Source organism: Natator depressus, chromosome 13, assembly GCF_965152275.1.
Source record: "Natator depressus isolate rNatDep1 chromosome 13, rNatDep2.hap1, whole genome shotgun sequence".
Taxonomy (NCBI): Eukaryota; Metazoa; Chordata; order Testudines; family Cheloniidae; genus Natator; species Natator depressus.
The window spans coordinates 35,166,884-35,311,062 of NC_134246.1; the positions used below are offsets into that span (position 1 = coordinate 35,166,884).

The 144,179-nt window shown below is 44.9% G+C and overlaps 5 protein-coding genes and 3 pseudogenes across 5 annotated transcripts; 3 read left to right on the forward strand and 5 right to left on the reverse strand.

The window, feature by feature from the left end:
* Positions 1–16,096: 16,096 nt before the first annotated feature.
* Positions 16,097–17,059, reverse strand: LOC141997794 (olfactory receptor 11A1-like). Its single transcript, XM_074970220.1, has one exon. It carries the CDS (start codon positions 17,057–17,059, stop codon positions 16,097–16,099), a length of 963 nt encoding a protein of 320 aa, XP_074826321.1.
* Positions 17,060–35,974: 18,915 nt separating this feature from the next.
* Positions 35,975–36,907, reverse strand: LOC141997746 (olfactory receptor 6F1-like). Its single transcript, XM_074970164.1, has one exon. It carries the CDS (start codon positions 36,905–36,907, stop codon positions 35,975–35,977), a length of 933 nt encoding a protein of 310 aa, XP_074826265.1.
* A 6,881-nt stretch (positions 36,908–43,788) lies between these two features.
* LOC141997747 (olfactory receptor 11A1-like) lies at positions 43,789–44,772 on the forward strand. The gene has a single exon (XM_074970165.1). The coding sequence runs from the start codon at positions 43,789–43,791 to the stop codon at positions 44,770–44,772; it is 984 nt and encodes a 327-aa protein (XP_074826266.1).
* Positions 44,773–45,169: 397 nt separating this feature from the next.
* On the forward strand, positions 45,170–63,114 carry LOC141997751 (olfactory receptor 5I1-like; annotated as a pseudogene).
* A 4,008-nt stretch (positions 63,115–67,122) lies between these two features.
* Positions 67,123–67,937, reverse strand: LOC141997752 (olfactory receptor 11L1-like; annotated as a pseudogene).
* A 35,225-nt stretch (positions 67,938–103,162) lies between these two features.
* Positions 103,163–104,125, forward strand: LOC141997753 (olfactory receptor 5V1-like). Its single transcript, XM_074970167.1, has one exon. It carries the CDS (start codon positions 103,163–103,165, stop codon positions 104,123–104,125), a length of 963 nt encoding a protein of 320 aa, XP_074826268.1.
* Positions 104,126–108,538: 4,413 nt separating this feature from the next.
* LOC141997754 (olfactory receptor 6F1-like) lies at positions 108,539–109,501 on the reverse strand. The gene has a single exon (XM_074970169.1). It carries the CDS (start codon positions 109,499–109,501, stop codon positions 108,539–108,541), a length of 963 nt encoding a protein of 320 aa, XP_074826270.1.
* Positions 109,502–122,302: 12,801 nt separating this feature from the next.
* LOC141997755 (olfactory receptor 6F1-like) lies at positions 122,303–123,273 on the reverse strand (annotated as a pseudogene).
* Positions 123,274–144,179: the final 20,906 nt, after the last annotated feature.

A 144,179-nucleotide genomic window follows, 5' to 3' on the forward strand; every position in this document is an offset into this window, starting at 1 on the left:
ATCAGGATGAAAAGTCAAAATCTCATAAATGTTCACAGACTGAAAATCCCCCTGAACAGCAGTTCAGGTCCATCAAAATGTTTCGCTTTGATAATTTCAATATGTGTCATTTCAGTTTTGATTGTTTTAATTTTATATTTTAGTATAATTTGCTTAAATTTCTAAACAAAAAATCTTTTTTTATTTTTCATTTTCGCCCCAAATTATTTTGAGTTGGGCAATTCATTGAAACCAACTCTTTCCAGCAAAACATTCTGGTTTTGATGCGTTGCTATTTTCTGATGAAAAAACCTTTCATGAAAACATTCCTGGTCTGTTCCAATCTCAAGATCACTGCTGGTCAGGTGCTCAAATGAGCCCAGATCCCCTAAGTGATTTGTTTAGATTCTCCAAGGCTGAAAAACAGTTTCCAGCATTTCCTGTTGCTAAGAAGTGGCAGGAGAAGGGACCTGCTGGAGGTTAAGCTCTTTTGAAAATCTGATCACTTCATGTAGATGCCTAAGTGGGAGCTAAGAGCCACATTGTTAAAGTTATTTAGGGTATGTCTACACTACGAAATTAGGTCGAATTTATAGAAGTCAGTTTTTTAGAAATCGGTTTTATATATTCGAGTGTGTGTGTCCCCACAGAAAATGCTCTAAGTGCATTAAGTGAATTAACTCGGTGGAGCACTTCCCCACAGTACCGAGGCTAGAGTCGACTTCCGGAGTGTTGCACTGTGGGTAGCTATCCCACAGTTCCCGCAGTCTCCGCTGCCCATTGGAATTCTGGGTTGAGATCCCAATGCCTGATGGGGCTAAAACATTGTTCCGGGTGGTTCTGGGTACATATCGTCAGGCCCCCGTTCCCTCCCTCCCTCCGTGAAAGCAAGGGCAGACAATCATTTCACACCTTTTTTCCTGAGTTACCTGTCCAGACGCCATACCACGGCAAGCATGGAGCCCGCTCAGGTAACCGTCACCGTATGTCTCCTGGGTGCTGGCAGACGCGGTACTGCATTGCTACACAATAGCAGCAACCCATTGCCTTGTGGCAGCAGACGGTGCAATAGGACTGGTAGCTGTCATCGTCATGTCCGAGGTACTCCTGGCCGCGTCGGCCAGGAGCGCCTGGGCAGACATGGGCGCAGGGACTAAATTTGGAGTGACTTGATCAAGTCATTCTCTTTAGTCCTGCAGTCAGTCCTATTGAACCATTTTATGGTGAGCAGGCAGGCGATATGGATTGCGAGCAGTCATATTGTACCATCTTCTGCCAGGCAGGCAAGAGATGAGGATGGCTAGCAGTCGTATTGTACCATCTTCTGCCGAGCAGCCCTGAGATGTGGATGGCATGCAGTCCTTCTGCACCGTCTGCTGCCAGCCAAAGATGTAAAAGATAGATGGAGTGGATTAAAACAAGAAATAGACCAGATTTGTTTTGTACTCATTTGCTTCCCCCCCACCCCCATCTAGGGGACTCATTCCTCTAGGTCACACTGCAGTCACTCACAGGGAAGGTGCAGCGAGGTAAATCTAGCCATGTATCAATCAGAGGCCAGACTAACCTCCTTGTTCCAATAAGAACAATAACTTAGGTGCACCATTTCTTATTGGAACCCTCCATGAAGTCCTGCCTGAAATACTCCTTGATGTAAAGCCACCCCCTTTGTTGATTTTAGCTCCCTGAAGCCAACCCTGTAAGCCATATCGTCAGTCACCCCTCCCTCCATCAGAGCAATGGCAGACAATCGTTCCACGCCTTTTTTCTGAGAGGATGCCATACCAAGGAAAGCATGGAGGCCGCTCAGCTCACTTTGGCAATTAGGAGCACATTAAACACCACACACATTATCCAGCAGTATATGCAGCACCAGAACCTGGCAGAGCGATACCGGGCGAGTAGGCGATGTCAGCGCGGTCGCGTGAGTGATCAGGACATGGACACAGATTTCTCTGAAAGCATGGGCCCTGCCAATGCATGCATCATGGTGCTAATGGGGCAGGTTCATGCTGTGGAATGCCGATTCTGGCCTTGGGAAACAAGCACAGACTGGTGGGACTGCATAGTGTTGCAGGTCTGGGACGATTCCCAGTGGCTGCAAAACTTTCGCATGCGTAAGGGCACTTTCATGGAACTTTGTGACTTGCTTTCCCCTGCCCTGAAGTGCACGAATACCAAGATGAGAGCAGCCCTCACAGTTGAGAAGCGAGTGCTGATAGCCCTGTGGAAGCTTGCAAAGCCAGACAGCTACCGGTCAGTTGGGAATCAGTTTGGAGTGGGCAAATCTACTGTGGGGGCTGCTGTGATGCAAGTAGCCCACGCAATCAAAGATCTGCTGATATCAAGGGTAGTGACCCTGGGAAATGTGCAGGTCATAGTGGATGGCTTTGCTGCAATGGGATTCCCTAACTGTGGTGGGGCCATAGACGGAACCCATATCCCTATCTTGGCACTGGAGCACCAAGCCAGCGAGTATATAAACCGCAAGGGGTACTTTTCAATAGTGCTGCAAGCTCTGGTGGATCACAAGGGACGTTTCACCAACATCAACGTGGTATGGCCGGGAAAGGTACATGACGCTCGCATCTTCAGGAACTCTGGTCTGTTTCAAAAGCTGCAGGAAGGGATTTTATTCCCAGACCAAAAAATAACTGTTGGGCACATTGAAATGCCTATATGTATCCTTGGGGACCCAGCCTACCCCTTAATGCCATGGCTCATGAAGCCGTACACAGGCAGCCTGGACAGTACTCAGGAGCTGTTCAACTACAGGCTGAGCAAGGGCAGAATTGTGGTAGAATGTGCATTTGGACGTTTAAAGGCGCGCTGGTGCAGTTTACTGACTCGCTTAGACCTCAGCGAAACCAATATTCCCACTGTTATTACTGCTTGCTGTGTGCTCCACAATATCTGTGAGAGTAAGGGGGAGACATTTATGGCGGGGTGGGCAGTTGAGGCAAATCGCCTGGCTGCTGGTTACGCGCAGCCAGACACCAGGGCGGTTAGAAGAGCACAGGAGGGCGCGGTACGCATCAGAGAAGCTTTGAAAACCAGTTTCATGACTAGCCAGGCTACGGTGTGAAAGTTCTGTTTGTTTCTCCTTGATGAAACCCCCCGCCCCTTGGTTCACTCTACTTCGCTGTAAGCTAACCACCCTTCCCTCCTCCCTTCGATCACCGCTTGCAGAGGCAATAAAGTCATTGTTGCTTCACATTCATGCATTCTTTATTCATTCATCACACAAATAGGGGGATGACTACCAAGGTAGCCCAGGCGGGGTGGTGGAGGAGGGAAGGAAAATGCCACACAGCACTTTAAAAGTTTACAACTTTAAAATTTATTGAATGCCAGCCTTCTTTTTTTTGGGCAATCCTCTGTGGTGGAGTGGCTGGTTGGCCGGTGGCCCCCCCACCGCGTTCTTGGGCATCTGGTTGTGGAGGCTATGGAACTTGGGGAGGAGGACGGTTGGTTACACAGGGGCTGTAGTGGCAGTCTGTGCTCCAGCTGCCTTTGCTGCAGCTCAACACTGGAGCATACTGGTTTGATCCTCCAGCAGCCTCAGCATTGAATCCTGCCTCCTCTCATCACGCTGCCGCCACATTTGAGCTTCAGCCCTGTCTTCAGCCCACCACTTACTCTCTTCAGCCCGACACTTACTCTCTTCAGCCCACCACCTCTCCTCCCGGTCATTCTGTGCTTTCCTGCACTCTGACATTATTTGCCTCCACGCATTTGTCTGTGCTCTGTCAGTGTGGGAGGACAGCATGAGCTCAGAGAACATTTCATCACAAGTGCGTTTTTTTTCTTTCTAATCTTCACTAGCCTCTGGGAAGGAGAAGATCCTGTGATCCTTGAAACACATGCAGCTGGTGGAGAAAAAAAAAGGGACAGCGGTATTTAAAAAGACACATTTTATAAAATAGTGGCTACGGTCTTTCAGGGTAAACCTTGCTGTTAACATTACATACATAGCACATGTGCTTTCGTTACAAGGTCGCATTTTGCCTCCCCCCACCGCGTGGCTACCCCCTCAACCCTCCCCCCTCCCCGTGGCTAACAGCGGGGAACATTTCTGTTCAGCCGCAGGCAAACAGCCCAGCAGGAATGGGCTCCTCTGAGTGTCCCCTGAAGAAAAGCACCCTATTTCAACCAGGTGACCATGAATGATATCTCACTCTCCTGAGGATAACACAGAGAGATAAAGAACGGATGTTGTTTGAACGCCAGCAAACATACTCTGCAATGCTTTGTTGTACAATGATTCCCGAGTACGTGTTACTGGCCTGGAGTGTAAAGTGTCCTACCATGAAGGACGCAATAAGGCTGCCCTACCCAGAAACCTTTTACAAAGGCTTTGGGAGTACATCCAGGAGAGCCACGAATGCCAGGGCAAATTAATTCTTTCACATGCTTGCTTTTAAACCATGTATAGTATTTTAAAAGGTACACTCACCGGAGGTCCCTTCTCCACCTGCCGGGTCCAGGAGGCAGCCTTGGGTAGGTTCGGGGGGTACTGGCTCCAGGTCCAGGGTGAGAAACAGTTCCTGGCTGTCGGGAAAACCAGTTTCTCCGCTTGCTTGCTGTGAGCTATCTACTACCTCATCATCATCATCATCATCATCTTCGTCCCCAAAACCTGCTTCCATGTTGCCTCCATCTCCATTGAAGGAGTCAAACAACACGGCTCGGGTAGTGGTGGCTGAACCCCCTAAAATGGCATGCAGCTCATCATAGAAGCGGCATGTTTGGGGCTCTGACCCGGAGCGGCCGTTCGCCCCTCTGGTTTTCTGATAGGCTTGCCTCAGCTCCTTAAGTTTCACGCGGCACTGCTTCGGGTCCCTGTCATGGCCTCTGTCCTTTATGCCCTGGGAGATTTTGACAAAGGTTTTGGCATTTCGAAAACTGGAACGGAGTTCTGATAGCACAGATTCCTCTCCATCACCACATGCAGGGAATGGAAGCAGAAGTGGTGTGAAGCATGGGATTTAGAATCATTAGAATCATTAGAATACCAGGGTTGGAAGGGACCTCAGGAGGTCATCTAGTCCAACTCCCTGCTCAAAGCAGGACCAATCCCTAATTTTTGCCCCAAATCCCAAATGGCCCCCTCAAGGATTGAACTCACAACCCTGGGTTTAGCAGGCCAATGCTCAAACCACTGAGCTATCCCTCCCTCCCAAAGTGTCCCAAAGTGTGGACTTTGTTTGAGTTAGCCCGTATCTGTCTTACTCCACCAGCATCACCATTATTCTTTTGTTCTCCATGTGCTGCACCTTTACATGTCAAGGGATGGCTTCATTCCCTGGAAGGGAAAGTCCTCTTACCAAAGGGCCTAATTCTGCCAGTATTACAAAAATTACATCAAACCACTCATGCTGGCAGGGAGGCACTTATCCAACTAATGAAAAAGTACTTCATAACCTCCAGACTCCGACCCCTGGCTGCCCAGGTACAAGCAGACTGCTTAGTTTGTCAAAAAAATAACCCCCGACCAAAACACCCAGTACCACCAGCAGCCCTGGAACCCACTCCAGGCCCCGGACGGGTGTGGCAAATAAACTTTACTAAGTTTCCCCGGACCCAAGTGTTCAAGTATCTCCTTGTCATAATGGATAGATTCAGCGAATGGCCAGAAGCCTTTCCATGTCACAATTGCACTGCCAAGACAGTGGCTCTCAAGTTTGTTAAAAAAATTATTCCTCGCTTTAGACTTCCCCAGTGGATGGAATCTGACAATAAAACACACTTTTCACATCAAAAATCGTCCAAAGCATCTCAGACGCCTTACAGATTCCCTAAAAACTCCATATACCCTGGAGACCGCAAGCCAGTAGAATAGTAAAGCAAACCAATCAGACCCTTAAGCAACATCTCTCAAAAGTATGCCAGGAGGCCTCCCTACGGTGGCCTGATGCCCTGCCCCTAGTTCTGCTCCGCATCCGTGCTCTCCCAAAGGGTAGATTAGGGCTGAGTCCCTTTAAAATTATGTTTAAAAGGGCATGGCCTATAAATGGTACACCGGTTGTGTCAGGGGGAGAGTGGGAATTGGGGAATGGGTTTTTGTCTCAGTATATGTGTTCCCTGTCTGCTGTTCTTTTGTCTCTTCACAGGTATACTAAAAATTCCCAGCCTCTACCCTTAGATTCGCCCATCCACTCCCTGCAGCCTGGTAATTCAGTGCTCGTACGTACCTGGGAAGACGAGCCCCTCCAAAAAAAAGTGGAAGAGACCCTATACTGTCCTGCTGGTCTCCCACATGGCAGCACAGGTCGAGAGACACAAAAATGAAATTCATTATACCCGGCTGAAAGCGGTGTCAAACCCCCTCTCCCCCCCCGGCTAAAACGTAGACCGTGCCTTCAGCCCCCTCCACTAAAAATCTTAAACTAAAATTACTATTTAAATGGCAGCCCACCAAAAAAGGAAAAAAATAAATAAAAAAGTATATTTTATTCCCCCTCTTGGCCATGTGCCTAACTAGTACTGCTGTTTCAGGCATTGTACCCATAAATACCTGGCTGGCACTGGCCCAGAGTGCAGTAAACGCAACGTTGTATTGTTTGCAACATACATTTTCAGTGGGTGCAATCATAAACACTTGTTTTATTGGTGTATGTGCAACCCCAACCCTGGTTCAGCATTATTCCCTGTTAAAAATCATAAATAAAACATTTACTTATACTGATTTATATACCCTTAAATCTGCCCAGTATAAGTTAAATGCCTCCATGTTTTCTTATTACCTAGTCAATACAACCCTTGCCCCCTCTTGTATGAGGTTTGTAAATGCTACTCACATTAAAAAAAGCCTCACCAATAAAAAACTTAAATATAATAACAGTGTAAAAATCTCCTTTGCCTGCGGGCACATAAAATTGCCAGCAGGGTGGTTCCTTACATGTGGCAGACATGCGTATTCCTATGTCCCGGCCAATAGTTCTGGGGGTCCCTGCTCTCTTAGTCGCGTGGCTTCATTGATTTTTCCATACCCTCCGCAGTTATCTGCCCATCATAAAAGGGATGCTATTCCCCTTGATTCCACCTGTAGGTCAAAAGTAACCTTATTCTCAGAAAGTAAGGCAGCAGCTCTGGCCTTTTCCTTAGTTGGTATCCTTAGGCTTGTGGTGCATAATTATCATGCAGTAGAGCACCTTGCCTGCACGGTGGCAAAAGCCATTAATTTAACCTCAACTGTCCTGGCCCAACTCTCACATAAGTTAAAAAAAGTACGTCAAAGTATGCTACAAAACAAGATAGCTGTAAACTATTTGCTTCTACGCCATGGTCACCTATGCCAAAAGTTTGCAGGCATGTGTTGCTTTAATATAACAAATGCAAGGCCATCCGTAAAAGCTAATTTACAACGCCTAAAGCAGCTGGTAAAAAGCATTCATCAGCAAACTAAAAGAAATTAGCTAAGCTCTTTATTTTCTGGTTGGGGCCTTTCCCCATGGCTAAGTGGGTTGTTTAGCCTATTATTTAAGTTTTTTTTCCCTGTATCAATCATGTTATGTTTACTGTGTTGTATGTAGTCCTGTATAAAAATGCTTATTTTACAGAGTTTTAAAAATTTTAATTTTATGCATAGCCCGCTAATAAATAAATAAAAATAAAAAAACTCAAGCAATAAAAATAAATATTCTCAAAAAAAAATTGTTAAAAACCCCAGGGCATGGCCACTAGTTAAGTCGAGGAAATAAAAGGCCATAAGGGTCAAAAAGTTCTCCCTGCTAAAAGCCTAAGGGCTTCTTCTTAACCCCCCTTAATAAAATTCAGGCCTGGCTGGTTTAAATAAGCTCTTTTGCTCTTAAAACAATGTTGCAGCCGCAAATAATGCCTTATAATATAAAGTTTGCTAACGCTAAGTTAAAAATAATAAAAAATAGTTACAAGGCCAAACAAAATGTGCTAGTTATTTAAGTTACTAAAAATGCTTGTTAAAAATTACAAAAATAAACATTGTTATAACCCATATAAAAAAAAACAAAATATTTGTACAAAGTTTTAATTGGCTAATATGTAGTACAATAGCATTAAAAAATATAAAAGTGTGTATAATAACCTGCTCTGGTGTGCAGAATTTAAAATTCTATTCTCCCTGTACCTTGTTTGCAGCTGCAAATAAATTTTTCTGCTTCTCCACCCCTTTGTAATTATTAAGTAAAACACACCGGATAACAAACCCCTGCTGTTGTTTTGCCTCTCGGCATTGGGTGCCGGCAACAACAGAATTGTAGAATCACAGAAGATTAAGGTTGGAGGAGACCTCAGGAGGTCAATCGGAATGATCTGATTTACCTTTAATCCTCAGCATCCAGTGGCAACTTCTCCCTCAAGGGCACCCACTGTCCTCACTGTCTCACACACTCTCCTTCGCTCAGCAAAGACACCTTAGTTTTGCTGCTGGCCTGGGTTGCTCTTGCTTGATGCTCTTGCTTGTGCGGATTACACAGAACCTCAGCGCTTCCTGGGGTAGATTCTTACAGAGTTTGTAAGGGAATGCAGCCTCACACAGTCTTCTGCTGCTAGACGGGTCTCCTCCCAGACTGCTGATTGTGATCACTTTTAAATGGACCTCCTGGGGGAATTAACCCCATGTCGCTTGTTAAAACAGTGTGAATGTGGAGGCCAGTGCAACCTCATGGGAAACCTCCCTCTTTGTCATGCCCTGTGTGTGTCAGGAGCCCGGGTGACTGAAAAATACACATCCATAACTTTACTAGTTGTACTTACACAGTGTACAATAATTTTATTCCATACATTTTCAATATACTGATTATATGTCTGTGAATGCCAATTTCACAGATGGGGAAACTGAGGCCTGGGAAGGGGAAGTGACTTGCCCAAGGTCAGCCAGCAGATCAGTGGCGGAGACAGCAACAGAAGACAGGTCTCCTGGTCTCAAGGCATGTGGGAAATCTACTGGCCAATGCAGCATGTTAACTTTTCTTGTTAGGTGATATGAAGGGAAACAAGAGACAAACAGAGAGATATATCAGAAATGAAATGTGCAAGACACCAAGACATGAAGCTGAGAGGTGAAGTCAATGCATAAGGGGCCTGACTGTCATTTACACAAAGGCCTCTTTATGCCATAAATAGGATTTGCTCCCACTTTGGTGTCCCTTGTCCTCAGTATAAATGAGAATGTCGCCCAAGGTCATGTTCAACCACTGGTTGCATACATTTTGATAGGTGCCTTCAATATATCTTAGCTGACAGATGGCCATAGAGAGAGGCCCCTCTACAATGGGTTTCGATGTGCAAACAAGCTCTTTTTCATTCACTTATTCAGTGCATGTTTATGTGATGTATCAGATGTGCAGGCACGTTGTAGGCTCCAAAAAGGCCAATCCTTCAACAGGTCCCTAAGGCAGTGTCATTATCCCCATTTCACAGGTAGGGAAAGTGAGGCACAGAGTGACTTGCCCAAGATTCCTCATCAGGCAAGAAGCAAAGCCAGAACAGGACCCAGACCTCCTGAGTTCCCATCCAGTACTCTAACAACTAGACAACACTATCACAGCCTTTCCACATCTTTAATGTTTATGGTTGGAGGGATGGACTACTGGATAGGCCAATAGGTCTCTTTGTATCCAGCATCCTCTGTGAGGAGTTCCCCTTTTTATTCATTACCATTGAAATTGTTCTTTGGCTCAAGTGGTCAAAGATTTTGTGATTAGTAAGGGTTATCCAGGAGCCAGGACCTTGGCCTAGGTTTCAGGACACAGGGCATCAGTTCCTGGCTCTGTGCCAAGCTCCACATGTGATCCTGGGCAAGTTCCCTAGCACAAAAATTTCAAAAGTGCCTCCATCCCATTGTCAAAGGTGACTCAGAGCCAGATTTTCCAAGGTATTTAGGTGCCTAAAGATACAAATATGTCCTGGTGACATTCTCAGAGATCCTAAGTGTGACAAAGGTGCCTAACTCCCATTTAAATCAATCAGAGTTAGGCACGGTAATGCTTTTGAAAATCCCATTAGGCACCAAGCTGCAGTTTAGATGCTCGTATTCAGCAGTAACATTTTCAAACCTGCCTAAATTTTAGGAGTGTAGCTCACTTAGGCATTTTAGTAAATCCCAGCATGCCCCTATCTGCATCTTTAGATGCCTAAATACCTTGGAAAATCTGGCCTGAAGTCACTTTTAGGACATGGGACTTGCTCCTAAATTATTCAGGCCCAGATTTTTAAAGGTATTTTAGGCATCTAGTGGGATTTTCAGAAGCACCCGGGCACCTAACAACCACTGAAATCAATGAGTTTTAGGTGCATAAATGCTTTTGAAAATCCCACTCAATGCCTAAAATACCTTTAAAAATCTGACCTGAATAACTTAGGAGCAAGTCCCATTTCCTAAAATACCTAAAACACCTTAAAAATATCCCGTAGGTACTTCTGAAAATCTTAACCAAAATGAAGGGCTGCTTATGAAGAATGCTCTACAAGCAGCCCCCTTTCCTTCATCGCAAGAATGGCCCAGCTTGAATTCCTCGGCTGGGTACAGCTCTGGCAGTATTGTTCAGAAACAGAGGTGATTTCTGATGTAGCTCAGTACCAAGCTATTTAAAGCCTAGTAGGTCAAGCCTGGCACCTGGAATCCCACACTGACATCTAGGCAGGCAGGGTAGAGCCCCTCAGGTGAGTGCCCTAAGCAGTGGACTGTAGAGTGGGTCTCATGCTTTCTCTAGCCCGATGCATATTGAATTATTTATTTAATACAAAATGGACCTGCCTCAATGGATAGTCTGAGAGACACCCCCACATTAGTCAGGGCAGTCACCACAGAGATAACAGATCCTTGTTCAAATCTCTTGAGGATTTATTATATTATTAATTATTATTGTTATTATTATTTATTAGGTTGGGATTTTCAAATGATTCCAGGGGAGTTAGGTGCCTACTGCCATTAATGTTCAATGGGCTTCAGGCACCATAATCCCCCTCTTTTGAAAATCCTATCCTTGATTATTTCTTACTAAATAATGTCAAGACGAGGCAAGCCCACAGTTCCCAGTTCAGATCACCCACTGAAATCTCTGATGATGCAAGGGAGTAGCAGGCCATACAAGGGAGCTCTGACACTGTCTGATGCCCAGTGGATATGTCCAGTATAAACCTGGAGCAGCACAATGGTGAGTCAGGCCATGTTCTAAACAGCCTTTCCTGACAGTGTTAAAAGCTGGTTGTGAGGGGAAAGAGCCAGGGACTAGGACAGAAATCAAAGGCAGGTTCAAGAGACAAGGAGACCGCTAGCCTGAATCACTTCTGTGCCGGAACTCAAAGCCCTTTTTAGGGAGTTAGGAATAGACTATTCAGTGGATAGAAAGAAAAGTGGCATAAAGAACTAAGTGAGACTGACTTTATTGTCTGTCCCTCCGCAGTAGCAGTAGCAGTAGCAGATGTTGGGTAGTTGCAATTTCATTTCCTGTTGGAGGAAAACTCAGTGATGTGGAGTTTCCTGGGTGCATTCTTACTGAAGTTTATTTATGCCAGTCCTGGAACAGAGGTGGTCATAAATAGCATGAAGGCAAACCCATCTTTCAGAAATAGCAGTCCAGATACAAATGTCTGGTTTCCGGAGAACAACTCTCCCCCAAGCATTGACTCTAGTTAGAGAGATTCAGGCAGAAAGCAAACTCTTTTGTTGTTTGCAACAACTGTCCACAACAGAAACTCCATCACTAAACCAAGGACAATACACCATTTCTTCAAAGACTGTCCATTGTCCACGCACTAAGGAGAGGAACGTCTAGATGATGTGCAACAGCATCACCGATTGAGTTGTGCTAGAGCGTTGATTTTATTGTCATGGCTTGAGGAAAGATTTTATTTACTTATTATTTAAATTGAAAATTGCTATGAGCTTATCATGCTGCAATTAATCAGTAATTGAATTGTGTATTTGAAATGCCATCATCCCTGGGCTAGCTCTTACCTATTGCACCATCCATCTGATTTGTCTACATGGTTTCAGGTGTATTGCTCAACTTTGCGTTACTCATTTACTGGGGTCCCCCCTCCACAGCCCTGAATGCTCAGACTCTTAAACCCATAGCCCCAAATGCAGTGGTCAGAACCAACCCAATAACTTAATGAGAGACATAATTGGCCCAGGGCCCTGTATATCCATCCAGAAGAGGGGAGAAGAGGGAAAGTCTGTAGTTTCTAAATTCCCATAACAAATGCCATTCTGTTATTCCTAGAGGCCAAAATGAGTTGTCCTAATCCTCACTGAATGTCAATGGGACTTGTGCACCTAAGTCACTTAGGCCAGATTTTTTAAAGGTATTTAGTTGCCTAAAGAGGCAGATAGGTGAATAGGCACTTAAAATGCACTCGGTGGCTAACTCCCATTGAACTAAAAAGAAATTAGGTGCCTAGGTGCTTTTGAAATCCCATTTGGCCCCATCTGCATCCTTAAGTGTCTAAATACCTTTAAAAATCTGGCCCTTTGTCATTATTAAAAATTCCATTCTAGACACCTTCCTTATTTTCCTCTCTCTGTTCACTCAATTAAATCACTGAGATGCTTTAGAAAACCCTACCGTAAAATTCAGTGGCAGTTCAATGCCAAGCTCACTTAGGCCTCTGAAAATCCCAGCTGAGGTCACAAGACTCTGCTGTGGCCAAGGGGTGACCTTAACTGCTCCTTAAACTATTTTATTTTCTTGAACTGGCCTAAATTCTGCTGAACTCCACAGTTTCCTGACAGCTTTTTCTCCAGGTTTCCTTTGCCTTCATGAAGGGATTGAGGGGTGGAGACAAGAAAGTGGAGAACTCTTTGTTCAGGTCTCTTAGTGCAACAGCGTTTGGTAGCAAACCAGCTATTAGGTCCCAAAGAAAATTGTAACCCCAATGAGGTGAGAGGAGCAGGTGGGAAATGCCTTTTGCCTGTGGTCATGGAAGGGATTCACAGGATGGTGGTGATGACACAAGCATAGGATGCCGGGGTCAATAGAAATGGAGCAGGGTGTCTATGGAAGAGAATCTGAAGGTCACCAGACATCCAGGTGTTGCCATGGCAGAAGAGATTGATCAATGGGGTGAAGTCACAAAAGAAATGGTCAATTTCATTGGTGGCCACAGAACATTATTCGTTATAGCAGAGATGTTACTACGGTAATAGTCAGAAAGGCACTTATGCTACAGCCATTCACCAGGGCTGCATAATAGGGTGGTTTACATATTGATAAATACCAATCATAAGACATTGCTGCTAGCAGATAACATTCAACCACGAAAACAAAACTATCACTATTTGGTACCCTACCTGCCCCGAGGATGTTGAACCTAATTATATATAATTAAATCCTCACAGAAACACCCCTAGAACCCCGAACAGAGATATTCTATCTGCTACCCAAGATCCATAAACCTGGAAATCCTGGAAGCCCCATCATCTCAGGCATTGGCACCCTGACAGCAGGATTGTCTGGCTATGTAGACTCCCTCCTCAGGCCCTACGCTACCAGCACTCCCAGCTATCTTCAAGACACCACTGACTTCCTGAGGAAACTACAATCCATTGGTGATCTTCCTGAAAACACCAGCCTAGCCACTATGGATGTAGAAGCCCTCTACACCAACATTCCACACAAAGATGGACTACAAGCCATGAGGAACACTATCCCCGATAATGTCACGGCTAACCTGGTGACTTTGTCCTCACCCATAACTATTTCACATCTGGGGACAATGTATACCTTCAAATCAGCGGCACTGCTATGGGTACCCGCATGGCCCCACAGTATGCCAACATTTTTATGGCTGACTTAGAACAATGCTTCCTCAGCTCTCGTCCCCTAATGCCCCTACTCGCGCTACATTGATGACATCTTCATCATCTGGACCCATGGAAAAGAAGCCCTTGAGGAATTCCACCATGATTTCAACAATTTCCATCCCACCATCAACCTCTGCCTGGACCAGTCCACACAAGAGATCCACTTCCTGGATGCTATGGTGCTAATAAGCAATGGTCACATAAACACCACCCTATACCGGAAACCAACTGACCGTTATTCCTACCTACATGCCTCCAGCTTTCATCCAGACCACACCATTGTCTACAGCCAAGCTCTATGATACAACCGCATTTGCTCCAGCCCCTCAGACAGAGACAAACACCTACAAGATCTCTATCAAGCGTTCTTACAACTACAATACCCACCTGCTGAAGTGAAGAAACAGATTGATAGAGCCAGAAGAGTACCCAGAAGTTACCTACTACAGGACAGGCCCAACAAAGAAAATAACAGAATGCCACTAGCCATCACCTTCAGCCCCCAACTAAAACCTCTCCAATGCATCATCAGGGATCTACAACCTATCCTGAAGGATGACCCATCACTCTCACAGATCTTGGGAGACAGGCCAGTCCTTGCTTACAGACAGCCCCCCAACCTGAAGCAAATACTCACCAGCAACTACACACCACACAACAAAACCACTAACCCAGGAATCTATCCTTGCAACAAAGCCCATTGCCAACATATCTATTCAGGGGATACCATCATAGGGCCTAATCACATCAGCCACACTATCAGAGGCTCGTTCACCTGCACATCTACCAATGTGATAGATGCCATCATGTGCCAGCAATGCCCCTCTGCCATGTACATTGGCCAAACCGGACAGTCTCTACGTAAAAGAATAAATGGACACAAATCACACGTCAAGAATTATAACATTCAAAAACCAGTTGGAGAACACTTCAATCTCTTTGGTCACTCGATTACAGACCTAAAAGTGGCAATTCTTCAACAAAAAAACTTCAAAAACAGACTCCAATGAGAGACTGCTGAATTGGAATTAATTTGCAAACTGGATACAGTTAACTTAGGCTTGAATAAAGACTGGGAGTGGATGTGTCATTACACAAAGTAAAACTATTTCCCCATGTTTATTCCCCCCCCACTGTTCCTCACACATTCTTGTCAACTGCTGGAAATGGCCCATCTTGATTACAAAAGGTTCCCCCCGCCCCGGCTCTCATGCTGGTAATAGCTCACCTTACCTGATCACTCTTGTTACAGTGTGTATGGCAACACCCATTGTTTCACGTTCTCTGTGTATATAAAATCTTCCCACTGTATTTTTCACTGAATGCATCCGATGAAGTGAGCTGTAGCTCACGAAAGCTTATGCTCAAATAAATTTGTTAGTCTCTAAGGTGCCACAAGTCCTCCTTTTCTTTTTGCAAATACAAACTAACATGGCTGCTACTCTGAAACCTAATTATACTGTGGGCACTGCTGCTTAGTGGCTCCCTCTACTGTTAAGCCTTGATCCGTATATTACTTTGAATGGAAGTCTAAGGCACAAGGTACTACTCAATGGGTAGAATTTGCCAAGCCTCTAAGTGATTTAGAAGCCTAAGTTCCATTTTCAAAAGTGAATAAGGTTCTTAGAAATCTACGTTTCAGTGAAAGTCAGTGGGATTTGTGCTTTTAAGGAATTTAGGCACTTTGATAATTTTACCCAATGTGCTTCAGGAGAATAGATCCTGGCGTTTTTCAAATACAGAATTGAGTAGCATTTTCTCCACATGTACTTAGAATTTTTTACTTAACAATGACTTGTTGTTGTTATAAAGAAATGTTTCAACAAAAACATTTTTATCATTTATTGACTGATTATTGATTGATTGATTGATTGTTTGTTTGATAGGAAACTATTTAGGGTCTTCTAAACTTACTAATCTTTGCAAGAGAACCCATAATTACAAAAATACAGTCTTCCCAGATTCCAAATTAGGGAGCATTTAGGAATCCAGGACACAAAGGAGAGACCAACTAGTATAACAATCAAGACCCACCCACTGGAATCCAAAACCAGGGCTATGCAAAATGTGTTTTCCCAACTGAGAGCAGAAGAGCAGAACAGAACTGGAATCTTGAATTTTGCTGTGTGGAGTGCAGAGTATATCACAGTTATGTTTGCAGTGAGGGCAGTAGTAAATAGGAGCTCTAGTATTTAATGGGAATGCAGCCATCCCAAAACTTAGTATGTCCTCACATTCCCCACTGAAGCTCCAATGGGCATGAGCTAGAGGCAACCTAGATGCTACCTCCACTGCTAGTTCAGCCAGATGGATTTGTTCCCATAGCCATCACTCCTTCTGAATTCCTATGAGCACCATCAACTTATGAATGATCTTTCTCAGGGCCAACTTGACCTCTTTGTTCCTCAGGCTGTATATGAGGGGATTGACCAGGGGAGTCAGGACAGTATAGAAGACAGAGAACACTTTGTTGAGATCTCTAAGAGTGTCAGTGTCTGGTAAAATATAGACAATGATTATAGTTCCATAGAAAATTGTCACCACCATGAGGTGAGAGAAGCAGGTAGAAAATGCCTTTTTCTTCCTGGTGGTGGAAGGGATTCTTAAAATGGTGGTGATGATAAAACTGTAGGATGCCACGGTTAATAGAAATGGGAAAGGGACACCTATGGAGGTGAGTATGAAACTCAGCAGTGTGATCAGGTTGTTGTTATGACAGGAATGTTTAATCAATGGGTTGAGATCACAGAAGAAATGGTCGATTTCACTAGGGCCACAGAATGTTAATTGTGACATCAAATATACAGTTATGGTACTAGCCACAAACGCCCATAGCCATGACCCAGCTGCTAGAACCCAGGTTCTGCCATTCATAAGGGCTGCATAATGCAGAGGTTTACATATAGCTAAATACCGGTCACAAGACATTGCTGCTAGGAGATAACACTCTGCACAGGCAAAGAAACCAAAACAATAAAACTGCATGATGCAGCCACAGACAGAAATGTCCCCAGTCAGGAGACTGGCCAGCATCCTGGGCAGGATGGTGGAGCTGTAGCAGGTCTCCATGCAGGACAAGTTCCCGAGAAAGAAGTACATGGGGGTGTGCAGGTGCTGATCAGCCACAACTAGAGCAATGATGAGGATGTTCCCGGCCATGGTCGCAATGTAGATCATGAGAAACAGCAGGAAGAGAAGAGTCTGCAGTTGAGGGAGATCCCCGAATCCCAAGAGGATGAACTTGGTGATGACTGTTTGATTGTCCACTTCTGCTTTCTGTATGTGGGTCATCGAGGTAAATATAAAAAGACTATATAGGAGAGGCAGGACTTTCAAAGGCAGAATTGGGAAACAGTGAACTTGCACTGTGTCAAGGTTCCTTCCCCACTCTGAACTCTAGGGTACAGATGTGGGGACCTGCATGAAAACCTCCAAAGCTTACTTTTACCAGCTTAGGTTAAAACTTCCGCAAGGGACAAACTATTTTACCCTTTGCCCCTGGACTTCCACTGCCATCACCAAACTTAATCTGGGTTCCTGAAAAAACGTAGTTTGGACACGTCTTTCTCCCCAAAATCCTCCCAACCCCACTTCCTGGGGAAGGTTTGGTAAAAATCCTCACCAATTTGCATAGGTGACCACAGACCCAAACCCTTGGATCTTAGAACAATGAAAAAGCATTCAGTTTTCTTACAAGAAGACTTTTAATGGAAGTAAAAAGGAATCACCTCTGTAAAATTAGGATGGTAGATACCTTACAGGGTAATTAGATTCAAAACATAGAGAATTCCTCTGGCAAAACCTTAAGTTACAAAAAAGACACACAGACAGGAATATTCATTCTATTCAGCACAGCTATTTTCTCAGCCATTTAAAGAAATCATAATCTAACACATACCTAGCTAGATTACTTACTAAGTTCTAAGACTCCATTCCTGTTCTGTCCCTGGCAAAAGCAGCATACAGACAGACACAGACCCTTTGTTTTTCTCCCTCCACCCAGCTTTTGAAAGTATCTTGTCTCCTCATTGGTCATTTTGGTCAGGTGCCAGCGAGGTTACTTTTAGCTTCTTAACCCTTTACAGGTAAGAGGATTTTTCCTCTGGCCAGGAGGGATTTTAAAGGGGTATACCCTTCCCTTTATATTTATGACATGCCCCCCAAATCTCAGCTAGGGTGAAACGCTGGCTGGGATTTCTTCCTGGAGCTCTAGGAAAAAACGGAGTTAATTAGACACATGCACCTCTAAATATACTACCAAGTACATAAAGACTAACAATATTTTCCACATTTCAAGGACGATTTTAACCAGTTGATTCTGGGAAACTTTCACGGGAGAGTACATCAGCCACTTTGTTAGAAGCTCCTGAGATGTGTTGGATGTCGAAATCAAAATCTTGGAGAGCTAAACTCCACCAAATACATTTTTTGTTATTTCCCATGGTGGTATGAAGCCACTGTAGCGCAGCTTGGTTGGTTTGCAGGTGGAAACGCCGTCCCCAAACATATGGGCGTAGCTTTTCCAGGGCGTAGACAATGGCGTAACATTCTTTTTCACTGATTGACCAGTTGCTTTCCCTCTCAGACAGTTTTTTGCTGAGAAACACTACAGGGTGGAATTCTTGATCAGGTCCTTTCTGCATTAAAACTGCTCCCACACCACGCTCGGACGCATCTGTGGTTACTAGGAACGGTTTGTCAAAGTCTGGGGCCCTTAGTACAGGGTCAAACATGAGTGTCGCTTTAAGCTGACTAAAGGCCTTCTGACACTCTTCGGTCCACTGAACAGCATTTGGCTGTTTCTTTTTGGTTAGGTCTGTCAGTGGGGCGGCGATTTGGCTCTATTGCGGTACAAATCGTCTGTAATAACCGGCCAAGCCGAAGAAGGATTGAACTTGTTTCTTTGACTTTGGGACAGGCCACTTTTGGATAGCATCCACTTTGGCCTGTAGGGGGCTGTTAGTTCCTTGACCCACCTGGTGTCCAAGGTAAGTCACTCTGTTAAGGCCCATTTGACACTTCTTAGCCTTAACAGTGAGTCCTGCCTCCCTTATGCGCTCAAAGACTTTTTGTAGATGTTCCAGGTGTTCTGCCCAGGAATCCGAAAATATGGCCACATCGTCAAGGTAGGCAAATGCATATTCTCCTAATCCCGCTAGGAGACCATCTACAAGTCTTTGGAAGGTGGCGGGTGCATTTCACAGCCCGAAAGGGAGGACATTAAATTCATACAGCCCGAGATGTGTGGTGAAGGCTGACCTTTCCTTGGCGGATTCATCTAACGGTACCTGCCAGTACCCCTTGGTTAAGTCCAAGGTAGAAATGAACTGGGCCCGTCCCACTTTCTCTAATAGTTCATCTGTGCGTGGCATTGGATAGTTGTCTGGGCGAGTTACAGCATTTAGCTTACGGTAGTCCACGCAAAAACATATTTCCCCATCTGGTTTGGGAACTAGAACCACTGGAGATACCCATGCACTTCCAGAGGGGTGGATTACACCCATCTGTAACATATCCTGGATCTCCCGGTCTATAGCAATTTTAGCTTGAGGAGACACCCAGTAAGGTTGGACTTTAATTGGGTGACCATTACCTGTGTCAATGGAGAGGTATGCCCATTCAGTCAGTCCTGGGGTGGCTGAGAACGTCGGAGCATAGCTAGTGCACAGCTCCTTGATCTGCTGTCGCCGCATACGCCCAAGGGTCATGGAGAGGTTCACCTCTTCCACACCACCAGCACTTTTCCCTTCATAGTAGACACCTTCCAACCACTCAGCGTCGTCTCCTCCCTGGGCTGTAAACTGACAAACCTTTAATTCTCTGGAATAAAAGGGCTTTGGAGAATTAATATAGTACACCTTAGGCTTTCGGTTGGAGGTGGGGAATGCTATGAGATAATTAACAGCTCCCAGGCGCTCCTGGACCGTGAATGGCCTTTCCCACGATGCTTCCATTTTATCGGCCTGGAGCGCCTTTAAGACCATGACCTGGTCCCCTACTTTGAAGGAATTCTCTCTGGCATTTTTATCCTACCAGGTTTTTTGCTCTTTTTGAGCATCCTGTAAGTTTTCTTTAGCAAGGGCTAAAGAGGTTCAGAGGGTGTTTTGTAGGTTGGTTACAAAGTCCAGAATGTTAATTCCTGGAGAAGGTGTAAATGCCTCCCATTGCTGCTTCACCAACTGTAATGGCCCCTTAAACTCACGGCCATTTACAAGTTCAAATGGTGAAAACCCTAAACTGGGATGTGGTACAGCTCTGTAGGCAAAGAGCAACTGCTGCAACACTAGGTCCCAATCATTGGCGTGCTCATTTAAGAATTTACATATCATGGTCCCCAAAGTTCCATTAAACTTCTCCACCATGCCATTTGTTTGATGGTGGTAAGGAGTGGCAACCAAGTGATTTACCCCATGAGCTTCCCAGAGGTTTTCTATAGTTCCTGCCAGGAAATTAGTCCCTTCATCTGTGAGGATGTCAGAGGGCCAACCTACCCTGTCAAAAATGTCTGCTAGTGCCTGGCACACACTTTTAGCTCTGGTGTTGCTTAGAGCTACTGCTTCCGGCCATCGGGCGGCAAAATCCATGAAAGTCAGTATGTACTGCTTTCCTCCGGGTATCTTTTTCGGAAAAGGACCCAGAATATCCACAGCTACTCGCTGAAATGGAACTTCAATGATGGGGAGTGGCTGGAGAGGGGCTTTGACCTGGTCTTGGGGTTTTCCCACTCTTTGGCATACTTCACAAGACCGGACATAGGTAGAAACATCCTTGCCCATTCCCTCCCAGTGGAATGACCCCCCCTAAATCATCTTTGGTCCTGTTCACCCCAGCATGGCCACTAGGATGATCATGGGCTAAGCTCAAGAGCTTGGCCCGGTATTTAGTTGGAACTACCAACTGTCTCTGAGGATGTCGGTCTTCCTGGTGTCCACCAGAAAGAGTTTCCTTGTATAAAAGTCCTTTTTCTACAACCAACCTGGATCGATTAGAGGAGCTGAGAGGCGGTGGGCTGCTCCGTGCCGCCGTCCAAGCTCTTTGGAGGCTTTCATCTGCTTCCTGTTCGGTCTGGAACTGTTCCCTTGATGCTGGAGACATCAGTTCCTCATTGGATTATGGACCTATGCTTGGTCCCTCTGGAAGCGATGTAGGGGATGGGGCTGTTTCCGTTGACTGTGAACCGCTCTCCGCTGGGACACTATGTTGGGGTTCAGGCTCCGGGAAAGCCTCCTGTGTAGGGTTATGGGCTGCTGCCGGTCAGGTTCGGTGGGGCCCTCTGGTGTTGAGGTTGCAAGTACTGGATTCAGTGCTGGCAATGGGTCTGGTGCTGGTTGTTCCGCTGGTTCCGGTTCTGGGACTGGTTCCGTCTGGGTCTCTGGGACTGGATCCACTACTGCTGTTGCAGACATTGGCCTGGGGTCTCGGTCCATCACCTCTGACCGGATCCTGACAGTAATTTCCGGAACAGAGCTAGGCGTCACGGCTTGTTTAGCCTGGCTGCGGGTGACCATTCCCACCCTCTTGGCCCGCTTCACATGATTGGCCAAGTCTTCCCCCAACAGCGTGGGGATGGGATAATCATCATAGTCTGCAAAAGTCCACGTTCCTGACCAGCCCTGGTACTGGACAGGTAACATGGCTGTAGGCAAATTGAAAGAGTTGGACTAGAAGGGTTGAATCGTCACTTGGATCTCTGGTTTGTTTCAATTGGGGTCCACTAAGGAAGCATGGATAGCTGACACTTGTGCTCCGGTGTCCCTCCACGCGGTGACCTTCTTCCCGCCCACACTCACAGTTTCCCTCCGCTCCAAGGGTATCTGGGAGGTATCTGGGCCTGCGGATCTCTGGTGTGATTCCAGTGCAATGAACTGTAATCTGTTGGGTTTCTTGGGGCAGCTGGCCTTTACATGCCCTAGCTCGTTTAATTTAAAACATCATCCAGGTGACGGGTCACTGGGGCGAGGTGGGTTGCTGGAGAATGGGGTGGTGGGATGATAAGGTGTCTGGAGGGTTCTTTGGGAGGTAGGTGGGGCCTTGGGCGGCCCCCCGTAATAGGGTGTGGTCTGGGGTTGTCCCTTCTGGTGTCCGCTCCAACTGCGACCAGTTTTCTTCTTCTCTTCCACCTCTACCCATCTGGCTCGAATCTCTCCTGCCTCGATTACAGTTTTGGGCTTCCCATCTAGGATGTATCTTTCTATTTCCTCAGGAACACCCTCTAAGAATTGTTCCATTTGCATTAGGAAGGGCAAATTTACTGGAGATTCAACACTTGCTCCTGATATCCAGGCATCCCAATGTTTCACAAGGTGGTAGGCATGTCGGGTAAATGACACGTCTGGTTTCCACCTTAGGGCTCTAAACCTCCGACGAGACTGCTCGGGTGTTATCCCCATTCTGACTCTCGCCTTGGATTTAAACAGTTCATACTTGTTCATGTGTTCTTTAGGCATTTCAGCCGCCACCTCAGCTAAGGGTCCACTGAGCTGTGGCCTCAGCTCTACCATGTATCGGTCGGTAGAGATGCTGTACCCAAGGCAGGCCCTTTCGAAGTTTTCTAAGAAGGCCTCAGTATCATCGCTTGCCTTGTAGTTGGGGAACTTTCTGGGATGGGAAGTGGTACCTGGAGAAGGATTGCTCGGGTTTGTTGGTATATTCTGCTGAGCCTTTACCTTCTCCATCTCCAGTTCATGCTTCCTCTCTTTTTCCTTCTCCTCCTCCACATGCTTCCTCTCTTTTTCCTTCTCTTCCTCCACATGCTTCCTCTCTTTTTCCTTCTCCTCCTCCACATGCTTCCTTGCCTCCATTTCCCTCCTGTACCTCCTTCTCCATCCGCATGAGTTCTATCTGTCTTTCATGTTCCTTTTGTTTTTCAGCAGCCTCAAATCTGGCTAATTCCAGCATTTTTTGAGCCGTGGAGTCTGTTATCCTAACCTCTCTGTTTTTAACTAACTTTACATCCAAGGTTTGGAAATAAAACAAACAAAACTTGGCTTGTAAAATTTTGCTGTGCTGGAATAGGATACCTATTCTCTGATAGTGATTGTCAGCCTACAGAAAAAGACAATTCCCTTTGTCTCTGCTCTGGCCCCAGATCAAAGCAAAACACCCAACTACTTGGAAACCTGCTTTCCAGCAGCCCAAAGGAAAAAAATTTCCTTTTCAAATCTGTGCTCCTTGTAAAAAAAAAAAAAAATCAAAATCCTAAAAAAAAAGTCCCAACCACTTTTGTCTCCAGGCAAATGGGTAGAACACCTCTCTATTTACTTTTAGGGGAAAAAAGCCTCAGGTTTGTGAAGACTGTGAATTTCCCTGCAGGAGGTTAACTACTCTGCCTCCAGGCAAAGAAAACCTGCAATTCATCACGATAATCCCCTTTTGTCTCTGCTCTGGCCCCAAAGCAGAGAAAAAACTAGCTGCTTTCGGTTGGACCTCCTTTCCAGCAGCCCCAAAGGAAAAGAAATATTTCCTTTTTAAAATCTGTTTTTCTGGTTCAAAAAATCTCAAATTGATCTCAAAAGGATTTCAGGTTAATCCCACCACTCTGCCACCATGTCAAGGTTCCTTCCCCACTCTGAACTCTAGGGTACAGATGTGGGGACCTGCATGAAAACCTCCTAAGCTTACTTTTACCAGCTTAGGTTAAAACTTCCCCAAGGTACAAACTATTTTACCCTTTGCCCCTGGACTTCCACTGCCACCACCAAACTTTATCTGGGTTCCTGAAAAAACGTAGTTTGGAAATGTCTTTCCCCCCAAAATCCTCCCAACCCTTGCACCCCACTTCCTGGGGAAGGTTTGGTAAAAATCCTCACCAATTTGCATAGGTGACCACAGACCCAAACCCTTGGATCTTAGAACAATGAAAAAGCATTCAGTTTTCTTACAAGAGGACTTTTAATAGAAGTAGAAAAGGAATCACCTCTGTAAAATCAGGATGGTAGATAGCTTACAGGGTAATTCGATTCAAAACATAGAGAATCCCTCTAGGCAAAACCTTAAGTTACAAAAAAGACACACAGACAGGAATATTCATTCTATTCAGCACAGCTATTTTCTCAGCCATTTAAAGAAATCATAATCTAACACATACCTATCTAGATTACTTACTAAATTCTAAGACTCCATTCCTGTTCTGTCCCCGGCCAAAGCATCACACAGACAGCCCCAGACCCTTTGTTTTTCTCCCTCCTCCCAGCTTTTGAAAGTATCTTGTCTCCTCATTGGTCATTTTGGTCAGGTGCCAGCGAGATTACCTTTAGCTTCTTAACCCTTTACAGGTAAGAGGATTTTTCCTCTGGCCAGGAGGGATTTTAAAGGGTTTTACCCTTCCCTTTATATTTATGACACAGCCCCATCTGGAAGGGCCTGTCTATGGGCTGGTCTACACTAAAGCTGTAAATTGGCCTAAGTTACACTACTTGAAGGTCGAAACAGCAGACTGGACTTCTACATAGAGTGCTTCCGCCGACGTGCACGGGCTGAAATTGTGGAAAAGCAGCATCACTTGCCCCATAACCTCAGCCGTGCAGAACACAATGCCATCCACAGCCTCAGAAACAACTCTGACATCATAATCAAAAAGGCTGACAAAGGAGGTGCTGTTGTCATCATGAATAGGTCGGAATATGAACAAGAGGCTGCTCGGCAGCTCTCCAACACCACTTTCTACAAGCCATTACCCTCTGATCCCACTGAGAGTTACCAAAAGCATCTACAGCATTTGCTCAAGAAACTTCCTGAAAAAGCACAAGATCAAATCCGCACAGACACACCCCTGGAACCCCGACCTGGGATATTCTATGTACTACACAGCAGGATTGTCCGGCTATGTAGACTCACTCCTCAGGCCCTACGCTACCAGCACTCCCAGCTACCTTCGAGACACCACTGACTTCCTGAGGAAACTACAATCCATTGGTGATCTTCCTGATAACACCATCCTGGCCACTATGGATGTAGAAGCCCTCTACACCAACATTCCACACAAAGATGGACTACAAGCCATCAAGAACACTATCCCCGATAATGTCACGGCTAACCTGGTGGCTGAACTTTGTGACTTTGTCCTTACCCATAACTATTTTACATTTGGGGACAATGTATACCTTCAGATCAGCGGCACTGCTATGGGTACCCGCATGGCCCCACAGTATGCCAACATTTTTATGGCTGATTTAGAACAACGCTTCCTCAGCTCTCGTCCCCTAACACCCCTACTTTACTTGCGCTATATTGATGACATCTTCATCATCTGGACCCATGGAAAAGAAGCCCTTGAGGAATTCCACCATGATTTCAACAATTTCCATCCCACCATCAACCTCAGCCTGGTCCAGTCCACACATGAGATCCACTTCCTGGACACTACAGTGCTAATAAACGATGGTCACATCAACACCACCCTATACCGGAAACCTACTGACCGCTATTCCTACCTACATGCCTCCAGCTTTCACCCTGACCACACCACACGATCCATCGTCTACAGCCAAGCTCTGCGATACAACCGCATTTGCTCCAACCCCTCAGACAGAGACAAACACCTACAAGATCTCTATCAAGCATTCTTACAACTACAATACCCACCTGCGGAAGTGAAGAAACAGATTGATAGAGCCAGAAGAGTTCCCAGAAGCCACCTACTACAGGACAGGCCTAACAAAGAAAATAACAGAACGCCACTAGCCGTCACCTTCAGCCCCCAACTAAAACCCCTCCAACGCATTATTAAGGATCTACAACCTATCCTGAAGGATGACCCAACACTCTCACAAATCTTGGGAGAAAGGCCAGTCCTTGCCTACAGACAGCCCCCCAACCTGAAGCGAATACTCACCAACAACCACATACCACACAACAGAACCACTAACCCAGGAACCTATCCTTGCAACAAAGCCCGTTGCCAACTGTGCCCACATATCTATTCAGGGAACACCATCACAGGGCCTAACAACATCAGCCACACTATCAGAGGCTCGTTCACCTGCACATCCACCAATGTGATATATGCCATCATGTGCCAGCAATGCCCCTCTGCCATGTACATTGGTCAAACTGGACAGTCTCTACGTAAAAGAATAAATGGACACAAATCAGATGTTAAGAATTATAACATTCATAAACCAGTCGGAGAACACTTCAATCTCTCTGGTCACGCAATCACAGACATGAGGGTCGCTATCTTAAAGCAAAAAAACTTCAAATCCAGATTCCAGCGAGAAACTGCTGAATTGGAATTCATTTGCAAATTGGATACTATTAATTTGGGCTTGAATAGAGACTGGGAGTGGCTAAGTCATTATGCAAGGTAGCCTATCTCCCCTTGTTTTTTTTCCTACAACCCCCCCCCAAGACGTTCTGGTTAAACTTGGATTATTGCTGTGCACATTGTAAGATGAGCTATTGCCAGCAGGAGAGTGAGTTTGTGTGTGTGGTTTTTGGAGGGGAGTGTGTGTGTGTGTGTGGGGGGTGGTGGTGAGAAAACCTGGATTAGTGCTGGAAATGACCCACCTTGATTATCATGCGCATTATAAAGAGAGGTTTCAAAGAGGGATGGGCTATTACCAGCAGGAGAGTGAGTTTGTATGTGTGTCTGTGGGGGCGGGGGGGGGAAGGGTGAGAAAACCTGGATTTGTGCTGGAAATGGCCCTCTTTGATGATCACTTTAGATAAGCTGTTAGCAGCAGGACAGTGGGGTGGGAGGAAGTTTTGTTTCATGGTCTCTGTGTGTATATAATGTCTTCTGCAGTTTCCACGATATGCTATGCATCCGATGAAGTGAGCTGTAGCTCACGAAAGCTCATGCTCAAATAAACTGGTTAGTCTCTAAGGTGCCACAAGTACTCCTTTTCTTTTTTCTTTTTACGAATACAGACTAACATGGCTGTTACTCTGAAATATGTAAATTATGTAACTTAAGTTGACGTAACTTAGGTCGACTTAAAGCGATGTCTACACCACACTGTGTTGATGGGAGACACTCTCCTGCTCACTTACCTTCCAACTCTCTGGGAGGTGGAGTAAAGACATCCACAGGAGAGCACTCTGCCATCAACTTATCTTGTCTTCACCAGACCCGCTAAATCGACACCACTGCATCGATCGCAGAGGTGCTGATTTATCCATAAGTATAGACAAGCCCTATGTGTCAGTCTGTTTCCCTGCAAAGGGCCCCTGACAACTCTCTCTCTCTCTCTCTCTTTTTTTTTTAAACTGTTTCTGTCCTTTTTATCTGTCTTTTCCCAGCCTTGGCAGAAGAGCCATATAACTGAGCAGGATCCCCTGTAAATAATATCTTCACAGCTCAGTTTTAATTAAAAACCGAGACTGATACAAAATTAACCTGGCACACATTAAATGGATTAAAAACTGGCTAACTGACAAGTCTCAAAATGTAATTGTAAATGGGAAATCATCACTTAGTGGGTGTGTTTCTAGTGGTGCCCTGCAAGCCTTAACCTTTTTTGAAAAACCCATAAAATCTTCACTGGTAAAGTTTTCAGATGACTCAAAGATTGGGTGAGTGGGTAAATAATGAAAAGGACAGACCACTTATGCAGAGAAATTGGTATCTTTTGGTAAACTAGACACAATTTTAAAAAATACATTTAAATAAGGTCAAATGTAAAGTGGTACATCTAGGAGCAAAAACATAGGCCATACTTACAGCATGAGAGACTTCATCCTGGGAAGCAGTGACTCAGAAAAAGACTTGGAGGATTAGCTAAACATGAGCTCCCAGCATGGTGCTGGGACCAAAAGGATAATATGATCCTTGGCTGTATAAACAGGGGAATCTTGAGTAAGAGTAAGTAGGATATACTGCCTCTGTATTTGTCACCACTACTGGAATAACTTGTCTCATTCTGCTGGCCACAATTCAAGAAGGATGTTAATATGTTGGAGAGGGTTCAGAGAAGCACCGCAAGAATGTTTAAGGGATTGGAAAACCTGCCTTACAATGACAGACTAAAGGAACACATTTTTATCAGGGAAGGTAATTAAACATTTGAACACTTTATCAAGGGTCATGGTGGATTCTCCATCACTGGAGATTTTTTAAAACAAGATTGGACATCTGTCTTAAAAATATGCTGTTTTATAGACATGAATTCAGGAAAGCCCTGTGGAATGTGTGACACAGGAGGTCAGACGAGAGAAGATCACAGTGGTTCCTTCTAGCCTTTTCATAGATTCATACAAATGTTGGTCAGGAAGGGACCTCAAGCGATCAAGTCCAGCCCTTTGTGCTTAGGCAGGACCAATTAAACCTAGATTCATAGATCTTTGCGCTGCTTTGTGTCTCCAACTGGCAATAGTTGGAAGGTAATTTTTTTTCCTTTTGCTTTGCTTTGGGGCCAGAGCAGAGACAAAGGGAATTGTCTTTTTCTGTAGGCTGACAATCACTATCAGAGAATAGGTATCCTATTCCAGCACAGCAAAATTTTACAAGCCAAGTTTTGTTTGTTTTATTTCCAAACCTCGGATGTAAAGTTAGTTAAAAACAGAGAGGTTAGGATAACAGACTCCACGGCTCAAAAAATGCTGGAATTAGCCAGATTTGAGGCTGCTGAAAAACAAAAGGAACATGAAAGACAGATAGAACTCATGCGGATGGAGAAGGAGGTACAGGAGGGAAATGGAGGCAAGGAAGCATGTGGAGGAAGAGAAGGAAAAAGAGAGGAAGCATGTGGAGGAGGAGAAGGAAAAAGAGAGGAAGCATGAACTGGAGATGGAGAAGGTAAAGGCTCAGCAGAATATACCAACAAACCCAAGCAATCCTTCTCCAGGTACCACTTCCCATCCCAGAAAGTTCCCCACCTACAAGGCAGGCAATGATACTGAGGCCTTCTTAGAAAACTTCGAAAGGGCCTGCCTTGGGTACAGCATCTCTACCGACCAATACATGGTAGAGCTGAGGCCGCAGCTCAGTGGACCCTTAGCTGAGGTGGCAGCTGAAATGCCTAAAGAACACATGAACAAGTATGAACTGTTTAAATCCAAGGCGAGAGTCAGAATGGGGATAACACCCGAGCAGTCTCGTCGGAGGTTTAGAGCCCTAAGGTGGAAACCAGACGTGTCATTTACCCGACATGCCTACCACCTTGTGAAACATTGGGATGCCTGGATATCAGGAGCAAGTGTTATATCTCCAGAAGAGTTGCCCTTCCTCATGCAAATGGAACAATTCTTAGAGGGTGTTCCTGAGGAAATAGAAAGATACATCCTAGATGGGAAGCCCAAAACTGTAATCGAGGCAGGAGAGATTCGAGCCAGATGGGTAGAGGTGGCAGAGAAGAAGAAAACTGGTCGCAGTTGGAGTGGAGACCAGAAGGGACAACCCCAGACCACACCCTATTACGGGGGGCCGCCCAAGGCCCCCCCTACCTCCCAAAGAACCCTCCAGACACCTTATCATCCCACCACCCCGTTCTCCAGCAACCCGCCTCGCCCCAGTGACCCATCACCTGGACGATGTTTTAAATGTAAGGAGCTGGGGCATGTAAAGGCCAACTGCCCCAAGAAACCCAACAGATTACAGTTCATTGCACTGGAATCACACCAGAGATCTGCAGGCCCATATATCTCCCAGATACCCTTGGAGCGGAGGGAAACTGTGAGTGTGGGCAGGAAGAAGGTCACTGCGTGGAGGGACACCGGAGCACAAGTGTCAGCTATCCATGCTTCCTTAGAGGACCCCAAATGAATCAACCCAGAGATCCAAGTGACGATTCAACCCTTCAAGTCCAACTCTTTCAATTTGCCTACAGCCAAGTTGCCTGTCCAGTACCAGGGCTGGTCAGGAACGTGGACTTTTGCAGACTATGATGATTGTCCCATCCCCATGCTGTTGGGGTGTCAAGGTTCCTCCCCCACTCTGAACTCTAGGGTACAGATGTGGGGACCTGCATGAAAAGCCTCCTAAGCTTATCTTTACCAGCTTAGGTCAAAACTTCCCCAAGGTACAAAATATTCCACCCTTTTGTCCTTGGATTGGCCGCTACCACCACCAAACAAATACTGGTTACTGGGGAAGAGCTGTTTGGACACGTCTTTCCCCCCAAAATACTTCCCAAAACCTTGCACCCCACTTCCTGGACAAGGTTTGGTAAAAAGCCTCACCAATTTGCCTAGGTGACTACAGACCCAGACCCTTGGATCTTAAGAACAATGAACAATCCTCCCAACACTTGCACCCTCCCTTTCCTGGGAAATGTTGGATAAAAAGCCTCACCAATTTGCATAGGTGACCACAGACCCAAACCCCTGGATCTGAGAACAATGAAAAAGCATTCAGTTTTCTTACAAGAAGACTTTTAATAAAAATAGAAGTAATTAGAAATAAGAAATCCCCCCTGTAAAATCAGGATGGTAAATACCTTACAGGGTAATTAGATTCAAAACATAGAGAACCCCTCTAGGCAAAAACCTTAAGTTACAAAAAAGATACACAGACAGAAATAGTTATTCTATTCAGCACAATTCTTTTCTCAGCCATTTAAAGAAATCATAATCTAACACATACCTAGCTAGATTACTTACTAAAAGTTCTAAGGCTTCATTCCTGGTCTATCTCCGGCAAAGACAAAATGTAGACAGACACACAAACCCTTTGTTTCTCTCCCTCCTCCCAGCTTTTGAAAGTATCTTGTCTCCTCATTGGTCATTTTGGTCAGGTGCCAGCGAGGTTACCTTTAGCTTCTTAACCCTTTACAGGTGAGAGGAGATTTCCTCTGGCCAGGAGGGATTTTAAAGGGGTTTACCCTTCCCTTTATATTTATGACATGGGGGAAGACTTGGCCAATCATGTGAAGCGGGCCAAGAGGGTGGGAATGGTCACCCGCAGCCAGGCTAAACAAGCCGTGACGCCTAGCTCTGTTCCGGAAATTACTGTCAGGATCCGGTCAGAGGTGACAGACCCAAACCCCAGGCCAATGTCTGCAACAGCAGTAGTGGATCCAGTCCCAGAAACCCAGACGGAACCAGTCCCAGAACCGGAACCGGTGGAACAACCAGCACCAGACCCATTGCCAGCACTGAATCCAGTACTTGCAACCTCAACACCAGAGAGCCCCACCGAACCTGAACCGGCAGCAGCCCATAACCCTACACAAGAGGCTTTCCCGGAGCCTGAACCCCAACATAGTGTCCCAGCGGAGAGCGGTTCACAGTCAACGGAAACAGCCCCATCCCCTACATCGCTTCCAGAGGGACCAAGCATAGGTCCATAATCCAATGAGGAACTGATGTCTCCAGCATCAAGAGAACAGTTCCAGACCGAACGGGAAGCAGATGAAAGCCTCCAAAGAGCTTGGACGGCGGCACGGAGCAACCCACCGCCTCTCAGCTCTTCTAATCCATCCAGGTTTCTTGTAGAAAGAGGACTTTTATACAAGGAAACTCTTTCTGGTGGACACCAGGAAGACTGGCATCCTCAGAGACAGTTGGTAGTTCCAACTGAGTACTGGGCCAAGCTCTTGAGCTTAGCCCATGATCACCCTAGTGGCCATGCTGGGGTGAACAGGACCAAAGACCGTTTGGGGGGGTCATTCCACTGAGAGGGAATGGGCAAGGATGTTTCTACCTATATCCGGTCTTGTGAAGTATGCCAAAGAGTGGGAAAACCCCAAGACCAGGTCAAAGCCCCTCTCCAGCCACTCCCCATCATTGAAGTTCCATTTCAGCGAGTAGCTGTGGATATTCTGGGTCCTTTTCCGAAAAAGATACCCAGAGGAAAGTAGTACATCCTGACTTTCATGGATTTTGCCACCTGATGGCTGGAAGCAGTAGCTCTAAGCAACACCAGGGCTAAAAGTGTGTGCCAGGCACTAGCAGACATTTTTGCCAGGGTAGGTTGGCCCTCCGACATCCTCACAGATGCAGGGACTAATTTACTGGCAGGAACTATGGAAAACCTTTGGGGTGCTCATGGGGTAAATCACTTGGTTGCCACTCCTTATCACCATCAAATAAATGGCATGGTGGGGAAGTTTAATGGGACTTTGGGGGCCAGAATACGTAAATTCGTAAATGAGCACTCCAATGATTGGGACCTCCAACCGAAAGCCTAAAGTGTACCATATTAATTCTCTAAAGCCCTTTTATTCCAGAGAATTAAAGGTTTGTCAGTTTACAGCCCAGGGAGGAGACGACGCTGAGTGGTTGGAAGGTGTCTACTATGAAGGGAAAAGTGCTGGTGGTGTGGAAGAGGTGAACCTTTCCATGACCCTTGGGCGTATGCAGCGACAGCAGATCAAGGAGCTGTGCACTAGCTACGCGCCAATGTTCTCAGCCACCCCAGGACTGACTGAACGGGCATGCCACTCCATTGACACAGGTAATGCTCACCCAATTAAAGTCCAACCTTACCGGGTGTCTCCTCAAGTTAAAATTGCTATAGATGGGGAGATCCAGGATATGTTACAGATGGGTGTAATCCGCCCCTCTGGAAGTGCATGGGCATCTCCAGTGGTTCTAATTCCCAAACCAGATGGGGAGATACGTTTTTGCGTGGACTACAGTAAGCTAAATGCTGTAACTCGCCCAGACAACTATCCAGTGCCACGCACAGATGAAGTATTAGAGAAAGTGGGACGGGCCCAGTTCATCTCTACCTTGGACTTAACCAAGGGGTACTGGCAGGTACCGTTAGATGAATCCGCCAAGGAAAGGTCAGCCTTCACCACACATCTCGGGCTGTATGAATTTAATGTCCTCCCTTTCGGGCTGTGAAATGCACCCGCCACCTTCCAAAGACTTGTAGATGGTCTCCTAGCAGGATTAGGAGAATATGCAGTCGCCTACCTTGACGATGTGGCCATATTTTCGGATTCCTGGGCAGAACACCTGGAACATCTACAAAAAGTCTTTGAGCGCATAAGGGAGGCAGGACTCACTGTTAAGGCTAAGAAGTGTCAAATGGGCCTTAACAGACACCAGGTGGGTCAAGGAATTAACAGCCCCCTACAGGCCAAAGTGGATGCTATCCAAAAGTGGCCTGTCCCAAAGTCAAAGAAACAAGTTCAATCCTTCTTTGGCTTGGCCGGTTATTATAGACGATTTGTACCACAATACAGCCAAATCGCCGCCCTACTGACAGACCTAACCAAAAAGAAACAGCCAAATGCTGTTCAGTGGACCGAAGAGTGTCAGAAGGCCTTTAGTCAGCTTAAAGCGACACTCATGTCTGACCCTGTACTTAGGGCCCCAGACTTTGACAAACCATTCCTAGTAACCACAGATGCGTCTGAGCGTGGTGTGGGAGCAGTTTTAATGCAGAAAGGACCTGATCAAGAATTCCACCCTGTAGTGTTTCTCAGCAAAAAACTGTCTGAGAGGGAAAGCAACTGGTCAATCAGTGAAAAAGAATGTTATGCCATTGTCTATGCCCTGGAAAAGCTACGCCCATATGTTTGGGGACGGCGTTTCCACCTGCAAACCAACCATTCTGCGTTACAGTGGCTTCATACCACCATGGGAAATAACAAAAAACGTATTCGGTGGAGTTTAGCTCTCCAAGATTTTGATTTCGACATCCAACACATCTCAGGAGCTTCTAACAAAGTGGCTGATGCACTCTCCCGTGAAAGTTTCCCAGAATCAACTGGTTAAAATCGTCCTTGAGATGTCGAAAATATTGTTAGTCTTTATGTAAATATAAAGGGAAGGGTAAACCGCTTTAAAATCCCTCCTGGCCAGAGGAAAAATCCTCTTACCTGTAAAGGGTTAAGAAGCTAAAGGTAACCTCGCTGGCACCTGACCAAAATGACCAATGAGGAGACAAGATACTTTCAAAAGCTGGGAGGAGGGAGAAAAAGAAAGGGTCTGTGTCTGTCTGTATGCTGCTTTTGCCAGGGACAGAACAGGAATGGAGTTTTAGAACTTTTAATAAGTAATCTAGCTAGGTATGTGTTAGATTATGATTTCTTTAAATGGCTGACAAAAGAGCTGTGCTGAATAGAATGACTATTCTTGTCTGTTTCAGAGTAACAACCGTGTTAGTCTGTATTTGCAAAAAGAAAAGGAGTACTTGTGGCACTTTAGAGACTAACCAATTTATCTGAGCATAAGCTTTCGTGAGCTACAGCTCACTTCATCGGATGCAGCTGTAGCTCACGAAAACTTATGCTCAAATAAATTGGTTAGTCTCTAAGGTGCCACAAGTACTCCTTTTCTTTATTCTTGTCTGTGTGTCTTTTTTGTAACTGAAGGTTTTGCCTAGAGGGATTCTCTATGTTTTGAATCTAATTACCCTGTAAGGTATTTACCATCCTGATTTTACAGAGGTGATTTCTTTACTTCTATTAAAAGTCTTCTTGTAAGAAAACTGAATGCTTTTTCATTGTTCTAAGATCCAAGGGTTTGGGTCCGTGGTGACCTATGCAAATTGGTGAGGATTTTTACCAAACCTTCCCCAGGAAGTGGGGTGCAAGGGTTGGGAGGATTTTGGGGGGAAAGACGTGGCCAAACTTCGTTTCCCAGTAAACGAAGATAAAGTTTGGTGGTGGCAGTGGAAATCCAAGGGCAAAGGGTAAAATTAATTTGTACCTTGGGGAAGTTTTAACCTAAGCTGGTAAAAGTAAGCTTAGGAGGTTTTCATGCAGGTCCCCACATCTGTACCCTAGATTTCAGAGTGGGGAAGTAACCTTGACAGGGCTATTGCCACTCGCTTCTCACTTGTGAGGGCTGCTCTCCTCTTGGTATTCTTGCCCCTCAGGGCAGGGGAAAGCAAATCACAAAGTTGCATGAAAGTGCCCTTACGCATGCGAAAGTTTCGCAGCCACTGGGAATCATTCCAGACCTGCAACACGATGCTGTTCCACCAGTCTGTGCTTATTTCCTGGGCCCAGAATCAGCATTCCACCACATGAACCTGCCCCATTAGCACCATGGTGCCCACATTGCCAGGGCCTGTGCTTTGAGAGAAGTCTGTGTCCATGTCCTCGTCACTCTCGTCACCGAGCTGACGTCCCCTACTTGCCCGGTTTCGCTTTGCCAGGTTCTGGTGCTGCACGTACTGCTGGATAATGCACGTGGTGTTTAATGTGCTCCTAATTGCCAAAGTGATCTGAGCGGGCTCCATGCTTGCCTGTGGTATGGCGTCTGCACAGAAAAAAGGTGCGGGACGATTGTCTGCCTTTGCTCTGAAGGAGGGAGGGGCGACTGATGACATGGCTTACAGGGTTGGCTTACAGGGAATTAAAATCAACAAAGGGGGTGGCTTTACATCAAGGAGAAAGAAAAACAACTGTCACACAGAATGGCCCCCTCAAGGATTGAGCTCAAAACCCTGGGTTTAGCAGGCCAATGCTCAACCCAATGCTCAACGCACTGAGCTATCCCTCCTCCTGATATTTCACACAGGACTGAATCTCCATTAAACTTTTCAAGGTGCCCCTGACAGACCTCACTGAAATGATTGTCAGCCATTGATTTCACGGGGAGAGGGAAGGGGAGCAAATGAATACAAAACAAATCTGGTGTATTTCTTATTTTGATCCACTCCGTCTATCTTTTACATCTTTGGCTGGCAGCAGACGGTGCAGTAGGACTGCATGCCATCCACATCTCATGCCTGCTCACCATAAGATGGTACAACAGGACTGCTGGGAGGACTAAAGAGAATGACCTGGTCGAGTCACTCCTATTTTAGTCCCTGCGCCCATGTCTGCCCAGGCGCTCCTGACTGACTTTACTGAGGCGGCCAGGAGCACCTCAGACATGATGACGATGGTTATCAGGCCTATTGTACCATCTGCTGCCATAACGCAATAGGTTGCTGCTGTGTAGCAATGCAGTACCACATCTGCCAGCACCCAGGAGACGTACGGTGACAGCGAGCTGAGTGGGCTCCATGCTTGCCTTGGTATGGCGTCTGCACAGGTAACTCAGGAAAAAAGGCGTGAAATGATTGTCTGCCGTTGCTTTCACAGAGGGAGGGAGGGAGGGCCTGACGACATGTACCCAGAACCACCCGTGACAATGTTTTTGCCCCATTAGGCATTGGGATCTCAACTCAGAATTCTAGTGGGTGGCAGAGACTGCGGGAACTGTGGGATAGCTACTCACAGTGCAATGCTCCGGAAATTGACGCTAGCCTCGGTACTGAGGAAGCACTCCGCCAAGTTAATGCACTTAATGCAGTTAGAGCATTTTGTGTGGGGACACACACAATCGACTATATAAAAACGATTTCTAAAAAAACAACTTCTATAAATTCGACTTAATTTCATAGTGTAGACATACCCTCAGGCTATATTTAAGGGGATTGACCATAGGAGTTAAGACAGTGTAGAAGACAGAAAACAATTTGTTTAAATCTCTGAGTGTGTTGTTTTTTGGTAACACATAGACAATCATTAGTGTCCGGTAGAAAATTGTAACAGCTACGAGGTGAGAGGAGCAGGTGGAAAATGCCTTTTGCTTTCCAGAGATGGAAGAGAGTCTCAGGATGGTGGCTATAATAAGAACATAGGAGATAATGGTTAATAGAAATGAGGGCAGAGTGAAAATGGAGGCAAATAGGAATGCTACAAATTCCACCACGATGGTGTCACTGCAGGAGAGTTTTACCACTGGGGTGAGCTCACAAAAGAAATGGTCAATTTCATTGGGGCCACAGAAAGTTAACTGTGACATGAACGATACTGTTATGCTAATAGCCAGAAATGCACTTATGCAAGACCCAGCTGTGAGCTGAAGGAAGAACCTGGCTGTCATAAAGGTTGCATAATGTAGTGGTTTACATATTGCCAGATACTGATCATAAGACATTGCTGCGAGGAGGTAACATTCTGCAGCTGCCAAAGAACCCAAAAAATACATTTGTGTAACACAGCCCATGAAAGAGATGGTTCTGTCCCCCGTCAGGAGACTGGCCAGCAGCCTGGGCAGGATGGTGGAGGTGTAGCAGGTCTCCAAGCAGGCCAAGTTCCCCAGGAAGAAGTACATGGGGGTGTGAAGGTGCTGATCAGCCATAACTAGAGCAATGATGAGCATGTTCCCGGTCATGGTCACAATATAGATCACTAGAAATACCAGGAAGAGAAGAACCTTCAGATCCTGAATATTCTCAAATCCCAGGAAGATGAATTCTGTGATTATCGATTGATTTCCCCACTCAGTGTTTGCCACTGATTGCATCTAGGGGAAAGAAAATAAACTCAGCCATTTAAATTTAAGGAGATACTTTTAAATTTTGGCCAAGTATCTTTTATTTAATCCCAGGAATACCAAAATCCTCACCTCTCTTCTGGGATCTGGGTTCTTTACTCAACTACTGGGCTATTTACTTTCCCAACAGGTGGATCAAGACCCCAGATCAGAAAGGTGAACTTTCCGGTATCTTGACATTTTAACCAACCATGTATTTGGCTCCCAGCAGCCTGAATGTCTGAAATTCCCACTATACAAATTCATTTTAATTCTGGTAACCCATCTCCTCTTATGAGAGTTCAAGCAGGTTCTCTGTTTATCCACACACCTGGCTGGTGCCATCAGAATTTTTTCATTTTCTTTGGTGTCCTATCTCCTCCTGGAATATGAGCACCCAACTGCCTTAGACAATTTTTACAATCCCAAATTCTAAATTCAGTATACATATTTGCTACCTTGACATTCCCCAGGGTACAATCTGGACTGTTGAATCATAGAATCATAGAATATCAGGGTTGGAAGGGACCTCAGGAGGTCATCTAGTCCAACCCCCTGCTCAAAGCAGGACCAATCCCCAATTAAATCATCCCAGCCAGGGCTTTGTCAAGCCTGACCTTAAAAACTTCTAAGGAAGGAGATTCTACCACCTCCCTAGGTAACGCATTCCAGTGTTTCACCACTCTCCTATTGAAAAGTTTTTCCTAATATCCAACCTAAACCTCCCCCACTGCAACTTGAGACCATTACTCCTTGTCCTGTCCTCTTCTACCACTGAGAATAGTCTAGAACCATCCTCTTTGGAACCACCTCTCAGGTAGTTGAAAGCAGCTATCAAATCCCCCCTCATTCTTCTCTTCTGCAGACTAAACAATCCCAGTTCCCTCAGCCTCTCCTCATAAGTCATGTGTTCCAGACCCCTAATCATTTTTGTTGCCCTTCTCTGGACTCTTTCCAATTTTTCCACATCCTTCTTGTAGTGTGGGGCCCAAAACTGGACACAGTACTCCAGATGAGGCCTCACCAATGTCGAATAGAGGGGAACGATCACGTCCCTCGATCTGCTGGCTATGCCCCTACTTATACATCCCAAAATGCCATTAGCCTTCTTGGCAACAAGGGCACACTGTCGACTCATATCCAGCTTCTCGTCCACTGTCACCCCTAGGTCCTTTTCCGCAGAACTGCTGCCTAGCCATTCGGTCCCTAGTCTGTAGCGGTGCATTGGATTCTTCCATCCTAAGTGCAGGACCCTGCACTTATCCTTGTTGAACCTCATCAGATTTCTTTTGGCCCAATCCTCCAATTTGTCTAGGTCCCTCTGTATCCTATCCCTACCTGCCACCGTATCTACCACTCCTCCTAGTTTAGTATCATCCGCAAATTTGCTGAGAGTGCAATCCACACCATCCTCCAGATCATTTATGAAGATATTGAACAAAACCGGCCCCAGGACCGACCCTTGGGGCACTCCACTAGATACCGGCTGCCAACTCATCATGGAGCCATTGATCACTACCCGTTGAGCCCGACAATCCAGCCAACTTTCTACCCACCTTATAGTGCATTCATCCAGCCCATACTTCTTTAACTTGCTGACAAGAATACTGTGGGAGACGGTGTCAAAAGCTTTGCTAAAGTCAAGAAACAATACATCCACTGCTTTCCCTTCATCCACAGAACCAGTAATCTCATCATAGAAGACGATTAGATTAGTCAGGCATGACCTTCCCTTGGTGAATCCATGCTGACTGTTCCTGATCACTTTCCTCTCGTCTAAGTGCTTCAGAATTGATTCCTTGAGGACCTGCTCCATGATTTTTCCAGGGACTGAGGTGAAGCTGACTGGCCTGTAGTTCCCCGGATCTTCCTTCTTCCCTTTTTTAAAGATGGGCACTACATTAGCCTTTTTCCAGTCGTCCGGGACTTCCCCCGATTGCCATGAGTTTTCAAAGATAATGGCCAATGGCTCTGCAATCACAGCCACCAACTCCTTTAGCACTCTCGGATGCAACGCATCCGGCCCCATGGATTTGTGCACGTCCAGCTTTTCTAAATAGTCCCGAACCACTTCTTTCTCCACAGAGGGCTGGCCACCTACTCCCCATGCTGTGTTGCCCAGTGCAGCAGTCTGGGAGCTGACCTTGTTCGTGAAGACAGAGGCAAAAAAAGCATTGAGTACATTAGCTTTTTCCACATCCTCTGTCACTAGGTTGCCTCCCTCATTCAGTAAGGGGCCCACACTTTCCTTAGCTTTCTTCTTGTTGCCAACATACCTGAAGAAACCCTTCTTGTTACTCTTAACATCTCTTGCTAGCTGCAGCTCCAAGTGCGATTTGGCCCTCCTGATTTCATTCCTACATGCCCGAGCAATATTTTTATACACTTCCCTGGTCATTTTTCCAATCTTCCACTTCTTATAAGCTTCTTTTTTATGTTTAAGATCCGCAAGGATTTCATTGTTAAGCCAAACTGGTCGCCTGCCATATTTACTATTCTTTCGACACATCGGGATGGTTTGTCCCTGTAACCTGAATAGGGATTCTTTGAAATACAGCCCGCTCTCCTGGACTCCTTTCCCCCTCATGTTATTCCCACCAGGGGATCCTACCCATCAGTTCCCTGAGGGAGTCGAAGTCTGCTTTCCTGAAGTCCAGGGTCCGTATTCTGCTGCTTACCTTTCTTCCCTGTGTCAGGATCCTGAACTCGACCAACTCATGGTCACTGCCTCCCAGATTCCCATCCACTTTTGCTTCCCCTACTAATTCTTCCCGGTTTGTGAGCAGCAGGTCAAGAAAAGCTCTCCCCCTAGTTGGGTCCTCCAGCACTTGCACCAGGAAATTGTCCCCTACATTTTCCAAAAACTTCCTGGATTGTCTGTGCACTGCTGTAGTGCTCTCCCAGCAGATATCAGGATGATTAAAGTCGCCCATGAGAACCAGGGTGTGAACAACTGTGTCCCCTCCATTCTCCAATCTGGGGTGCCTTTTATACTGCTTCACTGTGAAAGCCACCACACCTAATCTGTTCACACACAATCTCCGGCATGTAAATCACTCCCAGCTATATTGTATGAGTGCTATAACCAGCCACTCTTGAATTACACTGCAGAACGCCAGCAAATTCCCGGTCCCTGACTTCCGCCCAGAAACGTGCGTCTTGTACAGCCCAGCTCTCTCCTTTTAGACAAGCTCATACAAAGTCTGTCACTTCATCAACAGAAAGGTGCAGGTGGTGGAAGCTCCATCCTTAGAGGTCTTTGAGGCCTGGCTTGACAAAGCCCTGGCTGGGATGATTTAGTTGGGGTTGGTCCTGCTTTGAACAGGGGATTGGACTAGAGGACCTCCTGAGGTCTCTTCCAACCCTAATCGTCTATGATTCTATGATTCTATGCACTGAAAGTTTCAGAAACAAGAATGCAAATAAAAAGCACCCCCGACCCCCAAAAGTTCTGTTTGGTTTTTGTGTATCTTATGATTTTCAACCAACCTTATGAGATTTTGGGGGCCTGATTCATGATTTTTGAATGACTGGGGTTGGCAATCCATGTGTGTGTGTGTGTGTGTGTGTTTGGTTGTGTTTCTTTCTGTGTGTATGTGACTGTGTCTTTGTGTGTTTTTCTTTGGGTAGGATCTGCTGCTGCTTTATATTTGATTTTGGCAGTATGGCCAATCCCAAGTGTTAAAGATAAGTGAATTAGGTCACAGAAAATAGAATCATAGGACTTGAAGGGACCTTGAGAGGTCATCTAGCCCAGTCCCCTGCACTAATGCACTCAATAATAATTACATTATTAATTATTATTATTATTATTATTATTATTAACAACAATAATAACAACAACAACAATATAAAACCGTGGTTCTGCATACAATTATGAATATCAAGCAAGTTGTAGAGAGGTTGTACATCCAATGATGTGATGGAGGGAAAGGTCTGCTATCTTTGGAGGAAGCAATTAACAATGAAAAATATAACATCAATTCTATGAGGAGTCAGTCAGAGTAAAAGGGCACGATACCAAGCGATGGCCAAGTGTGCATCCCGGCCCAAGGAAGCATAAAGGAGAGAAGAAAACAAATCTCCAAAGAAAGACTGGAAAGATTTACCCAGAAATCAATGCATGGTCAGAAAATATGTCTGATCACACCACTAAACATATCTTCATGGTCTGGTGAGTTATTGCTTCAAAGTTACCTGAGCTGTCATCTCATCTACCTAATAAAAACAAAGACATCCTTTGAGTTAGAAGTTCTTCTCACTCCTTAATTTTCCCTTTTGAGTTTAGAAGTTGACTCCATTCCTACCTCTGCTGATACTGTCTAGAGAGTATAGATATGATTAGCTTTTCCCCTTTGGCTTATTTCAAGCACCTACCATCCAAAGTGCCAAGGGAGATGCCTTCTTCTCACATGAAAGATAAATAATGAAGCAGAAGAGACACAAGCTCTTTAGTACTACATAGAAGGCACGGGAAACCAAGCAGGCCATCGGGACCATTGCTGAGAGAATAAAGACAAGTGAAAAAGATGGTGACTGATGGTCGAGAGTGCAACCTGCATCCAGCTCTCCAAAATGCTGACTGAAGAGGTTATATCAGAGATTCAAGATCATGCAGATCAGTCTTAAAGGTAAAGCAATCTTGTTCCCCTCTTCCTATTTGAAATGATAGAAACAGATCAGGAAATAAAAATACGACCATTCATAGATTCCAAGGCCAGAAGGGGCCATGGTGAACATCTAGTCTGACCTCCTACAAAACACAGGCCTTTGGAACTTCCCCAAATTAATTCCTGCAGCACCCACCAATAAAAGAAAATGCTTCTGTGTGCAATACAGTATCAGCTTGAAATAGTTTCTCATCTGAAAGTGAAATGTAGCTGGATTTCCAAAACAAACAGATATTTATATGGCCAAATTTGCATTCACTGTGATACTGTCGTGATTTATGGCTGTGATGACTTGGGGAATTTATCTGTGCAATTTATGAATTCTGGTTGATGCTATGAAGTTGCTATAACATGGACGTATCCGGGAATGCCTCTATGTGGATGTGGACTCCACCACTTGCTGACACGGGCTGAAGTATGTACCTACCAGGCAATGGAGGGCAGTTAACCCTGATGGCTGAACTCTGACTCAACAATTGGTATGCTGAGGAAGTGGGCTGTGCTTGGAGAAGCTACTTCCTCCCATTGTTGCGGGGGGGCGGGGGAGGGGCTAGTGATGGAGGATTTGGGAAAAACACTAGGAGCAGAACAAAGGAACCAGGTTTTGGTAGGGGGACATATACATTCAAGACACTTGCTAAGACAGGAAGACGAAGCTTTGGGTAGGAGAGGAGAAGAGAGAGAAAAACTTTTGTAGTGGGGGAGGGGGGTCCTGTTTAGTTGCAGACTAGCCAAGTCAGAGAAGGCTGGCTGGGGTAGAGAAGTCATGAGCTGCCAGCAGAGGATCCTGTTCACCCAAAGGGTGTCTCCCAAGCCCAGAGAACTCTCCAGGGTGGGGAGAAAGCTGAGGCAGGGAAATGTGGATGGGTGTGTTGAATATTTTGTGTAACTCTGTGTATCTCTCGTGCTGTTAAGTAAAGAGCAATGGGGTTTTAGAATCCTGAACAAAATCTGTCTGTGCATCTGCTGTTTCTCGCTGCAAACCAGAGGGCTCACACCTTTAGAGGCATTGTGGGGAATGCACAAGAGCTGCTTGGGAGGCCTGAGGAGCTGGTGCTAGTTTCAGAGCCTGGGCAACGGGATCTGGGGTCCTCACTGGCCAGAGGGGTGTCAGACAAAAGGTCTGCACCTGGAGTCCCAAAGCCAGGGACAGTGCCTACACTCGGCCCAGCACCAGAAAGCTAAGAGCATATGTGATTCAGCATTTGTAACCCCTGACAACGTTCTGAGACGTGTCCCTCGTGGGGAGGAGGACTAGATCCCTGACAATGGCGTTACACAGATGTTGGTGTTATCCTTGTCACTTCTTTTCAGGTAATTCTGTTCTATCCCACACCAATCACAATCATATCATAGCACCTACAAGAGTGAAAACCACAGAAGAGCAATAAGGGAGTCCCCCAAAATATCAAATAATGAACATCATCAGCAGTGGGCTCTTCACTGAAGGGAAGCATTTTTCTGCTCCTATATTTAGTGCATGACAGAAGGTGAGCAAACAATCTGAACTGTTATGACAATACTTAGGTCTCTAAGCACTGAGGGGGGATGGATAGCTCAGTGGTTTGAGCATTAGCCTGCTAAACCCAGCGTTGTGAGTTCAATCCTTGAGGCAGCAGCCTGGGGCAAAAATTGGGGATTGGTCCTGCTTTGAGCAAGGGGTTGGACTAGATGACCTCCTAAGGTCCTTTCCAACCCTGATATTCAATGATACTGCTAGTGAAAAATTTTTCACTGAGGAGCATCTTTTGAAGCAAAATGGCCTTATAAATGACATGGAATATTTTGTGAGAATTTCCATATTCTGCTAAATTTTCTGTTTTTTTTCCTTTTGAAGAACCAAAACCCCAAACACTGAAAACAATGAGCAAAAATTGTAGATGAAAACATTTTTTTTCATCCTTTTTTTCCAGGGGAAAAAAAAAGAGCAATTTCCCAACCACCTCTAAGTTGGGTAGCCTGAGCCATTATTTGATCTTTTACTGGTGTAGTTTGGATGGCAGAATATGCATGATTTGTTCCAAAATGAGAAATACCAGGCAAAGAAATGCCATGGTCTGGGGTTTTGATCCAATTGCTGGAAAGGTATTTAGCAGGGAATGATGAGTTTTGAACATTTCAGGAACTTAAAAGAAGATGTGGTTTACGTTTATTCTCTTCAAGTTGAATTTTTGAATTTGTTTGTGTTCCCTAGATATGACAATGGCAAACACAGAGTGGAGAAACCAAACGGCCATCACAGAATTCATCCTCCTGGGATTTGGGGATCTACCTGCATTGCAGATCCTTCTCTTCCTGTTGTTTCTAGTGACCTACATTGTGACCTTGGCTGGGAACATCCTCGTCATTGTGCTAGTTGTGGCTAATCAGCACCTTCACACCCCCATGTACTTCTTCCTGGGGAACTTGTCCTGCTTGGAGACCTGCTACACCTCCACCATCCTGCCCAGGATGCTGGCCAGTCTCCTGACAGGGGACAGAACCATTTCTGTTAGAGGCTGCTTGGTACAATTATATTTCTTTGGTTCTCTAGTAGGTACAGAATGTTACCTACTAGCTGCAATGTCTTATGATCGGTATTTAGCGATATGTAAAGCACTGCATTATTCAATGCATATGAATGACAGGTTCTGCCTCTACCTAGCAGCTGGGTCTTGGCTAAGTGCATTTTTGATTGTTACCATAATAATATTTTTAATGTCACAATTAACTTTCTGTGGCCCCAATGAAATGGACCATTTCTTTTGTGATCTCACTCCAGTGATAAAACTCTCCTGTAGTGTCACCCACCAGATGGAACTTGTGACCTTCTTGGGCTCCTTCCTATTCACTTTACCGCCATTTCTATTAACCCTTACATCCTACGTTTGTATCATAACTGCCATCCTGAGAATCCCTTCTAGCACTGGGAGGCAAAAGGCCTTTTCCACCTGCTCCTCTCACCTTATTGTGGTTACTACTTTCTATGGCATGCTAATCATTGTGTATATTTTACCAAAAACCAAGATGCTGCGCGAGCTTAACAAAGTATTCTCTGTCTTCTACACTGTCCTGACTCCCCTGGCCAACCCCCTCACCTACAGCCTGAGAAACAAAGAAGTCATGGAGGCCCTGAGAAAAGCTGTCAGGAACTCTGTGGCTTTCATGAGCTCATTTATGGAGGGTGACGTGAAATGGAGTGTATGATGTATGACATTCAGTCACTGGACCAGAATCTGTCTGGTCTGTTTTCAGAGTCCTTTAATGTAAGTTTTTCAAAGCGGGTGTAACGTAATAAAAGTATAACTGTACTGGTTAGATAAATCTGTGTATGGAATCAATTAAAGTTGGGGACAAGGAAACTGGTACATACTGTGTTTGACCTAGTAGATTTGGTTAGAGGTTTTCATGACTTCTGAGAAGGTCGCAAAGTTACTGTAGTAAGTATCCAAAATGTGAGTTGCATCAACTGCAAATAAGTGGAACCATTAGATAGTTGTTTTTGTTAATTAAATTGGATGTGGTGATGTTGCCACCTGTCTCTGGACATTTCTTTTCTGGGGTCACTTGGCAACCGGCTTAAGTCTGAAGAATGAACTGGTTGATGGATGAGGTGGGAGGAGAAGTGGTGAGCTTCATCAGCAAGGCTGTCCACACCATTTATTCAGACACTGAGCCCTTCCACAACATCACTAGGTATGACTTATCCTGATCCAGAAGCATGCTGGCTGGGATTTCAAATGAGCCTAAGGGAGTTAGGATGCTTGTTCCCCATGAACACTAATAAGACTTGTGATCCAGACTTTCAAAGGTAGTTAGGCACCTAAGGATGCAGATAGGCACCTGGCAGGTTTTTTAAAAACAGCTAAGCAAGTTACGAGCCTAACGCCCCATTGGAATCTTATGAGGCAGCAATTGTTAGAACTTTTATTAGGAACATCCCTAAACTTCAAATGATGAAACCAACAAACCAAACATTCCTGCATTTTTCCAACTTTATTTTACACATTTGTTTATTTTTAATTAACACAGGAATGGCAGATCTCCATTATTCTTTCCTCTGTCAAAATGAAATCCATACCACCATCATAACTATGGCATCACAACCAGCTCCACCATAATACTTGGATCTTCTTGTTATCCATATCAGTGATGAATCCCTCTTCATCTGTTTCAGCTACCCTGACAACTCCACCATTACAACACTGCTGTAATTTTAAAAGCATGGGGTTAAAAAACAATCCAAGATCATCTATTACAATACTATCTAGTATCAAAAATTGCCCTAGTAAGAGCTTTAAATATAATCTACAGAGACTGTCACTGCAGGGATTTCCTTTATAAATGATTTTATGTACCATATCCCCAGCAGATGACTTTAATTAATCTTTGTTGGTTACTCCAGTTGGGGATTTGACCATTAAAACTAAAGTATAACTCCCCACTCCACCACCATTTTCATTTATTTTTGGAACTTTTTCACACACAAACCCCAATATTTAGATTTTAAAAGTTATAAAAATTTTCAAGTTTTTGTTGTTTACAGAAAAATCGAGTTGTAAGTGAATAAAGAATAAAAGTTTTGAAGATTTCATAAATAAAAAAATGATTGAAATAGGATCAATTGTGCAGGAAATTAAAGTTTTCAAACTTGGTGATAGTTTTTCATTAAAACTATATATATTTTTTAAAAAGACTTGTTTCTAAAATGTGAATACAAATCTTATAAAATATTTGACAAAAATAACAAAAATAATTGACAGTCAGCAAGTTTTTGTTAGAAGTTTTAATTTAAAAAAAGACCATTTGTCATTCAGGTGAGACACTTTTCATTTGAAGAATGCTGACCCTCTAAAATGTAAAGAAAATGAGAAAAGGGGGATTGTTGAAATGAAATGATCATTAACTTTATAAGTTTCAAATATTTTAACTGTCTCCTTCCTTTTCTGCCTGTATAATAATCAAATAAAATAATTGTTAATGGTCTTTGTTACAATGGGAATAAAAAAAACAATGTTAACTTGATCTGAATGGCAGGTCAGACTGAGCTGTTCAATATTTTAGCAATGAGTATGCATTTTAAACCAATAATATTCACTTTTGGGTCTCTGACACCCACTCTGAATAATACATCTGACCTTTGACAAGTTCTTGGAGCAAAGAGAACATAAGAACAGCCATACTAGGTGAGACCAAAGGTCCATCTAGCCCATTATCTTTTCTTCTGACAGTGGCCAATGCCAGGTGCTCCAGAGGGAATGAACAGAACAGGAAATTATCAAGTGATCCATCCCCTGTTCCTAGCTTCTGGCAAACAGAGGCTAGGGACAACATCCCTGCCCATCCTGGCTAATAGCCATTGATAGACTTATCCTTCATGAACTTACCTGGTTCTTTTTTGAGCCCTGTTAGTGTCTTGGACATCACAACATCCTCTGGCAAAGAGTTCCACAGCTTGACTGTGTGTTGTGTGAAGAAAGACTTCCTTTTGTTTGTTTTAAACCTGCTGCCTATTAATGTCATTGGGTGACCCCTGGTTCTTGTGTTATGAGAAGGAGTAAATAACACTTCCTTATTTACTTTCTCCACACCACTCGTGATTTTATAGACCCCTATCATATTACCCCCTTAGTCGTCTCTTTTCCAAGCTGAAAAGTCCCAGTCTTATTAATCTCTCCTCATATGGAAGCTGTTCCGTACCCCTAATAATTTTTGTTGCCCTTTTATGTACCTTTTCCAATTCCATTTTATCTTTTTTGAGATGGGGTGACCAGATATGCACACAGTCTTCAAGATGAGAGCGTACCCATGGATTTATATAGAGGCAATATGGTATTTACTGTCTCATTCTCTATCCCCTTTGTGATGTTGCCCCCCATAATTCTTTATGGAAATATGCTTATGAATGTATATATGCCATAACTGGAATATGTTTATGCTACATATGCCACGTAACATATATATGTAAAGATTAAGATCTATTGAATATATTCATCCTATTTGTATGCATGTGTCATTTTTGTATTCAAAGTTATGAATATTGGCTATGTACTTGTTTGAGTTTAAGTAGCCTTAGTAAAGCATTTGGTCAGCTTCTTGAGAAAGGAGTGTGCAAATTAAGTGCCCAATCAAGAAACACTTAACTGACAATGGATCTTGGAAGACTCCAATCCACATAAGAAGTCTTCCTGGAGACATTCAAGATAGCATGTGGGCAATGGCTGCTGCCTGTAAAAACGGAGTCATGCATGGACATGTGACTTGCCCGTGTGACTCCAAAACTCCATCTTGGAGTTGGATTCTGCATAGGAGAGAGGAGGGGGTCTCCATCCACAAGAGAAAGTCTATTTAAACCCCTGGGAGACCCCTACATTTTGTCTTCAGCTGCCTCAAGAGATAGCCTCTCCACCCCCAAAGGATACCTGAAAGAAACTGGAACAAAGGACAGTAACCACAGGGGTGTGAGTGATTGCTGGACCCAGACTAGAAGGAGGCTAGTCTGTAAAAGAATCTTACTGGAACACCTCTGAGGGTGAGATTTCATCTGTAATCACTTTCTTACTGTATTAGGTTTAGACTTGCATGTTTTATTTTATTTTACTTGGTAATTCACTTTGTTCTGTCTGTTATTACTTGGAACCACTTAAACCCTACTTTTTTATTTAATAAAATCACTTTTTACTTATTAATTAACCCAGAATATGTATTAATACCGGGGAAAGGGGGGGGGCAAACAGCTGTGCATATCTCTTTATCAGTGTTATAGAGGGTGAACGATTTATACAGGGTAAAATGGATTAATTTGGGGTTTGGACCCCATTGGGAGATGGGTATCTGGGTGCTGGAGACAGGAGCAGTTCTTAAGCTGTTTTCAGTTAAGCCTGCAGCTTGTGTGGGATGTGGTTCAGACTTGAATCTGTTTTTGAAGCAGGCAAGCGTGTCTGGCTCAGACAAGGCAAGGTACTGAAGTCCCAAGCTGCCAGGGAAAACGGGCTCAGAGGTATTCCCAGCACATCAGTTGGCAGTCCCAAGGGAGGTTTCTGTGATCCAACCTGTCACACCTTTCCTAATGATTCCCAACATTCTGCTAGCGTTTTGACTGCTTCTGCACATCAAGTGGATGTTTTCAGAGAACTATCCACAGCGCCTCCAAGATCTCTTTCTTGAGTGGTAACAGCTAATTTAGAGTCCATCATTTTATATGCATAGTTGGGATTATGTTTTCCAATGTGCATTACCTTGCAAAAGGATGCACGGAGGTTTCTGACCACTGTGCTCCTCATGTACGGCTAACTTTGATAGTGGATCAGGTCAATAAACCCACCTGCCTATGCACTTGTGTCTCTAATAGAAGCTTGGGACCAGATTGCACTATCCAAGTCTAATAATTTCACTAGCTAAATCATCAACAAGAACTTAACCTAGAACATCTCTAGGTTAAAAGCATGAGCCTCTACTGTACAAGCTAAAGGAACAACTGTCAGCTCAGAGTCTGGAGCAGACACAGAAATCTCTGTAATCAGTCTAGCCACTAGAAGGGAGTAGAGAGCTGCACTTTGCTAGCTTGTGTTAAACGACTATGGTCAGTGGCGCCAGAACCTGGGGACCAGGGACCATGGCCCTCCCACTTTTTGAGGGGACTGACCTGGCCCATCTACTTTTCACCAGGGCAGACCCTGCCTCCCTTCCCCATCTCTTCCCCCCCTGAGGCCCCACCCCCACCAGGCCAGTGTGGAGGTTCACCCTCCACCTGCCAGCGGTGCAGGGGCCCACTGAGAGCAGCCTCTGGTCCATGTCCCTGCCCCCCGGGCTCCCTCTCTCCATGTCCCCAGAGCTGCCTGTGCGGCTTTCCAGAACCCAGCTCCAGCCAGGGGCGGGAGGCTGGGAACCTCACCCCAGACATGGTAAGAGCCATGCGGGCAGCTGTGGGAGGCCGCGGACCCTCCACCTGCCCTGGGTGGTGGTCGGGGAGACGGGATGGGGACTGCTCTCAGTGGGCCTCCCGCACCATGCACAGGTGGAGGGTCAGCCCGCAGCTCCTCACAGCTGCCTGTGCGGCTCTTACCAGGGCTGGGCTGCAGCTCTGAGGCGCCGCCTGCCCAGCCAGAGCTGGGTCATGGAGAGCCATTCAGGCAGCTGTGGGGAGCCTAGGTTCCTCCACATACCGCGGGCTGAGGGCCCAGGGGGTGGCGACACAGACCGGGGGGGACACTTTTGGGAAGGCTCCGGTGCCCTTGACTTTGGGCCATAGACGTCACTATCTTGCAATTTACCCTTAATATAAGGAAGACACATCTTCTCCCACTCTGCCCTCCAGCTGTTGGCTAGACCAGAGGTTCTCAAACTGTTTACCATTGTGCTATGGGCATGTCTACACTTACCTCCAGAGTGATCGATCCAGTAGGGGTTGATTTATTGCACTCTCCTGTCGATTCCAGTACTCCACTGAAGCGAGAAGCGTAGGTGGAGTCGACAGGGGAGCATCAGCAGTAGACCTACCAAGGTGAAAACACCGCAGTAAGTAGCTCTAAGTACGTCGACTTCAGCGATGCTATTTTCATAGCTGAAGTTGTGTAACTTAGCCCACCCCAGTGTAGTGTTATGTGGGCCATCTCCAGACAATAGATCTCTATAGGGTGACCATAATTCTTGTTTTGGCTGGGGGAATCCCTTTCTTAAGTCCTGGCCCAGCCGTCCAGACTTTTTTGACATGAGCAAATGGGACAAATGCCCATTTTTGCAAAAAAAGTGGGGTACGGAGGAATGTGCAGGGGGGAGGCGAGCAGTGATGCCAGTGAGCCAGGGCTCAGGTGAGGGGCATGCAGGGCTCAGACAGGCAGGAACTCCAGTCCCATACTGTTGTGGGGAAGGGAGGGGGCATGGACAAGCAGCTCAGACCAGCCCCGTGAGAGATGGGGGACAGTTTGGGCTAGCCCCATGTGGTGTCCCATTTCTCCTTTTGGAAATATGGCCACCCTATATATATACTACCTGTATGGCCCTGAGGATGTCACTTGGGCTACAAATGTATGCTGATTAGGCTGCAAGTGGCCTGTAGGCCGTGGGTTGAGAACCACTGGGCTAGGGAAACACGTTTCCTTAGAGGGGTCACAGATTGCCTCCAGCATTCAATGGGCAAGAAACACATGATCTGGCTTTTAAGCTGAATTTTTTGCTTTGGCAAGATATTATTTCACAGTCATAGGAAATCTCATCCCATCTACCTGGAAAAGAGGAATATTTCCTATGTGGTTAGAAGCTCTCCTCTTTCTGTTCATTCTGTTTTGAGTTTTCACATTGACTCCATTCCCACAGCTGCTTCTGCTCTCTGGAGAATAAAGATATAATTAACTTCCCCTTCCTTGTTAGTTATAAGTTACTGTCTGTCAAGGAAGTGTTTCACCTTCTCACATGAAGGATAAACAATGATTTAGGAGAGATACATGCTCCCTGGTATTCAATACAATATTCCAAGCAGGACAACACAACCAGATTTCTTCACTGACAGAACCAAAGTTCAGACAGGATATGGCGATAGAAGATGCAGTGCAGAACCTATATCCTGGCTTCCAAAGCAATGAATGAAGGTTATGTCAGAGACTTGGGCTCTTGTGCATAACTCTTAATGCAGTTACACTAGTGTGAATTTTCCTCGTCTAGTGAGCCCTCTTTCTTTAAGGAGTTTCTTCATTGCTACTCCATAATTTCTCTGACACAAATGTGGAGCAGAGATATTGCTTGTAGAATCTTTCAGTTCTATGGTACTGCAGTAGTTAAAAAGTCAACAAACTCTTTTATGTTAATGGCGTAATCGGCACATCTCAAATGTCTCTTTGGTTTAGTATTAGTGTCAGTCAGAGAGAGAGAGAGAGAGAGAGACTGGGGATAGATAGATAGATAGATAGATAGATAGATAGATAGATAGATAGATAGATAATGATCTCTGGAACTATAATGCATCAAAAGATACCAAATCATTTTATAACCATAAAATAATATATTTCTTTTTGCCACAAGGAGTCAACCTGAAAAAGCCCTCTTCACACACTCAAGCATGGGTGGGAATTGAGTTGAAAGCTCACATATTTTCATACAATACATTAAACAAAATAACAGTTTTCCTTTTGTTTAATGGCTGGTAAAATAGCTGTGCTGAATGGAATGTATATTCTTGTTTTTGTGTCTTTTTGTAACTTAAGGTTTTGCCTAGAGGGATTCTCTATGTTTTGAATCTGATTACCCTCTAAGGTATTTACCATCCTGATTTTACAGAGGTGATTCTTTTACTTTTTCTTTAATTAAAATTATTCTTTTAAGATCCTGATTGCTTTTTCATTGTTCTTAAGATCCAAGGGTTTGGGTCTGTGTTCACCTATGCAAATTGGTGAGGATTTTTAACAAGCCTTCCCCAGGAAAGGGGGTGTAGGGCTTGGGGGGGGATATTTTTGGGGGGAAGACGTCTCCAAGTGGGCTCTTTCTCTGTTCTTTGTTTAACGCGCTTGGTGGTGGCAGCATAGGATTCAAGGACAAGGCAAAGTTTGTACCTTGAGGAAGTTTTTAACCTAAGCAGGTAAGAATAAACTTGGGGGGGGGGGTCTTTCATGCAGTTCCCCACATCTGTACCCTAGAGTTCAGAGTGGGGAAGAAACCTGGACAACATGTGAATCTGATCAGGGCCTTTATAGTGGATTTCTACAAAGAAAACACGGGCCAGATTCTGATCCCTTTTGCATTGGTGTAAAAATGAATTGCCTCTTGTCATAAATATAAAGGGAAGGGTAAACCTCTTTAAAATCCCTCCTGGCCAGAGGAAAAATCCTCTTACTTGTAAAGGGTTAAGAAGCTAAAGGTAACCTCGCTGGCACCTGACCAAAATGACCAATGAGGAGACAAGATACTTTCAAAAGCTGGGAGGAGGGAGAAAAACAAAGGGTCTGGGTCTGTCTGTGTGATGCTTTTGCCGGGGACAGAACACGAATGGAGTCTTAGAACTTAGTAAGTAATCTAGCTAGGTATGTGTTAGATTATGATTTCTTTAAATGGCTGAGAAAATTAGCTGTGCTGAATAGAATGAATATTCCTGCCTGTGTGTTGTTTTTTTAACTTAAGGTTTTGCCTAGAGGGATTCTCTATGTTTTGAATCTAATTACCCTGTAAGGTATTTACCATCCTGATTTTACAGAGGTGATTCTTTTTTACTTCTATTAAAAGTCTTCTTGTAAGGAAACTGAATGATTTTTCATTGTTCTAAGATCCAAGGGTTTGGGTCTGTGGTCACCTATGCAAATTGGTGAGGATTTTTACCAAACCTTCCCCAGGAAGTGGGGTGCAAGGGTTGGGAGGATTTTTGGGGGAAAGACATTTTCAAACTACGTTTTTTCAGGAACCCAGATAAAGTTTGGTGGTGGCAGTGGAAGTCCAAGGGCAAAGGGTAAAATAGTTTGTACCTTTGGGAAGTTTTAACCTAAGCTGGTAAAAGTAAGCTTAGGAGGTTTTCATGCAGGTCCCCACATCTGTACCCTAGAGTTCAGAGTGGGGAAGGCACCTTGACATGGTGGCAGAGCGGTGGGATTAACTTGAAATCATTTTGAGATCAATTTGAGATTTTTTGAACCAGAAAAACAGAAATTTTTAAAATCCTTTGTGCTGCTAGAAAGCAGGTCTCCAACTGGCAATAGTTGGAAGTTTTTTTTTGCTTTGCTTTGGGGCCAGAGCAGAGACAAAAGGGAATTTTCTTTGGGAGCTGCAGTTTCTCTTCCTAAAGGCAGAGAAGTTAACCTCCTGCAGGGAAATTCACAAGTCTTCACAGACCTAAGAGCAACTAGAGGGGATTTCTACCTATTTGCCTGAAGACAAAAGTGTTAGTTTTGGGGTTTTTTAGGATTTTGATTTTTTTTTTGAACAAGGAGCACAGATTTGAAAAGGAAATTTTTTCCTTTGGGCTGCTAGAAAGCAGGTATCCAACTGGAAATAGTTGGAAGCTTTTTTGCTTTGCTTTGGGGCCAGAGCAGAGACAGGTTTTCTCTACCTAAGGCAGAGTAGTTAACCTCCTGCAGGGAAATTCACCAGTCGTCACAGACCTGAAAGTTTTTTTTTACCTAAGAGTAACTTGAGGGGATTTCTGCCAATTTGATTGGAGACAAAAGGTGTTAGGTTTTGTGGGGGGTTTTTTTGGATTTTTCTGTAGGCTGACAATCACTATCAGAGAATATAGGTATCCTATTCCAGCACAGCAAAATTTTACAAGCCAAGTTTTGTTTGTTTTATTTCTAACCCTCGGTTGTAAAGTTAGCTAAAAACAGAGAGGTAAAGATGACAGACACCAAGGCACTACACAAATTGGAGTTAGCCAAACTGGAGGCAATGAAAGAAGCCAAAAAATCCCTAGAAGCTGCTCACAGGAGAGCAATGGAGGCAAAGGAAAAAGAAATGGAGGCAAAGGACAAAGAAAGGGAGGCAGCGAAAGAGGCAGAACAACACCAAGCGGCTGCTCACAGGAGAGCTATGGAAGCAAGGGACAAAGAAATGGAGGCAAGGGACAAAGAACTGGAGGAGAAGGAAAAAGAGAGTAAGCATGTGGAGGGGATGGAGAAGGTAAAGGCTCAGCAGAATATACCAACAAACCCTAGCAATCCTTCTCCAGGTATCACTCCCCATCCCAGAAAGTTCCCCACCTACAAGGCAGGCGATGATACTGAGGCCTTCTTAGAAAACTTCGAAAGGGCCTGCCTTGGGTTTGGCATATCTACAGACCAATACATGGTAGAGCTGAGGCCAGAGCTCAGTGGACCCTTAGCTGAGGTGGCGGCTGAAATGCCTAAGGACCACATGAACAAGTATGAACTATTTAAAACCAAGGCGAGGGTCAGAATGGGGCTAACACCCAAGCATTCTCGTCGGAGGTTCAGAGCCCTAAGGTGGAAACCAGACGTGTCATTTACCCGACATGCCTACCACCTTGTGAAACATTGGGATGCCTGGATATCAGGAGCAAGTGTTATATCTCCAGAAGAGTTGCCCTTCCTCATGCAAATGGAACAATTCTTAGAGGGTGTTCCTGAGGAAATAGAAAGATACATCCTAGATGGGAAGCCCAAAACTGTAATCGAGGCAGGAGAGATTCGAGCCAGATGGGTAGAGGTGGCAGAGAAGAAGAAAACTGGTCGCAGTTGGGGCGGAGACCAGAAGGAACAACCCCAGACCACACCCTATTACCGTGGGCGGCCAAGGCCCCACCTACCCCCCAAAGAACCCTCCAGACACCTTATCGTCCCACCACACCATTCTCCAGCAACCCACCTCGCCCCAGTGACCCGGCAGCTGGATGAAGTTTTAAATGTAACGAGTCGGGGCATGTAAAGGCTAACTGCCCCAAGAACCCCAATAGATTACAGTTCATTGCACCGGAATCACACCAGAGGTCCGCAGGCCCAGATACCTCCCAGATACCCTTGGAGCAGAGGGAAACTGTGAGTGTGGGCGGGAAGAAGGTCACCGCGTGGAGGGACACCGGAGCACAAGTGTCAGCTATCCATGCTTCCTTAGTGGACCCCAATTTAATCAACCCAGAGATCCAAGTGACGATTCAACCCTTCAAGTCCAACTCTTTCAATTTGCCTACAGCCAAGTTGCCTGTCCAGTACCAGGGCTGGTCATGAAAGTGGACTTTTGCAGTCTATGATGATTATCCCATCCCCATGCTGTTGGGGGAAGACTTGGCCAATCATGTGAAGCGGGCCAAAAGGGTAGGAATGGTCACCCGCAGCCAGGCTAAACAAGCTGTGACGCCTAGCTCTGTTCTGGAAACTTCTATCAGGACCCGGTCAGAGGTGATGGACCCAGACCCCAGGCCAATGTCTGCAACAGCAGTAGTGGATCCAGTCCCAGAGACCCAGATGGAACCAGTCCCAGTACCGGAACCGGTGGAACAACCAGCACCAGACCCATTGCCAGCACTGAATCCAGTACTTGCAACCTCAACACCAGAGGGCCCCACCGAACCTGAACCGGCAGCAGCCCATAACCCTACACAAGAGGCTCAGCCAGAGCTTGAACCCCAACAGAGTGTCCCAGCGGAGAGTGGTTCACAGTCAACGGAAACAGCCCCATCCCCTACATCGCTTCCAGAGGGACCAAGCATAGGTCCACAATCCAATGAGGAACTGATGTCGCCAGCATCAAGGGAACAGTTCCAGACCAAACAGGAAGCAGATGGAAGCCTCCAGGGAGCTTGGACGGCAGTACGGAGCAACCCACCGCCTCTCAGCTCTTCTAATCCATCCAGGTTTCTTGTAGAAAGAGGACTTTTATACAAGGAAACTCTTTCTGGTGGACACCAGGAAGACTGGCATCCTCAGAGACAGTTAGTAGTTCCAACTAAATACCGGGCCAAGCTCTTGAGCTTAGCCCATGATCACCCTAGTGGCCATGCTGGGGTGAACAGGACCAAAGACTGTTTGGGGGGGTCATTCCACTGGGAGTGAATGGGCAAGGATGTTTCTACCTATGTCCGGTCTTGTGAAGTATGCCAAAGAGTGGGAAAACCCCAAGACCAGGTCAAAGCCCCTCTCCAACCACTCCCCATCATTGAAGTTTAATTTCAGCGAGTAGCTGTGGATATTCTGGGTCCTTTTCCAAAAAAGACACCCAGAGGAAAGCAGTACGTCCTGACTTTCATGGATTTTGCCACCTGATGGCCGGAAGCAGTAGCTCTAAGCAACACCAGGGCTAAAAGTGTGTGCCAGGCACTAGCAGACATTTTTGCCAGGGTAGGTTGGCCTTCCGACATCCTCACAGATGCAGGGACTAATTTCCTGGCAGGAGAATACGGAAAACCTTTGGGAAACTCATGGGGTAAATCACTTGGTTGCCACTCCTTACCACCATCAAACAGATGGCATGGTGGAGAAGTTTAATGGAACTTTGGGGGCCATGATACGTAAATTCGTAAATGAGCACTCCAATGATTGGGACCTAGTGTTGCAGCAGTTGCTCTTTGCCTACAGAGCTGTACCACATCCCAGTTTAGGGTTTTCCCCATTTGAACTTGTAAATGGCCGTGAGTTTAAGGGGCCATTACAGTTGGTGAAGCAGCAATGGGAGGGATTTACACCTTCTCCAGGAACTAACCTTCTGGACTTTGTAACCAACCTTCAAAACACCCTCCAAATGTCTTTAGCCCTTGCTAAAGAAAACCTACAGGATGCTCAAAAAGAGCAAAAAGCCTGGTATGATAAACATGCCAGAGAGCGTTCCTTCAAAGTAGGGGACCAGGTCGTGGTCTTAAAGGTGCTCCAGGCCCATAAAATGGAAGCATTGTGGGAAAGGCCATTCACGGCCAGGAGCGCCTGGGAGCTGTTAATTATCTCATAGCATTCCCCACCTCCAACCGAAAGCCTAAGGTGTACCATATTAATTCTCTAAAGCCCTTTTATTCCAGAGAATTAAAGGTTTGTCAGTTTACAGCACAGGGAGGAGAGGACGCTGAGTGGCCTGAAGGTGTCTACTACGAAGGGAAAAGTGCTGGTGGTGTGGAAGAGGTGAACCTCTCCATGACCCTTGGGCGTATGCAGCGACAGCAGATCAAGGAGCTGTGCCCTAGCTACGCGCCAACGTTCTCAGCCACCCCAGGACTGACTGAATGGGCAAACCACTCCATTGACACAGGTAATGCTCACCCAATTAAAGTCCAACCTTACCGGGTGTCTCCTCGAGGTAAAACTGCTATAGACCGGGAGATCCAGGATATGTTACAGATGGGTGTAATCCGCCCCTCTGGAAGTGCGTGGGCATCTCCAGTGGTTCTAATTCCCAAACCAGATGGGGAGATATGTTTTTGCATGGACTACAGTAAGCTAAATGCTGTAACTCGCCCAGACAACTATCCAATGCCACGCACAGATGAACTATTAGAGAAAGTGGGACGGGCCCAGTTCATTTCTACCTTGGACTTAACCAAGGGGTACTGGCAGGTACCACTAGATGAATCCGCCAAGGAAAGGTCAGCCTTCACCACACACGTCGGGCTGTATGAATTTAATGTACTCCCTTTCGAGCTGTGAAATGCACCCGCCACCTTCCAAAGACTTGTAGATGGTCTCCTAGCGGGATTAGGAGAATATGCAGTCGCCTACCTTGACAATGTGGCCATATTTTCGGATTCCTGGGCAGAACACCTGGAACATCTACAAAAAGTCTTTGAGCGCATAAGGGAGGCAGGACTAACTGTTAAGGCTAAGAAGTGTCAAACAGGCCTCAACAGAGTGACTTACCTTGGACACCACGTGGGTCAAGGAGCTATCAACCCCCTACAGGCCAAAGTGGATGCTATCCAAAAGTGGCCTGTCCCAAAGTCAAAGAAACAGGTTCAATCCTTCTTAGGCTTGGCCAGTTATTATAGACGATTTGTACCGCAATACAGCCAAATCGCCGCCCCACTGACAGACCTAACCAAAAAGAAACAGCCAAATGCTGTTCAGTGGACCGAAGAGTGTCAGAAGGCCTTTAATCAGCTTAAAGCGACACTCATGTTTGACCCTGTACTAAGGGCCCCAGACTTTGACAAACCATTCCTAGTAACCACAGATGCGTCCGAGCGTGGTGTGGGAGCAGTTTTAATTCAGAAAGGACCTGATCAAGAATTCCACCCTGTAGTGTTTCTCAGCAAAAAACTGTCTGAGAGGGAAAGCAAATGCTCAGTCAGTGAAAAAGAATGTTATGCCATTGTCTACGCTCTGGAAAAGCTATGCCCATATGTTTGGGGATGGCGTTTCCACCTGCAAACCGACCATGCTGCACTACAGTGGCTTCATACCGCCATGGGAAATAACAAAAAAACCTATTCGGTGGAGTTTAGCTCTCCAAGATTTTGATTTCGACATCCAGCACATCTCAGGAGCTTCTAACAAAGTGGCTGATGCACTCTCCCGTGAAAGTTTCCCAGAATCAACTGGTTAAAATTGTCCTTGAGATGTGGAAAATATTGTTAGTCTTTATGTGCTTGGTAGTATATTTAGAGGTGCATGTGTCTTATTAACTCTGTTTTTTCCTAGAGCTCCAGGAAGAAATCCCAGCCAGCGTTTCACCCTAGCTGAGATTTGGGGGGCGTGTCATAAATATAAAGGGAATATAAAATCCCTCCTGGCCAGAGGAAAAATCCTCTCACTTGTAAAGGGTTAAGAAGCTAAAGGTAACCTCGCTGGCACCTGACAAAAATGACCAATAAGGAGACAAGATACTTTCAAAAGCTGGGAGGAGGGAGAAAAACAAAGGGTCTGGGTCTGTCTGTGTGATGCGGGGACAGAACAGGAATGGAGTCTTAGAACTTAGTAAGTAATCTAGCTAGGTATGTGTTAGATTATGATTTCTTTAAATGGCTGAGAAAATAAGCTGTGCTGAATAGAATGACTGTTCCTGTCTGTGTGTCTTTTTTGTAACTTAAGGTTTTGCCTAGAGGGATTCTCTATGTTTTGAATCTAATTACCCTGTAAGGTATTTACCATCCTGATTTTACAGAGGTGATTCTTTTTTACTTCTATTAAAAGTCTTCTTGTAAGGAAACTGAATGCTTTTTCATTGTTCTAAGATCCAAGGGTTTGGGTCTTTGGTCACCTATGGAAATTGGTGAGGATTTTTACCAAACCTTCCCCAGGAAGTGGGGTGCAAGGTTTGGGGGGATTTTGGGGGGAAAGACGTTTCCAAACTACGTTTTTTCAGGAATCCAGATAAAGTTTGGTGGTGGCAGTGGAAGTCCAAGGGCAAAGGGTAAAATAGTTTGTACCTTGGGGAAGTTTTAACTTAAGCTGGTAAAAGTAAGCTTAGGAGGTTTTCATGCAGGTCCCCACATCTGTACCCTAGAGTTCAGAGTGGGGAAGGAACCTTGACACCTCTACTGTCGTTAGGGTATTTAAATTCAATAAGAATCTGGCCAGGTATGATGGGAAGTTAATGTATTGATGCTTGTTAATTTTTCTTGATACTGATAAGTGATGTCCATTTCTAGATGATGGTGATTAATTTATTTGCATGTAACTGGGATCTAGAGGCCAGTTTTCAGAAGGGATCAGTCCTACAGCTGCTGCCAAAAGGGGAAAAATTTATCATGAAAAGTTTGGCAAATATTTCATCCTGATTTTTTTTTGTCCAAAAAATTGAAATTCAGAAAACGTCAACCAGCTCTAGTAAGAGTCCATGATTGTAGCTGAAGTAATTGGTATCAGCATCTCTAAAGCTCAGGGCCCCACACTGAGATTTCCAAAGTAGATGAAGGTTGCATAAACAATGGGCCATTTCTAAAGTCCTAGCTGAAGCAAACTCATGATTACTTCAGTGGGAATTTGGCTGTATAAATCAGGAGAAAAATGGAGTAACGGTTGCAGGCTCTGATCTTTGAGCTCTATGAGTGGTTTTTCAAGAAAGGCTTCAATTTTGCAATCCTTTGTCATTTTGAATAGATCTTGGACTAGTCATGGAGTAGAATATCACTCAGTGGATGAAATGATTGCATGGAATTGATGTGCAGATTGTCCAGCTAAAAGCCTACTCACTACAAAAGTCCTAAGTGGAATTTAAATGGTGCATATATATGTGACAGACATGTTAATTTCCTGCAACATAAGAGCAGACCTTACTGAATACGTTGAACCCTATTGTACTAACTAATTTTAGGAGTTCATTGTATGAAAAATGCCAATGTTTATGTATTATTTTGAGATGAATGTAACATCTGTAAGGAGGAGACCTGACTAATGAAAACCTTGTGAAGTGTTATGAGCTTCAAAGAACTATTTGTAACAATGTGAACTTTTTAAGTTAATTGGGTTACCCAGGAAATCTCCAGGCAGAGGTTTATGCTAATGTAACCCCCCCTTTGCCTGTAGATCAGCTGTTATATGAAGACAGGTCAAAGACCCAAACTGTATAAAGAAGTGACTCATAGATGCATGGGTGTACTTGTTCTGAGCCAAGGAGTTATGAATTTGTAAGCACAAAAAAAACCCCTTAGTGGTATTCGAAGGACCAGCCAGAGCCCCTGTTGGAGTTGGGGTGGTCTCTAGTGAGGTCATTAGCAGGGGTGTAGCTTCTTTTGTGGGTTCAAAAAAGAACTGGATAAGTTCATGGAGGATAGGTCCATCAATAGCTATTAGCCAGGATGGGCAGGGATGCTGTCCCTAAGCCTGTGTCTGCCTGAGGTTGGGAATGGGCAACAGAGGATGGATCACTTGATGATGACCTGTTCTGTTCATTCCCTCTGAAGCACCTGGCATTGGCCACTGTAGGAAGACAGGATACTGGACTAGATGGACCTTTGGTCTGACCCAGTGTGGCTCTTCTTATGTTCTTAGTGTTTTTATATGTTTTCTCTGTAATGCTTTCACTTTCAGAATGAATGCGCTTGCTTAGAAAGGGCTGTGTGGTAATTGAACAGTGAACAATTATACTGTTTATAGCTTCTGAGGAACGAAGGCAAAGCAGGCCTGGTGAGACAGATGGTTTTGCTGGGAAATTCACAGCAAAGTCAGGGAACTGTGCAGTCTGGAAATACGCTGGGGGTCAGGAGGGAGGGAGACACGAGTCTCTGCCCAAGAGAGATGATGGTTGAAGAGCCAGGAGCCTTAGAGAGGCTCCCCCGCTGGACCAGACAAGGATGAACTGTATCAGAGTGCACTGGGGGCCAAAGGGTAGAATAGCTCTTGTGCTGGCTCCTGTGCACAGGGGTGAATTTCACCAAACGAGTCAGGTCAGAATCTAGCCCTTACTGAGGAATGAGTGAAGATGGAGTAAAATTTCAGATTTGTCTCCACAATACTTACTTGCATTATAATGTTGCTTTTCCCCAGCTAAATCCTATAGGGCAAAGCTCCTCCCATGGAATGAAACATTGGTCACGGAGTTCATACTGCTGGGATTTTCAGAGAGCCATGAAGTACAGATCCTACTCTTTGCGTTATTTTTACTTTTCTACCTCGTAGCCCTGGCGGGAAACATCCTGCTGCTCATCACACTGTCTGCTGCGTGAAGCCTTCATACTCCATGTACTTTTTCCTGGGTAACCTCTCCTTCCTGGAGATCTGCTACACAACCAACATATTCCCTTGTATGATAGTCAGCTTCTTTGCTGAGGCAAAATCCATCTCTTTCAGTGCCTGTATGGCCCAGTTTTATCTGTTCAATTCCTTGGGTGGCACCAGAGGTGAAAGTAAGTTAAAGGACTTATCGGTACACCGGAATCCTGAGCAAGGGGCGTGGCTTCAACCGGAAGAGGCAGGGCCTTAAATCCCCGGGCCCTTTAAATCTTGATTTAAAGGGCCCGGGGCTCCAGCTGCGGTAGTGGCGGCTGGGAGCCCCAGGCCCTTTAAATCACCCCTGAGCTACCAGCTGCAGAGGGGGCTGGGAGCCCCGGGGCTCGGGGGCAATTTAAAGGGCCCAGGGCTCCAGCTGCTCCTACTGCAGCGGAGGCCTGGGCCCTTTAAATCACTGAGGAGCCCTGGGGGCTCTCGGATGCCACTGCTACCCCGGGGCCCCGACCCTTTAAATCCCCTCCGTAGCCCTGCCGCCACTACCCCAGGGCTTCGGCACCAGGGCTCCGGCGGGATTTAAAGGGCTCGGGGCTCCGGCAGCCACTACTGCCCTGGCCCTTTAAATCCTCGCCAGAGCCCCGCCGCCGCTAGCCCAGGGCTTCGGCGGGGATTTAAAGGGCCGGGGCGGTAGCGGCGGCTGGAGTTCTGGGACCCTTTAAATCACCCCCGGGCTCGGGCAGCAGGGCTCAGGCGGGGATTTATAGGGCCCCGGGGTGGTAGCGGGGGCTGCAGCCCTGAGGCCCTTTAAATCCCCGCCGGAGCCCTGCCACCGCTACCCCAAGGCTTTGGCAGCAGGGCTCAGGCAGAGATTTAAAGGGCTTGGGCTTTCGGCAGCCACTACCACCCTAACCCTTTAAATCTCCACTGGAGCCCTGCCGCCACTACCCCAGGGTTTTAAATTGCCTTCTGGGAAAGCCGGTCCCAGTACAGCGCACCAGCTATTGCCGGTATGCCATACCGGGGCGTACTGGCTTACTTTCACCTCTGGGTGGCACTGTCTCCTCCTGTCCATGATTTCCTACGACTGATATCTAGCCATATGCAATCCGCTCCGTTATGTAGCTGTTATGAGCAGGGGCGTGTGCCCCTTTGCCTGGCAGCTGCCTCCTGGATTGGTGGCTTTGCGATCACCTTGGTGACCATTCTGTTCATGGCGAATTTAACATTCTGCAGCCCCAATGAAATAGATAATTTCTTCTGTGATTTCACCCCGCTCCTAAAGCTGGCTTGCTCAGATACTTACCTCTTCGAAAAGCTCTCCTTCTTCTTGTCTTCCACTCTGATGCTGGTCCCCTTTCTGTTAACTGTGCTGTCCTATATTTATATCCTATCTGCCATCCTCAACTGCTTTTCCACCGCCGGGCCACAAAAGACCATTTTCCACTTCCAGTTCTTAGATCTGTCAATGACTCACTATGTGACATTGGATATTTCACATAACCTCTCTAGGACTCAGTTTCCTCCTCTATAATACTGCCCTGTTCCTTTAATAGTTATTTGACACCTGTAATAAACTGGGGATGTTTTTAATGTTTTGTCTGAATAGTGTGTGTACCTCAGTTTCCCCTGTGTGTTACCCCAGTATCTAAGTAGTGGGACAAGTGTTTGTTGATCATTGCAGAGACGCCGAATGGGCAGGTGTGACCTGTCGTCTGGCTGCCTGGGCACAGACAATGGCCAACACTCTGTAACCTGGCAACTGATGCCTGGGGTCCATCTTCTGCAAGAGCCTGCCAGAGGTGCTGGAGAACAAAGTGAGAAGGGTGTTGGAGAACAAAGAGAGAAGTGAATGCGAGATGACCAGTTTGCCTGGGAAAGAGACAAAGGATGGAGGAGGGGCAACTGAGCATGACTGTGGGTGGGCTGCTGGAAGCAAGTCAGTCTCCTTTTGGGACTCAGCGGGGACAGCCCAGGGCCTCTGGATTCCCCAAGATGGACTTTGCTGAATTTCTGTGCTAACAATATCAGTTCTACACTGTGTCCCGGTCGACTAATAAACCTTTCTGGTTTACAATGCTGGCTGAGAGTCACTAATGACTGTGAAGTTGGGGTGCACGGCCCATCTGAGGGGAGTGTTGTAAGGTTTCCCCTCCTGTCCCATTCAGACAGACTCACTGTGGGGAGCTCCCAGTGTAAAAACAGGAGTGCTGAACGCTCCAAGGTCAGACCCAGGAGGCGCCGAAACCAAGGAGGCTTGCCCAGTGAGAGTGTGCCTGGAGGGGTTGTCACACTACACCAGAGGGGTCCCACCTGAACTTCATTCTAATGGTTCCAAGAGCACCGAGGCTGCGCACTCCATGACTACACCATGATAAGCATCATAGTGCTGTAGATAGATAGATTAGATAGCACAACGCATATTCAACTTGTGGAACTCTTTGCCATAGGATGTTGTGAAGTCCAAGACTATAAAAGAGGGTTCAAAAAAAGAACTAGATAAGTTCATGGAGAATGGGTCCATCAATGGCTATTAGCCAGGATGGGCAGGTATGGGTGTGTTGATGGTGTCCCTATTAAGCCTCTCTTGTGAGAAGCTGGGAATGGGTGACAGGGATGGATCACTCAGTGATTGCCTGTTCTGTTCATTCCCTCTGAAGCATCTGGACACTGTCGGAAGACAGGGTACGGGGCTAGATGGATCTGTGGTCTGACCCAGTATGGCCATTTGTTATGTTCTTTTATGGATTTGTAGATTTACACCCCGCAGCTTGCTCAACACTAACTCTCCATAAGGACAAGCCCTTAGGGTCCCTTTAGCTTAGAAAGTCACACTTTATATTGCTTGTATGTTGGGTGGAACTGGCTGAGCAGGGCTGGGAAGTGAGATGAAGGGAAAAGTTACCAGAAACATTATGAGAAGCCTAATTTTCGCTAAAATTCAAGCTCAAAGAATTCCCCTTTAGCGGTCGACGGAGAGAGGAAGCTCTCTGATCCTCTAAAAATCTTCAGCCCCCCAAGAACACTGCAGGCCCCTAACCCCCTCTCTCCCTCTAAACCAGTGGTCTCCAAACTGGGGTGCGTGCACCCCAGGGGCTGCCCGAGATGATCCCAGGTGGTGCGTGGCAGCAGGAGCTCTGCTGGATGGCACGCCACCATTTTTATTCTTCGGCAGCAGCTCTGCACACGTCCACCGCCTGCCGCAGGTCTTCCGGTCTTCTTCCGGTGGCGGTGCGTCTGCAGCAGGTCTTCCGGTCTTCACTCTGGGGGTGCGCGAGCCAAAAAGTTTGGAGACCACTGCTCTAAACCAGGGGTCAGCAACCTTCAGCGCATGGCCCATCAGGGTAATTCCGTTGGTGGGCCCCGAGACATTTTGTTTACATTGACCGTCCGCAGTCACAGCCCCTCGCAGCTTCCCGCAGCTCCCTTTGGCTGGGAAGGGTGAACCGCGGGCACTCGGAGCTGCAGGTGGCCGTGCCTATGGATGTGTCAATGTAAACAAAATGTCTCATGGCCCTACCAGAGGATTACCCTGATGGGCCGTGTGCCGAAGTTTGCCAGCCCCTGCTTTAAACCCTAACCCTGAGGTCACTGCGCCTCACCCCTGTATCCAGATCCTATGTAATCACATTGATTCAGATATGAGTGGAAATAAAAGCAGATTAACATTTTTCAAAATGGAACATTTTTCTGACAGAAAAATATTGTTAATTAAAATGAAAACTTGCCATGGGAATAGGTCAATTTCAGTGAAATTTTGTTTTAAAACAAAAAAAATTATATACACATTAATAAAGAATTTATAAAAATGTACATGTCTATATTATATATATGATAAAATAAACCAAAAGAATATAAAACTAAAAATACAATAAAAATAAAGGACAAAAACTTTTAAAAAAGAAAAAATACATAATATTTTTTAAACAATAAGAAAAAGTTTTTAAAAGTGTAAAACATTTTTTTTTAAATTGAAATGAAATGTGTTCAGAATCCGTGGGACCTGTGCTGCCAAACACACGTCAGGAGCAGCTTTGGTGTGTGCGCCCCCCCCCGGGTCCCTCCCCCCTCTCTGTCCCCCATGGGAACGGGGCGAGACAGCAGTCTCACTCCGGCCATGCAGCCACCCCAGAGCCCGGGAGTGAGGGGCGGCGCCCGCCCGGGGTTCCGGACCCACAGACAAAGCCCGGGAGCAACCTTGCTGGACAAGGTTGCTGGACAAGGCTCTTTGCTCTTGTTGTACAGGAAGCTAAGTGAAACCCCCCCCTCCACCCCTGTAAATTAAAGTAAATTAAAATAAAATAGTTTAAAAGGTTTTAAAAATAGCAAATACAAATTTAAAATTTAAAGAGTAAATTTAAATTAAAAAGAAGTAAAATCTGAGATTGAACCAACCCCCGCCCCCATCTTGCCCAATGAGAGTCCTTGGGACCCAAGTGTGCCTCCTCCATCACAGGTAGTAGGGTGACCAGACATCAAATGTGAAAAATCGGGACGGGGGTGGGGGGGCGTATAATAGGAGCCTCTGTATAAGAAAAAGACACAAAAATCGGGACTGTCCCTATAAAATCGGGACATCTGGTCAACCCCAATCACAGGGGCAGGGGCTTCTTCAGCAACCCCCCCTCTCTCTGTGCCCCATGGGGACGGGGCTGGACAGCAGTCTCACTCCGGCCATGCGGCCACCCCAGTCTGGGAGTGAGGGGCGGCGCCCACCCGTGGCTTCTGGACCCACAGACAAAGCTCGGGGGGAACCAGTCCCATTTATACTTGCTGGACACAAGGCTCTTGCTCTTGTTGTACAGGAGGCTATATGCGACCCTCCTGTTATACACTGAGCAATGAGGGCTCCCCTCCGTGTGGGCAGAGGCGAGACCCTGCGCTCCAGGGACTAGGTAGCTGGTGTACAGACCCCGCCGGAGCGGGGAGTGTCGGCAGGCGCCACTCTGCCTTGGACGGGGGTATCTCTGCTTGAGCAAGCGAGACTCCCCGCAACCTCCAGGCACCTCTTCCGTCAGTGGACGGTGACCCTGACTCCGGGAGAGACCCCCGGGAGAGCGAGAGAGAGACGGGGTGTCCCTCGGCTGGGCCCCCTGGGGCGAGATTCAGCCCAGCCGCAGCGGGGTACACAAGGTAATAGGTGGAGAGGGGAGGGAGGGAGCGAGCCAGGCTGGAGGCCTCCGGGCTCTGCTCCCCTCTCTGCACCGGCCTGAGTCCCCCCACTCAGGGCTTTTCCCAGCGTGTACCCAGCTCACACAACCTTGTGTCACGGCTCCGGGCCAAGCCTTCGGCATGAGCCAAGTGAAAAGGGCAACGCGGCCCCTGGCCGGGCTGGGCGGGGAATCGCCCCGCCCTCCTGGAACTGCCTCCAGGGCCGCCGCTCGGATCGCAGCCCATGGAGACTTCCAGAGCCGGGCCCCGCTGCGCTCGCAGCATTAAAGGGAAGAGGAAAACTGAGGTAAACACACTATTCAGACAAAACATTAAAAACATCCCCTCTTTGTTACAGGTGTCAAATAACTATTAAAGGAACAGGGCAGTATTATAGAGGAGGAAACTGAGTCCTAGAGAGGTTATGTGAAATATCCAATGTCACATAGTGAGTCATTAACAGATCTAAGAACTGAAAGTGGAAAATGGTCTTTTGTGGCCCAGCAGTGGAAAAGCGGTTGAGGATGGCAGATAGGATATAAATATAGGACAGCGCAGTTAACAGAAAGAGGACCAGCATCAGAGTGGAAGACAAGAAGAAGGAGACCTTTTCGAAGAGGTAAATATCTGAGCAAGCCAGCTTTAGGAGCGGGGTGAAATCACAGAAGAAATTATCTATTTCATTGGGGCTCAGAATGTTAAGTTTGACAGGAAGAGAATGGTCACCAAGGTGATCACAAAGCCACCAATCCAGGAGGCAGTTGCCAGGCAAAGGGCACACGCCCCTGCTCATAACAGCTGCATAGCGGAGTGGATTGCATATGGCTAGATACCGGTCGTACAACATCATGGACAGGAGGAGACACTCAGAGCCACCCAAGGAACCAAACAGATAAAACTGGGCCATACAGGCACTGAAACAGATGGATTTTGCCTCAGCAAAGAAGCTGGCTAACATACAGGGGAATATGTTGGTTGTGTAGCAGATCTCCAGGAAGGAGAGGTTACCCAGGAAAAAGTACATGGAGTATGAAGGCTTCGCTCAGCAGACAGTGTGATGAGCAGGAGGGTGTTTCCCACCAGGGCTACAAGGTAGAAAAGTAAAAACAACACAAAGAGTAGGATCTGTACTTCATGGCTCTCTGAAAATCCCAGCAGTATGAACTCCTTGACTGATGTTTCATTCCATGGGAGGAGCTTTGCCATATAGGATTTAGCTGGGGAAAAGCGACATGATAATGCAAGTAAGTATTGTGGAGACAAATCTGAAATTTTACTCCATCTTCACTCATTCCTCAGTAAGGGCTAGATTCTGGCCTGACTTGTTTGGTGAAATTCACCCCTGTGCACAGGGGCCAGCACAAGAGCTATTCTACCTTTTGGCCCCAAGTGCACTTTGATACAGTTCATCCTTGTCTGGTCCAGCGGGGGCACCCTCTCTAAGGCTCCTGGCTCCTCAACCATCATCTCTCTTGGGCAGAGACTTGTGTCTCCCTCCCTCCTGACCCCCAGCATATTTCCAGACTGCACAGTTCCCTGACTTTGCTGTGAATTTCCCAGCAAAACCATCTGTCTCACCAGGCCTGCTTTGCCTTCGTTCCTCAGAAGCTATAAACAGTATAATTGTTCACTGTTCAATTACCACACAGCCCTTTCTAAGCAAGCGCATTCATTCTGAAGGTGAAAGCATTACAGAGAAAACATATAAAAACACTAAGAACATAAGAAGAGCCACACTGGGTCAGACCAAAGGTCCATCTAGTCCAGTATCCTGTCTTCCTACAGTGGCCAATGCCAGGCGCTTCAGAGGGAATGAACAGAACAGGTCATCATCAAGTGATCCATCCTCTATCGCCCATTCCCAACTTCAGGCAAACACAGGCTTAGGGACAGCATCCCTGCCCATCCTGGCTAATAGCCATTGATGGACCTATCCTCCATGAACTTATCTAGTTCTTAATGAAAATAGTACAGAAAATGCAATAACCGCTAACGGTTCTGAGATTGCTTCAGCTACTTCCTTTCGTACCCTAGGGTGAATTTCATCGGGTTCTGCTGACTCGAATACAGCTAATTTACCTTATCACCCTCACTAAGCATTCTGAAGGACACATTCTCCTCCCAGACACAGCTGGGACTGATTCCTTCTGAAAACTGGCCTGTAGATCCCAGTTACGTGTAAATAAATTAATCACCATCATCTAGAAACAGACATCACTTATCAGTATCAAGAAAAATTAACAAGTGTCAATACATTAACTTCCCGTCATACCTGGCCAGATTCTTATCAAATTTAAATCCACTAATGACAGTAGAGTCAATTCATTTTTACACCAGTGCAAATGAGATCAGAATCTGGCCTGTGTTTTTTTGCAGAAACCCACTATAAAGGCCTTGATCAGATTCACATGTTCAGCAATTATTCGGGACAGTTATCAGTTACCTTTCCTTCTTGATGTTTTCCTCTTCTTTCCATAAGAATTGAAGATAGAAGGAGAGAATGAAGAGGATGGATTTGAAACTCTTGTCTTCAAATATCATTCTGACTGGTACCCAATGCACAAAAAAGTAACCTCTCCTTCTACCTAATGCTGTGATATTTATCGCAGACAGCAAGATCTCCCTTAATGCTCTTGAGGGGCATAAGAATTACTGAGCTGGAGAGCTAATAATTGTTTTGTTTTGAAGATTGAGTAAACAACAATTTTAATTACAATTGTAACCTCAGATGAAGCAGTATTGCAATAGCTAGTCCATTATGGGAGGTCTCTTGTGAATGCAGAGAGTAGGCTGCAGCATGAAATCCTCACTGAAACTTGCCAACACCACTGTATTCCTGCTGTGCTAGTGAAAAACACGGATGCATGTCATTATCTTAACACACAGGTAATCCCATTTAATTTAGGCATAAAATGCCCCACATGCATAAGTCAGTAGAAAGGCCTACCAAGTGAGTGCATAACCCACTGCCTGCTTTGTGTGGCACTGTGTCCCCATCTAGTGGCACCTAGACCATCTACTGATTAATGAGTTTGCTACAACCTTAGCTAAGAGGCGCATGGCTTTTAGCTCCTGCAGTAGAGACTCATGCACTGAGCTTCAGAGGTCCCAAGTTCAATTCTGCCTGCTGATGACCATGATGTGTTGGTATTACATATGCAAGACTGTTAGAATCATAGAAGATTAGGGTTGGAAGAGACCTCAGGAGGTCATCTAGTCCAATCCCCTGCTCAAAGCAGGACCAACACCAACTAAATCATCCCAGCCAGGGCTTTGTCAAGCTGGGCCTTAAAAATCTCTGAGGATGGAGATTCCACCACCTCCCTAGGCAACCCATTCCAGTGCTTCACCACCATCGTAGTGAAATAGTTTTTCCTGATATCCAACCTAGACCTCCCCCACTGCAACTTGAGACCATTACTCTGTATTCTGTCATCTGCCACCACTGAGAACAGCCTAGCTCCATCCTCTTTGGAACCCCCTTCAGGTAGTTGAAGGCTACTAGAAAATCCCTCCTCATTCTTCTCTTCTGCAGACTAAATAACCCCAGTTCCCACAGCTTCTCCTGGTAAGTCATGTGCCCCTGCCCCCTGATAATTTTCGTTGCCCTCCGCTGGACTCTCTCCAATTTGTCCACATGCCTTCTGTAGTGGGGGGACCAAAACTGGACACAATACTCCAGGTGTGTCCTCACCAGTGCTGAATAGAGGGAATTGTTCCTGTGTTTAATGTATTGTCTGAAAATATGTGAGTTATCAACTCAGTGCCCACCCATGCTTGAGATTGTGGGGCTCTGGAGAGGAAATCAACCTGTGTTGACTGCACCGTCCCCGTTAGAAATTAAAAGCAGTTGAGACTCATATGTGGCCTTGAAAAATCCCACCCTTGGTATTATAGGGACAGATGTATTGTAGGGTTATGTTTATAAATACAAAGTTGTCATGCAGACTCTCGTGTAACAGAGTGGGGCTCTTTAACTCTACTTGGGAGCTAGACCCTGTACAGCTGTTTACCAGCCTGCTACTGTTTCCGAGCCAGCATGGCTGGTACTTTAGTTCAATCAGTACACACACATGTTTTTAGATCCAGAGGTCTTATGATCAGTTCCCCAAGGTGACCCAGGCACGGGTGCCCTCACATGAGGTGAAGAGGAGCCATGGAAGTCGGAAGTTTGAGGAGATGAAAGTCAGGTCATGCTTACAGACTGTCTCCACTGCAGCTGGAGGCGTTATTTCCAGTTCAGGCGGACACACCCCCGCTAGTTTTGACTGAGCTGGCATGCTAAGGTAGCAGTGTAGCAGCAGCGGTGGGGGCAACAGGGCGGCTCCTATCCTGAGTACGTCGCTTGGGTCTTGGTGGGATTCCGCTTGCCTGTGCTGCTGAAGGTGCCCTTGTCTTTTTAGCCGGCTTGCTTGGTCAGAGCCAGGGCAGGTCTGTCTAACCCAGCTCCCATGCAGACGCACCCATAGGCTGAAGTGGAACTTGTAAGGATGCATATCAAAGAGGATTAGGGAAAATATAGTCTAAGAAAGCAAGAAAAAAGCAGAGCTATGGAAGATCACGAGAAGGATGTTAGACATATTTGGTCAATTTTTTTTTCATTTTATTACATTTGCTATTGTGATATTCCTGCCCCCTCATACACACGTGGGTCCCTGAAGCTTAATTACATTTGCCTTGTGTCAAATATTGGAGACCTTTTCACACTATATTACTGGTCCCCTCAGCTTCAGAGCGACATTTACCCAGATCAGAGACCACAAACAAGGTCAAGTCAGCCACTGAATCTGAACAGGCCTGAAGCTGGGCTATTCTAAGAAGAAAAAGGGAGTTAGGAACCCAGTTCCCATTATTGAGCACCTGTCATAAACATACAGCTAAGGGTAGCGTAAAATGCCCCCTTTACCTGTAAAGGGTTAAGAAGCTCAGATAACCTGCTTGACACCTGACCAAAAGGACCAATAAGGGGAGAAGATACTTTCAAGTCTGTGTGGGGGAAGGTTTTTGCTTTCTCTCTTTGTGTGTGTTCTCTCAGAGACAAAAAGAGAGACCGAGCAAGTAATCTAGCTCCTACTGAATGATACGTCTAACTTACAGAAATAGTAAGTAATAGCAAGGAAATGCGTTACAGTACCTTTTGTTTTAGCTTGTGAATTTTCCCTGTGCTAAGAGGGAGGTTTATCCCTGTTTTTTGTAACTTTAAAGTTTTGCCTAGAGGGGAATCCTCTGTGTTTTCAATCTTATTACCCTGTAAAATTACCTTCCATCCTGATTTTACAGAGGTGTTTCTTCTACTTTTTTTCTTTATAATAAAGTTCTGTTTTTTAAGAATCTGATTGGTTTTTAGTGTCCTAAAAATCAAGGGTCTGGTCTGTGCTCACCTAGTTTACCTGGTTGGTTGGTAGATTATTCTCAAGCCTCCCCGGGAAAGTGAGTGAAGGGGCTTGGGGAGATATTTTAGGGAAACAGGAATTCCAAGTGGTCCTTTTCCTGAATCTTTGTCTAACTCACTTGGTGGTGGCAGCAGTACCCATCCAAGGACAAGGAAGGATTTGTACCTTGGGGAAGTTTTTAACCTAAATGGGTAGAAATAAGCTTAGGGGGTCTTTCAGGCAGGTCTCCACATCTGTACCCTAGAGTTCAGAGTGGGGAGGGAACCTTGACAGCACCTAACTCCATTCAACTCTTTTGGGCACCTAACTCAGTGGGGATCTTTTGAAAACCCTAACCTTCAGCAGGCTTTAAAGTTTTTGTGCTGCTTTCACTGAATTTTGCCCCCAATGCATACAGTGATCCCCACCCATCATCATCAATACCTGGAAAGGGTCATGACCAGCGCTGGTTGTCAGTTGGAAAGACTTTCAAGAAAAATTGTTTTTTCACATTTTATATTGAAAATTATTATCCAAAATTTTCCTGTTAGAAAAATTTCATTTCTCTGAGTTTTCTTGGTTTATTGTTGTTTGGATGGTTGGTTTTCCCTCCCCATCCCCTCCTGTCCCTTTCTCTTGTCTCATCTTCCTCTTTCCATGCCCCGCCGCCCCCACATTTCCCCTTTTTTTCCATTTTCCATTTTGCCACTGAAAAAGAAGAGTTGGGAAAGAGAGGGGAAAAGTGGGGAAATAAAAAGAAGGAAGAGAATAAAAAAAATAGTTTTCAATTTCATTGAAAGAAAAGGAAAATTATATAGCTATATATTCACCAAAATTACCAATTTAGAAAAAAGGACAATTTTTCAACAACAACAAATTTCAGCCCTCTTTAATAATTAACATAGGTGCCCACTCCGTGGGTGCTCCAGGGATGGACCATCTATGGAGAAAAAAATACCGGGTGCTTCGCACCCACTGGCAGCCAAGCTGCCCCCACTCCGACCCAAACTCCTTCCTCTCCCTCCCAGTGTCTCCTGAATGCGGCAGAACAGCTGTTCAGCAGCATGTGGGAGGCGCTGGGAAGGAGGGGGAGATGTGCAGACAAGGCGCACTTGGGGGATGGGGTGGAAATAGGAAGGGAAGAGGCTGGTTGGGGGTAGGGCCTTGGGGGAAGGAGTGAAGTTGGGGTGGGGCTGGAGGTGGAGCAGGGATGGGAAGAGGCGGGGTGGAGGTTGGGGCTTAGGGGACGTGGTGGATTGGGGGCAGGGCCTGGAGCTAAGCAGGGGTTATTTATCCTAAATAAATTAGCTCATATTCTCTGAAATCTTCTAAAAGCCACAACTTTCCTGGCAGCTTTTCTCAGGGCCTGCTTGACGTCTTTGTTTCTTAGGCTGTATATGAGAGGATTTATCAAGGGAGTAAAGATCTTGTAGACGACAGAGAACACTTTGTGTAGGTCTCCCATCAGGTTATGTTATGACAAGATATATGCATTAGAGTCCCATAGGAACTTGTCACCACAATAAGGAGCAGGTGGAAAAAGCCTTCTGCCTCCCAGTGGTGGAAGGGATCCTCAGGACGGTAGCGATGATATGAACATGGGATGTCACGGTTTATAGAAACGGGGGAAGGATGTCACTGACAGAGAGTATGAAAGCCAGAAGTTGTATCAGGTGGGTGTCGCTGCAGGACAATTTTATCATTGGTGTGAAGTCACAAAATAAATGGTTACGTTCATTGAGGCCACAGAAAGTTAAAGGTGACATTAGAAATATTATTATGCTAATAGGTAGTATGACAAAGCTCTGTCCTTGCCTCCATGGGTCCCACGTTTCCTGGCGGATTTCGCTAGCCTCAGAAGCTCACTGTGACCCTCCACGTAACCCTTCTCTCTCTAGAGACAAGGGTCACAGTCTACTGAGCCATTTTCACCATAAGCCAGCGAGGGAGGTGAGGAGAAGTTATCCTTCTTTGCACAGTCTCTGTTGTCTCCCAGTCTCAGTGATTAATCAGGAGGCAAAGATGTGTGTGTGGGGGGAGCCCAGGCCCACCCTCTACTCCGGGCTCCAGCCCAGGGACCCTAATAGTATCAGCTATGGTAGCTGACCTTTTAGAAACATGACATGTACAATTCCCTGGGCTACTTCCCCCACAGCAGCCCTCACTTCCTCAAGCTCCACTTCACCCTCACCTCAGGGCCTCCTTCCTTGTGCCTGATATGGTGTGTACTACTCAGCCTCTCCACCAGCGCAACTTCCTCCCACAGCTCCTGACATGCACACCCACCTGACTAACTGGGAGGCTTTTAACTAGTTTCAGCCAGCCCCTGATTGGCTTCAGGTGTTCCAATCAACCTAGCCTTCTCCCTGCCTTCTGGAAAGTTCTTAATTGGCCCCAGGTGTCTTAATTGACCTGGAGCAGCTGCCATTTCACTTATCCTGGTACTAGGGATTTGTTTAGCCTGGAGCTAATATACTACTTTTCCATAGCCATCTGGCCTTGCCCCGTCACAGTAGAAATACACTGAATGAAGATCCAGCTGCTAGCTGAAAACACAACCTGCCATTCATAAGGATTGCATAATGCAGGGGTTTACATATCACTAAATACCGGTCATAAGACACCACGGCTAGGAGATAACACTGTGTACACACAAGGAATCCAAAGAAATATAATGGCACAACACAGCCGCTAACAGAAATGGTTCTATCCCCAGTCAGGAGACTGGCAAGCACCCTGGGCAGGATGGTGGAGGTGTAGTAGGTCTCCAGGCAGGACAAGTTCCCCAGGAAGAAGTACATGGGGGTGCGAAGTGCTGATCAGTCATAACTAGAGCAATGATGAGGATGTTCCCGGTCACGGTCACAATGTAGATCACTAGGAAGAGCAGGATGAGAAGAATCTGTAGTTCAGGGAGATTCCTGAATTCCAGGAGGGTGAATTTTGTGGTGGTTGATTGATTCCCTGAATCCGTGTTTGCCTGGTGTTGCATCTATGGGTTTTAAAAGAAACTGGAATTTAGTTTAAAGAACATCATGTTATATTTTGATGCAATATTTTCTATATCTATCCTCTGCTGTTTATATTTCCCCAAATTAGGTCAAGAACACAGACTAGGAAATTTAGCTTCCTCATCTTTGAACTCGTGGAGTAGATTTTAAAAATTCTGGTATCCTACTTCCTCCAAAAAAAAAAAAAATCAAGCACTTTGCTATTCAGAGACTTGACTACTGCCATGACATTTTAGATCATCTATTTATCTTCTTATAAATGATAAGAAGCTCCCTCCCAAGCTGAAAAATGCCCCTCTTCAGATGGGTTTCCATAGCTTATGGCAGTCACCAGGTGATGTTTTATTGGGTGCATATATAATTAAATAACCCTTGATGCACTTTAATGTTCATTACAAATATGTTAGTGTTCTGCATATAGAGGGAATCCTCCTGCAAGCACACACTCTTGTTCAGTCTGTGACATTTATCTTTACAAGTGATTACATTTTTCAGGGAGAGAGGATAATATGGGCACGGTGATTTTGTGGCTAAGGTACCAACCTGGTAAGCTGGAGAGCTGGGTTTGGACGTCTTTCTCTGTGAAAGGCTCATGACGTTACCTTGGACAATTCACTTAGGCTGGGATTTTCAAAGTTGCCTTTGAAAGTAAAAAGAAAAGGAGGACTTGTGGCACCTTAGAGACTAACACATTTATTTGAGCATAAGCTTTCGTGAGCTACAGCTCACTTCATTGGATGCATTCACTAAGGGACTTAGACACTTCACTGCCACTTTAGGGGCCTAAGTCCAACATTGAGGTGCCACTGAGATCCTCAGGACTCCCACTCTACCTAACCCTAAAGGCACCTAAAAAGTCTGAAATTGGGATTTTCAAATTGAGCAGAATTCCCATTGAATTCCTATGGTAGGATTTTCCAAACAGCAAGGCAAATTAGGCATCAAACTGCCCTCAAGCGCCTTTGAAAATTTCAGCTTGAATATTTTAAAAAATTGATTAAAATTCAGGATAAATCCACTTTTGTTTTTATTTGTGTAAAAAAAATTCACTACAAAAAATGGAGCAGAGAAGGAAATTTATTTTCTTTTTTTGACCAGCTCCTAATTTTTATTTTTATTTTCTTTTCATGTTGTTCATTCATATTGATTGACGCTTTTGAGGCTAGCTGAGTACTTATCTATTGTTGTGGTATCCCTCACCCTGCATACACATAACTTGCTTAGTCTAAGCAGGGCTGGTGAAAACTTTTCCAGCAGAAATTTTTTTAAAGGAAAATTGGATTGTCCCATTTATTTGATTTTCAGCCCAAAATTTCCAGTTTTCAGTTTGGGGATGAGAAGGACAAATTTTCTTCTGAAAATTTTGATGAAATCCCCCCCCCCGATTTTTTTGCAGAAAAAATGAGACATTTTTTGAACAGCTTTAACCTGAATAAGACCCATATAAAGACCCCTTAGGTTTGACCCTACAAATTCTTTCTCAGCAACAAATTCAATCATATTCACCTTTCATACTGCTTTAGAACATCTTCCACTTTTCTTGGATATTTGCTGATCACGCACTGGTATCTTCAGTTCTACTTTTCTTGTGATGCCTTCAGTCTCTTCCCAGAGTGATGTATTGTCTGCTTTCTGCTGTTGAGAATTTAGGCAGATAATATTTTCTCAGGTGTTGGGTCTTTTAGATGTTCTGATGCATTTTCCTGTATAAGCCTCATATTCTAATTTGCTTCCCCAAGGGCTTCATTAAAATGTTTCTTTTTCTAGCATGTGCAAGTCACCTTTGAATGCTGGTCCCCCTTCAGAATATGGAGGCCAGATACATGGATGGGGTAAATCGGCATACATCCATGTACACTAGCTGGTGATCTGAATCATTGACCCAATGGAGCTATGGCTGATTTACCCTATCTAAAAAAAGTTGGGGGTATATGATGCAGAGCTTAAAGCTCTACTGTATATTCTGAAAGGTAGTTAGATGCCTTGTGGGTTTTTCAGAAATATCTAGGCACCTAACTCCCATTGATATCAATGAGTTTTGGGCACACAGGTGCTTTTGAAAATCCCACTAGGTTCCAAAATACCTTTCAAAATCTGCCCCCTAATCTGCTTATGTGCTTTTTAAGAATGTATTAAGTACCTATTTGCATCTTTAGATGCCTAAATACCTCTGAAAGTCTGGCCCTTAGCTTAATTGGCCCTTAATTGAAAATGAATGGGGCTTAGGTTCCTAAATCTCTTAGGCAATTTTGAAAACAATCTGCTCTAAGGGGATCATCTAAGGTCACACAGGAAGCACATGTGAGGGCAGGAAATTGAACCCAGCTCTTATAAGCGTCCGACTAATACTCCAGCCACTGGACCATCCTCCCTCTGTTGTACTGGTGGATGGGGTGGGGGGGATCTTAATGTTCAGGGACAGCAGTCAGTGTCAAGACAGTGTTCAATGTCAAGAAGGTGTCAAGACAGGAGCAGCGGAAACTCTCTCAAAGTGAGGGGACCACCAGTGACCAAACCATGGCCTGCCCCCGGTGCCACCTCTTCCCCCTGAGACCCCACCCCTGTGCCGCCCCTCCTCCCTGAGCCCTTGCCCTCGCACCACCCATTCACCTGAGGCCCTGCCTCCATTCTGCCTCTTCCCCCATGGCCCCACCCCCACGCCACCTCTTCTCGCCAAGACCCTGCCCCCTGCTTGCTCCCTTCCGCCCCCCTTCTGCCCATCGCTCACCCTTACGGCTGGGAAAACGTGGGAGGACTATGCCTTCCCACTTTTAAAAATGATGGGCCCATGTCCCCCTGGCCCCCCTGTTCTGGTGCCCCTGTGTCAAGAGGGTTCTGTGTGTAGTAAGATGACAAATGGGCACATCCTAGGATGTGTAGGCCTTGCTGGAGCCCTCGTTTTGGCTAAAAGCGTGAACCAAAGTAGGCTGTGAACCAAACCAGGCCTTGTTAGAATAATATCACTAAGTATTGGCTAACCACAATCCTAAGAGGATGGTCATTTATCAGCTAAGCTTGTGAATACACCCCTAAGAGGATGGTAGAGGAGCACACAGACCCCTCCTAAGATAAGGATGGGATAATGGATAAGGAAGGTTTGTTTGAATTATCAGGTACAAGGTACAAGAGGTGGTGGTGGAATCTCCATCCTTAGAGGTTTTTAAGGTCCGGCTTGACAAAGCCCTGGCTGGGATGATTTAGTTGGGGTTGGTCCTGCTTTGAGCAGGGGATTGGATTAGATGACCTCCCGAGGTCTCTTCCAACCCTAATCTTCTATGATTCTAAATAATAACATCTGGAATGTAATATGAAAGATATTTGTATCAAATGTACAAAAGGATTGTAGCAGGAGGAGCAGCTTTGTGTTAGCCTAGGGACAACACGATGTTGATTGAGCTGATATCTTGTCACTGGCATACATGTGCTAGCATACTTGTAACCTGCTATATAGAGCACTCAGACCATCCTTTGTTGACAGTAAACCTGTCCAAGCTTTCGCCACTGAGCTGAGCCTGTGGTTGTTCTTTATGATTAAGATCAAAGTCTGCTGGGTCAGCAATCTATAATCTATGGGGGTGCACAAAACATTGGAGCTCCAAGAACAGCAGGGAAGCAGCAGGTGGACTGGATGTTCCAGGGTTGATACATTAGGAGGCCAGAACAGAGAATGAGGGAGGGCCTGGAAGAGACATATAGTGTATAGTAATTGGGTCACATATCTTTAAACAGTTTGTTCAATTGCTGTGTCTTTTCAATATAAAGGAACCACATGTACTCAGCATGGTCTGAATAATTGTGTTTATTATGTATGCACAATATGCAAGGTCAGCAAAATTCAGACACTGCTGCTTTGGCTTCTGCAAAGTAGAACACAGTGAGCACCATGCTGGAGGGCTCACAGACAATTTAAGGGGATGCGACCCAATTCCTAAGTGCTACTATGAGAAAAAAAAAGCTTGAAGGCAGATGTGGTGACTGATACTGCACTGAATGCCTTTACATTTACCTGTATACAACAACACCACACCCATGTGGGCCTCCCTGCAGTGCAATTGGAGTATCTGGGAGTAGAATCATGCCCATTGCCTTAAAAAAGGGTTGCAGAGCTGTGTCTGGGAGGAGAATGTTCCCTTCAGAATGCTTAGTGAGGGTGATAAGGTAATTTAGCTGTATTCGAGTCAGCAGATCCCGATGAAATTCACCCTAGAGTACATAAGGAACCAGCTGAAGCAATCTCAGAACCATTAGTGGTTATTGCTTTTTCTGTACTATTTTCATTAAGCCTTTGTTCGCCCCTGTTTCTCCCATATTTTGTGTTGCTATGTTTGGGTGCAAAAGGCTTACGTCTGCTCTTGGGGCAGCACTGGAGGTATGAGGTGTGTGTGTTGCCTCGCTGTTTGGAGAAGACTCAATGTGTCATTAAAGGGCTGGCCCAGGCTAACCCATACCAGCGGAAAATCCAAGAAGACAATGAAACCCCCAATGGCCAGAACAATAATGCCTAGCAACCAACAACCAAGAAGGAGGTTTTCTCCCACTTCTCAATAGGAAAGTGAAGGAGAGGCCAAACCTGAGAACAGAGAGGTGACAGAAGGGAGAGGAGTTGGCTTTGGGAGTGGGAAAGGAACAGAGAGAGAGCGAGAGAGAGAGAGAGAGAGAGAGAGAGAGCAACTGGAATGAGTCCATAGTAGCTTGGCTGGGTGGTGGCACTGGCTAGGCCAGCATGGATTATGTCTTAACCTTTCTTTCCCTATGATAACCATTGGAGCTGTAGTTCACGAAAGCTTATGCTCTAATAAATTTGTTAGTCTCTAAGGTGCCACAAGTACTCCTTTTCTTTTTACGGATACAGACTAACACGGCTGCTACTCTGAAACCTGTCACTGGACTTTCAGAGTCTGTATGACAGGGGACTAATAAATTGTTACCTTGTTTTGAAAGGACTGCCTGCTGTCACTGCAAATACTCACTGAGAGCATTGCACCCTGAAAGGGTACAGTATAAGCCACTGCAGGAGTCTGGCTAGGCTGGATTCACTGCGGGGAGTCATGGAGAGAGAAGGGGGTTGCTGGTCACAAAGGCACAGCCTGACTTGGGGGACACAGGCCTCTGTGTGGAACCTTGGAGCCTGGCACAGGCTGGGGCATAGACTAGACTCTGTGGATCTGTGACACTAGGGTACTTAAGGAACTAGCTGAAGCAATCATGAAACTGTTAGCAATTATCTTCTAGAACTCATGGACGACAGATGAGGTCTCAGAGGACTGGAGAAGGGCAAACATGATACCAATTTCTAAAAAGGGGAAGAGGACCCAGGCAATTATAGACCAATCAGCCTTCCATACCTGGAAAGATACCGGTACAAATTATTAAATGTTTAGTTTGTAAGCACTTTGAGGATAACAGGCTTATAAGCAAGAGCCAGCATGGATTTGTCATTAACAAATCATGCCAAACTGACCTAATTTCCTTTTTTGACAGGCTTACTGCCCTAGGGCCGAGGGGGGAAGCAGTAGACATGCTATATCTTGCTTGACCCGGTCCCACATGACATTCTCATAAGCAAACTAGGGAAATATGGTCTAGATAAAATCACTATAAAGTTGGCGCACAACTGGTTGACAGACCATACTCATAAGGTAGTTATCAATGGTTCACTGTCCAAGTGGGAGGGTGTATCTAGTGGGGTCCCACAGGGGTCACTCCTGGGTCTGTTAAATATTTTTGTTAATGACTTGCATAATTGAGTGGAGGGCATGCTTATAAGAATTTCAATTGAGACCAAGCTGGGAGGGGTTGCAAGCACTTTGGGGAACAGGATTAGAATTCAAAAGAATCTGGGCAAATTAGAAAATTTGTCTGAAACCAACAGGATGAAATTCAATAATGAGAAATGCAAAGGCAGTAAAATTCAATAAATTCATTAAAGAAAAGTGCACTTAGGAATGAAAAATGCAATCCAAAATTACAAAATAGGGAATAACAGGCTAGGCGGTAGCACCGCTGAAAAGGATCTGGAGGTTACAGTGGATCACAAATTGAATATGAGTCAAGAACGTGATGCATTTGTGAAAAAGGCTACTATCATTCTGGGATTTAACAAGAGTGTCATATGTAAGACAAAAAGAAAAGGAGTACTTGTGACACCTTAGAGACTAACCAATTTATTTGAGCATAAGCTTTCATGAGCTACAGCTCACTTCATTGGATGCATACTGTGGAAAGTGTAGAAGATCTTTTTATACACACAAAGCATGGCGGGGGCGTCTGGGGAGGGGGGGATGGGAGGGAACGGGCGGAAGTGGGTTGCCTTGCATAATGACTTAGCCACTAGAGACTGGGAGTGGCTAGGTCATTATGCAAGGTAGCCTATTTCCCCTTGTTTTTTCCTACCCACCCCCCCAGACGTTCTTGTTAAACCCTGGATTTGTGCTGGAAATGGCCCACCTTGATTATCATACACATTGTAAGGGGAGTGGTCACTTTGGATAGGCTATTGCCAGCGGGAGAGTGGGTTTGTGTGTGTGTGGGGGGGGGGGTGAGAAAACCTGGATTTGTGCTGGAAATGGCCCAACTTGATTATCATACACATTGTAAGGAGAGTGATCACTTTAGATAAGCTATTACCAGCAGAAGAGTGGGGTGGGGGGAGGTATTTTTTCATGCTTTGTGTATATAAAAAGATCTTCTACACTTTCCACAGTATGCATCCGATGAAGTGAGCTGTAGCTCACGAAAGCTTATGCTCAAATAAATTGGTTAGTCTCTAAGGTGCCACAAGTACTCCTTTTCTTTTTGCGAATACAGACTAACACGGCTGTTACTCTGAAACCTGTCATTATAATCACAGTATCAGCTGATCGCAGTCTTCACACTCCTATGTACTTCTTCCTGGGTAACCTCTCCTTCCTGGAGATCTTGTACACTTCTAACATTGCCCCCAGGATGCTTATTACCCCCCACCCCCATCCCAATTTTTTACACTTGCTATCTTGTCACCCTAAACAGGAGAGACCAAGGGCGTCCTCTGTCAGGGTACCTCACAGCTCAGCCATTAGTGCACTCTCCGGGGAGGTGGCAGAGACCCCTTCAAAACCTGTCTCACCCTCAGGGAGAGGTGGAAATTGAACGGGGGTCCCTCAAGTCCCACGTCAGTGTTCTAACCACTGAGCTAAAAGTTATAAGATGAGTGGTGGCTCCATTCCTCTTGCGCCAGACATTTTGTGGGTAGCGAGGCAGGCACCTAGCTCAGTGTCACAAGAGACAACCAAGGTGCCCAAGCTGCGTGTTACCAGGAGAGGGGCTCCTGGCTGTGAATTGCAAACAGAGAGAGGCACTTCCACACAGCCTGGACTCAGGCAGCTATCTCCATGAGACTAAGGGCAGAGCTAAGGACGCTTCCACTGCTTAGCTTAGGCATCTCCCCACCTAGTGTATGTGCTTTTGTGGATCACGCTGTAAGGTGGCTATCTCGCTCCATACATAGTATAGACAGCCCAGGCACCCAGCTCAGACTTGTTCCTGTGATTTTCTAGGTGCCTGGAAGTTAGGTGTTGTGAGGATCACAATGCCTCTATCCCTTTGTGAAGATTGTGAGCTGCTTAGATACTACCAGGATGGGGACTATCATAAAGAGGCTTCAATAAAGTGAGTTTGCTGTTCTTCTTAGGATATTTAATACTCAGTTCATTAGTATTTCTACATTATGTAACCAGGATTACCAACCCTAAGAATTTCAGAATCATGAGACAGGCCCCAAAAAATCATGAGATTTTCAAAAATAATATTTTTTATGTGCTTATTATTTGCCTTCTAGTGTCAGAGTCATTAGGAGTTACTTTTTTCAAGCTTTTTCTACAACCAGGAAGGCTACAAATGCTTTGTTGTTTGTTTTTAGTGAAAGCTGGGATTGTCACCTAACCGCTTGCCTCCAGGAGCTGGGGTTTTATGTAAATAGCATGAGACTTGTGATAAAATTGCAAGAGTTGGAGACAAGGCATTACTCTAACACAACAGTCTCCAAGGTGTAGTGTTATCTAAAGCCTACAGCTTCCTGCAGTCCAGAACCCACCTTCCAAAACAGCCAATGAAATGTTATCTCGTTAACCCACACATAACTTAGGATGGAAGAATCCAATGCACCGCTACAGACTAGGGACCGAATGGCTAGGCAGCAGTTCTGCGGAAAAGGACCTAGGGGTGACAGTGGACGAGAAGCTGGATATGAGTCAACAGTGTGCCCTTGTTGCCAAGAAGGCCAATGGCATTTTGGGATGTATAAGTAGGGGCATAGCGAGCAGATCGAGGGACGTGATCGTTCCCCTCTATTCGACACTGGTGAGGCCTCATCTGGAGTACTGTGTCCAGTTTTGGGCCCCACACTACAAGAAGGATGTGGATAAATTGGAGAGAGTCCAGCGAAGGGCAACAAAAATGATTAGGGGTCTAGAGCACATGACTTATGAGGAGAGGCTGAGGGAGCTGGGATTGTTTAGTCTGCAGAAGAGAAGAATGAGGGGGGATTTGATAGCTGCTTTCAACTACCTGAAAGGGGGTTCCAAAGAGGATGGCTCTAGACTGTTCTCAATGGTAGCAGATGACAGAACGAGGAGTAATGGTCTCAAGTTGCAATGGGGGAGGTTTAGATTGGATATTAGGAAAAACTTTTTCACTAAGAGGGTGGTGAAACACTGGAATGCGTTACCTAGGGAGGTGGTAGAATCTCCTTCCTTAGAGGTTTTTAAGGTCAGGCTTGACAAAGCCCTGGCTGGGATGATTTAACTGGGAATTGGTCCTGCTTCGAGCAGGGGGTTGGACTAGATGACCTTCTGGGGTCCCTTCCAACCCTGATATTCTATGATTCTATGATTCTAACTGTAGGAGCGGCTCCTCATAACCATGGTGGGAACTGGGAAGAAGGCTGGTGTGAAATTGGTGTGAGGGAGCTCAGATTAGGCCTTGAAGAATTCTTCTTTTCACTATAATGTTGCAGAACTTTTCTTTTCAGCCTCTGGAGAATGCATCCCAGGTGCCATGTGAAAAAAAAAATACCTGGAGGAATATATAAATTGGATGGCACAGCCAGCTGTGTTTAGACATGGATAATAATGCTCCTTGCAGAACGAATGAAGAAAGCAAATGAACAGCTGATTGAGGAGGAGAGCTTATATAGATCGAGGAAGCCAAACCAAACCAGAATGGCATTGCATAGGGCAAGCTTTCAGAGGGGTTGTGAGGATAAAATCCATGAATAATTGTGAGGTGTTTGACTACTCCAATAATGGGGGCCACATAGGATAGTGAGATACACTGATGTAGCCAACAATCAGCTTAATTGAAGAAGATACAGGAACATGTATACACATTAAGAAGTGAAATGTCTTCTCCAACCATCTGAGATGGAAGATCTGAATGCACGGAGATTCCTGATCAGCCAGTTATAAAGGTACTCTATCTATCTATCTATCTATCTATCTATCTATCTATCTATCTATCTATCTATCTATCTATCTCAAATGTTACATCTGGCAACAAAAACAACGAGGAGTCCAGTGGAACCTTAAAGACTAACAGATTTGTTTGGGCATAAGCTTTCGTGGGTAAAAAGCCCACTTCTTCAGATGCAAGCTTATGCCCAAATAAATCTGTTAGTCTTTAAGGTGCCACCAGACTCCTTGTTGTTTTTGTGGCTACAGACTAACACGGCTACCCCTCTGATATCTAGCAACAAAGAATTCAGGCCCTCCTTCCAGGATAAGGGACCACCCTGCGAAGCAATGTCTCTGTAAAGTGAGGATGAGCTATTAAGCAGGGGATTACTGGGTAAGCATAGGGAGGTGCTATTACCTCTGCATACATCATTGCTGAGTCTGAGTATTGGAGGGTGACAAGGCACGTGAGGTAATATCTTTTATTGGACCAACTTCTGTTGGTGAGAGAGAGAAGCTTTCAGCTATCACAGAGCTACCACATGTATCTATCAGTCACTCTCTCTCTCTTTAACTCTCCCTCTTGTTTGCTGTCAGAGATATCTAACACACTGTATAAAGCATCCCCTGTATAATTTGTACACACTTGTAAATTAAAGGAGGGTGCACACAGATGGGTTTGTATGATTGCACTTTTATTATTTACAAATCCAAATAAAGGGCAATAAATAAAAAGCGTTAGTTGGGGTATGTTTATAACTTCTATTATTACTATTTATTTATTTGCATCTAGAAATAAATAATGGAGGACCCTGGAATTGAAAATGAAACCATTGTGGGCACATTGATACTCCTGGGCTTTGACGATTCCCATGATCTGCAGATTTTCCTCTTTCCACCACTTCTTCGTGGTGTATCTAGCGACCAGGCGGGGAATATCCTCATTATAATCACAAAAAGAAAAGGAGTACTTGCTGGCACATGATGGCATATATCACATTGGTGGATGTGCAGGTGAACGAGCCTCTGATAGTGTGGCTGATGTGATTAGGCCCTGTGATGGTGTCCCCTGAATAGATCTCTATCAAGCATTCTTACAACTACAATACCCACCTGCGGAAGTGAAGAAACAGATTGATAGAGCCAGAAGAGTTCCCAGAAGTCACCTACTACAGGACAGGCCTAACAAAGAAAATAACAGAACGCCACTAGCCGTCACCTTCAGCCCCCAACTAAAACCCCTCCAATGCATTATTAAGGATCTACAACCTATCCTGAAGGATGACCCAACACTCTCACAAATCTTGGGAGACAGGCCAGTCCTTGCCTACAGACAGCCCTCCAACCTGAAGCAAATACTCACCAGCATCCACATACCACACAACAGAACCACTAACCCAGGAACCTATCCTTGCAACAAAGCCCGTTGCCAACTGTGCCCACATATCTATTCAGGGGACACCATCACAGGGCCTAATAACATCAGCCACACTATCAGAGGCTCGTTCACCTGCACATCCACCAATGTGATATATGCCATCATGTGCCAGCAATGCCCCTCTGCCATGTACATTGATCAAACTGGACAGTCTCTACGTAAAAGAATAAATGGACACAAATCAGATGTCAAGAATTATAACATTCATAAACCAGTCGGAGAACACTTCAATCTCTCTGGTCACTCGATTTCTGATCTAAAAGTGACTATTCTTCAACAAAAAAACTTCGAAAACAGACTCCAGTGAGAGACTGCTGAATTGGAATTAATTTGCAAATTGGATACAATTAACTTAGGCTTGAATAGAAACTGGGAGTGGCTAAGTCATTATGCAAGGTAGCCTGTTTCCCCTTGTTTTTTCCTACCCCCCCCCCCCCAGACGTTCTTGTTAAACCCTGGATTTGTGCTGGAAATGGCCCACCTTGATTATCATACACATTGTAAGGAGAGTGGTCACTTTAGATAAGCTATTACCATCAGGAGAGTGAGTTTGTGTGTGTGTGTGTGGTGGTGGGGGGGGGTGAGAAAACCTGGATTTGTGCTGGAAATGGCCCAACTTGATTATCATACACATTGTAAGGAGAGTGATCACTTTAGATAAGCTATTACCAGCAGGAGAGTGGGGTGGGGGGAGGTATTTTTTCATGCTTTGTGTGTATATAAAAAGATCTACACTTTCCACAGTATGCATCCGATGAAGTGAGCTGTAGCTCACGAAAGCTTATGCTCAAATAAATTGGTTAGTCTCTAAGATGCCACAAGTACTCCTTTTCTTTTTGCGAATACAGACTAACACAGCTGTTACTCTGAAACCTGTCATTATAATCACAGTATCAGCTGATCGCAGTCTTCACACTCCTATGTACTTCTTCCTGGGTAACCTCTCCTTCCTGGAGATCTTGTACACTTCTAACATTGCCCCCAGGATGCTTGTGGACTTACTGAGACAGAACAAATGTATTTCCTTTACCAGCTGTATCACACAGTTATACGTCTTCTGTGCATTAGGGACTGTTGAGTGTTTTCTCCTGATGTTCATATCTTATAATCGGTACCTGGCTATTTGTCGGCCTCTGCTCTATGCAGATTCAATGAACTGGAATCTTTGCATTAAGCTGTCTGCTGGCACGTGGGTTTGGGGATTTCTGTTGGCTGCTGTGTTGCAATTGCTTCTGGCAAAATCTTTAACTCTTTGTGGCCCTAATGAAATCTACCATTTCTTTTCTGACTTGACGCTTTTGCTGAATCTGTCCTGCTCTGACACCTACATGGTGGAAGTAGCGATTTTTGTCTCATGTTGCATTGTATCACTGGTCCCCTTCCTTTTGACCATCACATCGTACATTCATATCCTCCTGGCTGTCCTCAAAATCCCGTGAAAGAGTGGGAAGCAGAAGACGTTCTCCACCTGTAGCTCTCACCTCATCGTAGTCACCACTTTCTATGGGATGCTGACCGTTACATATGTTTTGTCTACGGGAACTCAGTCCATTCATCTCAACAAAATCCTTTCCCTGCTCTACGTTGTTGTGACTCCACTGTTCAATCCCATTGTGTATAGCCTGAGGAACAAGGAGGTTAAAGAAGCATTGAGGAAACTCACAAGCAAAGTCATCCCTTTCCCTGACTGATCAAATATTCCTCACCAATTCTTTACAAGAAAAACCTGAAATTTTCTTTCAATGAAAATGGATATTTTTCAGGAACACATCCATTTTGACAAATATGTAATTTTCACTCCTGAAAGCCTTTCAACTGAATGTTTTCAGCTAGTTCAATTCAGTAAGCCTTGGTCTACATTGGGAGGGGTTTGGATCTAAGTTACACAACTTCAGCTACGTGAATAACGTAGCTGAAGTCGACATACTTAGATCTACTCACCGTGGAGTCTTCACTGTAGTGAGTCGACTGCTTCCACTCCCCCGTCGACTCCGCCTGCGCCTCTCGTGGCGGTGGAGTACAGGAGTTGATGGGAGAGCCCTTGGCGGTCAATTTATCGCGTTTAGACTAGATGCGATAAATTGACCCCCGCTGGATTGATCACTACCAGCCAATCTGGCAGGTAGTGTAGACATACCCTAAGACTCATATCCACCAAAGGACTAAGGCACTAGTGTGACAGATATTAAACCCCATGCCATTTCTTTAGAGACAGTATTAAATTAAGTTTACGAATATTCGAGGACTGCAGCCAGTTCCAGGGGAAGGGTTGCCACAGCTCCTCCAAGAACTGAAAACAGAGAGAGAGAGAGAGAGAGAGATATTAAGGTGTCATCTCAGGTTGTAAACAACCCCAGACAGATGTTTGTATATACTGGTTCAGACTGGGTTTTCTAGAGACCAACACACAAAGAAAGGCTGTTTAGTATAAAAAGGCTGAGTTTAAACTGACTGAGGGTCTTCCTTTGATTCAGAAATCAGACAGGACCCTCTTTCAAAGAGGTCCCCAACCCTTGCAGAAGGGTTGAATGAACTTTGGCCTACTAGGAACCCATAAATTTGATGGGTGACCTCTGGTAAGCTTTGAGCGTATGTAACCCACACACTGCCTGGGTGTGTTTCTCTGTCCCATGTAGTGGCACCGAGACCACTTAGAGAGAGATTAATGAGTCTGCTACAGCCTTAGCTAAGGCCCCATGGCTTTTAGCTCATGCAGTAGAGGCTCATGCATTTAGCTCCAGAGCCCCAGGTTCAATCCCGCTTGCTGATGACCGGGTTCTGTCACTGTTACACATGCATATATGAACTTTTATTGTTTGGTTTTTTTTAATGTTGTCTCTGTAAGGCTTTTACCCCGAGAATAAATGTATTTTGCTTCATTAAGGCTGACTGGTGACTGGGATACACTATTGTAGTCTCTGGGGAAAGGCTGACCACAGGTGCTTGACCCTGATTAGTCAAGCACCGCAAAGAGGGCAGCTAGGAGCCTGAAACTTTAAGGAGGTGCCTGTGAGGAAGACCAGGTGTGAGGTGGAGTCAAAGGTGCAGTTAACTCTGAAAGTGACACCTAGCTTCCCACCTTAGGTGCCTAAGTCTAACATTTAGGTGCCACTGAGGTCCTCCAAAACCCTGCTAAGCTGCTGCCTAACCCTGTAGGCCCAAAATACCCCTTGTCACCTACATTTGGATGTTAAAGTCCCTGAGAGGGCTTAAATTTGTACTACTGGGCATGCACCCTGCTGCCTCTCTCACACCTAAGCCCAAGCGGGCTCCTCAAAACAGGTAAAACTAGGTGTTGCACTCCCCCTCTCACCTGATCTGGTAGGTGTTCTCCACCTCACACCTAACTCCACATAACATGTCTGTGGGAGAGGAGAAGAGGAGTAGGCAATTTCCCTTACGGAACTTATGTGGGATATGATCGACCCCCAGTTCAATTCCTTCCTCTGCTTGATGAAGAGTGGGGATTTGAACAGGCAACCCACCTCGCAGGATGGACTGCTGAATGGAGACAGCTACTCTCATTCTCCCTTCAGCCTAAAGCATATTTATTTATGCATAGTGAAACCATTTCAACAGGAAGGACTAAGACATCCACCTCAGACTATCTCATAGTCCAATGGTTACAGCACTCACCTAAGAGGTGGAAGTGCTCTAACTTCAAATCCCTTCTCCACATCAGGCAAGGGAGAGAACTGAACTGGTGTCTCTCACATCCCTATGTTCCTTAACCACTAGGCTAGGGGCTTTAAAAGGGCAGGACTCCTCATTCCTATCCTCCCACCCCCCAGTCACTTTGCGTGGGGTTAAATATGTGCTGAAACCTTTCTTGAAAGAAACAGCTTTGTCACCTGACTCCAGGACAAGTTTCGCATCTGGGGATCCTAAGCAGAAATAGTTGCCTCCCTCTAGCTTGGACTTAGGTGTCTAACTCCCCAAAGGGGTGCGGCTTATGATGTATCAGCATCTGCTATTGGCTAGTTTAGGGAGCGCGCTGCTCAGTGTGCTGATTTTTGTGAATATCGTTGCTAGGTGTCTCTCTTTCCTCATGCATTATAGAGGTAGCCTGGGCACCTTAGCTAGGGTTTGTGAATTCACCGGGTAGCTAGGTGCCTAAACGTTAGGCATTGCAACAGTCAGTCGTGCAACACCGAAGTGCCTTTGAGGATCCAAGCCTAACCCTTCTTCCTCCTCTTGCTCTTTGTTGGGTACATGAAATCCTTTTCAGGGAACTACATAATGTACTTGAATAACCTCTAGAAATGATAGAGAAGGAGAATCTTTTGACACAATTCCTAAACCATCCTGCAGAATCCAGTAAAATTCTATCCCCGCTAAAGGATTCTCTTCTGTTCTATTTGGGTTCTTATAATCATGCTGTAATGGGTGTGGGGGTGCTGGGTAACCAACATTGCTGTGGACCCCCAAATATTGGTTTGTGGACAGGATTCCTGAGAAGGAGATCTGGAATGTCGGGAGGAGAAGACAGTTTCTGCACACTCTTCCACAGTCACAGGATGTGTGCCTGAAAGCCATTTGGGCTGAATGGGCCTAGCCACCAAACAATGGAGCAAGGGGCATTCTCCTATAGGGCCTGGTAGGCCAACTGGGAGGAACCCTTCTTAGTCAAAAGTAAGACTTTGCACCTAGACCCTCTATCAAAAGCGATTGAGATATGTGGTAGTTGTGCTCAGGTTCACATAGGCAGGGTGGGTATTTGTGAAAAGAGAGTTTCCTGAGAGGAGGTAACAGTCTGGAGAACACACTGGAAGAAAAGCAGAGACCAGGCTTGGTCCCAAGAGCTTCTGGTTTTACTAAAGAATGTAAGCTGGGACTGTTCTGTTCCTGTGCTACAAAGGAAGCTCATGTAACTGAGGGCAAGTCTACACTGCAAAATTAAATAAACTTAAGTTACATCAACGTAGAGTCACCACAGTAATTAAATCACTTTTCCATGCCCACACTACACTCCTTGTATCAATGGTGCATGTCCTCACCAGGAGCACTTGCACCAATTTATCTGTCAGTGTGAGGCATTATGGGATGGCTTCTGAAAGGCAGCAGCAATCAAAGTAAGCAAAGCAGTGTCTACAGTGACACTGCATCTATCTAACTACATCAACCCAACTGCTATGCCTCTCTTGGTGGGATAACTCACATGACTGGAGTACTGTCATGGATGGATATAAACTGTTCAGGAAGGACAGGCAGGGCAGAAAAGGTGGGGGAGTTGCACTGTATGTAAGAGAGCAGTATGACTGCTCAGAGCTCTGGTATGGAACTGCAGAAAAACCTGAGAGTCTCTGGATTAAGTTTAGAAGTGTGAGCACCAAGGGTGATGGCATGGTGGGAGTCTGCTATAGACCACCGGACCAGGGGGATGAGGTGGACGAAGCTTTCTTCCGGCAACTCACAGAAGTTACTAGATTGCAGACTGTGGTTCTCATGGGAGACTTCAATCACCCTGATATCTGCTGGGAGAGCAATACAGCGGTGCACAGACAATCCAGGAAGTTTTTGGAAAGCGTAGAGGACAATTTCCTGTTACAAATGCTGGAGGAACCAACAGGGGCAGAGCTCTTCTTGACCTGCTGCTCACAAACCGGGAAGAATTAGTAGGGGAAGCAAAAGTGGATGGGAACCTGGGAGGCAGTGACCATGAGATGGTTGAGTTCAGGATCCTGACACAAGAAAGAAAGGAGAACAGCAGAATACGGACCCTGGACTTCAGAAAAGCAGACTTTGATTCCCTTAGGGAACTGATGGGCAGGATCCCCTGGGAGAATAACATGAGGGGGAAAGGAGTACAGGAGAGCTGGCTGTATTTTAAAGAATCCTTATTGAGGTTACAGGGACAAACCATCACAATGTGTATGTAACCCTTCTGCCCGTCAGAGTTGGCAGCAACAAGGGCCGGGTTCAGTATCTAGGGGTTCCATTCCAATAACACAATGCAAAACCGGCTCGAGCCCCCACCCAGTGACCTGGGACAAATATATACCACCCCCGCTGGGCGCCTCTGTAGCCAGACAGCCAGCACCCCCCCCCCCCCAGACCAGCATTGCTGGGAAATGGAAGCCAAAACCACAGGGCACTTAACATGAATTCCAGCACAGCCTTTGAAGCTGAGAGAAGCACAGGTGTGCTGCTACAATGTGCCTCTGGGAACATATGCAACAACTGGGCTCACAGCAGGCAGAGGTGCTGTGACAGACATGGCTCTTAGCCCCTACTAAATAGCATGATGCACACACACCAACATCCTTGGTGGGAAAATATTTACCCTAATAAAAGGAATGTCCAGTAGTTGACACTTATTGTTTCTCTCCCTTGCAAGTGTGAACTACTCTTGCGAGAGCTGGCGTCACCCTGACAGACCAGCCCCAATTTGGCATAGAAAGGAGAAAGAGAATAAAGGAGTACAGAGGTATAAGTAGGGGACTTACAGCACCATGATTTTTGAGTGCTTTTCACTATCTATCTGCTGGTCAGATAAGTGACCGCCTCCCAAGGCTTCTGCAGCTAAGAGGGTCCCTAAGCCTTGTCCCTTATTCGTCTTTCCGCGGAATTGAGTGACCGATCCTGGCTTGGCACCGCTGGAATCGAGAGATGCAAGGAGGGTAAGAAGCACCCACACCTGATCTCCTATCTTTAGTGTACACATATTTTGAAATAGAGCTCTATACTTTGTTTTCTTTCTTTGGGATTGTAGCTTCAGTTTTGTAACTTGTTTGTGTGTGTAACATCTCTACATTTAAATAAGTAGGCACTAGCAATTTTGTAACCACATGATTAGAATCTAGTTTAATAAATATTGGTAACCATTTGTGCATAAGCCTGACTTGTTTCTCTGGTTTACTGTGAAGCAGCCAACACAATTAAAGAACCTCAGCCGTTTTGGCTATAAAGCCTGGCCATTAGGTGAGAGTACTAAGAGCCTAGCGTTGAGTTGTGCCGCCTCCACGGGGCAAACTCTTGGGGCACCTGTCAGTCAATCCTGACTGCCCGCTGCGAAGGAGCTCTGAGCTCTAGCAGTTAAAGTCACGGGTGTGGAGAGGCTCTTAGTGCTGCCATTGGGGCACCTGTCAGTCAGTGTTGACTGCCCGCTGCGAAGGAGCTCTGAGCTCTAGCAGTTAAAGTCATGGGTGGTTAGGACCTTGGGGCATCCGTCAGCCTAGCCCGGGCTGCCCGCCGCGAAGGGACAGTGCGTCCTAGCGGTTAAAGTCACGGATGGTATAAAACGGGCATAGCTGGCACCTCACCAAACATCCCTGGCCATCGGCTAACAGAGCCTCCAAGAGGCAATACTTCCCCTCTCACAAGCACAGAGTCTGAGTGTAGCAAAAAGCCTTTTAATAATAGAGAGAAACAATGCAGCATTATGTTGGGGAAACACCACCAACAGGATTCATAACACAACCCAAGAGCAAAAAACCCACCCCAAGCAAATTGTGGCATGTCCTTTCCCTTTGGTTCTTGAGTCCAGCAACCCCAAATCACCCAAAGTCCCAAAAGTCTCTGTCCCCAGAGTTGGAAAGTTTATCTGCAGAGTTTTACCTCCCAACCTGGGTGGAGGTTAAGGAGCGCCTTACATGGTCCAAAGCTGATTACCCCCCTCTCCATTGGGCACCGCTCTGCCAGCTGCCCCATGAGCTGCTCCCCCATATATCTTCAAGCTCCCCCACTACTTAACACAACACTCAGTGATTTCAGCTTGTAGTAGGGGAGCCTCAGTGCTGGGGCACCATTAGCCCAAAGTGAATGCAGCTCAGCAGCCAGTAACTAGATTACTAATAGAATCAAAATTAGCTCTGATATTCTACAGTGGAGAAAGGAGAAAGTGCAATTAGCATATAAGGCCCTTACCAGAGAACCCATACTACCAAATATTAATACCTGTCCCCGACCTCTCTCTATTCACTGGGTTTTGGAATCCATGACTCTTGCCTAGCGACTGCTGCTTAGATGATGGTGAGTCCCTCCATCATAACAAAAGGCCGAGTACAGTTCCACTGTCCTTGATTCACATAATCAGGATAATAACAGTTTATTCCTGCCCCAGTAACAGAGAAACTGGGGCTCCTACAGCAGCCAAAGTGACCATCTAGGCGGGGTGGGTGTGCCTATGCAAATGAGATCAGCCCCTGAAGTTCTTTTCCACAACCCACCATGACTCGCCACCAGATGTCAGGGTACAGCTCATCCTGACTCTGCTTACATCTAGAAAGAATAGTAAATGTGGCAGGCGACCAGCTTGGCTTAACAGTGAAATCCTTGCTGATCTTAAACACAAAAAAGAAGCTTACAAAAGAAGATTGGACAAATGAGCAGGGAAGAGTATAACTCAAACATTCAGGAGTGAAATGAGGAAGGCCAAATCGCACCTGGAGTTGCAGCTAGCAAGAGATGTTAAGAGTAACAAGAAGGGTTTCTTCAGGTATGTTAGCAACAAGAAGAAAGTCAAAGAAAGTGTGGGCCCCTTACTGAATGAGGGAGGCAACCTAGTGACAGAGGATGTGGAAAAAGCTAATGTACTAAGTGCTTTTTTTGCCTCTGTCTTCATGAACAAGGTCAGCTCCCAGACTACTGCACTGGGCAGCACAGCATGGGGAGGAGGTGACCAGCCCTCTGTGGAGAAAGAAGTGGTTCGGGACTATTTAGAAAAGCTGGACGAGCACAAGTCCATGGGGCCGGATGCGTTGTATCCGAGGGTGCTAAAGGAGTTGGCGGATGTGATTGCAGAGCCAGTGGCCATTATCTTTGAAAACTCATGGTGATCGGGGGAGGTCCCGGATGACTGAAAAAAGGCTAATGTAGTGCCCATCTTTAAAAAAGGGAAGAAGGAGGATCCGGGGAACTACAGGCCGGTCAGCCTCACCTCAGTCCCTGGAAAAATCATGGAGCAGGTCCTCAAGGAATCAATTCTGAAGCACTTAGAGGAGAGGAAAGTGATCAGGAACAGTCAGCATGGATTCACCAAGGGCAAGTCATGCCTGACTAATCTAATTGCCTTCTATGACGAGATAACTGGCTCTCTGGATGAGGGGAAAGCAGTGGATGTGTTCTTCCTTGACTTTAGCAAAGCTTTTCACACGGTCTCCCACAGTATTCTTGCCAGCAAGTTAAAGAAGTATGGGCTGGATGAATGGACTATAAGGTGGATAGAAAGCTGGCTAGATTGTCGGGCTCAACGGGTAGTGATCAATGGCTCCATGTCTAGTTGGCAGCCGGTATCAAGTGGAGTGCCCCAAGGGTCGGTCCTGGGGCCAGTTTTGTTCAATATCTTCATTAATGATCTGGAGGATGGTGTGGATTGCACCCTCAGCAAGTTTGCAGATGACACTAAATTGGGAGGAGAGGTAGATACGCTGGAGGGTAGGGATAGGATATAGAGGGACCTAGACAAATTAGGGGATTGGGCCAAAAGAAATCTGATGAGGTTCAACAAGGACAAGTGCAGAGTCCTGCACTTAGGACAGAAGAATCCCATGCACCGCTACAGACTAGGGACCGAATGGCTTGGCAGCAGTTCTGCAGAAAAGGACCTAGGGGTTACAGTGGACGAGAAGCTGGATATGAGTCAACAGTGTGCTGTTGTTGCCAAGAAGGCCAATAACATTTTGGGCTGTATAAGTAGGGGCATTGCCAGCAGATCGAGGGACATGATTGTTCCCCTCTATTTGACATTGGTGAGGCCTCATCTGGAGTACTGTGTGCAGTTTTGGGCCCCACACTACAAGAAGGATGTGGAAAAATTGGAAAACGTCCAGTGGAGGGCAACAAAAATGATTAGGGGTCTGGAACACATGACTTATGAGGAGAGGCTGAGTGAACTGGGATTATTTAGTTTGTGGAAGAGAAGAATGAGGGGGAATTTGATAGCTGCTTTCGACTACCTGAAAGGGGGTTCCAAAGAGCATGGATCTAGACTGTTCTCAGTGGTAGCAGATGACAGAATGAGGAGTAATGGTCTCAAGTTGCAGTGGGGGAGGTTTAGGTTGGATATAAGGAAAAACTTTTCAATAGGAGAGTGGTGAAACACTGGAATGCGTTACCTAGGGAGGTGGTGGAATCTCCTTCCTTAGTGGTTTTTAAGGTCAGGCTTGACAAAGCCCTGGCTGGGATGATTTAGTTGGGGATTGGTCCTGCTTTGAGCAGGGGGTTGGACTAGATGACCTCCTGAGGTCCCTTCCAACCCTGATATTCTATGATTCTATGATTCATGGAGGTGGAGTTATTAAGTCGGTGTAGTGGGTGAGTTACATCAGTGGGAGCTACATTTTAGTGTAGATGCTGACAGAGTTAGGTGAGTGTAAGCTGCCTTATGTTGACCTAACTCTGTAGTGTAGACCAGGGAAGCATAGGATTAGATGAGTCAAAATGTGTGTGTCAGCTGTTCATTGTTTTGAAATTATTTTCTCCAATGCTTTGTTCTATTTGCTAAATAAACCTGCTTCTTTGAAGAAGGCTTTTGGTCACTGTATATTACTGGTCATGGATCCTGAAGTGCAGGGTTCACAGGTATTCAGTGAGATCTGCACAGTAATAAGCAGTTGGCATAGACCGGATCCTGTATCCGGATCCGCTGTTCTAAAAGTGGGAGGAGTCTGAGACTCCACCCCAAGACAGATGAGGATCCAACACCCAACACCTGAGGGGATACACATGGAGAGAACAGAAAAAGGATAGAGGTGCAAGCAACCTCATAACTCTGACTCCAAACTGAACTGTTTTCCCAACAAAAAATTAGGTTTGTGAACTAAATGAAAATGTTGTGCATATGGTGTGCTCTCATCAAAAACATTCAAATGTTGCTTGGCAAATGTAACACAAGAAAGCTTTTATGGGAGGTTTTGAACAGCACTATTTTTGTTTTTCTACATTTTTTTTTATATTCAGTTTTCTGCCAAAAAATTGTCTTCATGACTGAGACAAATAGGCCAATGTTCAGCTTTTTTCTTCTTTGATGCAAAGTTAAAATTTTCTGCAGAACAAATTCAACGTTTTTGGACCAGCACTAATTTTAAATCAATATTTTTTTTGTTTCAGAATCAAATTGAGATTAATTATCTAATATTTTAATTTGCCCAAAAATATGTAAGAATAATGATGATTATCTTAGGATGGGGAAAAAAGGAAAATGTGGAAGATGCAGTCAATTTTTCTGCTAAAAGATAAGTTTCAGAATAAAATGGGCTTTTTTGTTTTAAAAACATTGTGTGAAAAAATCATCTATTCCATTCTGTTCTACTCTATTCTACGGTTCATTTAAATGTCATTTTGTTTTCAGAGGTGGAGATCCTCAAAGACACAAATGGCAGCTAGTCACTTAGGAGCATGTGACTTTTCCTGGGATTCAGGTGCTTAACTACCATTTGTGCTTTTGAAAAATCTTTCCCAAAGTTGCTGTAGCTTTTTACTGAGCAATCATATGCACTGTGCTCTGTCTCTCTGTCTCTCTCTCTCTCTCTCTCGTGTGAAGACATTGCTTTTATTTGCTTTCACTTTTTTTCCCTTTAATCGAAACTGAAAGCCATTTTGAACTGAAGGGGTGTCATAAATATAAAGGGAAGGGTAAACCCCTTTAAAATCCCTCCTGGCCAGAGGAAAAATCCTCTCACCTGTAAAGGGTTAAGAAGCTAAAGGTAATCGCGCTGGCACCTGACCAAAATGACCAATGAGGAGACAAGATACTTTCAAAAGCTGGGAGGAGGGAGAAAAAACAAAGGGTCTGTGTCTGTCTGTGTGATGCTTTTGCCAGAGACAGAACAGGAATGGAGTCTTAGAACTTAGTAAGTAATCTAGCTAGGTATGTGTTAGATTATGATTTCTTTAAATGGCTGAGAAAATAGCTGTGCTGAATAGAATGAATATTCCTGTCTGTGTGTCTTTTTTGTAACTTAAGGTTTTGCCTAGAGGGATTCTCTATGTTTGAATCTAATTACCCTGTAAGGTATCTACCATCCTGATTTTACAGAGGTGATTCCTTTACTTCTATTAAAAGTCTTCTTGGAAGAAAACTGAATGCTTTTTCATTGTTCTAAGATCCAAGGGTTTGGGTCTGTGGTCACCAATGCAAATTAGTGAGGATTTTTACCAAACCTTCCCCAGGAAGTGGGGTGCAAGGGTTGGGAGGATTTTGGGGGGAAAGACATGTCCAAACTCCATTTTTTCAGGAACCCAGATAAAGTTTGGTGGTGGCAGTGGAAATCCAAGGGCAAAGGGTAAAATAATTTGTACCTTGGGGAAGTTTTAACCTAATCTGGTAAAAGTAAGCTTAGGAGGTTTTCATGCAGGTCCCCACATCTGTACCCTAGAGTTCAGAGTGGGGAAGGAACATTGACAAGGGGTGTGGCTTGCTCTTTGTGTATGATAAAAAGGAAAATGTTGCATATGTTTCTAACCACCATCCCAGTCACCGACCAACCTTCAGGGCAAACTCCATGACCTGAACTGGTCCCAGAGCAATTCCATCACACTATGAGCCAGATTTTCAAATGTATTTATGTGCCTAAAGATGCAGATAGGCACCTAGGGCTGGATCACAGAGGGATATAGATTCCTTTAGACTCCACTTTAGATCCTAAATCCCAGATTTAGGCTCCACTGGCATTCACAAAACCTCCACTCAGCTGCCTCCTCATCCCATAGGCATCTAAACTTACTCAGTGCCTAAATTTTCACTGTAAAAGTTCCCTAGGTGCCTAAATTTCTGACTTTGGGCATGCAGACTCCTGTCTCGCTCTAGGTGTCTAGATGGCTTAGCTCCAGAGTGATCCACAAACCAGGGGAGATGGGTGGGGGACCACCGATCTCACCTGTGGGGCCCAGTCTGACAGGTGTACTCAGAGCAGGCCTACCGAATCTGTGCCCATTCACAATCCAGCTGGAGGAGGAGCCCACCTCATAACTTTTAGCTAAGTGGTGAAAACACTCACCCGGCATTCACTTTCCCCTCTGCCTGTCGGGGATAAAGGATTTGGACAGGGAACTTTTGCCGCTCAAAAGAGCGCTCTAACCATTGGCCTATCGGGTAGCCTGATGTGGCTTTCTCTCAATTCCTCCTGTAGAAGCTGTTTTACTCTGGATTATGTACTCATTGAAGAAGGGGCGACTGGAGCATGGGGTAAAAGTGAGCTCCTCCATGCTATAAAGTCACTCTCACTCACTCTCTTTGGCCTAATGACTATTCACGGATTTTATCCGAAGTGGAACAGCTTGGACAGGAGTTATTGAGAACCACCCACTCCAGCATATCCCATATCCCAGTGGTTAGGGCATGCTGCTCAGAGGTAGGAGATCCAATTATTTCTCTCTATTAGACAGATGAGGGAATAGAATCCATGTCTTCCACATCCCAGGTAAGGGTCTAACCACTGGATAAAGTTATCAGTTACCCCCTCTGGTTCCCTGCCTTTGACCCTGTGACCCTCACTCCATCCTTGTTTTTTATTAGTTATCTCCTGAGATCAGTTGAGCCCTGGGTTCAGTACCTCCTCCCTTTAGGCTGGGGGAGTGGCCTTCATCTTCTGCCCGCCCACCCCCCGGGAACTCAATAGGTGGATAGAGTTACCAGGTGACCACCAGCAGCGCCTGCTCCTCCTCCAGGGTTTCTCAAAGAAAATCACCTCCCTTAGAGTCAGCTTAGGCTTCTGACTCGAGGAGAGGGTTTATGGTTGTGGGTGCTGAGCAGAAATAGGTGCCAACTTCCCAGAGAGGGGCGGGGCCTAGGATACCCTCCTCTCTTCAGCATCTAGCTTAGTGGGGGAGCCACCCAGGTTGCTGGGTTTTGTGGATCCCATTTTTAGGTGCCCATCTCTCCCCATGCGTTACAGAGGCAGCCTGAACACCCAACACAGGCTTTTCTGATTGTCTAGGTCAGGCCTGCACAACTCGTAAAGCGGCGAGGGCCATATTACTCCAAAGAAAACAGCTGAGGGCCGAAACCCCCTGGCCCCGCTGAAACACCCCCCTCCCCGCAGTGCCGCCCCACCCGCGGAAACAAACTCTCCTTCCCTAGTGCCACCCCGCCTAGGTGCTTAAAGATTAGACATCATAATGCTCAGCAGTGTGGTTCCTAAATTCCTTTTGGAATCTATCCCCCAGTGGGTGCGGCAAATGTTGGGAATTCCTGTATGGCGTCACTACCCCTTAGGGGAAAGAACTGATGTTCTCCCTGGAACATGGGAGAGCAGGCTACTTGTTGGAGACATAGAGCCACTAGGACTGTCTGGGCTGGAATCAACACATATCAATGGAGAATCTGGAAAGACAATGGGAATCCTTAATGGCTGAAAGTTGGGTACTCTCCCCCTCGCACAGAAGCAGAGCAAAAGCCCTGAGCTGGAGAGTAGAGGGAGAATCAAAAAATCATCATGGGAAGGGATAGATAATAAGACAGAAAATATCATATTGCCTCTATATAAATCGATGGTAAGCCCACACCTTGAATATTGCATGCAGATGTAGTTGCACCATCTCAAAAAAAGATATATTGGAATTGGAAAAGGTTCAGAAAAGGGCAACAAAAATGATTAGGGGTATAGAACGACTTCCGTATGCAAAGAGATTAATAAGACTGGGACTTTTCAGCTTGGAAAAGAGGCAACTAAGGGGGGATATGATAGAGGTCTATAAAATCATGAATGGTTTAGAGAAAGTAAATAAGGAAGTGTTATTTACTCCTTCTCATAATACAAGAACAAGGGGCCACCAAATGAAGTTAATAGGTAGCAGGTTTAAAACAAACACAAGAAAGTATTTTTTCACGCAACGCACTGTCAACCCCTGGAACTCCTTGCCAGAGGGTGCTGTGAAGGCCAATACTTTAACGGGCTTCAAAAGGGAGCTAGATAGATTCATGGAAGATAGGTCCATCAACGGCTATTAGCCAGGATGGGCAGGAATGGTGTCCCTAGCTTGTTTGCCAGAAGCTGGGATTGGGTGACAGGGCATGGATCGCTTGATGATAACCTGTCTGTTCATTCCCTTTGGGGCACCTGCCATTGGCCACTGTCAGAGGACAGGATATTGGGCTTGATGGACCTTTGGTCTGACCCAGTATGGCCGTTCTTATGTTCTTATGAGAAGGCGCCAGGCATCTGTGTTAAGAACTGGGCTCACCGAAACACAGCCACTCAATGGGGACTGAGAGACAAAGGGACGGGGAGAGACCAAGCCAAAATGGACCCTCCAGCAGTATGGCTCTGAGGAGCCCTGGCTCTGGCCAGTATGAACTCGCTCTTAGCCTTTGCTTCGTAATGCTAACCTAAGGACTTTCAGATGCTGTAGGCCACGTGAATGGTCACCTTATTCTGAAAGGGCTGCCTGTTGACACCATAGATACTGACTGAGAGGGTTGTGCTCTGAAGGGGCAGAGCAAATCTGTCTTGGCTACACTCACTCCGGGAGCCACAGAGAGAGATGGGTATTGTTGATGCCTGCAGGCCCAGTTTTGGAGCAGTGGAGGCCACAGGCTCTCCCCAGTGAGCCAGTGTGTGTCCTTAGGGTCCAATACCCTAAAGGGGCACTCCCAGGAGACTGGTTAAAGGTTGGGACATAGACCAAACCTTGTCAATCTGTGACAATGAGATTTTCATAGCACCTCAGCAGGGCAGGTGCCTACCTCTCATTTGTTATGCACCCAGCAGGATCTTACTAGCAAGTAAATACCATCAAAAATCTGGTCCTAAGTCACTTAGGGGTTTTTAAATTGTACCTAAATCTAATTGAAAGACAGTGGGAATTGGGTGCATAAACTAGACCTCTTAGGAAATCGGACCCTACATTGACTTTAGTGGAGTTATGTCAACGGAGAAACAGTGTGAATGAGAGGACAACTAGGTCATTTGTTGCAAAACCACTTCTACTTCCCTCCTCAATGTTCCTCACTGCTCTGGAGTGTGGATGATGGGGAAAATTTAGATAGATAGATAGCTGTGCATAGGGATAGGTAGATAGATAGATACTTTACAACATCTCTGGAGGAACGAAAGACATGGAGAGCATCTTTGTTGACATCTAAGCATCCCAATCCATGTTGAAATTCCATTGAGTTCAAAGGGCTTTGGACAAAGCCCTGAGATATGGTGGCTGGAAGGAGAATATCCCCATAGGACCTAGCAGTCTGGTTTAAATAACACTGCTGATCACACTCTATAGTGTAATTAGTCCCTTTGGGTTATCAAATGAGACAATATGTCTTTATATATTTCTGAGTTGGGACTGCTAATACACAATTCATTGTATGAAGGTCAAAAAGGGGATGATGTATATTTTCATGCAACTCTTATTTACTTTTTAGGACAACATGCTGTGAGAAGAGGGAACCAGAGAAACAAGATTCTGATTGCTGGAGAGGTGAAAGCAAGGGTTACAATTATATATAAAGGCAACAGCCAAATCAAAGGTAAAAGTGGCTTCAGTTGTTAATCTGGATAAATATAATCAGAGTTTTCTGGCATTTGTGAACAACAGGCAACTGAACCATAATACAAAATTACAGTAAAACTTTTGGGCTTGATTCTTTACAATTTTGTATTCTGTGTTGTCATTTACAATGGTTCAAAGCAAATGCATCAGAGGTATAAAGTGCCACAATGGGTGTAAATGGGTGGAGAATTCAGATCTGGTAGGATTTTACACCTATTTTGTATTAATTTCTGCATTTCTGCATGGGGATACCATATTAGTCTATATAATATTTAATACTATTGTCTGTATTTGTTATTCAGTTTCTACTTCATCGTACTTACTGTAGGTATGATAGATAGATAGATAGATCTTTTGGGTCTCTTCTTAAGCCCTATTGAAGTAGACAAACAATCCTACTAAACTTCCCCCATATTTTCTGATGCTATTGGATGTGCGTATGGGGTGTGTTGAGATTCTTTCTCTTTAATTCTTGTTATTTCTAGGGTTAGGGCTAGGGGTTTGGTTCAGATGAAACATATTCTTGTCACCTGTACTTCCTTTAAGGGGATTGTAGTTGACTAGGTTCCGTTGAATAATAACATTTATGTGAGATACGCTCTAGTTCAAAATGAATTATTTTAGTGATGTTCTCTGGCCTGTGTTATACAAGAGGTCAGACTAGATAATCACAATGGTCTCTTCTGATTTTGAAATCTATGAATTACTTAATTTTCCTCTGTGTCCATTTCCTTTTCTTTAGTTGGAGAATATGGGTGTAATTGGAAAAGAGAATCAAACAGCCATCACAGAATTCATTCTTCTGGGGTTTGGAGACTTCCATGAAATGCAGCCCTTACTCTTTGTGACATTTTTATTCATCTACACCATAACCATGTCCTGCAACATCGTAATTGTTCTGGTGATAGCAGCTGATCACAATCTACATATCCCCATGTACTTCTTCCTGGGTAACTTATCTTTCCTGGAGATCTGCTACACCACCACCATTGTCCCCAAGATGCTAAGAAGTTTCCTTAGAGTGAGGGAAGTGATTTTATTCATGGGTTGTGTAGCCCAGTTGTACATTTTTGGATCTTTGGCAGTCACTGAGTGCCTCCTTTTATCAGTCATGTCCTACGATCGGTATTTAGCAATATGCCATCCGTTGTCTTATGCATCTGTTATGAACTTTAAGGTTTGCCTTCAGCTAGCAGCTGGCTGTTGGATAACTGGCTTCCTGACTCCTATAGCAATGATGGTCTTGACTTTTACATTGCCTTTCTGTGCTTCCAAGGTTGGCCATTTCTTTTGTGATTTCATGCCTCTGTTAAAACTTTCCTGTACTGACACCCATCTGGTTGAATTTCTGTCTTTCACAGTGTCTGCCTGTGTGACCCTGGTCCCATTTCTACTAACCTTGACTTCCTATTATAGGATCATCTCGACCATTCAAAGGATCCCTTCCACCACTGGGAAGCAAAAAGCCTTTTCCACCTGCTCCTCACACCTGCTGGTTGTTTCTATTTTCTATGGCACCATCATTATTGTTTATGGAGTCCCTGTAGGAAACCTGTCACCAGCTTTAAACAAGGCCTTCTCCCTACTCTATACAGTCATCTCTCCCATGTTCAACCCCCTCATCTACAGCCTGAGGAACAAGGAGGTCAAGGGTGCCCTGCGAAAGGTTGGAAGCAAAGTGTTCACTTTCCTAAAGAAGAGCAATATCCCATAAGGTGACCCAAGTGACTGAAATCAGAGAGCAGTTAGCATCTCAGATGTTCTGGAGGTTCAGTAGAGAGGAGGTCAAGAAGACCTGAAAAGGTCTGCAGGTATAAGGAATGCTTTCAGAAATTTCATGTCTCTAAAGCAAAATTAGGAATGGATATTAGCGATCAAGTGTGAATTTCAAAAAAAGAGTCAAAATGACCAGCTCATGAAAGAACAACCCATAGGCAAAATAAATTGACCATCCAATTTATTTGGCAAAACATTCAAAGAAATCAACATACATTCACAAATAACTCAATGGAGGAAGACAAGAATTCCATTCACAATTACCATTTGATTGGCTCTAATGAACAGCTGAGACATGTCTACATGTCTTTTTCAAGAGATCAGAAACAATCCTATGATCTCTGAACATTTCCTTCTGTGAATACTACTAACATATTTTTCTTTTTTGAAACTTTTTATTAAGGCAAAGTTGCACTAAAACGTTAACTTATTACATTATACATTACTTATTCAGGGTCAGGTTAATATTCAAAGAACCTGGCTCAAGATTCTGGACTGCTGGCTGGGAAGCCCATCTCCTCCCAAAATCATAGAGCCGTAGGGTTAGAAGGGACCACAAGGGTCATCTAGTCTAACTCCACTCTGAGTACATTAAAAAGGGTGACCAAATTTCTCAATACCTAGCCTCTCTTCGGTGCTTCTCTTGTGTATGTACTTGGTGTGAAAGCTTTTCAATTACAAGGACAGTCCATTTTTGACAATATCCCAGTTCCATAGGAGGAGACATCATATTTTTCCAATATTGTGCAATATAGAGTCTTACTGCTATTAATTAAATAAAAGAAATTAATGTGTTGTTCTGTTTAAAATGGAAAGCCTTTACTAGAGCATTAAGTGAGAAGTCCAGGGGATCTCTGGGAAGCTGGCATTTTGTCATAAAGTGAATCTCTTTAATTACTTCCTCCCAAAATCATCTAATTCCTATACACAATCATAACATGTGCAAGTATGTTCCCCTTTCCCTGCAACCTGTCTGACAGTATGCCTTCCTAGTAGCAAAAATGTGATGGATCATGATTGGAGTCAAATGCCATGCATACATTAATTCATAAGCATTTTCTTTATGAGCTACACAAATTGAAGATGTATATCTTCTTTCCTGTGTACAGACCCACTCATCCAGGTCAATTTCCACTCACTCCACATCCAAATACCTCTCCCATCATTTTATCTGGGTTGTTTTCTTATTAACATCCTTTTCAAACAAAACTGCATGTATCTTACAAATTAAACATTTTGTTCCAGCTTGCTCCTGATTCAGCTCGTCAAATGTGGTTAAAAGGCTAAATAGACATGGATTAGACAGTAAAATGGTTGACTTGTAAATATTGAAAATACAGGATCTTTATGTTATTTACATTCTTACATTCTTTTGGTTTGATTTCAAATCAGGATTCAGGAACAGCTGTCCGAACTGAGTAATCTCAACTCTTAGACACAATGACTGGACTAGATAACCTCTAGTTCTATGATTCTATGAATATTCACTTTGATATATTCTAGGGATAAATTCCTGATTATTAATGAAAGCTGTTTCATTATTAATGAAAGCCTTGGCCTCAGCAACAGAAACTTAAAACAAATTTGGAATTTTTCCAAAGCTGCTGAAGTATTCTAGATGAATGGGTGATTTTAAATTTTTTTTGATGACCTAAATTTCTTTTTAACCCAACAATTAATATAAATAGCTATATTTGTGTTCCAGCCTTGTTTGATTTTTATCCAGTGTTTGGATAAAACAAATTGTTAGCCCAGATGATCACGTCTTTTAATTGTGATGCATAATAATAATTAGCCAAATGAGGAAAGGTAATCCACCTCTCTTTATAGGTTTATACAGAACTTTAGAACTCCCCCTTTGCCTTTTATGTTTCCATATGAATTTTAATAGCACACCCTGCCATCTTTTTAATGTCATGTCAGGCTTACCAACAGGGATGCACTGAAACAAAAATAATAACGTATGGGGGGGACAGTCTTTGTTACTGAAGCTGCCCTGCCTAGCAAAAAAAATTCATATTTGTTCAATTCCTCCTAATCTTTTATTATTTTATTCCATAGTGGAGGGTAATTTGCCTTACACTGATTTTTATGTTTCTCCTCAATTATTTATTCCTAAATACTTTAAAAACGCTTTTACCCATTTAAATGTACATGGCTGACAATACTTTGTTTGACCCTTTCAGGAATATTCATTCCTAAAAGTTCAGATTTCTCAGAGTTGATTTTGAAGCCTGATATCTGACCAATTTCCAAAGTCATCTTTAACAAGGCTTCTGGATCCTGCAAATATAAGACACCGACAGCATACAGAGCTATTTTGTGTTCTATACCAGAAGATGCTTTGATATCCATTACCTAGATGTCTCACATTTATTGCAAATGGCTCTATTGCCAATGCAAACAATATGGGGGTAGGAGACAATCCGGTCTTGTACCCATAACCAATTAAAAGGTGGAGACTTGTGACCATTAACAAAATCAGACGCTCCAGGTTGAATATACAGGACTAATATGCCCTTAGAAAACTGATTTCCAAAACGATATCTTACCAAAATCTGTCCAAGATACTCCCACTCCAGACAGCCAAAGGCTTTCTCAGCACTTCTTTTCTTTTACCCATCCCCACAACTTTCCTGACATCTAGAAACTTTATCTGTGATGATTTTATGTTTTCTTCTAGGTAATTGATAAAAATATTAAATATTGTAGGTCTAATAAGTGATTGGTCTGGGGACCCCACGAGAAACACACCCACTAGATGACAATTCCCCATTTACAGGTACACTTTGATACCTATCAGCCAATTTTCAATCCATTTCTGTGCCATGTTAATTTTATACTATTTTAGTTTTTTAATCAAAAAGTCTTGCAGTACCAAGTCGAACTCTTTAGAAAAGTCTAAGTATATTACATCGACAATATTACTTTTATTAACCAAACACTTTATACACACATAAACATATCAAGTTAGCTTGAATGTATCTATGTGCCATAAAGCCATGTAAATTAGCATTGATTATCCTCCTTTAAATCTTTATTAATTGAGTCTCATTTCAATCACTTCATTATCTTCCCTGAGATTGGTCATGTTGATTGGCCTATAATTACCTAGGACATCCTGTTTACCCATTTAAAATTTGGCAGAACATTAGCTTTATTCTAATCTTCTAGCACTCACCAAGTGCTCTGAGATTTACTGAAAATAAATATTAAGAGTCCTAGAAGTGCCTCAGACAGCTCTGTTAAAACTCTTGGATACAAGTTATCAGGACCTGCTGATAAAAATGTCTAACTTTAGTAGCTGCTGTTTAACATCCTCCTGAAATACTAGTGGAAGGGAAAGTTTTTTCATGGTCATATGAAAAGACAATATAATGTGTTTTCCCCAAACAGAGAACAGAAATATTTATTGAACACTTTTGCACTTTCTGCATTATTTATTATAATTATAGCTTTTCTATCTAGAAAGAGACAATATATTTTTGTTCCTAATATATTAAACAAACAAACAAACAAACAAAACAAACAACTAGCATTGTCCTAAACTCGGCTGGTCAAAGATTTCTCATTGTGTCCCTTTTCTTCCTGTATCAAATTTCTACAATTCCTAACTTCTGATTTATACTCAGTGCTATCAATTTCCCTTTTCTTTTGTTTGTTACATAATATTTTTACTTTTTAATTTTTATAACTCCTTCCACTTCCCCGGTAAACCAGTTCAGTTTTTAACTGGTATGGTCTTCTTCCTTGAAGTTCCATGACATCATTTAAGTTCCCACTACTGGAAAACAAGGTTTATATGGTAAACATAAGAGGGGGAGCTCGAGTGTGAAAGAGGGAATTTCAAAGCAGCTAAGAAAGATAGAAACCTAACTTCTATTGAAATTCAATAAGTTTAGGGCAATTAATTCCCATGGGCTGCTTTGAAAATGGCAGCTTGATCTAGATCTAACAACCAATGAGAGTTGGGAACATAATTCCTTTGGGCATAATTTACTTAACGATGGGAGCATACACAGAGATCCTGCTAAGTGACACTGAAACCTAGCATTTCAGAATCTTCAGCATAAAACAAGTTGCCTCCTCCCACTTGAGCTCATCTGTGAGTGAATAGCCGGTTGTTCTAGTCATTCAGGAAAGCTGTAAAACAAAGACACAGAGACGTACGCTAAGGAATTGTTACATTTGGGTTTGAGATAGGATGCAGGTGTCCACCTTCAAATGAAAGAGAAAAGCAGTGGGCTGTCCTTTGAAAATCTATAACTTAATCCTTTTGCCTCATATTCAATTATATCAATGACCTTCAGACATTTTATTTAAATTTTTGGTCCTTTGGATTAAAATTCTACTAAAGCCATGGTGTTTCAAAACCACTTAACATCCTCCTTAATGCCTTTGCCAAGGCTTCCTTCACGTCTTTGTTTCTTAGAGTGTAAATGAAAGGGTTTAATAGTGGAGTTACAACAGTGTTAAAGATGTTGATTGTTTTGTTCAAATCCAACGAGTTCTGTTTAGAAGGCTTGACATACAGAAAAATGGTGGAGCCATACCAGAGAGTCACAACGGTGAGGTGGGCAGAGCAAGTGGAAAAGGCCTTTTGCCGGCCTCGAGATGATGGGATTCTCAAGATGGTGGAGATGATGTGAATGTAGGAGACCAGGGTTATCACGCATGAGATCACGACAACAATGATTGAGACAATGAACGTTGCAAGCTCAACGAAGCGCGTGTCTGTGCAGGAGAGTGCTATCAAGGAATCAATGTCACAAAGGAAATGATTGATGCCTTTAGGGCCACAGAAGGACACTGTGGATATTAGAGCAGCCAGCACAGAGATAGCCAGGAAACCACACAGCCAAGAGGCAAGGGCCAGCTGAGCACAAAAGGTGCTGTTCATGAGGGAGCTGTAGCGCAATGGATGGCATATGGCCAGATAGCGGTCATAGGCCATGATGGCCAGGAGAAAACATTCTGTGGAGCCCATGGAGAGGAGAAAAAACAATTGCAGGAGGCAGACAGTGAAAGAGATGGTTTGGCTTGTGCCCAGCATGATGCCAATAGCCTTGGGGACACATGCTGTGGTGTACCAGATTTCCAGGAAGGAGAGATTGCAGAGGAAGAAGTACATGGGAGTGTGTAGGCATGGGTGGGTCCTCACTAGGGCTATGATGGACACATTCCCTACAATGGTTAGGAAGTACGTAACAGAAAACACCACAATAAGGAACATCTGAAAATACCAAGTGCCAGGAAAGCCCAGGAGGATGAACTCCTGCACACTGGTTTGGTTTCTTATTTCTGTCCCAGCCATGAGGTCCATCTGTCAAGACATGAGAGATCATAAGACATTTAAACATGTTGAAGACAGGCTTGGATGTGCTAAAGTGCAGACTCTAGAAATCTGGGACTAAAGCTAAGAGAAGAGAAGAAAAAATGCATGCTACTCAACACCATCCTTCCACTCAACATTTGTCTAAGGCCCACAAGCATGCAGTGGGTGGCTGCCACTATGGTATTATTTCTGTCTTGATGATCTAGCTCATCCACCCGACTCCACCCCCCCTGAGAAAGCCTCAGGATTTGGCCCATTCTCTTCATGCCTCACCTTGACAATAATTTTGCTCTCTGCTCAGGACAGAGTGGTCATTTTTTTCACAAGTCCCATTGAAAGTTCTAGGATTTCTACTCCTAAGTCACTTACACTCTTCTGACTTTCAGTGGGACTTATGTCACTTAGGCCTAGAGCTTGTCAATTTTTTTTTTAACAAAACTGTTTCCCATTGAAAAATTCCAATTTGTTAAAACTGAAATATTTACATAAGAACATAAGAATGGCCAAACTCAGTCAGACCAAAGGTCCATCTAGCCCAGTATCTTGTCTTCTGACAGTGGCCAATGCTAGGTACCCCAGAGGGGATGGACAGAATAAGCAATCACCAAGTGATCCATCTCTGCTGCCCACTTCCAGCCTCTCGCAACCAGAGGCTAGGGACACCATCCCTGTCCATCCTGGCTAATAGCCACTGATGGTCCTATCCTCCATGAATTTATCTAGTTCTTTTTTGAACCCTGTTATAGCCTTGGCCTTCCCAACATCCTCTGGCAAGCATACCAAGGAAACATCAGGTTTAGCTGAAAATTTCATCAGGATGTTTTCTCAGTTCCAGCATGGAATTTCTGATCAAAATGAAAACCTGAAAACGAAATAAGCTCTCTAGCCTAGTGGTTAGGGCACTTGTTTGGGATGTAGATGTTATGCTGTCTGGATTGGCTCACTAACGTGAGGGCCAAACTCAGGGCAGACTGTGACCAACCAGGACACAAACCCACAACTGGTTGTGTGTTCTATACTTAGATTTCTCTGACCAGTTATCAAGCATGAGTTCCTCAAGCACTATTACAGCCTTACCATGAAGTCACAGACAGTCCTCTTGCACACTCCAGTCTTTCTTGCCACCCAGGCCAGCTTGCCTTTGTAAGCTTTGCCTTACACCAAAAATCAAAATAATATTCAGGTAACTCCCAGTCCCAAAGGATCAGTCACTTACCCAAGGTCAATTGCACCTTAGATCTCACACCAAAGACAACACTTGCAGCCAAACCTATAATAAACGAACTATATATGTATTAACTAGGAAAAAGAAATAAGAGAATTATTTGAAAGGTTAAGGCAGATAAACATACACTCCAAATGAGTTACAGTCCTAGGTTTCAAAAGGAGATAGAAGCTGCTGTAATATGCCAGCTTTCTATCTCCTTTAGGGCCAACCCAAGGTAAGCAGCTTGGGAATCCCTTGCTTATGTTTAGAAATATTGTCCTCTCCAAATGCCACGCAACATAGTGATCCAGTCCCTTCAGGTCAGGGATTTTTATTCCCTTACTCCAAAGTTCAAACTGTGAGGGAACTAGGCTTTGTGCACGTCCCCTCTTCATGGCTGTGGGGAGAGCAATCAACAAAGTATTTTGCCCACTGATGTTACACAATGGTTCATCTGGTGTCTACAGGCCTTCTTTTGTTGGGCAGGAGGTGACACCTCTTCTGATAAACTCATAGTTCACACTTGGTAATGCTCCTCTCCAGACTGTGGGGGTTTCCAGATTAATAGCAAACACTTTCATAGTTGCAAAGCAAAGACTTAAATCCTTATAAGATGGGATTCAGATATTATAAGTGAGATTGAAGCATTCAGCAACTCACCAGCATTTAATAAAATCCAAACGTTAAGTACATTCTTATAAACTTAACATCTATTTGAACAAAGTTAACACCCAGGTGAGCAGACTGGTTTCCAGCTATGCATTTGTCAGTGTTTAGTGAGGCCTAGGGGCCTAGGCAGAAGATAGTATCTGGTCCACCATTGTCACAGTAGAGGACCAAGTTTGATTCTCATTTTTGTTCTATATTGCAATGGAAATAAAATGTGAAACTGTGACATTTTTCACAAAAGGGAAATCTTGTTTTCTGGTCGGCTCTGCTTAGTCCTTTCTGAGACCTTCACCCCAAATTCTCAGCAATAAGGAACAACATTAGAAACTAGCAATTCTGTTTATTATTGATTATGTGTCTTCTGGTTGAATTTTATGGTCCCACCTATGGTAGGGATCTCTCTGTGCTAGAAACTGCAACAACATAGCCTAGAAACCATCCCTACTCCAAACAGTTTACAATCCAGAAGACAAGACAGACAAACAAGTAGAGGACATGCAACAAAGAAACAGCTTCCCAGATGTACAGTGCAATGGCATGCCAGTTTCCCTTTCACATAACAGCCCCCCTCTTCCACTCTCCTCTCCTGGGCTCAGCTCCATTCAAACATTTCCAGTCTGGGCTAGACCAGAACAATAGTTAGAAATCATGTTCCAAGCCCTGTCCAATACCAAATGCTTAAGAAACAACCTATAACCCACCCCACTATTGCATGTACTTTGCCACATTCTGTAAAGGCCATCTGTCCCTGAACTGAGAGAAACCTCAGTTTATGGCAGAAAGAATAAATGATTGATTGTCATTGTAGCCAGGTATTTTCAAAGGGGTTAAGGGGGTCAGGTACCCAGTGGTTGGGAACATTCAGTGGAAGCTGGATGATGAACTCCCTCAGGCTTCTTTAAGAATCCCAACTGCAACGTCCTTCCTCCAGTAGGTTAGTTTGAAATCATCCTTAGACAGATAATAATACTTAGCACCCGAATAGTTCTTTACAGCTGCAGTGTGTAAAGAATGGCTATTCATCCACAAAACACACGGGCATGCTAGAGGTCTGACTGAAGGCACAGTGGAGTGAATGGTTGACTAGGCAAGTATTATTGTTCCCATTGTACAGCATAAGTAAGTCTGGGAGGTGAAGTGATTTGTCCAAATCACAAAGACAACTGGGCATAGAACATAAGAGTTCATAATCCCACTTCTGTGCCTTCTGCCCTGATCTCAAAACAGGATCTAGACATCCCAAAACCTCCAGCTGCCAGAAGCTGGGACTGGACAACAAGGGATAGATCACTTGAAACTGTACTTTTCTGTTCATTTCCTCTGAAGCTTCTGACATGGGCCACTATCAGAAGACAAGATACTGGGGTAGAGGCTCCATTAGTCTGACCTTCTTGGCAAAGTTGTTGCTAACATACTAGACATTAAATATTTACATAAATATATTCCAGCTACTACAGATATATCCCAATCTAGTACAAGCTAAGATGGTCTGATAAATCAATGAGTAAGGATGTTGGGTCTAAGATATTAGGAACAAGGGGAGGTAACAAACAGATGGCATTTAATACATAACGTGGTGTGTAAGTTGCGTAGGTTAGTTGTCTATCTTAGTCTATAAATGTCAGGATACTTTGCCTTAATTCTTTGTGTGGCCTAGGGGATGGCAGAAACTCTCACTACCAACTGATCCATTCCTTGCTACTAAGCACTCATGTGTTAGTGTACTTGTAACCACAGAGCCAGGGCGTTCATACTGTCCCTAAGGGGCAATAAGGCTGGCTGAGTGCCTTTGTCACCGAACCGTGTCTGTGGTCTTTCTTTATGAGTAACATCGAGCTCTGCTTAAGGAGGAGGCTGCCGTATCTGCTGTTAATAATAACCAAGGACAGAAGCACTGGGCAGCCTGCACAGCTTTACTAAGGCAACGACGTTCCAGCCTGCAGCACTTAACCACACTGGGTAGTATTTTCGAGGTCTGCTGAACCAGTTCTCTGCGCAGAGCTGGAACAGCACACTGAAAGAACACACACACACAAGCCAGCTAGCAATATATATATATCCTTCTCTATTTGCTGCAGCTAAATTATTGACCCAGTACATTTCAAGAGGTTAATTCATTAGTGATCCTTGAAACATTTCCATATCCATTTCAACATTTTTGGATGGAAACTTGTCTTTTTGATGACATGGAGACTTCATCAAAAAATGTATTTCCATGAAGCAATTTTGGTTTTTTTATAAACTGAAAAGTTCCGTTTCTGGTAACTGAATCATAGAAATGTAAGGTGGGAGGGGACCTCAAGGAGTTCAGCTGGTCCATCTCCCTGCGCTGTGGGAGGGAGAAGTAAACCGAGAGCAGCCCTGACGGCTATTTGCCCAACACGTTTTTAAAAACCTCCAATGAAGGAGATTCCATAATTGCCCTTGGACACCTATTCCAGAGCTTAACTCCCCTTAAAGTTAGAGAGCTTTTCCTAATACCTAACCTAAATCTTCCTTGCTGCCACCTTCAGTGGACATGCAGAACAATTGATCACCATCCTCTTTAGAGCAGCCCTTAACCTCTTTGAAGATTCTTAGGATGGTCCCCCTCAGGCTTCTTTTCTCAAAATTAAACATGCCCTGTTTTTTTTAACCTTTCCTCATTGGTCAAGTTTTCAAAATCTTTTATCATTTGTGTTGCTCTCCTCTGGATTGTCTCCTATTTGTCCACATCTTTCCTAATGTGTGCCACCCAGAACTGGACACAGTACTCCAGCTGAGGCTTCAAGTAGAGTGAGACAATGACCTGCCGTGTCTTGCATACCACACTCCTGTTTATATACCCCAGAATGACATTAGTCTTTATGCCACTACCTCAAATTGTTGACTCATACTACATTTGTGATCCACTATAACCTCCAGATCTTTTTCAGCCGTGCTACCACCTAGCCACTTAACTCACATTTTGTAGGTGTGCATTCAATTTTTCCTTCCTAAGCAAAGTAATTTGCACTTGTTTTCCTTGAATTTCATCCTGCAAAGTCTGGACCAATTCTCTAATTTGTTACAGTCATTTTGAATTTTAATCCTGCCCTACAAATTACTTGCAACCCCTCCCAGTTTAGGGTCATCTGCAAATTTTATGGGAATAATCTCCACTTCATTATCCAAGTCATTTAGTGAAAACATTGAATACTACTGGACCCAGGACTGACCCTGGCAGAGCCCCACTAGATACGTCCTCCCTGTTTGACAGAGAGCCATTCATAACTACTATTTCATTACAGTCTTTCAACCAGTTGGGCACCCACCTAATAGTTATTTCATCTAGACCATATTTCTCTAATTTGCCTTTTAGAATGTAATGGGGAACTGTGTCAAAGCCTTACTTACATCAAGATATATGACATATACCGCTTCCCTCCATCCAGTAGGCCAACAACCCTGTCATAGAAATGTTTTGATTTAAAAATGAACATTTTTAATTTACCAAAAATGATTTTTTATGAAAACCCCAAAAATGTACATAAAAATTTTGATGAAAACTAAAATATTTTTATTTTTAGCCACATATTTCATGAAAAAAATCAACTGGGTCTATTAATTATTCAGAGTACAATGAATACTATTTCCTTTTATTCTTCCTAGAATTTATAGTATATTAAACAAGAGGGGTAAGCTGTACCCATTCTACCAGTACAGGTCAGCTGACTCCTCAATGAGGAAAAGTTTTGGAGTGGATGGAGGATTTCCAGCTAGCTCTCATTATCAAGAAAGGCAAAGTTATTTCACAATACAGTTACTTTTAATTACAATTCCAGCTGCATCTGGCTAGTAGGTCTAACTTACCAGTTCTGTTGACAGAGCTTGTCAATAAAAACTCCCTTTGTTCCCCAATTTTTTCTCTCAAGAGGATACACAACAGTCGTGGCTCCTGAAAAATGGTTCATTGTGTGGAGGTATATCTTGTTTTTCCCAACACTAGATATATATCAGTTATAGGAAGATTTTTCACCTGATCCTCATTTCCATGAAGGTTGCTCTACACCACTGTAGCAATGTCCAGGGGGCTTAAATTGTGTGTGATGAGTCTAAATCACTTCCACTTTTTACACTGTTGGGATAGTGCAAGGTGTTGTTATTATAAATGAGAATCTGCCACTCCAAAAGCAAAAGACTCTGGTTAAGTCTGTAGACATCTGCGTTGGTTAGAATCTCTTTCCACCACCATCCACCTGCTTTTAGCCCTACCTACCAGATTAATGAACTGCAGCTCAAATTGGCTGCATGAGAGGGAATGTTTTGTACTCCTCCCTCACCTACACATCACCCTGGGGATTGTCTGATCAGATCAGAATTTCACAGAATTCCCTAGAAGGTATAACACATTTTGCTATGTCCAGCTCATCTCCTGGTTAAAGCACCAGTACTAACAGCTAGGAAACCAGCACACATTCCAAATTCTTCCCACACTTCATGAACTTCAGTGTCTTACTTGAGCCCCTCCTTCAGCCTCATTTTCCCCATCTGTAATATAATGAGAAATGCCATAATTTGACTCCTCCCACTTGCTGGGCACAAAGCGTTCACAAAAAGAGCCACAGCTATGAGTTTTATAAGTAAGGAGCAAGGATTTCTGCTGCATATACTTGAGTACAATCCACTAGCACCTGATCTAGTCACCATTTACAGATAGACAGCTACAGAGCACTCCTGTAACAGGGGAATGCATCACTTCATAAATCCATAGATTCATAGATTCCAAAGCCAGAAGGGGCCATTGTGATCATCTAGTCTGACCTCCTGCATAACACAGGCCATAGAATGTTCCCAAAATAATTCTTACAGCAGATCTTTTACTAAAAAATAATCCAATCTTTTTTTAAAAAATGACCACTGACGGAGAATCCACCACCCTTCATGAATGCTTTCAATGATTAATTAAACTCATTGCAAAAATTAACACCTTATGTCCAGTCTGAATTAGTCTAGCTTCAACTTCCAGCCATTGGATCGTACTAGAACTTTCTCTGCCAAATTGAAGAGTCCATTATAAATATTTGTACCACATCTGGGAACTTAGAAACTTTGATCAAGTTACCCCTTAACCTTCTCTTTGTTAAACTAACTAGAGTGAGCTCTTTGAGTCTATCACAATAAGGCATGTTTTCTAATCCTTTCATTGTCTTTGTGGCTCTTCTCTGAACCATTTCCAGTTTATCAACATCCTTCTTGAGTTGCAAACACCAGAGCTGGACATAGTATCCCAGCAGTGGCACCAGTGCCAAATACAGAGACAAAATAACCTCTCTACTCCTTCTTGAGATTCCCCTGTTTATGCATCTAAGCATTGCATTAGGCCTTTATGCCACAGCATCTCACTGGGAGCTCATGTTCTGCTGGTTATCCACCACTGCCCCCAAAACTTTTTCTGAGTCATAGCATCTCAGGATAGAGAACCTATCCTGTAAGTATGACCTGTGTTCTTTGTTCCTGTAGGTATACATTTAAATTTAACCACATTAAAACACATATCATTATTTGCTTACATCCAGTTTACCACACAATCCATATTTCCCTATATCAGGGACCTCGCCTCTTCATTATTTACTTATCCCCCAATTTTTGCATCATCTTCAACTGTGTGATTATTTTATGCTTTAATTTAAGTTGTTTATAAAAATGTTAAAAAGCACAATGTCAAGAACCAATCCTGGCAGGACCATACCGGAAAGAAACCTGCTAGATGATGATTCTCAATTAATTACTACATTTTGAGACCTATCAGTTAGTAAGCTATTAATCCATTTAATGGTTGCCATATTGATTTTATGTATGCAGTGCTGTTGTAGCTGTGTCAGTCCTAGGATAGTAGAGAGACAAGGTTACTGAGGTAACATCTTTTGTTGGACCAATTTTTGTGCGTGGGAGAGGCAAGATTTTGAGCTTACACAGAAGTCTCAGCTCTGTGAGTTCTGTGTAAGCTCAAAAGCTTGTCAACGTCAAGAACAGAAGTTCATCCAATAAAAGATGTTGCCTCACCCACCTTTTCTCTCTAATGTTGATCTTATGTCATTCTCTAGGGTATTTTTATTCAAATTATCATGAGGTGCCAAGCCAAATGCCTTATTAAGTCTATTACATCAACAATATTACCTTTATCAGCCAAACTTGTAATCTCATCAAAAAAAGATGGCCAATTAATTAACGGGATCTCTTTTCCATAAAACACAACAGAAGTGACAATTATATTACCCCTTTAGTCCTTTATTAAACAAGTCTTGTATCAGCTGCTCCGTTATCTTGCCTGGTATCAATGTCAGACTAACAGGTATATAATTATCTAGGCCATTCCATTTTCCCTTTTTAAATATTGGACCAAGATTAGCTCTCTTCCAGTCTTCTGGAACTTCTCTGGAGTTCCATGGCTTATTGAAAATTATTACTAACAGTCCAGTGATTTCCTCAGCCAGTTCTTTTAAAACTCTTGGACACAAGTTCTCCAGTCCTGCTGATTTAAAAATGTCTGATTATAGTAGCTGTGGCTTATCATCTTCCTGAGATACTATTGATATTATTGATGATATTATCATCATATGATATATCTATATAGATATATATATACACACACACACAGTGGGAAAGAAACAGATGATGCAATCATATCATATGATGATAATAACACTATTTCCCTTCTCCTTGTATCTCAGGAGGATGATAAGCCACAGCTACTATAATTAGACATATATATATATATATATATATATATATATATATATATATATATATATATACACACAAACTCTTCTGGCTATAGATTTGTTCTCATGCCCCTTTGCTTCCCATATCAATTTTCTAAATTTCCTAACTTCTCATAATCAGAGTGTGTCCAGTGTGCCCAGCCAGGTGAAGAGCCACCGTTGAACTCAGTCAATGGATATGCAACATAGTCTGAACTTGACTGCCTCTACAGTGCAGATCGTTACAGAAACTCCATTTGAAGAGCTTGGCCACACAACTGCCCTGTCCTATTCAAAACTAGTTCAGGGAAGACCACATGTGCCTTGACTGGTCAAAACCCCAAAAGGGTAGACTGTTGGGTCAGTGACTAGAGAGTGATTACCAATTGTCTTCACTGACCACTCATTATACCAAGCAGATTACATCATCATGTCCTGTGGTTGCATAAGTGACCAGAAAGGGCGTCTAAAAGACATGCAAACTGGTTGAAGAGGGCTGAGTACAGAAGCGAGTTGATGTTCTCATGGATCTTGGCGAGGAGCACGTTGGAGGACCCCTCATGAAGAATATGGGGGGCAGTGCTAGTTACTAAGTATTGGCAATGGTATTTCACCAATTAATTCCTACAGGCGCCTTTGAAAATGCCACCATGAAACTAGATCTGACATCTGTTGTTAGTGCTGTTGTGTGTATTTGCTTTTCTCTTGTGCTGTGCCAGGAGCTCTGGTGTTGGCTGCACCTGTGTGGCTTGCAGCTTTTTGACTCAGCAGACCTCGATGTTAATGATTTAAAAAAGACCACATGCTCAGTTTGGTGGCAAAGGCTCAGCTAGGTTTATTGTCAACAACAAATGGTACCACACACCAAGCTACAGTTTTACTAACATATGTATGCCTGTGACAAGATATTCACTCAGTCAACATAATGTTGTCCCCTAGGCCAATTCTATTGTTCCTCCTTTCACTCTTCCTTTCATAAAGTGACACAAACAAGTTACGTATTAAATCAATAGGTTGTTACCAGCCTTGTACCTTGTAGTTCTAACAAAATATTCTCATCTATTACCCTGTCATCCTATCCTTCTCTTTACAAGGGGTCTGTGTGTTCCTCCACCACCCTGTTAGCAATGTATTTATGTAGTTACTTAAGAGTTCTGTGTGTTCCTGCAACATGTTCTCTGATCAGGAATGTGCTTATTTGGTTGGCTGATATTCTGACAAGGTCTACTTTGGTTAAGAACACAAGAAAATTAGAACAGCCATACTGGATCAGACCAATGACCCATCTAGTCCAGCATCCTGTCTTCTGACAGTGGCCGATGCCAGGTACTTTAGAGGGAATGTACATAACAGGCAATTGAGTGATCCATCCTCTGTTGTTCACTCCCAGCTTTTGGCAAACAGAGGCTAGGGACACTCAGAACATGGTGTTGCATCCCTGCCCATCCTGGCTAATAGCTATTGATGGGCCTATCTTCCATTAACATATCTAATTTTTTTTAACCCAATTATATTTTTGGACTTTACAACATCCTCTGGCAAGGAGTTCCACAGGTTGACTGTGCATTGCATGAAGAAGTAGTTCCTTTTGTTGGTTTTAAACCTGCTGCTTATTAATTTCATTGGGTGACCCCTAGTTCTTGTGAAGGAGTACATAACAGTTATGTGAAGGAGTACATAACATTTTCTTATTCACTTTCTCCACACCAGTCAAGATTTTATAGACCTCTTCATATCTCCCTTTAGTTTTTCTTTTCCAAGTTGAAAAGTCCCAGTCTTTTAAACCTTTCCTCATATAGAAGCTTTTCCATAGCCCTCATAATTTTTGTTGCCCTTTTCTATACCATTTCTAATTCTAATATAACTTTTTTGAGATGAGGCAATTGAAATTGAAATAGTGTTCAATGTGAGGACTTGTGGCACCTTAGAGACTAACAAATTTATTTGAGCATAACCTTTCGTGAGCTAAAGCTCACTTCATCGGATGCATTCCCATGAAAGCTTATGCTCAAATAAATTTGTTAGTCTCTAAGGTGCCACAAGTCCTCCTTTTCTTTTTGCGGATACAGATTAACACAGCTGCTACTCTGAAAAGTGTTCAATGTGTCGTCGCACCACGGATTCAGATAGTGGCATTATGACATTTTCTGTCCTATTAACTGTCCCTTTCCTAATGATTCTTAACATTCTGTTAGTTTTTTTGATGGCCTTTGCACATTGAGTGGATGTTTTCAGAGAACTATCCACAATCACTCCAAGATCTCTTTCTTGAGTGGTAACAGCTAATTTAGAGCTAATCAGTTTGTATGTATAGTTGGGATTATGTTTTCAAATGTGCATTACTTTGCATTTTTCAACATTGAATTTCATCTGCCATTTTGTTGCCTAGTCCCCCAGTTTTGTGAGATTCCTTTGTAACTCTTTGCAGTCAGCTTTGGACTTAACTATCTTGAGACATTTTGTATCATCTGCAAATTTTTCTACCTCACCTTTTACCCCATTTTCCAGATTATTTCTGAATATGTTGAATGGCACATGTCCTGGTACAGATCCACGGGGAACCCTGCTATTATCCTCTCTCCATTCTGAAAACTGACCATTTATTCCTACTCTTTGTTTCCTGTCTTTTAACCAGTTACTGATCCATGAGAGAACCTTCCCTCTTATCCCATGACCATTTAGTTTGCTTAAGAGATTTTGGTGAGGGACCTTTTCAAGAGCTTTCTGAAAGTCCAAGTACACTGTATCACCCTTATCCACATGTTTGTTAACCCCCTCAAGCAGTTCTAATAGATTGGTGAGGCATGAGCTGTGTTGGCTCTTCCCAAACAAATCCTGTTCATCCTCGTGTCTGATAATTCTATACTTTACTATAGTTTCAACCGATTTCCCTGGTACCGAAGTTAGATTTACCGGCCTGTAATTGCCGGAATTGTCTCTGGATCCTTAAAAATTGGTGTCACATTAGCTATGTTCTAGTGATATGGTACAGAGCCTTATTTAAATGATAGGTTACATATCACACTTAGTAGTTGGGCAATGTCCTATTTGAGATCCTTCAGAACTCTAGGTTGAATCCCATCTGATCCTGGAAACTTATGACTGCTCAGTTTAGCAATTTGTTGCAACATCTGCATTGACACCACAATCAGGGAAAGTTGCTCAGATTTGTCACCTAAAAAGAATGGCTTAGGTGTGGAAACCTCCCTCACATCCTCTGCAGTGAAGGCTGATGCAAAGAATTCATTTAGCTTCTCTGCAATGGCCTGACATTACTTGAGTGCTCCTTTAGCACCTCAATTGTGCAGTGGTCGCACTGAGTATTTGGCAGGATTCCTGGTCTGATGTATTTTAAAAAAAATTGGTGTTAGTCGTTGAGACTTTGGCTAGCTGCTCATCAATTTCTTTTTTGTCCTGTTACATTATACTTTTACAAATGACTTGCCAGAGTTGATTCTCTTTTTTTTCCTCAGTAGGATTTAATTTCCTATTTTCCTACTTTTTTTTGCTTCTAACCACTTCTTTTACTTTGTTGTTTAGCCATAGCTGCACTTTTGTGGTCCTCTTACTATGCTTTTTAAAATTTGGGTTACACATTTAATTTGAGCCTCTGTTATGGTGTTTTTAAAATGTCTCCATACAGCTTGCAGGCCTTTCAATTTGTGACTGTGCTTTTTAATTTCTGCTTAATTAACTTCCTCATTTTTGTGTAGTTCCCCTTTCTGAAATTAAATGCTACTGTGGTGGGTTGCTTTAGTGTCTCTCCACGCCCCCACCAACACACATACGAATGTTAGCCTGCCTAGGGCCACAGCAAGGCTTACAACATCCAACGGAAGTTGGAAACCTCCCTCCCTTGGGCTTCATGTAATTAACAATGGATCCATCCATACAGATCCTGCTGAGTGACTTTCAAACCTAGCATCTTGGAATCTTCAACACAAAAAAGTTTCCTCCTCCCACTGGAGCTCATCTGTCAAGGTTGTTACAGTAAATAGGGAAAGCTGTAAAACAAAGACAACAACATGCACTAAGGAAATGTTACATTAGGGTTTGGGGTAGGCTGCAGGTCTGACTGCAATTGCAAAAGAAAAGGAGTTGTCTGTCTTTTGAAAAATCCATGACTTAATCCTTTTGCTTCCTATATCAATTACATTCAGGACATTATAATTAAAGTTTTGGTCATTTTGATGAAATTTCTACTTTTCTAAAACCACTTAATCTTCGATTGACTGTCTTTCCCAAGGCTTCCTTCACCTCCTTGTTTCTTAGGGTGTAAATGAAAGGGTTTAATAGTGGAGTTACAATAGTGTTAAAGATGTTGACAGTTTTGTTCAAATCCTGTGAGTTCTGTGCAGAAGGCTTGAGAAAAAGAAAAATGGCAGAGCCGTACCAGATAGTCACGACGGTGAGATGGGCCGAGCAAGTGGAAATGGCCTTTTGCCAGCCTTGGGCTGCAGGGATCTCAATATGGTGGAGATAATGAAAATGTAGGAGACTCCGGTTATTGCACATGAGACCATGACAACAATGAATGAGTCGATGAATGTTGCCAGCTCAACGAGGAGCAAGTCAGCACAGGAAAGGGTTATCCAGGAATCTATGTCACAAATGAAATGACTGATGACATTTGGGCCACAGAAAGGCAACCTGGATATTAGAGACACGAGCACAGAGGTAGCCAGGAAACCACACAGCCAAGAGGCAAGGGCCAGCTGAGCACAAAAGGTGCTGTTCATGAGGGAGCTGTAGCGCAATGGATGGCATATGGCCAGATAGCGGTCATAGGCCATGACGGCCAGGAGGAAACATTCTGTGGCACCCATGGAGAGGAGAAAAAACAATTGCAGGAGGCAGACAGTGAAAGAGATGGTTTGGCTTGTGCCCAGCATGACGCCAATAGCCTTGGGGACACATGCTGTGGTGTACCAGATCTCCAGGAAGGAGAGATTGCAGAGGAAGAAGTACATGGGGGTGTGGAGACATGGGTGGGTCTTCACTAGGGCTATGATGGACACATTTCCTAGGATTGTTAGGACATACATCACAGAAAACAGCACAGCAAGGGACATCCAGAAATACCAAGTGCCGGGAAAGCCCAGTAAGATGAACTCCTGCACACTGGCTTGGTTTCTTATTTCTGTCCCAGCCATGATGTCCATCTGTCAAGACATGAGAGATCATAAGGCATTTAAACAAGTTGAACACAAATTTGGGTGTGCAGAAGTGCAAACCCCACAATCTGTTAATAAAGCTAAGATACGAGAAGGGAAAAGGGGTGCTACTCAACACCTTCCTGCCTTGTGCATCTTTCCATCTCTACAATGAAGATGAGATCTCAATTAATCATTCTTATAAGGCCCATGAGGATGCATGTTCATCCCATGGTATCTTTCATGTCTTAATGGTCTTGCCGATCAACCCCACTCCTCCCACCCCTGAGAAAGATTCAGGATTTGGCCCCTTCTTTTCATCACTAACCGTGGAAGAAAACTTTGCTCTCTACTTGGGACAGAGTTGGAGTTTTTGCACAAGTTGCACTGAAAGTTGACAGGATTTCTACTCCTAAATCCTTTACACTCTTCTGTCCTTCAACCAGGCTTGAGTTACTTGCTCCTAGAGTGGTAAAAAAAATTCTAGAAAACTGTATCCCTTTGAAAAATGCCATTTTGTTGAAACTGGAATAGTTCATGAAAACACAGTAAATTTAGCTGAAAATCTCATCAGGGTGGTATCTCAGGTACAGAGTGAAATTTCTAATTAAAAAAAAACCTGAAAAAAATCAGCTTTCTATCCCGTTATTTAGGGCACATGTTTGGGATGTATGGGACCCAATTTGAGTCTCATTTTTGTTCCATATTGGAATGAAAACAAAGTGCGAAACCGTGCCATTTTTCACAAATTGAATTCTTGTTTCCATTTTTCTTCGTGTCTTTTGAAAACCCCAATTCAAATTCTCAGTAACAAGGAAAAAATTAGAAAATAGCAGTTATGTTTATTATTTCTTCTTGTCTTCTGGTAGATTCTTAAGGTCCCACCTGTGGTTGGAGGCCCATTGTGCTAGGCACTGCACAAACATAGCATAGAAGCCACCCCTACTCCAAGAAGCTTGCAATCTTAAAGCCAAGAGACACAAACCAATAGAAACAAACAGCAAAGATGCAGCTTCCAAGATTTACAGTTCAATGGCTTCCCCATTTCTGATTCACGTAACAAACCCCTTCTTCTACTCACCTCCTCTGAAAATGATCTCCACTCAAACTTTACAGTCTGGGATAGACCAGAACAATAGTTAGAAATAATGTTCTAAACACTGTCCAAGGCCAAATGCTTAAGAAACCTATAACTCACCCCCTATTGCATGTATATTTTCTACGTTTTACAATGGCAATTGCTCCTGGAGCTGAGTAAGACATCAGTTTATGGCATGAAGAATAAATGGTCGATCATCATTGCACCCCCTAGTATTTTCAGAGGGGTCTAGGGGAGTCAGGACCCAGCTCTCCATAACATTCAGTTGAAGCTGCACCAGGAACTCCCTTAGGCTTCTTTGAACAGCCCAGCTGCAATGAACATCATAGAATCATAGAATCATAGAATATCAGGGTCGGAAGGGACCTCAGGAGGTCATCTAGTCCAACCCCCTGCTCAAAGCAGGACCAATCCCCAATCAAATCATCCCAGCCAGGGCTTTGTCAAGCCTGACCTTAAAAACTTCCAAGGAAGGAGATTCTACCACCTCCCTAGGTAACGCATTCCAGTGTTTCACCACCCTCCTAGTGAAAAAGTTTTTCCTAATATCCAACCTAAACCTCCCCCACTGCAACTTGAGACCATTACTCCTTGTCCTGTCCTCTTCTACCACTGAGAATAGTCTAGAACCATCCTCTCTGGAACCACCTCTCAGGTAGTTGAAAGCAGCTATCAAATCCCCCCTCATTCTTCTCTTCTGCAGACTAAACAATCCCAGTTCCCTCAGCCTCTCCTCATAAGTCATGTGTTCCAGACCCCTAATCATTTTTGTTGCCCTTCGCTGGACTCTCTCCAATTTATCCACATCCTTCTTGTAGTGTGGAGCCCAAAACTGGACACAGTACTCCAGATGAGGCCTCACCAATGTCGAATAGAGGGGAACGATCACGTCCCTCGATCTGCTCGCTATGCCCCTACTTATACATCCCAAAATGCCATTGGCCTTCTTGGCAACAAGGGCACACTGCTGACTCATATCCAGCTTCTCGTCCACTGTAACCCCTAGGTCCTTTTCCGCAGAACTGCTGCCTAGCCATTCGGTCCCTAGTCTGTAGCTGTGCATTGGATTCTTCCGTCCTAAGTGCAGGACCCTGCACTTATCCTTATTGAACCGCATCAGGTTTCTTTTGGCCCAATCCTCCAATTTGTCTAGGTCCCTCTGTATCCTATCCCTGCTCCACAGCGTATCTACCACTCCTCCCAGTTTAGTATCATTCGCAAATTTGCTGAGAGTGCAATCCACACCATCCTCCAGATCATTTATGAAGATATTGAACAAAACCGGCCCCAGGACCGACCCCTGGGGCACTCCACTTGACACCGGCTGCCAACTAGACATGGAGCCATTGATCACTACCCGTTGAGCCCGACAATCTAGCCAACTTTCTACCCACCTTATAGTGCATTCATCCAGCCCATACTTCTTTAACTTGCTGACAAGAATACTGTACAAGAATACAATACATCCTCCGTAGTGTTGTTTGAAATCATCCTCAGACAGAGAATGATCCTTACACTTGTGTAGTTCTTTACAGCTGCATTGTGCAGAGAATGACCATTCATCCGCACAGCACACCGGCATGCTAGAGGTCTGATTAAAGGCACAGTGGAGTGAATGGTTGACTAGGCAAGAGTCATTGTTCTCATTGTACATCGGGGCACCTAAGTCTCATAGATGTTAAGGTCAGAACGGACCATCATGACCATCTAGTCTGACCTCCTTCACATCACAGACCATAGAACCTCGCCCACCCACTCCTGTAATAGACCTCTAACCACTGGCTGAGTTTCCAAATTCCTCAGATCATGGTTTAAATACTTCAGGTTACAAATAATCCACCATTTACACCAGTTTAAACCAGAAAGTGACCCGTGCTTCAGAGGAAGGTGAAACCCCCCCAGGGTCTCTGCCAATCTGACCTGGGGGAAAATTCCTTCCTGACCCCAAATATGGCGATCAGTTAGACCCTGAGCATATGGGAAAGACCCACCAGCCAGACCTCTGGGAAAGAATTCTCTCTAGTAATTCAGAGCCCTCCCCATCTAGTTATCCATCTCCAGCCATTGGGGATATTTGCCACTAGCAGTTGCATATTGGCTACATGCCATTGTAGGCAGTCTTATCATACCATCCCTTCCATAAACATATCAAGCTCAATCTCGAAGCCAGTTAGGTTTTTAGCCCCCGCTGCTCCCTTTCAAAGGCTGTTGCAGAACTTCACTCCACTGATTGTTAGAAACCTTTGTCTAATTTCAAGCCTAAACTTGTCGATGGCAAATTATAGTCATTTGTTCTTGTATTCACATTGGTGCTTAACTTAAATAACTCCTCTCCCTCCCTGGTGTTTATCCCTCTGATGTATTTACAGAGAGCAATCATATCTCCCCTCAGCCTTCTTTTGGTTCGGCTAAACAAGCAACGCTCTTTGAGTCTCTTGTTACAAGATAGATTTTCCATTCCTCGGATCCTCCTAGTGGCTCATGGAGGTGAAGTGATTTGTCCAAATCTGAGAGACAACTGGACATAGAACACAAGAGTTCAGATTCCTACTTCTGTGCCCTGATCTCAGATATAGACATCACGAAACCTCCAGCTGCCAGAAACTGGGACTGGACAAAGGAAGTTGATCACGCCACATGGCTCTGTTCTGTTCATTCTCTCTGAAACATTGGGCACTGGCCACTATCAGAAAAGAGGGTACTGGGCTAGATGAACCATTGATCTCACCCAGTATTGCAGTTCATATTCATATGTAGAAGAAAATATATATATTCCTCTCTATTTGCCTCAGCTTAATTACTAAAATAGTAAATTCAAGAGATTAATTTATTAGCACGCCCTGGAATATTTCCATTTTCGTTTAAACATTTTTGATGGATTGGAGGCTTTAGCAAAAAATATTTTCATTTAAAAAAATGGGATTTTCATAAACAGAAAACTTCAGTTTCTGGTCAAACCTATTTAAACAAACCTCCAGTGATGGGGATTCTACAACCTCCCTTGGAAGCTCGTTCCAGAGCGTAACTACCATTCTAGTTAGAAAGTTTATCCTAATATCTAACCTAAATCTCCTTTTCTGCAGATGAAGCCCATTATTTCCTGTCATAACTTCAGTGGACATGGTGAACAATTGATCCCTGTCCTCTTGATAATGACCCTAATATATTTGATGATTGTTATAAGATTTCCCCTCTCCTCCACCAAGTCTTCTTTCCTCATGATTAAACACACCCAGTTTTTTTAAGCTTTCCTTATAGGTCAAGTTTTCTAAACCTTTCATCATTTTTGTTGCTTTCCTCTGGACTCCATCCAGTGCATCCACATCTTTCCTAATGTGTGGCTCCCAGAAATGGACACAGTACTCCAGCTGAAGCTTCACCACTGCAAAGTAGAGTGGGACAATTACTTCCCCTGTCTTACTTGCCACACTCCTGTTTATATACCTCAGAATGATATTGCCCTTTTATGCAGCTGCATCACATTGCTGACTCATATTCAATAGGGGATCCACTATAATCCCCAGATACTTTTCAGCATCACGACCACCTAGACAGTTATCCCCCATTTTGTAGTTATGCATTTGATTTTCATAGAATCATAGAATATCAGGGCTGGAAGGGACCTCAGGAGGTCATCTAGTGCAACCCCCTGCTCAAAGCAGGACCAAACCCGAACTAAATCACAACTTTTCCCTTCCTAAGTGTAGTAAATTGCACTTGTCTTGCTTGAATTTCAACTTGCCGATTGTTGACCAGTTCTCTAATTTTTCAGGATCGTTTTGAATTCTAATCCTGACCTCCAAAGTGCTTGAAACACTTCCTAGCTTGGCATCATCTACAGTTGTATTAAGCATAGTCTCCATTTCATTATCCAAGTTATTAATGACAATATTGCGCAATACTGGACCCAGGACTGAGCCCGGCAGGGCTCCACTCGGTACGCCATCCCAGTTTAACTGTAAACCATTCATAACTACCCTTGTGTGTCCTCACCTGATACTAATTTCATCTAGACCACATTTCTCTAGTTTGTGTCAAAGCCTGACTTACATCAAGATATATCACGTTAACAGCTTCCCCCCATCCACTAGACCAACAACCCTGTCAAACAAATGTTTCAATTTAAAACTGAATGTTTTTAAACAAAAAGTATCATTTTTTTCAATGAAAAAAATACATTAAAATTTTGGATGAAAATTAAAATATCTTTATGGAGGATATGTCTATCAGTGGCTATTAGCCAGGGATGGTGGCCCTAGCCTCTGTTTGCTAGAAGCTGGGAATAGGTGACAGAGGATGATCACTTGATGATTACCTGTTCTGTTCATTCCTTCTGGGGTACCTGGCCTTGGCTACTGTCGGAAGACATGATCCTGGACTAGGTGGAGCTTTGGTCTGACCCAGCATGGCCGTTCTTATGTTCTGTACTTATGTTCTCTAAATATTAGATGCAAAAAACTCAACTGACTCTATTAGGTACACAATTTAAAATGAATGTGATTTCCTTTTGCTCATCCTAGACTACAAACTATATTAAAAAATAAAGATGAGCTATATCCATTCTTCCTATACAGGTCGGCTGACTCCTCAATGAGGCAAACTTTTAGAACGACAGTGGCAATTTCCAGTTGTCTCGCATTGTCCTGAAAGGTGAAGCTATTTCACAATACAGCTACTTTCTCTTACAATTCCAGGTGTGTCTGGCTAGTGGATCTGCCTTACCAGCTGTGCTGACAGAGCTTGTCAATACAAACTCCCTTCATTCCCAATCTTTTTCTCTTCAGAAGACACACAGCAGCCTTGACTGCTGCTAAGTGGTGCATTGTAGGATGGCATATCTAGCTTTTCCCAAGGAGATTCTCATTTCCATGATGGTAACTTTACACCACTGTAGCAGTGTCAAGGGGACTTAAAGTCTTTGTGATAATTCAACATCACCTCCCTTTTATGAACCCCGTATACTGCCAAAGTGGTGTCCGTATAAATGAGAATCTGCCACTTCACAACCAGACAGCTCTCTCAAAGTCTGTAGATCTTTACATCAGTTAGAATCTCTTTCCATCACCATCCAACTGTCTTCACCCCTACCTACCTTGTTCATGAACTGCATCTCAAATTGATTGCATGTGGGGAACTGTTTTGTACTCAACCCTCAGCTCCCTATCACTCTGGGGACATGTGAACTCAACAGAATGTCACAGACTTCCCTAGAGTGTTTAACACATTCTGCTAAGTCAGGCTGGTTTCCTGGTTAAAGCAGAGGAAACCAGCACACTAGCCCTGCCTTTCCCAAATGCTTCTTACGCTGTTAACTTCAGTGTGTTACGCCAGCCCCATCCCTCAGCCTCATTTTCCCCTTCTGTGAAATAATAATAAATACCATAATTTGATCCCTCCCAGTTGCTGGGCACAGACAAAAAGCTCCCAGAAAAAGCCACATCTGTGAGTTTTAGGGTCCTAGAATAGTAAGGATTTGTGCTGCATATACTTGAGCACAATCCACTAGCACCTGATCTAATCACCATTTACAGATATACAGCTACAGAGCACTCCTGTAACAGGGGAAAGCACCAGTACACAAATCCATAGATTAATAGATTCCAAAGCCAGAAGAGGCCATTGTGATCATCTAGTCTGGCCTCTCCAAAGTAATTCCTGCTGCACCTTTTTTTAGAAAAAAATCCAATCTTGATTTAAACATTCCCATCCACCTTGGTAAATTGTTCTAATAATTAATTACACTCATTGTAAAAATTAACACCTTGTGCCCAGTCTGAATTTGTCTAGCTACAACTTCCAGTCACAAGATCATTTTTGAACTTTCTCTGCCAGATTGAAGAGTCCATTATAAATATTTGTACCCCATCTAGGAACTTAGATCCTTTGATTGTCAGCTCTTAACTTGCTCTTTGTTAAACAACTAGATTGAGCTCTTTGAGTCTATCACCTTAGGTCGTGTTTTTTAATCCTTCAGTTGTTCTTGTGGTGCTTCTCTGAACAATTGCCAGTTGATCAACATCTTTCCTGAGTTGCAAACACCAGAACTGGACACAGGATTCCAGCAGTGTTTGCACCAGTGTCAAATAAACAGACAAAATAATCTCTCTACTCCTTCTTGAGATTCCCCTGTTTATGCATCCAAGCGTTGCATTAGACCGTTACGCCACAGCATCTCACTGGGAGTTCATGTTCTGCTGGTTATCCACCATGGCCCCTGTCATAAATATAAAGAGAAGGGTAAACTTCTTTAAAATCCCTCCTGGCCAGAGGAAAAATCCTCTCACCTGTAAAGGGTTAAGAAGCTAAAGGTAACCTTGCTGGCACCTGACCAAAATGACCAATGAGGAGACAAGATACTTTCAAAAGCTGGGAGGAGGGAGAGAAACAAAGGGTCTGTGGCTGTCTGTATGCTGCTTTTGCCGGGGATAGAACAAGAATGGAGTCTTAGAACTTTTAGTAAGTAATCTAGCTAGGTATGTGTTAGATTATGATTTCTTTAAATGGCTGAGAAAAGAGTTGTGCTGAATAGAATGACTATCCCTGTCTGTGTATCTTTTCTGTAACTTAAGGTTTTGCCTAGAGGGATTCTCTATGTTTTGAATCGAATTACCCTGTAAGCTATCTACCATCCTGATTTTACAGAGGTGATTCCTGTACTTCTGTTAGAAGTCTTCTTGTAAGAAAACTGAATGCTTTTTCATTGTTCTAAGATCCAAGGGTTTGGGTCTGTGGTCACCTATGCAAATTGGTGAGGATTTTTACCAAACTTTCCCCAGGAAGTGGGGTGCAAGGGTTGGGAGGATTTTGGGGGGAAAGACATTTCCAAACTACGTTTTTTCAGGAACCCAGATAAAGTTTGGTGGTGGCAGTGGAAGTCCAGGGGCAAAGGGTAAAATAGTTTGTACCTTGGGGAAGTTTTAACCTAATCTGGTAAAAGTAAGCTTAGGAGGTTTTCATGCAGGTCCCCACATCTGTACCCTAGAGTTCAGAGTGGGGAAGGAACCTTGACATGGTGGCGGAGTGGTGAGATTAACCTGAAATCATTTTGAGATCAATTTGAGATTTTTTGAACCAGAAATACAGATTTTAAAAAGGATTTTTTTTTTCCTTTGAGGCTCCTGGAAAGGAGGTCCAACTGAAAGCAGCTAGTTTTTTCTCTGCTTTGGGGTCAGAGCAGAGACAAAAGGGGATTATCTTTGTGAATTGCAGGTTTTCTTTGCCTAGAGGCAGAGTAATTAACTTCTGCAGGGAAATTCACAGTCTTTGCAAACCAGAGGTCTTTTTTCCCTAAAAGTAAATAGGGGGGGTGTTCTACCCATTTGCCTGGAGACAAAAATGGCAGGGTTTTTTTTTCCTTAGGATTTTGATTTTTTTTTACAAGGAGCACAGGTTTGAAAAGGAATTTTTTTTCCTTTGGGCTGCTGGTAAGCAGGTTTCCAAGTAGTTGGAGGTTTTTTGCTTTGATTTGGGGCCAGAGCAGAGACAAAGGGAATTATCTTTTTCTGTAGGCTGACAATCACTATCAGAGAATATAGGTATCCTATTCCAGCAGAGCAAAATTTTACAAGCCAAGTTTTGTTTGTTTTATTTCTAACCCTCGGGTGTAAAGTTAGTTAAAAACAGAGAGGTAAAGATGACAGACACCAAGGCACTACACAAATTGGAGTTAGCCAAACTGGAGACAATGAAAGAAGCCGAAAAAGCTCGAGAAGCTGCTCACAGGAGAGAAATGGAGGCAAAGGACAAAGAAAGGGAGGCAGAGAAAGAGGCAGAACAACACCAAGCAGCTGCTCACAGGAGAGCTATGGAGGCAAGGGACAAAGAAATGGAAGCAAGGGCTGGAGGAGAAGGAAAAAGAGAGGAAGCATGTGGAGGAGATGGAGAAGATAAAGGCGCAGCAGAATATACCAAGAAACCCTAGCAATCCTTCTCCACGTACCACTTCCCATCCCAGAAAGTTCCCCACCTACAAGGCAAGCGATGATACTGAGGCCTTCTTAGAAAACTTTGAAAGGGCCTGCCTTGGGTACAGCATCTCTACCGACCAATACATGGTAGAGATGAGGCTGCAGCTCAGTGGACCCTTAGCTGTGGTGGTGGCTGAAATGCCTAAGGAACACATGGACAAGTATGAACTGTTTAAATCCAAAGCGAGAGTCAGAATGGGGATAACACCCGAGCAGTCTCGTCGGAGGTTCAGTGCCCTAAGGTGGAAATCAGAAGTGTCATTTACCCGACATGCCTACCACATTGTGAAACATTGGGATGCCTGGATATCAGGAGCAAGTGTTGAATCTCCAGTAAATTTGCCCTTCCTAATGCAAATGGAACAATTCTTAGAGGGTGTTCCTGAGGAAATAGAAAGATACATCCTAGATGGGAAGCCCAAAACTGTAATCGAGGCAGGAGAGATTGGAGCCAGATGGGTGGAGGTGGCAGAGAAGAAGAAAACTGGTCGCAGTTGGAGCGGAGACCAGAAGGGACAACCCCAGACCACACACTATTACCGGGGGCCGTCCAAGGCCCCACCTACCTCCCGAAGAACCCTCCAGACACCTTATCCTCCCACCACCCCATTCTCCAGAAACCCGCCTCGCCCCAGTGACCCGTCAGCTGGACGATGTTTTAAATGTAACGAGCTGGGGCATGTAAAGGCCAACTCCCCCAAGAATCCCAACAGATTACAGTTCATTGCACCGGAATCACACCAGAGATCCGCAGGCCCAGATTCCTCCCAGATACCCTTGGAGTGGAGAGAAACTGTGAGTGTGGGCGGGAAGAAGGTCACCGCTTGGAGGGACACCGGAGCACAAGTGTCAGCTATCCATGCTTCCTTAGTGGACCCCAATTTAATCAACCCAGAGATCCAAGTGACGATTCAACCCTTCAAGTCCAACTCTTTCGATCTGCCTACAGCCAAGTTGCCTGTCCAGTACCAGGGCTGGTCAGGAACATGGACTTTTGCAGTCTATGATGATTATCCCATCCCCATGCTGTTGGGGGAAGACTTGGCCAATCATGTGAAGTGGGCCAAGAGGGTGGGAATAGTCACTCGCAGCCAGGCTAAACAAGACGTGAGGCCTAGCTCTGTTCCGGAAACTTCTATCAGGACCCGGTCAGAGGTGATGGACCCGGACCCCAGGCCAATGTCTGCAACAGCAGTAGTGGATCCAGTCCCAGAGACCCAGACGGAACCAGTCCCAGAACCGGAACCAGCGGAACAACCAGCACCAGACCCATTGCCAGCACTGAATCCAGTACTTGCAACCTCAACAGCAGAGGGCCCCACCGAACCTGAACCGGCAGCATCCCATAACCCTACACAAGAAGCTCAGCCAGAGCCTGAACCCCAACATAGTTTCCCAGCAGATAGCGGTTCACAGTCAACAGAAACAGCCCCATCCCCTACATCGCTTCCAGAGGGACCAAGCATAGGTCCACAATCCAATGAGGAACTGATGTCTCCAGCATCAAGGGAACAGTTCCAGACTGAACAGGAAGCAGATGGAAGCCTCCAGAGAGCTTGGACAGCAGCACGGAGCAACCCACCACCTCTCAGCTCTTCTAATCGATCCAGGTTTGTTGTAGAAAGAGGACTTTTATACAAGGAAACTCTTTCTGCTGGACACCAGGAAGACTGACATCCTCAGAGAGAGTTGGTAGTTCCAACTAAATACCGGGCCAAGCTCTTGAGCTTAGCCCATGATCACCCTAGTGGCCATGCTGGGGTGAACAGGACCAAAGACCATTGGGGGGGGTCATTCCACTGGGAGGGAATGGGCAAGGATGTTTCTACCTATGTCTGATCTTGTGAAGTATGCCAAAGAGTGGGAAAACCCCAAGACCAGGTCAAAGCCCCTCTCCAAACACTCCCCATCATTGAAGTTCCATTTCAGCAAGTAGCTGTGGATATTCTGGGTCCTTTTCCAAAAAAGACACCCAGAGGAAAGCAGTACATCCTGACTTTCATGGATTTTGCCACCCGATGGCCGGAAGCAGGAGCTCTAAGCAACACCAGGGCTAAAAGTGTGTGCCAAGCACTAGCAGACATTTTTGACAGGGTAGGTTGGCCCTCCGACATCCTCACAGATGCAGGGACTAATTTCCTGGCAGGAACTATGGAAAACCTCTGGGAAGCTCATTGGGTAAATCACTTGGTTGCCACTCCTTACCACCATCAAACAAATGGCATGGTGGAGAAGTTTAATGGAACTTTGGGGGCCATGATACATAAATTCGTAAATGAGCACTCCAATGCTTGGGACCTAGTGTTGCAGCAGTTGCTCTTTGCCTACAGAGCTGTACCACATCCCAGTTTAGGGTTTTCCCCATTTGAACTTGTATATGGCCGTGAGGTTAAGGGGCCATTACAGTTGGTGAAGCAGCAATGGGAGGGATTTACACCTTCTCCAGGAACTAACATTCTAGACTTTGTAACCAACCTACAAAAGACCCTCTGAACCTCTTTAGCCCTTGCTAAAGAAAACCTACAGGATGCTCAAAAAGAGCAAAAAGCCTGGTATGATAAACATGCCAGAGAGCGTTCCTTCAAAGTAGGAGACCAGGTCATGGTCTTAAAGGCGCTCCAGGCCCATAAAATGGAAGCATCGTGGGAAGGGCCATTCATGGTCCAGGAGCGCCTGGGAGCTGTTAATTATCTCATAGCATTCCCCACCTCCAACCGAAAGCCTAAGGTGTACCATATTAATTCTCTAAAGCCCTTTTATTCCAGAGAATTCAAGGTTTGTCAGTTTACAGCCCAGGGAGGAGAGGATGCTGAGTGGCCTGAAGGTGTCTACTACGAAGGGAAAAGTGCTGGTGGTGTGGAAGAGATGAACCTCTCCATGAACTTTGGGCGTATGCAGCGACAGCAGATCAAGGAGCTGTGCCCTAGCTACGCGCCAACGTTCTCAGCCACCCCAGGACTGACTGAATGGGCATACCACTCCACTGACACAGGTAATGCTCACCCAATTAAAGTCCAACCTTACCGGGTGTCTCCTCAAGCTAAAACTGCTATAGACCAGGAGATCCAGGATATGTTACAGATGGGTGTAATCCGCCCCTCTGGAAGTGCATGGGCATCTCCAGTGGTTCTAGTTCCCAAACCAGATGGGGAGATACGTTTTTGCATGGAGTACCGTAAGCTAAATGCTGTAACTTGCCCAGACAACTATCGAATGCCATGCACAGATGAACTATTAGAGAAACTGGGACGGGCCCAGTTCATCTCTAACTTGGACATAACGAAGGGGTACTGGCAGTTACCGCTAGATGAATCCGCCAAGGAAAGGTCAGCCTTCACCACACATCTCGGGCTGTATGAATTTAATGTCCTCCCTTTCGGGCTGTGAAATGCACCCGCCACCTTCCAAAGACTTGTAGATGGTCTCCTAGCGGGATTAGGAGAATATGCAGTAGCCTACCTTGACGATGTGGCCATATTTTCGGATTCCTGGGCAGAACACCTGGAACATCTACAAAAAGTCCTTGAGCGCATAAGGGAGGCAGGACTAACTGTTAAGGCTAAGAAGTGTCAAATAGGCCTAAACAGAGTGATTTACCTTGGACACCAGGTGGGTCAAGGAACTATCAGCCCCCTACAGGCCAAAGTGGATGCTATCCAAAAATGGCCTGTCCCAAAGTCAAAGAAACAGGTTCAATCCTTCTTCGGCTTGGCCGGTTATTACAGACGATTTGTACCACAATACAGCCAAATCGCCACCCCACTGACAGACCTAACCAAAAAGAAACAGCCAAATGCCGTTCAGTGGACCGAAAAGTGTCAGAACGCCTTTAACCAGCTTAAAGCGACACTCATGTCTGACCGTGTACTAAGGGCCCCAGACTTTGACAAACCGTTCCTAGTAACCACAGATGCGTCCGAGCGTGGTGTGGGAGCAGTTTTAATTCAGAAAGGACCTGATCAAGAATTCCACCCTGTAGTTTTTCTCAGCAAAAAACTGTCTGAGAGGGAAAGCAACTGGTCAGTCAGTGAAAAAGAATGTTACGCCATTGTGTACGCGCTGGAAAAGCTACACCCACATGTTTGGGGACGGCGTTTTCACCTGCAAACCAACCATGCTGCGCTACAGTGGCTTCATACTGCCATGGGAAATAACAAAAAACTTATTCGGTGGAGTTTAGCTCTCCAAGATTTTGATTTCGACATCCAACACAACTCAGGAGCTTCTAACAAAGTGGCTGATGCACTCTCCCGTGAAAGTTTCCCAGAATCAACTGGTTAAAATCGTCCTTGAGATGAGAAAAATATTGTTAGTCTTTATGTACTTGGCAGTATATTTAGAGGTGCATGTGTCTTATTAACTCTGTTTTCCTAGAGCTCCAGGAAGAAATCCCAGCCAGCGTTTCACCCTAGCTGAGATTTGGGGGGGGTGCGTGTCATAAATATAAAGGGAAGGGTAAACCCCTTTAAAATCCCTCCTGGCCAGAGGAAAAATCCTCTCACCTGTAAAGGGTTAAGAAGCTAAAGGTAACCTCGCTGGCACCTCACCAAAATGACCAATGAGGAGACAAGATACTTTCAAAAGCTGGGAGGAGAGAGAGAAACAAAGGGTCTGTGTCTGTCTGTATGCTGCTTTTGCCGGGGATAGAACAGGAATGGAGTCTTAAAACTTTTAGTAAGTAATCTAGCTAGGTATGTGTTAGATTATGATTTCTTTAAATGGCTGAGAAAAGAGTTGTGCTGAATAGAATGACTATTCCTGTCTGTGTGTCTTTTTTGTAACTTAAGGTTTTGCCTAGAGGGATTCTCTATGTTTTGAATCTAATTACCCTGTCAGGTATTTACCATCCTGATTTTACAGAGGTGATTCTTTTTTACTTCTATTAAAAGTCTTCTTGAAAGAAAACTGAATGCTTTTTCATTGTTCTAAGATCCAAGGGTTTGGGTCTGTGGTCACCTATGCAAATTGGCGAGGATTTTTACCAAACCTTCCCCAGGAAGTGGGGTGCAAGGGTTGGGAGGATTTTGGGGGGAAAGACGTGTCCAAACTATGTTTCCCAGTAAACCCAGTTAAAGTGTGGTGGTGGCAGTGGAAATTCCAAGGGCAAAGGGTAAAATTAATTTGTACCTTGGGGAAGTTTTAACCTAAGCTGGTGAAACTAAGCTTAGGAGGTTTTCATGCAAGTCCCCACATCTGTACCCTAGAGTTCAGAGTCGGGGAGGAACCTTGACAGGTCCAATGAAAGATGTTACCTTGCCCACCTTGTCTCTTTTGTGTCTGGGACTGACACATCTACAGCAGCACTTTTTGATGGAAAGTGTCTTTTTGATGAAATGGAGACTAGCCAAAATATGTTTGTAAAACACTTAGGGATTTTCATAAATAGAAAAATTCAGTTTCCAATATCTTAATTATAGAAATTAAGGGACCTGAAGAAGTCATTAAGTCCAGCCCTTTGTCCTGTAGCAGGACCACATAACCCTAGTTTATCAGTGAAAAGTCCAACCAGTTTACAAAAAGTTGCAGTGGTGGGGATTCTACAACCTCCCCTGGAAACTTGTTCCAGAGTTGAACTACCCTTATAATTAGAAAGTTTTTCCTAAGATCTATCCTAAATCTACATTGTTGCAGATCAAGCCCATTACTTCTTGTCCTAACTTCAGTGGACATGGAGAACAATCAATACCAGCCCCCTTGATGATAACCCTTAATATATTTGAAGATCGTTGTTAGTTTCCCCTCACACAAGTCTTCTTTTCAAGTATTCTAAACCTTTTATCATTTTTTTCTCCCCTCTGGGCCCTGTCCAATTTGTCCACATCTTTCCTGAAGTGTGGTGCCCAGAACTGGACACACGACTCCACTGGGGCCTCACCCTCACCCACAGTAGCGTGGACAATGACCTCCTGTGCCTTACAGATTTAATAATTTTTTTTAAGATAATGTTGAAGTAAAAAAGAAAACGGTACAGAGTTTAGGCATAGAAGTTTCTGGTTATCAGGGAATAAGGTACAGATTATCAAGGGGTGTGAAATTCGGTTTAGGAGCTGGTGGCGTAAGGAATACATAATCTGCAATCTCCCCAATTGGGGGTAAAAGTTTAACTGGTCAAAGTACAGACATTGAGATATGGGGGTATGTTGTCCATATAATGGCTATGTTCAGGTGTGGAGTATAATGAGTGGATACGATGATGGGGATGGATCTACCCTCATTTGGTGGGATTTAATGTTCAGTGAGTTTATGGTTCCAGTTCATACGGTCCAGTGGAAAAAGCCTCTCAGTCCCTTTCCCATAGTGGATGCATCATGTCGTACCGGCTCACACCTCCTGGTACTGTCGGTGGCCGGTGATGTGTTCGATGTAGATGTCCGTGGACATCGGATGGTGTCCGAGACCATGAGGTGCCGCATGAGCCGTGCGTAGCATCGACCGATCCCACAGGTCCACAGCACACGCTCGTTGCAGGGGTACCAAGCGTCCAGGGCTCCGACGATCAGGGCATCCATCTGTACCTCGTAGCCCTTCACTCTCAGGGTGTCGGCCAGAGGGGCGTATTTTTCCAGCTTATGAGCCCAGGCTTCTCGGAAGGCCGGGGTCCTGTTCTCGAAGGAGACCGTGATGTCGACGAGGATGATCTTTTTCTGGGCCTCATCTGTGACTACCACGTCAGGTTGCAACTGGCTGTCAGTACCGGGGATGGCGCAATTCACGGCGACCTCCCCCAGGCGTGGTGCAATGGCTTTCACTAGGCGGTTCTGGATGGCATTGTGGCGCAGCTGCCAGGCTCTGGAGTGGGGCTTGCAGCTGCACAGGATGTGGGGCAGGGTCTCGTTGGAGTAGCCACACTTCCTGCAATGCTTGTCTCGGTTCCCGTGGCGGACGGCTCCGTTGAGCGGGACGCAGTTGAGCCGGGCGCGGTGGATGAACCGCCAGTCGGCGAAATAGGTGAAGCCGCCCCCGGCGAGGAAGTGGTTGCTGGCGTCCCACTTGCTGATCAGTTTGAAGGCTTTACCCTGGTCCGGTTTACGCTTCAGGGCTTCCATGTACAGCGAGTGGATGGCTGCCTTCAGGGTCCTCTCCAGCATGCCCCTGGCACTCGGGGTGATGATGGTGTTGTCCTCAGACCTGATCTGTGGCACCAGGACTCCCAGCTCCTGGCACTCCTTGCACCACTCCCAGTGGCAGCCGAGGCGCTTCCCCAGGCGACGCGAGGCATTGCGAGCACGGGACCACAGTAAAGCGATGTTGCGCCCGTCCCATCCGAATTCGTCATCCACAGAACCACTCAGGAAGCTGGCGGTGTCTTGGTTGGAGGGGGCTCTGCCGATCCGCTTCTTTGTTGCGTCATGGAGGGCGTTTGCTGCAATGTTCCTTACCATGGCGTCGGGACACATCAGCAGGCGGAAGGCGTGGGTGATCACCGCGATGTCACACAGGTCACCCATGCGGGGGACATTGGCACCGCCATGCCTGTGGGCAATATAGACCAGCTCATTGCTGGCTCTCTGGGGAAGGAACAGCCACTTCTTCACCAGCTGCTGGATGATCTTGTCTGCCTTGTTGAGGGGTACCTTCGCCACGGCGGATCCCCTTAGGACGAACGAGATGCGGGGGATCAGGAAGGTGTTCAGGGCATTTATCTTCTGCCATGGTGCTAGCAGGGAGGCGTTGATCTTGGCGGCATCCTGCAAGATCTCCTGGATGGTGTCCTCGGGTGTCTGCCGGACACGGAAACCCATCGGTATGCCGAGGTGCTGGTAGGCCTGCCCATCTGCCAGGGGGATGACGGGCTCGCCCTGGATCTGGAACCCTGTCGTCTGCACCGAGTCCCTTTTGCTGCCATCGATGTGGAGAGTTGCGCACTTCTTTGCATTGAAGCGGAGCCCCATCCAATCGGCAGCTCGACTGGTGGCATCTAGCATATGTTGGAGGTTCTCTGGGTCGTCTGCAGTCAGGACCAGGTCATCCACGTAAGCCAGGACGCTCACCCTCTCACCGTGGAGGTTGAAGCCATCTGTGCCATTGGAGATCATTCGCAGCAACGGCTCCATGGCGAGGTTAAAGATGATGGGGCTGAGGGGACAGCCCTGCTTAACTCCGCTCCGGATTGGGATCTCAGCGGTTTCCCCTTCGACCGAGCGAATGGTGGTGCAGCATCCCTCGTACACCTCTCGGATCACATGGAGGAAGTTCTCTGGCATCCCAAACTCCTGGAGCGTGGCAAAGATGTGGTGGTGGGGCATGGACCCAAAGGTGTTAGCCAGGTCGAGCCATGCTACCGTGCACTGCCTCCGTGCCCTTCTGGCCGTTTTGATGATGGTTTGGAGGACAAAGTTGTGTTCATAGCAGCCCTTGCAGGACATGAAGCCTTTCTGGGTGGAGCTGATGGCTCCACCGCTCACTGACCACTCCGTGATCCTCGACGCTAGGCAGCTGGCATAGAGCTTGTACATCGTGGAACAGAGGGAGATGGGCTTCCAGTTGCTGGGGTCATCCCGCTCACCCTTCTTGTACACCAGTACCATCATGGCCTTCTTCTCCAGGAGCTGGGAGTCCGGCAGAATCATTTGCACTGGTTGAAGAGCGTGGCGAGGACCAGGCAGCCGGGATCTTGCTTTTTCAGGAGGCTGTAGAAGATGCCGTCTTTCCCAGGAGCTGGGTTTTTTGTTTTTGAGAGTCTGGCCAACACTTCCTTGGGCGTAAAGTCAGTTTCAAGAACACCTGCTTCGTCGACACGGGGCAGGGGGCGGAGGCACTCTGTGCGCTGCACGTCATTCTGGGCTATGCAGTCGAATACATCCTTGAAGTAACTGTAGAGACACTCAGATGGGATCATGCAGTAGGGCGAGGGCCCGTCGAGGATCTCCCTCATGGCTTTGGAGCGGTTTGCCCGGTACAGCTTTTGGATCCCTGAAGCCGCTGCTGGATCGTAGCAGCGGCTGGCGTCTCTACTTCTGGCTCCCCTGGTGGTGGTGTTGAGGTTTGGAGCAGGCATTCTGTGGGCAGGCGGGGCGTTCTCCTGGTTGGAACTTCTCCTAGGAGCGGTTTCCGCAGACAGTTCTTGGGTGAGCCTGTCTACGAGGAGGTTGAAGTCGTCAAAGGAAGCTGTCGCTTGTAGCTCCTCGGTCCAGGCAGTCTGCCACGGAGTGGCAGCCCTCACCATCGGCTGCTGGCCCTCATGGTCCCTGGCCTCGTCTCGTGCAGGCTCAAAGCCTGCATGGTCGGCCTGCCGTCTATCTCGTGGGTCAGGATTCCCTTCGGTTGGGTGTTGGGGCGGGATCTCTGGCGGGATGCTGGCATTGCTCGTGGTCGGAGAGACGCGGTCTGGCTCGGGGGTTGCTGGGACACTGCTGGTCCTTCTAGGAGTGGCTGATGCCTGGGTGGTTGCTGCTGGAGCGTGAGATCTCCCGTAGGCAGCATCCTGCAGAATGGACTCGGGGGCCGTGCTGGGCCATCTGGCGATGAGGGCCCAGTGCTTTCCTGTGGCTGCGGGGCTGGTTCCTCCAGTAACATCTGGAGCTGGCAGGGCGGTCTGAGGCTTGGCACTGGCTCCCCTGGCTGCTGGAGTTCGCAGGGCGGTCTGAGGTGTGGCTCTGGCTCCTCCGGCAGTTGGAGTTCGCGGGGCGGACTGAGAGGCGGCGCTGGCTCTTCCGGTGACAGGATCTCAAGCAGCTATGCGCAGTGGGGTGCTGATCCTTCTGGGGACAGGGACGTGCTGGGCAGGGGGCAAGGTAGTACTGAGTCATCTCAGTATGGAGATTTGCTTGGTGACGTGAGAGGGTGAGACGGGCCTCCTGCTAGCGAGGACCTGGGTGATGTTCCCCGAGGCAGCAGGTACCTTCTCGATCGCAGCACCCCATTGCACTGGTCTAGTGATGGGGGCAGGCTTCTTGGCGGCAGCTTGCACAATCACTTTTCTTTGTTGAGGCTCAGGAGCAGCGGGCCAGCGCGCAGCAGAAGGGCTGGGAGCCAGGGCAGGAGACTGTGTTGTTCCCTTGAGGCGTTTCCTGCAGGCAACTTGGTGCGTCTTGCATTGCTTCTGCGTCTCGAAGGGCAGGCTGCAGAGGGCACAGCTGAAGGTGACCCGCTTGCTGTGGCATCTCTTCAGGTGCCTGGTGATGCCACCGAGGAGGTGGAAGCTTCGGGGAGGGGAGCAGATGGGGCAGATGAGCACGTCCGCAGCGAGGGGGTACTGCAGGTAGATGGTGTCCTCAATACCTTGCAGCGGGGGGGTTCCAGCAGCACCAGCGGTATTGCTGGCTGGTTCATCCGGATGTGGGCAGGTGGGGTCAAGAGGTCCGGCTGGGCGGGCATCCGGCAGGGACCTGGGGTCTCTCTGGGTGGTTTCTGAGGCTGGACAGGCATCCGGCGAGGCGCTGGTGACCCTCTGGGTGGTCTCTGGACTACTTTCCTGTTAATACACCCCAGGATGATACTTGCCTTTTATGCAGGGGCATCACATTTTTTGACTCATATTCCATTTGTGATTCCCAAGATCCTTTTCAGGAGACCTGCCACCTAGCCTTTTGTCCCACGCTTTGTAGTTGTGCATTTGACTTCTCCTTTCTAAGTAAAGCATTTTGCACTAGTCTTTCTTAAATTTCATCTTGCTGAATATGGACCAATTGTCTAATTTGTCAGGGTCATTTTCAGTTCTAATCCTGTCCTCCAAAGTGATTGTAACCCCACTCAGCTTCGTGTTATCTGCAATTGTTTTAAGTATAATCTCCACTACATAATCCAAATCATTCATGAAAATATTGGATGGTACCGAACTCAGGACTGACACCTGCAGGACCCCACTAAATTCACCCTCCTAGTTTGCCAGTGAACCACTGATAACTACTCTTTGAGTACCATCTTTCAACGGGTTGTGTACCCACCATATAGTAGTTTCCCCTAGATCTTATTTCTCTAATTTGCTTATGAGAATGTCATGGGACACTGTATTAAAAGCTTTACTTAAATCAAGATAAATCACAGCTACTGTTTTCTCCCCATTTACTATGCCAATAACCTATCAAAGGAATGTTTTGATTTAAAAATGAACATTTTTAGTTAACCAAAACATGTTGGTCTTTTGATAAAAAATGAAAAAAAATACATGCACATTTCTGATGAAAGCTAAACTATTTTTATTTTTGTCCACGTATTTGATGCCAAAGAATCAATTGGCTGTATTAGTTATAGAATGTATAAAGAATACTATTTCCTTGTGTTTCTCCTAGACTATCTACTACATTAAAACAGAGGAATTAGCAAAGCCAGTCTTCCAGTACAGGCGTGGTAACTCCTCAATGAGGCAAACTTTTGGAATGGCAGGAGAAATTTCCAGCTGGCTCGCATTACCAAGAAAGGTGAAGCTGTTTCACAATACAGTTACTTTCAATTTCAGCTCCAGCTATGCCTGGGCTAGTGGATCTAACTTACCAGCTGTGCTGACAGAGCTTTACAATATAAATTCCCTTCATTCCGCATCCTTTTCTCTCCAGAGGACTCACAAAAGCTTTGGCTGCTGCTCAGTGGCGCTTTGTAAGGTGGTATATATTGCTTTTCCCGCACCTAGACATATATCAATTATAAAAAGATTTCATCCCAGATTCTCATGTCCATGAAGATCATTTTACACCACTGTAGCAGTTTCAAGAGGATTTAAAGTCTGTATGATCATTCTAATTCAGTTCCCTTTTATGGAGTCCTTACACTGTTAGAGTGCTGTGAAATACTGTCAGTATAAAAGAGAATCTGCCACTTCAAAACCAAAAGGCTCTGGGAAAGTCGGTAGAGCTCTACATCAATTAGAATCTCCTTCCATCACCGTCCAACTGTCTTTACCC

Coding starts and splice junctions, on each gene's coding strand:
- LOC141997746 (XM_074970164.1), bottom strand. CDS start 36,907: ATGCAATCAGTGGCAAACACTGAGTGGGGAAATCAATCGATAATCACA.
- LOC141997747 (XM_074970165.1), top strand. CDS start 43,789: ATGGCAAACACAGAGTGGAGAAACCAAACGGCCATCACAGAATTCATC.
- LOC141997753 (XM_074970167.1), top strand. CDS start 103,163: ATGGGTGTAATTGGAAAAGAGAATCAAACAGCCATCACAGAATTCATT.
- LOC141997754 (XM_074970169.1), bottom strand. CDS start 109,501: ATGGCTGGGACAGAAATAAGAAACCAAACCAGTGTGCAGGAGTTCATC.
- LOC141997794 (XM_074970220.1), bottom strand. CDS start 17,059: ATGACCCACATACAGAAAGCAGAAGTGGACAATCAAACAGTCATCACC.